The sequence below is a fragment of the Haliotis rubra genome, unplaced genomic scaffold (genome assembly GCF_003918875.1).
Source record: "Haliotis rubra isolate DU_JTF1 unplaced genomic scaffold, ASM391887v1 Scf83, whole genome shotgun sequence".
NCBI classification, from domain to species: domain Eukaryota; kingdom Metazoa; phylum Mollusca; class Gastropoda; order Lepetellida; family Haliotidae; genus Haliotis; species Haliotis rubra.
In genome coordinates this window covers 2,114,922-2,259,100 of record NW_025767557.1, presented here as the reverse complement: position 1 = coordinate 2,259,100, position 144,179 = coordinate 2,114,922, and the positions used below count along the sequence as shown (strand labels likewise).

The 144,179-nt window shown below is 40.0% G+C and overlaps 2 protein-coding genes and 1 long non-coding RNA gene across 8 annotated transcripts in view; all 3 read left to right on the top strand.

The window, feature by feature from the left end:
- LOC124262260 (epidermal growth factor receptor kinase substrate 8-like) overlaps positions 1-40,474 on the top strand; it is a 50,750-nt gene extending 10,276 nt beyond the window's left edge. Inside the window, exons 6-21 of one of the 6 annotated variants that reach the window (XM_046696749.1) lie at positions 1,642-1,733; positions 2,593-2,725; positions 4,814-4,902; positions 5,563-5,801; positions 6,302-6,407; positions 9,103-9,257; positions 10,649-10,741; positions 11,754-11,829; positions 13,163-13,270; positions 18,689-18,809; positions 29,958-30,092; positions 31,234-31,426; positions 32,978-33,113; positions 35,179-35,322; positions 36,175-36,189; positions 40,405-40,474. In XM_046696749.1, coding sequence (XP_046552705.1) covers positions 1,642-1,733; positions 2,593-2,725; positions 4,814-4,902; positions 5,563-5,801; positions 6,302-6,407; positions 9,103-9,257; positions 10,649-10,741; positions 11,754-11,829; positions 13,163-13,270; positions 18,689-18,809; positions 29,958-30,092; positions 31,234-31,426; positions 32,978-33,113; positions 35,179-35,322; positions 36,175-36,189; positions 40,405-40,428 — 1,859 coding nt within the window. In that variant the 3' untranslated portion in view covers positions 40,429-40,474. Of the gene's footprint in view, positions 1-1,641; positions 1,734-2,592; positions 2,726-4,813; positions 4,903-5,562; positions 5,802-6,301; positions 6,486-9,099; positions 9,258-10,648; positions 10,742-11,753; positions 11,830-13,162; positions 13,271-18,688; positions 18,810-29,957; positions 30,093-31,233; positions 31,427-32,977; positions 33,114-35,178; positions 35,323-36,174; positions 36,190-37,274; positions 37,290-40,404 lie in introns of all 6 variants that reach the window. The other 5 variants (XM_046696746.1, XM_046696748.1, XM_046696745.1 and 2 more) reach the window with 5 other exon arrangements.
- Positions 40,475-96,352: 55,878 nt separating this feature from the next.
- On the top strand, positions 96,353-141,772 carry LOC124262311 (plastin-2-like). The gene is given in 15 exon segments (XM_046696797.1): positions 96,353-96,486; positions 96,914-97,065; positions 128,518-128,673; positions 129,298-129,467; positions 130,729-130,782; positions 130,784-130,819; positions 132,806-133,013; positions 134,236-134,421; positions 135,386-135,460; positions 137,003-137,216; positions 137,772-137,948; positions 138,346-138,447; positions 139,013-139,122; positions 139,845-139,982; positions 140,778-141,772. Coding segments are annotated over 14 exon segments (1,902 nt in total). The 5' UTR covers positions 96,353-96,486; positions 96,914-97,002; the 3' UTR covers positions 140,991-141,772.
- A 41-nt stretch (positions 141,773-141,813) lies between these two features.
- LOC124262314 lies at positions 141,814-143,461 on the top strand. Its single transcript, XR_006894548.1, has 2 exons — positions 141,814-141,937; positions 141,981-143,461. It is a non-coding gene; the product is annotated as an uncharacterized LOC124262314 (long non-coding RNA).
- Positions 143,462-144,179: the final 718 nt, after the last annotated feature.

The window sequence follows — 144,179 nt, the reverse complement described above, 5'->3', positions numbered from 1 at the left end:
AACAACTTCTTTATTGCTGTGAGAGCAACGTTTCAGTGTTAGGTTTAACACTTCTATCACTTGTTTGATTACGGTGTTAGAACCTACACCGAAACGTCGCTCTCACAGCAATACAGAAGTTGTTCATCCGTATATTGTTATCCTTCTTTACTTCAGTTATGGTCCATAAATATTGATTCCCTAATTCCTAATTTTGTTTTGTAAATACTACCAAGCTTCCGTTGTTAACTAGTGATCATGAAAGAGTACTTACAACTGATTGTTTTGGACAATTATATATTGTTATTGTTTTGACAGGTTACTTCCTTGAAGCAAGCCTCAGCATGATTTTCATTTATACAGAAATACTATTACTTAATATTAAACAAATATTTGTTTTCTTAAAACCTAAGTCTAACATATGTTACACTGTGAGGTGTTGCACAATTTGAAATCATGACATGGAGAGAAATGGGTGTGGTTATTTTCAACATGTCAACTAGACAATCTACCCGGCCCCACCCAAACTGCACAAATAGATCCTGACCCACTGGTGATCATGCACCCCAGCCAGTTGTATGACCTCCTTACAGAATATACTCCATCTGTTTAGTGACGAGATTGTCCTTTACCTTGGTCAGGCTTTGGGTAAGGCCTGAGGAGAAAGGGGATTAGTGTAAATGGGAGATTTGTTATTTTGATAAACTGTTTATCTGTGTCTAGTTGTACTATGTTTACTGTGGTGTGTATATATAAGTTCAGGATTGTTTGGTTTGAGACTTACTGGGATAGAACAATGATGCAATATATGACTGTTACATAGTTGTTGGAAACAATGTTTTGTATTGTTCAGGATTGTTTGGTCTGAGACTTACTGTGTTAGAACAATGATGCAATGCATGACTGTTACATTGTTGTAGGAAATTATGTTTTGTATTGTACAGGGAAAACAAAAGAAATCAGTCACCTGACAAGCTCAGTTACCATGGACAGTATTTGATTGTGCCTTGAAGTAGATAAATATATTTTCTTACATAATTGAGAATTTTCATTGGCCAACATAAAAGTCTATTGAAATGCATATGACTCCATACTAAGTGCCCAAATAGATTTACCCTGCAGACAATTCAGAACGCCTCCGTGGTGTAGTGGTTAGAGTGTCAGTTTCGGAGAGGGGAAGATTGCATCATACCAAAAGACCTTAAAAAAGGGTACTTGTTGGTCCCTGCCTGGCGCTCGGCATTAATGGGTACAACAAGGACTGGTCGTCTCGGAGTCAGTATAATGTGTCTGAGTGGGGTATTCATGTATCACTGGGGCGTGGTATCTCAGTGAGCAGGCACTATAAAACCAGCTAAGTCTGGGCTAGTACAAGCAACCACACATACACACATGCGTGCACGTCGTCATATGAGCGAAATATTCTTAAGTCCGATGTTAAACCCCATTTCACCTCACCTCACCTGCGATCAAATCAAAAGATGATTTGATAAAACATTCAATTCTTTTCTATATGGCAACATTTTCACTGTCTAATTTAAAGGAAGCAGAATAAGTTGAAAAATGACACTTAAAGATGATATTAGGTTCTTTAGATTGGAAGAATACTTGTGGAGTGTATAAGATTTCATGTGTTTAGTTATAATTGATTTCTTCTTTCAGAGCAGTATCCTGGTCCTGGTCACCGACGCGCTGGCAACCACATTCCATTCGTTCAGGATGGTGGACAGAACGAAGTCCTAGAGAAAGATGTGGTAAGGAGGGTAGAATCTTCAACTACTACGATCCTAGGATGAAGTAGGGGCGGTGGGGTAAGCCTAGTGGTTAAAGCGTTTGCCCGTCACACCGAAGACCCGGGTTCGATTCCCAACATGGGTACAATGTGTGAAGCCTATGTCTGGTGTCCCCTGCCGTGATATTGCTGGAATATTGCTAAAGCGGCGTAAAACAAAACTCACTCACTATTATGAAATCTAGTGTGCTAAGTTCTTTTAACTGGTATAATTGCTCGATTGTTCAACTGTATGTGGCTATAACACTGTCAAAGGGAGATTACAAACTGATGTTTTTCAATTGTTTAATATCTATGCTTAGTATTGTCAAGGAACGGATTTGTTACTGTGGTTTTTTATGCTTATAAGCAATATTATAGCGTTATGATGATGTGGATGCCTTACATTTTACCTATGTGTGGTGTATCCGATGGTGTAGGTCGATGCTCATGCTGTTGATCACTGGATTGTCTGGTCAAGAGCCAGATATATACAGACAGCAACCATTTAGCTAAAATGTTGCTGGGTGAAGTATTAAACATTAAACAAAACCTATGTGTGGAATCAAACCCAGGCCTTTGGCTTGATGATCAAACACTTTAACAACCAGACTACCTCACTGCTCCTTAGAGTAGAAGAGTCAGTGTCAAAGTTGACTTAGTGAGTGTTTGCTCAACGAACTGAAGACGTAGGTGTGAAGCTCATTTGGACACGCGCACCCTACTGGTGGCAGCCAGTTCAAACTTTGACGAATGATGTTAGTTTGATTTGGCCAAAAGTTTAATTTTTTCATTTGTGTATCTAATACCTCAAGTGTATTGACTGTGTTTCCCTATTTCAGCAATTGCTGAATCACTGTTTTGATGACATCGAGCGGTTCGTGGCTCGACTACAGCAAGCGGCCGAAGCATACAAGGAGTTAGAACGTAGGAAACGAGAGCGAGGCAACCGGGCACGCAAAAGACAGAGCGGAGGTGAGCTACCACTAACTAGAAATGTCATGACTGGTGAACATGGTTGGTGGACTCATTTGTCAGAGGTGTATTTCAAAACAAGTGTTATTTGTCAAAATAGGTTTAAAAGTTGTATGGGTTTGGATGAATGGATGGATACATACCCCTGTGTTGCACTCACGTGAAACCGTCCAGTGAGGTGTTCTGTTTCGTATCTTCAACAGTAATTATTGCAATCATCAAGCGTCGATGTGGTAATCATTGTTGCCGTCATCATCAGAGCAGTGCTGTAGTGTAGTGGTTAAGGCATTTGCTCATCATTCTGAAGGCCAGGGTGCCGTTGTACAAAACAACCTAAGCACTAACACTACCTTAAGTATATGATAAGGTATGGGGGGCCGTGGGATAGCCTAGTGGATAAAGCATTGGCTCGTCACGCCGAAGACCCGGGTTCGATTCCCCACATGGGCACATTGTGTTAAGCCCATTTCTGGTGTCCCCCGCCATGATATTGCTGGAATATTGCTAAAAGCGGCGTAAAACTAAACTCAGTCAGTGATAAGGTATGGAAGTTACGTCACCTTATCGCTAAGATCGCTTTGTACAACAGCACCCAGGTTTGATCCCAGATGATGTCATCATCATCATCATCATCATCATCATCATTATCCACAAAACACGCTCATTAATAAGGCTGTGTCAATGGGTATATGTGAGTTCATCTTATGAAGTCAGGCCCTAAACATACGCATGTTTTAGTAATACCTATATGAGGTGTAAGACAGTACTTTGTATTCATTGATCCGTGAAGATCCGGGGTAGAATAGGTCTTCAGCAACCCATGCTTGCCACAAAAGGCGACTGTGCTTGTCGTAAAAGGCAACTAACGGGATCGGGTGGTCAGGCTCGCTGGCTTGGTTGACACATGTCATCGGTTCCCAATTGCGCAGATCGATGCTCATGCTGTTGATCACTGGATTGTCTGGTGCAGACTCGATTATTTACAGACCGCCGCCATATAGCTGGAATATTGCTGAGTGCGGCGTAAAACTAAACTCACTCACTCATCCACAAAGCACGCTAATTACTAAGGCTGTGTCAATGGGTATATGTGAGTTCATCTTATGAAGACAGGCCCTAAACATACACATGTTTTAGTAATACCTAAATGAGGTGTAAGACAGTACTTTGTATTCATTGTTTCAGTGACACTCTCCCTTACTTACATTGTTATATATTAATGCTTCGCTGGATACATAGACAGAAACCAGGGTTTGTATGGTGACCTCGACCTCCCTTCCACTGCTGTTACATGTGGAATGTTAATAGTTAGACATTGCATGGAAAACTAAGTTCCATCAGTATTTTGAATGTATTTCTTCTGTTTAACTTGTCCCATTTGATTTTATGTGTATTTATTTCAGACAAAATTAATTGTAATGATTTGCTTGAATGTAAGCATGCTTCCTTGACAATGTAATGAATTGTGTCTCATATCTTGCCATATTCTCACTTAAAACTGCCAATTAATTTTTTTTTTGTGCTCAGTGTTGCAATCACGTATTTATTACAGTTTGAGATAAAGATTTTTTGTCAACACTAAATATTCATTTCATTTTCCTTCCCCGATGTCCACCACCAACTGAGATATAAGAGTTTTGTGTGCACACGTATTTCACCAAGCTCCACATGTGTTGTCCTTTCCTTAATGAGCCCCGTGACGATCCGGGTTAGAATTGATCTTCAGTAACCCATGCTTGTCGTAAGTGGCGACTAGTGGGATCGGGTGGTCAGGCTCGCTGACTTGGTTGGCACATGTCATCGGTTCCCAACTGCATAAATCGATGCTCATGCTGTTGATCACTGGATTGTCTGATATAGCTTGAATATTGCTGAGTGCTGCGTTCAACAACCAACAACTAAATTTCAGGGTTTTCATGTAATAGTATTCAGATGCAGAGAGCATCACCTTTGACAAAATATATTGATAGCCTCATCTTCTGTGCATGGACTTTCACTAAAAACACTTTAACTACGTTCCCAAGTTTGTTGATCAAGACATTATATGTAGAGAGTATTGTGTTCTAACATTGTTCTACTTTGTTCCAGATGGTATGTTGAGTCACAGAGCCAGACCGCCCCCTGCCAGTGATTTTATTGATATTTTCCAAAAGTTCAAGTTTTCATTCAACCTCCTGGTAAGTTAATTCACTCTGTCCCTGTGTTGCTGAAAGCATTTCATTGATTGTCAAACCTGGATAAAAGTTCACTTGAAATATGAATAAGAATCTTTCCCTCTGTCACCTAACATTACTGTTAATTTGTTAGGAATCATGTCATTTTAGTTTGAAGATCCAAAAGCAGGTCCAGGATTTTGAAAAATGGATCTTGTGGTGCTAGTAATACCTAAGTCTGATAAAGGTGTTGCTTGTCACATACACTCTGGATCCATCAGCAAGATCTGTCTGAGCTATGTTCTTGATGACACCTTGGTAATGGTAATATGGTGCCATTGTTAAAAAGTCTGGAGTCCCAAGAGCCAAGGCCAGTTCATGAACCAATGATGGCACTACAACAGCTAAAACTTCAGGACCCAGTTGCACAAAACTTTCTTAGCAGGTCATTGCAACTCGCATACTTAAACATAGGCTTACAATAGTCGAACAGCGAAGATACCATTCTTCAATGAGGCCCTATATAGTAAGATGGTAGCAAGGCTGTGATCTGGCAGACCAGAAACACTGTTTCTCTATTGACAGCAAGTATACGTTGTCCAGGCGATATAGTGTGAACGATAACAATGTTATGCCACTAAATATGCTGTTTCTGTCTTTCTACTATGAGTTATATCTCCACAGGCCAAGTTAAAGGCACACATCCATGACCCGAATGCCCCGGAATTGGTTCACTTCCTGTTTACACCTTTAAGTCTGATCTACGAAGCCAGTCGTGACCCTTTCCACGGCAACCGGGACCTGGCCGACCAGGCCATATCTCCAGTCCTCAACAATGAAGCAAAACAACTGTTGCTCAACTGCCTGACGTCCAAGGAGATTGAGCTGTGGCAGGCGCTGGGACCGAAATGGACAGCTAGCAGGTCAGATATTACTACCATAACCCACCGTGGTTTAGATTTGAACCCTAGAAACAGGGCCAGGCGTATCAGCAAGTTGATCAGGTGGTCAGACCTGATAGTGTCATCGTACCAACATGTCTATTAATAACACACAATGTGTGAAGCCCATTTCTGGTGTTCCCCACCGTGATATTGCTGGAATACTGCTAAAAGCGGCGAAAAAAACCCATCACTTACTCACTCACTCACTCACTCTATCAATAACAGGGGCGATGGGGTAGCCTAGTGGTTAAAGCGTTCGCTCATCACGCTGAAGGCCTGGGTCGATTTCCCCCCACCTTGATATTGCTGGAATATTGCTAAAACCCAACTCGCTCACTCTATCAGTAACAGACCACCAGTATTTGTCACAATTATTCATTCTCACTATTAAATGTTATTTATGTTATTTTTTAATTTATTTTTTATATCTATTTTATAATGTATATTATAGTTACATATATTTGTTATATCTCTTTCAGAGATGAGTGGAGAGGCTACACGCCCCCTTTTAACCCAGTGTTCTATGATGGCTGGCGACCATCGTCGAGCGTGATCGAGGATTCTCCTCCCCTTCCTCCCCCTCAGGTACCATTAGAGGCGGCGGTTCTTGCCCACCACAACCAAATCATGAACCACACGCATGAGTCGGATACTAGGCCAATGGTAATATTATTTAACCCTTCCTCTCAGGAGCATTTCACGAAATGGTTGTTCAGGTTAAGAAATTCATAGATTTTTAAAAATTATCACGTCACACTTTTGATATTTCATAATGTTGTTTTCATGTTTGTGTTCAATTTTTTTTCAAAACATATTGTTTTCTTTGAAATATAAGCGATTTATTGTATATAAACATTGATTGATTCATTAAAATATATACTTGTTTGTCTTAAAGTTCTTTTGAAATTAAATGTGTATAAATGACATAGTTCGTGAAATGATCCAATGGGTTTATGAAATGATTGCAAATTTCATTATATTTTCTTCAAAACATTTTGATTTCATTTTTTGAAAATCTTTTAATCAGATTTGATTAGAAATTATTTGTGAAAATGATGGATTTCATAACATCTGCGGTCCAGATTTAAGAATAATTTCAGAAACCCAGAGTCTAACCCCACTCTTTCACTGTTCTGCAGCAGCAGCAGCCTTGTGATTATGTGTTTACCTTGTTGGTAACTGTATGTTTAAAATGTATGCCATGGCCTGCATGCTCTTATGATTTGCTGGAGAGTGTCCCAAGAAATCCCAGATTTTATCACTTTACAGTTTACTGAGATATATACTGAGAGAAACAAACAAGGGATCACGTGAAACCACAAGTGTTCCTTTATTCTTTTCTATTATTCTTCACAAGCTCTGTATCGCACTGTGGGTGAGAATACATAGAGGAACACTGCGATGAAGTGGTGTTCCCTTATTTGTTTCTCTCAGTATATACTGATTTCAATTCAGTAGTAAAACCATTGTATTGACTCCCATAGTAATCCTGTCATTGAAATTATGCTTGAACTTTGGTTTCATTTCAAGGTTGCATGTCTATAGCCCAAGTAGATCTTGTAAATATGTTGGTGTCATGTTAAAGTTACAAATCTTATTTGACATAGCACTTCTGACATGTTATTTATCGACTTGTTCTTTTTTCCAAATAAATACATGTTGCCAAACAAACATCATAAATAATTCAGCTGATCCCGTTCTTTTTGAAGAACTTCTATTTAAACCCTTCCGGTACTGTGTTCTGTTATTAATGACTCTTTTGCAAATTTTCATAAGAATTGCAGGAATGGTTTAACCCAGCACGCTGAATGTATGATTATAATTATGTAACTTAATATTATATCTTTAGTGCAAAGTATATTCAGTTGTGTATATAGAAGGCAGTAGAAGAGTGTGTATTCTTCCAATTGTTTTTACACACGTGTGTGAAGTCATGCTTCTATCATTCATGACCCTGGCCATCTCATTAAAATTGCATTTTTGTTCTTGATGGAATTAAATGTGACTCTGACGTCATCCCTATTCCAGTCATGTCAGAACAAACTCATCCGACCAGGCAGAGCTTACCAGATCAGAAAAACAACAGTCGGAATGTGATTTCTAATCGCACAACCTCAAAATGGCTCACATATTGGCTGTTCAGCTGATTCCATTGAAATCATTTATCTCGTGGGACACTTTAAAAAATAGCAGATTGTCCATAGTCCATGGCAGGTTCCGCCATACAGTCTTTGACATCTATTAGACTGTTTTCAAATTCTGAATCAAGATTTTTCAAAGTGTAATCTGGAATCTGAAGCTGCTAGCATGAAACTTGAACTGTAAAGATTGGCTTATGTCAACTTCTAGATAGTTATTTCATTGGTTATTCCAAGTTTGCAGAAGGTTGTTCTGGAACAAGATGCCCTCAGACTTTATTGATCAGTATGAGAACAAAGATTTGAATTTAATGAGATTGTGATCCTCGAAAACATTGTATTGGTGCCATGGTCAAGTCTAGATGTTATACAGCATATATCTCAACACACTGTATCATACAAGCGGTAAATATACATTATATACCATATGCCTCTGTATTAACAATATTACATACTGTATCCACTGTGTAGGCATTGTTAATACAATGTATGTAATCCTGTAACATTGTGTAAACCTGTGCTGTGGTAGTAACACACACTCTGGTAACATGTGCCACTCGTATTCTCTCACATTACCATAGACCAGGGCCTGTTTCACAAAGCGATGTAAGCGCTACAACTGTCATAACTCTATGTTAAAGTATAGGAGATACGATAGTCGTAGTGCTCTGATCACTTTGTAACGTGGCCCTGCAGTATCAACTCACAGTCATGCTGCCCGCACTAAGGACATTAACACACACTGTATCTAACTTAAGAATCAATGTATTGGCTTGCAAGGTTGAGATTGGTAGGAATTGGAAATTCCAAGAATATTGGAATACCCAAAGCCAATTGTAAGCATCTTGATCAGGGATTTGCACTTCTCTACGATATACTTGATTGGTTTTTCATGAATTGAGAATTTAGAAAAATTACCTTTAAGGAATTTATGTAATAGTTATGTACAAAGATTAGTGATCAAGTAAGAAATCTCCTTAAAATGTTAATTCTTTTACATCTGTGAAGTACAATCTGACAGGTGTTCAAAAACTTAGGAGAGAGTCACAATGTGAGCTAAGGACTAGGGAATACTTGTAGCTATTACAGATTCTGATTGATGTCAAATGGAAATTTTCATGTTGAATTTATTCTTCTAGCAGCCTTCCTACCCCCCAGAGGATGATTACCAGCGTAGATTTGAACCACCACGCCCGTCGCCACGCCCACCGAGCCCGCGGCCGCCGAGTCCCCCAAGGCATGCTATTCAGAGTACTTCAGCTGTATACCCAGAATACGTAGAACAGCCCCAAGAGAGGTTGGATATAAATCCAGAGGATCTACTTGAGTGTGCCTGGTTTGGCTTGCCCTGCTTGTAGTCTACTTGCCCAGAGCTACCTGTGTTGGGTATCATAGAAACCTGCTTTATCCATCATTAATGCTTTTTTGATAATTAAGGCCATAGTAATTTAGTTGTAGGAATGGTGCTTCTGAAGAAAGTTTTTTAGTTTTTAAAATTTAAAGAGCTTTCATAGAATGTCAAACTTCTTCCTTTGTATTTAATAATAATATTATTTTAATAATAATATTTCATAAGTATTCATTGGATCTCAGTGACTTTTGGCAATTGTTTAAGCAAGGGGAAAGCAGAAAGGTACTATTCAAAGTGCATGGTTTGACATTTAAATTTATTTTGGTAATTTGGGTTTGCATGTGCTTACTTTAATTGCAAAGCTGTTTTCAACCACAATCCAATGGGATTTTACAAACTGGATTTTTCTTCCAGTACTAATTCTCCCCCTCATGAGGGATCCTCCCTACACGCACGACCCCCACCAACACTGGGAAATGTCCACTCAATATTTAGAAAAGATCCCTTTTCTCCATGTTGAATCCTCTCCTTGTGCTGTCTACATCTGGTCCCGCAAGAGTTGTCTTTCCTGACTTGTTGCAGTTGCTTGCTTCAGCTTGTAGCAGTGAAATTGTTTTTGATCCAGTGATTCACGTATAGACTCATGAACTCTGTTGTCCTAGATTTTCATATTTTAAAAACCCAGTAGAGTAGCCCAATGGTTTAAGTGTTCACTTCTCATACCAAAGTTTGGATTTCTCGTACTCTTATAATGTATGAACCATGCATTATAGAAGTTTTTATTTCTCTTTTCATTGTGGCAATGAAACGAGCAACAACAGTAACTCGGAAAGGATGTAGTTATTTTCAGATTTGATCTTAAAATGTACTAACTCTTACGTTTGCTGTGATATGGTACTCATCTTTGATGTTTATTTTTTGTTAACACTAACCTGTGGTTTAAAAGTTTGCAGTGGATTTCCAGCATAACCTACAGAACGTTAGATTATTTGTTTTATTATTGAATATAATTATTATTTTTATAAAATGATGTAATATATAAAAAACGTCACTGCTCCGTGAGATACAGTGACTATGTTGAAGCTGTCTTCCAAGCAGCTGTCGAACATATGTGATGTTCGACTCTTATAATGTTTTGATTATTTTAATGTTGAGTAAAGTCAAATCCATTATCGCTGTTTAATTGTAGTGAATAGTGAAACCTTTAATAGTTATTCTATCATATTCTATATACTTGATGTAAATAATCTTTGGTTTCATATTACATGTAAAATGATTAGATCTGTTTTTAGAATATATTTACTTTTTATGGTAACGCTGATTGTGGTTGTTCCTAGAAATCGTCCCGAAATGAGACGTCAGTCTCCTACGTCAACACGAGATGAAGAGAACGCAGCCTACTTGGACGAACTGAGGAGGGGTGGTCATCAGTAAGTGTCCTCAGTCCTGCTGGAGAAACCCCCTTTCATAAGGGCCATATATCTCTTTTTACTATATTTTTATCCAAGCTGCCGTATACCCGTGAAGATGCGGGTTAGAATTGGTCTTCAGTAACCATATTTGTTGTATGAGGCAACTAACAGGATCAGGTGGTCAGGCTCACTTACTTGGTTTACACATGTTATCGTATCCCAATTGCGTAGATTGGTGCTCATGATGTTGATCACTGAATTGTCTGGTCCAGACTCCATTATTTACAGACCGCCGCCATATAGCGGGAATGTTGCTGGGTGAGGCGTAAAACAACAGCCAAACCAAGCTGCAGGATGTTTTCTGTGTCATATTGTTGGGATATCGTTTATTACTTTAGATTTGAATTCTTTTTATTAGTATTTTCATGCTCTAGGATCATTGTAAATGATGTTGTGTAGAGAGTTAGTGAGTTGGGTTTAATGTTGTTTTGAGTGAGTGAGTTTAGTTTTATGCTGCAATCAGCAATATTCCATCGATATGGCAGTGGTCTGTAAATAATCGAGTCTGGACCAGACAATCCAGTTATCACCAGCATGAACATCGATCAATGCAACTGGTATACGATGACATGTGTCAACCAAGTCAACAAGCCTGATCACCCGATCCTGTTATTCGCCTCTTACGACAAGCATGGGATGCTTAAGACCTATTCTAAACTGGACCTTCACGGGTAAATGCTGCTTTGAACGATATTCCAGTCATATCATCATATGTCAGCTTATTGTTGGAGGAAAGCCCACCTTGTTTGTGGCGATGCTACTACTTGACTTGAAATAAAAAGGGTTACTACAGCAAAACCAAACTAACATCAACACAGTTGACCATGAGAAGTTTCAGTTTAAAAGTAGAGAACACCGTCTCTTTGGGCCTAATAAGGTACTTTTATGTACAATAGAATATGCAGCTGAACAGCATGTTCTTTTAAATCAGTTTATTGATGACAATTAATTGAAATGTTTTCGATTGTAGAGTGTACGAAGCACTTCATGAAAGAAAGGGCAAAAATCAAAAAGAAATCTCAGTGAACAAAGGAGACATCTTGCAGGTGAGTGCCCAGTTGCTGTCACAGGATGAACTGAATATATGCCAGCTCTCCATTGAATGCCAACCAACCCAGCTTCCCTTGTCACTACATGTTAGCCCCAGCACCCCTGTTATCCCCCAGGTCAACACATCTCCTTGTGACCATGTCATTCCGCAGCACCCCCATAGTATATCCCTCACCACCAAATGTTACTCCCCACCACCCCTTGTTATTCCCCACCACCCTTGTTATTCCCCACCACCCCTTGTTATTCCCCACCACCCCTTGTTATTCCCCACCACCCCCTTGTTATTCCCCCACCACCCCTGTTATTCCCCACCACCCCCTGTTATTCCCCCCACCACCCCCTTGTTATTCCCCACCACCCCCTGTTACACCCCCCCACCCCCCCTTGTTATTCCCCACCACCCCTTGTTATTCCCCACCTCTTGTTATTCCCCACCACCCTGTTATTCCCCACCACCCCTTGTTATCCCCCACCACCCCTTGTTATTCCCCACCTCCCCTTGTTATTCCCCACCACCCCTTGTTATTCCCCCACCACCCCTGTTATTCCCCACCACCCTTGTTATTCCCACCACCCTTTGTTATCCCCACCACCCCCCACCACCCCTTTGTTATTCCCCACCACCCCTTGTTATTCCCCACCACCCCTTTGTTATTCCCCACCACCCCTTGTTATCCCCCCACCACCCCTTTGTTATTCCCCACCACCCCTTGTTACCACCCCTTGTTTCCCCACCACCCCTTGTTATCCCCACCACCCTTGTTATTCCCCACCACATCCCCTTGTTATTCCCCACCACCCCTGTTGTCCCCACCACCCTTGTTATTCCCCACCACCCTTGTTATCCCCCACCACCCTTGTTATCCCCACCACCCCTTGTTATTCCCCACCACCCCTTGTTATTCCCCACCACCCCTTGTTATTCCCCCCACCACCCCTTGTTACCACCCCCCACCACCCCTTGTTATCCCCCCACCACCCCTTTGTTATCCCCACCCCCTTTGTTATCCCCCACCACCCCATGTTATCCCCAAGCACCCCATTGTATCTCTCAGGTCAACATCTGTCCAAGCAACCTTACTTTCCTGTTTAACGAGACTCTCAGAATATTCAAAAAAAATTTACATGTCTAAATAATCCAGCCCAGACCTCACTATCCAGTGTCCTGTCGCTGTTTCATCCATATATATGGATTCCCTAATTGCTAAGACCTGATCAGTGAGATTCCAGATTACATATGGTAATTTGCGCCACTGGCTTGTTTGCTGCAATTTGATGTAAATCCCTGTGTACAAAAGTCCCAAACATGTTTTCTGTGTGCTTCAGGTGGTGGACAGCAGCAGGAAGTGGTGGAAAGTGCGCAACTACAAGGGGGAAATGGGTTATGCCCCTTACACTATACTGTCAGAGATCAAGGACTTGGGATATGGAACGGTTAGTCGGTCATGAAACTAGCTACGTTATGTTTCCATTTCATTAAACACTGGCATCTGTGAAAAAGATTGGAAAAACCAAATACACAAATCGAATTAAATACAATTGGAATAGAATTTGGACTGTTTACGACCTGTATATTTTTCAATGCTTCAGTTCTAAATGCCTCTCATTTTGTAGGTGATTATTTTCAGTCATAAGTATTTAGTTTCCAAGCTTAATGCCCTAAAATTTACTCTATGTACCGCTTTAATGTACCAATTTATTAACAGAATTTTTGACGTGTGATGTGTAGACTCTGGGTGTTCTTGTGTTCTACATCTTCTATGAAGTATTTTTTTGTTGGGCTTTGTTCTGGAAACCTTCATGACGGCATTGGTGACTCAGATTTATCCTCTGAAGATAGCAACAGCATGAACATCAAAGACATTTAGATAATATCTTTACTGTGGAATTTCGTGTACATGCAATGCAGAAGAAGTATTCCTGTGCTCTTATTTAAGACATCCAATCCCCAGAGCCTTCTTAGCTCTTTACAGTTATTGTACATCATGGCTGTAGTTTGGAAGATACAAAAAAAACTTAATTAAAAAAAAGAAATTGATTTTCTCTTTTATGTAGAATAAATAAAATCTTTATTATGGAAATCAAATCAAATGACAAGGTTTCAATAAAATCAGTCGAACAATTGCTGGATCTTCTGTCTGGTATTTGGCAAATAAATATCAGTAAGGAAATATGTAAAAATAGATACTTTTTCTTTTATTGTCACAAATCTTTGAAATTTCTGTAGATAGCTGCAAAAATTCAAGAATAGAATAGCATACTGCTAAAACAAGTTAAGGAATGCCTGATTGTTTTTGTATGACCAGAGTTAAGCTGTTACACCATAATAGATAAATTTTAGTTGGAGGACAAAAGTCAATTTTATGTCTGACAGATTAACCACTATCATGTGAAAATATTTGGTGTTCAGGCCCCTGTTCCTCAAAGCGATCGTAGCGCTACGACTGTCGTAAGTCTATGTTAAAGTATGGGAGTTACGATCATCTTAGGGTTACGATCGCTTTGAGGAACGGAGCCCTGGACTTCTCCCGATTTGGATATATTGTATCAAGATAATACTTCGCTCATATTTAAAACAACATGAAGCTGAAAGTTTGCTTGAACGTATTTGAATTTAGAGTTATTTTGTGAGCATCAATAACAATAAATGTTTTACTTTCTTTCAGTGCAATACTGATTTAGTAAAAGTTGACGTACATACTTAAATAGGACAAAGGTACAGGGTATTTGTGTTGAGGCATGTCCGCTTCAATGCATGATTATTGCATCGTATATGTATGGACGTAAATATTGTGAATGAAAGAAAATGTACACTAATGTTTGCAGAATCTCGATACTGCATGCCTACATTGTTGTTCTTGACTATCTGCAGAGAATGAATCTTGTTTCTTCTTTCTTTCAGTAAATAGTGCATAACGTGACTGTCGTGACTATTTTGTGACTATCATTGTACTCTTTGTGTGTTGACTTATGACCTTAATATATGCAAGACGTGCAATATGCCCGAATATATATAGGATCATTCCTTGTGAGTTTTGACTGCATTTGGATTGGAATCACATCATAGTGACTATGACTTTCAGATAAACGTTTCAGCATCTTTCTACAATTTCACAAAAACCTTCAGGAATTGAACATATATAGTCTGTTTGGCTCAAAAGCGACCGATGAATTGCAATCTAACTCGAAAACTAATAAACATATAATACTCAATGAAACGCTGATCATAATCAAAACATCAGACCTACTCTGTGATTTGTTTGCAGAATTTATGTCCTAAAAATAAAAAAGTTGTTTAACAAACTATCATTAAAATATCGACACAATTCACTATTTGTTACGAAGGACGAGTGCAGAGAAAGGGACAGCCAGGTGTGCGAGAAAGGATGGAGACGGCACAGCACAAGTTAATGAATCAATAATGTTGTCGGCACTTGTGCACGTGATTCTCTAACACCTGGCTGTCCCTTTCTCTGCACTCCTCCCTCGTAACAAATGGTGAACTGTTTCAAATTTTAATGATAGTTTGTTAAACAACTTTTTTTAATTTTAGAACATAAATTCTGCAAACAAATCACAGAGTAGGTCTGATGTTTTGATTATGATCAGCGTTTCATTGAGTATTATATGTTTATTAGTTTTCAAGTTAGATTGCAATTCATCAGTCCGCTTTTGAGCCAAACGGACTATAATTACAGATCAGAATATTGGTCAAAAAACGAGAAATGCTGTATAGAAGGAGCTCATATTTTTCATTTCATTTTTTGACAAAAGTGATAGATAAGACCTTCAACCAATCACGTCTGTCATCTTGGTCATGTGACTGTGTCTTTTATTCAGGTTCCCCGCAATTAGTTGCGCAGCATTGATTCCGTAGGTAGCCAGTTGGAGTATGTTATAAGCTTGCCATATTAACACCCTGAATGTGCCTACTCCACATCATCCATCTCTCGTCTTTGTCTTACATCATACTTGCTGTACAACTTCTTTCAGAGGAGGAAATTTTAAAGAATTTAAAAACATTTTGAAAAGGCATTAATGTTGCTGTGGTTCTGATGACCAGATATATGTTGGTTCTGGAGGGAAAATATTTCAGTGTTGGTGGACCTCTGTGCATGCCTGTTTTGTGCGTGCGTGCGTGCGTGTGTGTCAATCTGTATGTGTGTGTCCATGTCTGGGTATATTATAGTTATCTGTGCATCTGTGTTTGCGTGCGTGCATATGCGTGTCATGGGTGTCTATGCATAATGTGTCTGTGTTAGGTGTGTCTGTGTGTGAGTGTGTCAGTTTAGGTTTTTTAAAATCTCTCTAGCAATTTACTTCATTTTTAAAAGAATCCATGCAAAGAAATATGTCCAGAACCACAACGTCATTAATTGAATGCCATTTCACAATTTTTACACCAGATTTTCGGTCAAATTTTCTTTTGTTTTCGACTGTTTGTGCCTCAACAAGAAAGAAGTTGTCGGATGTTTCGATCAGATAATAACAGCATGAGGAGTGTTGTTGGAATAAAGTGTTTTCTGGCCTACTACCATGTCTTGTGTCGAACATCGTGTCACAGTAGTCATGGCAACTATTTGTTGTTATTCAAATGTATCACTCCTTGGTTTGGGATACTGTTAATATCAGCCTATGTACTCATTGTACTGTACTCAAGAATGTACTAATTAATAAATAATAAGTACATCTTTCGAAAATAGAATTTTCTGAAACATTTTTACCATGGCACTTGGTCTGTTTATGTATTTAACTTCTGTTTGAGCATTTACCAGCGTCATTGTTCCGAGTAAGGGGGTCGAGGAGTCATAGGCTTATTATTGACCGACCAACTTCTAGAGTGCCAGCCAACAATTAGAGAGCTGAGCGGGCATGTGATAAAATAGTTGGTTATCCAGAGATTATTTCCAGATAATGATACATCTGGTGTAGCCTATGTCTGGTTTCCATAATGTGTTATTCCTGGAAAGTTACTACAGCAGAATGAATCTTTGTGAGACATCAGAATTACATTGATCCTTCACAGCGTGTCTTCCATGAATTATGGTAGATGGATGATATGGGATTTTTAGCATATCTGAAGAACACAAAACCTGATGGGAAGGATATTCTTGTTACGAGCTATTTATTTTTACATTTTTACAATGGAACCACCTTTTAATAATTCTGGTGTGGCATTTAACTCAGGCTTCTTTTTTTTTTTAAATTGTTTTTTATTTATTTTTTTAATATTTTTGGGGGGGTGGGGGGAGTTATTATTTTTTTAAAGAGCAGTTGTTGCCCTTGGTTATATGTATTTTCATGTTCAAGGAATATAGAATGGTCAGTTACTAGTGTCCTACAGTTTTGTGTTGGTGGAGTATATTGTATACGGAACACTCATCACCAGGCTATTAACTTCAAATATACAACGTCTCTATTCATTCGTGTATCTTCTGTACTATTTCTGTATACACACTTTCATCTCAAGCTCTCTGACTTTGATTCATATCAAGATATTTGATGATATTTAATTCATATCGAGTGCCAAATTTCATTTAAATCCTGGTTAGAATTATATTATTGTGCATGTTCATGATAAAGGGTTAACCCTTTCAAACTCACGAGTGGACTGTTCAGTAATTATTGTGTGTGACTATGATCTTGGACAAGTTGTCCTTCAAAATTTTGTTTTGATTTGTGAAATACTTTTCATCTGAATAGTAAGACATGACTTCTTTTTTAACCAAATTTGTCTAACCTGGTGATGGGTGTAACATCAATATCTTGCATGGTGTGTTGACGGTTATTATTTGGTTTAACCCCTTGTGGAAGCGAAGAATTAACAAATATGGTCTTGTTAGATAGCATGTATGGAGTCCGACCCAAACAGGACTTGTACAATATGTTTGTATTGAACAGGTGAATAGGGATCACTAGTCATAATGATTGTAGTCGTACTTGGTCAGTGATGACCAAGGGAGACAACTCTTTTAGTGACTTACCAGATCATGGTGCTTGGACAGAACACATCTTACTCGTATCAAACATTGGTCTGAGGTGTGGTGGGGTAGCCTAGTGGTTTAAGCGTCCACTCGTCACGCTGAAGACCCAGGTTCGATTCCCCACATGGGTACAATGTGTGAAGGCCATTTCTGGTGCCCCTGCCGTGATATTGCTGGAATATTGCTTAAAGCGTCATAAATCTAAACTCACTCACTTGTCTGAATGAGGGGCAGTGATGGCCCAGTTTTGTAGAGTTGAAACAGTTGGGTGTGATTGTGGGTTTGAATCCTGATTTGCACCGATTGTTCCTGGATTTGTCAGTTATAGGCTAACTGGTTTCCAACATGGGCATGTTGTATAACTCACTAACTGTTCAAAGATGTGTTAACCGCTCACTCAATATATTGGTATTGCTGACTCTTGCATACATGCCCCATTCTTACATTCACTCAAGGTAGCCTAGTGGTTCAAGTGTCGCTCATCACTCCGAAGGCCTGGGTTCGATTCCCCACATGGGTACAATGTGTGAAGCCCATTTCTGGTGCCCCCTTGCCGTGATATTGCTGGAATATTGCTAAAAGCGGTGTAAAACCCAATTCACTCACTTACTTACTCACATGCACTCACAAACCTACCCAATCACTCTTGCAGAATGGATGTTTTCATATTTCTGTTTAATTTGTTTCCTAGTTCAAAAATTTAAATAGTGCACCTGAAAGTATATTTCACTTGATTGTTTTTAGTTTTATAGGGTTAATGCATTACATATATGTCTATATGAATTATTTAGAAGTTATATGCACGTTGAATAAATCTGAGAAAAGCGTATTGTTCTTAGTGGAATAAAAATATGTCTACCTTTTTCAGGAATTGGGACGCGATCGAAATAGTGGCAACTACAACAGCTTCCTTCCTAAAGACCAGCCGCCAGCGCCCCCTGTGCCACCTCCAGCCCCTGATATAAGCAGGAACAGACCACCCCACAGAGGTGAATTTAAATACTTCTAGGGTCGTCACAGTGTGTGGTCTTTATGTGTTCTGATACCAGATCATAAATACAAACAAAATAGGCAAAGTTATTAGGAAAATAAACCTGTATTCTCAGTTTTGTTGCAAAATGCCAAGTTATCTATCGTCCAGTCGGCGAAATTGTACATAGACTTCTGTGCAGCTTCATTTGGCAGAAAAAAACCCCAACAATTTCATTGAAGATAGGCTTGTTACAATAATACCCATCATTCTGTGTTCCTGGGTTTTAGTCGATGTGCAATGTAGGGAGTAGGGGCGGAAGAAGAGTTTGTTTTTACAAATAAACAGAAGCACCATGACTGTGGTAACTTCATGAATTAATCACGTGTGAGAAGCGGAGTAGCCCAGTTGTTACAGCAACTACGAATACAGGGTTTGATTCCAAAGATGGGTACAATGTGTGAAGCTAATTTCAAGTGTCCCTGCTAAAAGGGTTATCGAACCATTCCTCCTCTGAGAGTTCCGACTGTTGTCGTGCTGTAATTGCTTTGTGAAAGGGAGCTAAGTGTAATGCCAAGTTAGGGTATGTGTATCAAGCTGTTTGATTTGTCATAATATGAAGTCAGTTGTGTTTTGTTTCTTTTTTCCCAATCTATGCAACTATAAGGGAGGGGGGAATGAAAGTTTAATATATATTTCATTGGCAGTGTCATTATGTTCATATCATTCTTCATTAAATATATGTATTCATAATACAAAGTTATAGTTTCAGTTAGCAAAAAAAGTGTGTTATACAAACATTGAAACTGGTTATTAAGAGTTGCTTCCCTTTTAGAATACCATTACAAAAACTTGATTTTATATTACACAACGAGTTCTATTTCCTTAATGCTTGAACAGGTAGTCATTGAAAGGGAGGTAACTCTAACATGCCAGGGGAGATAACTACTTTCCCTTTTGCACATGAAGTATTATAGTTTGAGACTTGTAGGTAAAAGCAACACCAGTATGAATTATATATATATATGTATGTATATTATATTTGTATATTCTGGAAACATTTTTTTGATGATTTTAGAATTGGATAATTGTACTGTTTATATTTGCTTCGCATGCAGCTGAAAATTGCCTCTTGTTATAATTGAGCATTTTGCTCACAACAAAACAAGAACTGATCTGTACATATTTGTTTCTAATGCAACTTTATGATGTGGCCTTAGGTGTACTGAAAGAAGATTGAATTTATTATTAACCTTTGTATAAATTTTATTTTATCAGTTAGGTATGTTTTAATTTAAAACTTAATTCATTCAAAATAGATCATGGATTAGATCAGACATTAGAATTGAATTAAGTTTGGAACCCATCTGGTGAAACGTTTGACACGAATTGGTGTTGGAATAAATTAATTCAAGCATTATTCTCAAGTATTAGAATCAAACTATAATGATAGTATGCTGATTGGAAAGAAGTTCACTTACTCCAGTGACATTTCAATAAGTTTACCTTTGTTTCTCATGGTGGTATGTAAGTGTTTAAGGAAGTTTAGCCAAGTGTTTTGCAGCGGTGTTTTGTATAGTTAAATGGCAGTGGTGAACATTGGTTTCTATATATAGATATATATATAATGTCAAAGAATGTTTGACTATGAGTTGCTTTTAAAATCACCTACCTCCAAGAAGTGAAAAATAAATGTACATACTTCGATTTGGTTGATTTGTAAAAAATTGTAAATTTTGGTTTGTGGTTTTGGAAGAAGCAGTAGTGAAGTAGCACCAGCTGTGCTTTATATTCTGAAAAGGATAATGTTTGTGTTCGTCAGGACTCTTGCATAATACCAATGAAATCAACATTTGATTACTCTTTTTGTGTTTAAAAAAAATGGCAAAAAAGGTGCGAACTGTTAATATGCTGAAAATGTTGGATTGAGTTAAGGATTTCAGTTATCAAATAGCAGCATAATACCCATGAACCTGTAACAGTAATAACCCGTAATCCCCAGTAAGGGCGATATAGGTGTTATTAGCCTCATGTAATGGTCAGCATTATTACCGGACTGATTGATAATGGTAATATTTGTTATGATTATTGGAAATTTATCATTCATTGTATTTCTGAAACCATTGTACATGTACTTAGAGTGATGTAAACATTTGTATCCGAATGTGAAACTATGACTGGACAAGACTGAGTTGCTATGGCAAGTTTACACCGTGTATGGCTATAACTGTAATCGTAGACATATTTTGGCTCAGCTTCTAGTTGTCCCTTTCAGGTATTTTCTGTTGAGTATTGAGATATTCTCAGGCTTGTATCACTTTTGTATTATTTTACTCATTAAAAATTATTCTTGTGCAAACAGGTCAATCAAATTTCTCATTCTAATGTTATTGTAGCATAGAAAGGGAGATAACTGCTTTGGTTCAAACTATAACCCTGAATGTTACAATATGATTGGAGAAATCAGGTGTTTGAACATGGCTGAAAGATAGCGGTAGTATTGACAGGGTACTGCTGGTGTGAGGGGATTGTGACCTGTTTCACAGCCACTCGTCCAACAACTGCTGATATTGGTCTAATGTCTTATCACTTAACGACTACAAGACAGATGTCTGATCACAACTTGACTTAGGTCACTTTTTAATTTTAATTTGATTAGCAAATCAACTTTGCAATACAATTGTGTATATAGATCTTATTGACAAATATTACCAGCCAGTTAATTATTGACACCTATGCTGATGTTAGTATTGAGTACATTAGAGTATTCTTGTAAACTATGCTGATGTTAAAATCTTAATTCAGTGGGGAATACTTCAAACCCTAAGGAGAGACTGATTCTGTGTACTTAATACAAGCTAACATTTTGATTTCATAAAGATTTTACTTAATGCCAGCAAGTTATTCAGATTAACTTGGCACTATTAAGTATATCTGTTCTACAAGTTGATGTTAGCATCGTAGTCTTAGTAAAGTGTAGTCTCTGAATTAAGTGTTTGAAATGTTCCCCACTTCAGCTCATATGTAAATTGTTTTAACAGTTTTGTAATTTTGTTACTGGAATACCCCATAGTGGGGTGATGGGGGAGGGCCCTCATTGGTCAGGTTTGCGTTTTGTCATGCATGTTACCATGGTTTCAAAAACATGTCGCCATGACAACTTGTTACCATGGTGAATGTTGCTATGGTAATGAACATGTCATGATGCTGTATTTGATTCGATTTTTCTGGTTTTCTGTGTTCTATTAATTATTTCCTAGTGTGCTGTCATCATAATAACATACTGACAAACTACTCTGGTTGATAGTTTAGAACCTAACTTTATAACCAAACTCCTCATCAATGCATCTCCTTGGTAACATCCTTTACTAAACCCATATTTGACAATGGAAAGCATGCCATTTACAGCATTTAAAAGGGTCATTCTTTGGCTTCTCAACTCACTGTCCTTAACACTGTTAACTCTTCCTAACTCCATGTGGAGCGGTGGGGTAGCCTAGTGGTTAAAGCGTTTGCTCGTCACGCCGAAGACCCAGGTTTGATTCCCCACATGGGTACAATGTGTGAAGCCCATTTCTGGCGTCGCCCGCTTTGATATTGCTGGAATATTGCTAAAAGCGGCGTAAAACCCAACTCACTCACTCCTAACTGCATGTAATAACCACACCAAAGATATGATATCACAAAGCCTGCTTACTTTTCAGTTCACTCACATCCTGAATATCTGTCCTGCTCTGTAAAAATGGACAATTTTGTAATTTGGAAACAATGTTGAAAAATGGAGCATGTACTCAAATATTGTTTTGAAATAAGAAACAGTATTACACCTTTCTTTTTAGAAATGATTCTTAACAGTATTAAAATTTTAAGTTATGTTATGCTCCATTTCCAACTTTGGATATTCTTGCATGTATCTTCTTGATCTGTGGCACTCTGTCAATCAAGCTTTGCTCACTAGCACGTCACATGCACATAAACACTAATCAGAATGGATTATTTTCAAGATATCACATGAGAAAATTACTTCAGTTTCGTTGTATGTCTGTTTTGCTGTGAAATAATTTGCTCGTGAGTGTGTCAGTATCACAGTCAACTGCATGTTTTGCCTGATGTTTCATGCATGTTGGGTTCAACAAGGCTTACGCAATCCTGACCAGAGTTATCCCCCTTTCTTCACTCTCCTATGCTGTAAATGACAGAGCATATCAAGTTGTGTTACAAACTGAGAAAAATGTCAGACATATTTTGAAATATATTTATATACAAAAGATAACTACTGCATGTATTATTGCTAACATTTAAATAAAAAGCAATATTTGTACTCAGAGGACATTGGTTTGTAGTTTGTTCACGAAATTGGACGGTTTTATGTTGTTCCAAAAACATACTTTAATGGTGGCATGCATGACAGAGGTAGTATTGTTAAAATTGCTTTGTTGGTGATTTCGCAATGTGATGAAATGCTAAAAGAAGAGTTGAATGGTGTGTAGTGACACATCGACAAAGTCATCACAAAGGGAGAAGACTCTGGAGGACACAAAGCTGTCGTCACGGGAAACAAGAAAGGAGTCAATGCAAAAGCTGACTAAGGAACTTCTTGGATCATTGCATCGATGCTTTGTCCCCTGTTGGGGCCCTGTTCTCAAAGACACCACAATTTGATTTTCAGAGTTGTGTCCCTTTGGTGTGGCAGGAGTCTGTCATGGGTTTGAATCCCAGATTCGCCCTGATAATGGTTCTAGGTTTGTCACCATCATACCTATAGGGTTTCAACGAATGCCAGCAGAATTTGGTCATTACTTCCCCATCAGCCTCTGCAATGTCACTGAAATACATGTGAAGCAACAGAGTTGTTACTGGAGAGCCAAACATTTATTTTTTTTCAGCCCTACATTAGCATAGGGTGTGATAACATGATTTCCGTGTACAGACAGGTGTCGCTCAGTGTTGTCTGTGAGGGCAGATGAACTCCATTGACCATTACACACAACATCCTACTCAAAACATTGGAAACATCAGAATGCAACATTTTAGTAAATTCCAAATAGGGACACAAATTATGGGATCCCGTCCAAATCTGATGGTAAATGTTAAACTAGATTCACACTTCTGTGGAAGTGGAGGACCAGGATCATATTCCACACAAGGATCTGTGCTACAACATCATACTGTCACAGTATGGGAGTTATACTATCACCTTAGTGTTATTATTGCTTGGAATACATGGACCAGGCAGGATAAGGATGGCCACCCCATCACCCATGGTAGAAAGTGAAAAGCATTAAATTTCAGCTCAGTTACACGGTTCATTGAATGGTTTTATAGGAATTACACAGCTTTAACAATAGTGAGTGAGTGAGTATGGTTTTACCCCGCTTTTAGCAATATTCCAGCAATATCATGGCGGGGGACACCAGAATTGGCGCCACGCATTGTACCCATTTGGGGAATCAAACTGGGGTCTTTGGCGTGACGAGCGGAAGCTTTAGCCACTGGGCTACCCCACCGCCCCACATAATTAATGAAAAGAAGAAAACGTTTCAGATGAATAAGACTTCTCTCCTTCAACATGTGCCTGTTTTTAAACTTAATGGTACAACACCTGCAATACTGGTATACGGCTGAAATGCATCAACAGGCTGATTTTTAGGTATATGTTATAACGTGATTGGATACTTAGGTGTTGTATATGATCCATATCATTAGTACCCTTCACACTGAGTCAGAGGATCAACCCTGTGGCCACATAAAAAATATACAGGGGCGGTTGGGTAGCCAAGTGGTTAAAGCCTTCGCTCATCACACTGAAGACCCGGGTTCGATTCTCCACATGGGTAAAATGTGTGAAGCCCATTTCTGGTGTCCTCCACGATGATAATGCTGGAATATTGCTAAAAGCTGTGTAAAACTAAGCTCACTCACTGAACTTGACCTGGGGCTTGACATGAAGAGGATAAAACGAATCCAGTTCAAAGTTAGTATAGTGTAGGATACATATGTTAAACTGCAGAGCTGTATCTAAGTGCATGACATTTCAGAATCATCATAAATCTTGACGAGTGTACGCCCCTACACACACTCGTACATGGCTATTCGGTGAAATAATTTTAATGTGGCATTGAACACCTTTTCACGTCGACCATTCATATTGAAACCATTCATATTAATAAAATTATTGTATCATCAAAATACAATCACAACAACCATCTGAAACAAAAATGAATGACATTGATATCCTGGCATCAAAGATAAAGAAGATCACAATGCTATGTAGACCATTGTGATGACAATCATGTCACAACAAAACCATCTGAAACAAAACCTATTGCAGACTCAGTGAGAGGAGTTATTAATAATGGATCATGAATTTTCCTGGCTTCAAACTGGAGATATTGCATCTTCAATGAAATTGCATCACAATGCTATGTAGACCATTCATGATGTGAACTCAGTTACCATGATGTCACAATCAAATGGTACCTTTAAACAGTATGGAATATTGCCCTGTCCTACTGAAGCTGGTGAATTGTACTTCTGCACTCAACACACAGCTTACTTTTAAGACTGAAAACGTTGGATGATAAATAAAATATCACCCTTGTGTCTTTTAATATCATATATATTTACACCTGTCAATGGAAACTTAAAATTCCTCTGCAAACATTTGATATTTAGGCTTTTATCAACTCTTCAAATGTTTGAGATCACTTATATTTGACTGTACAGCCTGCGGTTATGTTTCCTGCATGCATGACTGTACAATCTGCATAGGGTCTAACAGCAGTGTATAAAATAAGCCCAAAACCCCAGCCAGACATCAGGGCTGGTAACTTCAAAATGTTACCAGTCCAAAATGGATTTAACCAGACCAGACACCAAGATATGACTCAGATGTATATAACATCTAAAAAAAATTACCAGACCATCAAGGCTGGCTAGCTGTAAATATAGACCGTACATCTGAAATGTAACCCGTCTCAGGCGGTCGGAGGGACCTTATTTCAGACACTGCTAACGGCCTTATGTGCCACTGAATGAGGGCATGGCAAGGTTTGACTTCAGGGCATTGTGATGTCATCATGATGCATGTGCTGAAGCAAATGACTGTAATTTGAGAAATGATGACCCTCAACTGTACACCTTTCAAGACAATTCATCCCTTTGTTAAAAGCTAGAAACAAATATTATATATTGATATCTTTAATTATATATATGGTTGTCAGTTGGCCATAATGGCTGCCTTCTGTGTATAGTACACCTATGATGTGTTTACTTTCTGGCCAACTCTTAACCCTTGGTTAATCTGCACTGTACTCCTCCTTGTGCATTTTGCACAGGGGTAAATATACTATTCCACTTTTGTTAAGGATATTTTTACTTCCATGATCTGCCAAGATGATTTTCATAATATTTCGTGTATATTTAACCATATCCGACAGATATAATTGTCCTTATCAAAAGATGAATAGTATATGTTAAACAAAAATGTTAAGAATCAGTATTATTTTGGGGGATATATTTGCAGTTAAGACTGAGCACACCAGTTCATAAAAATATCACTCGAAAAAATTCATGATCCTTAATTTTTTGTACAGTATATGTACAACCTTTCACATATGACAGTCCTCAGATATTGTCAGTATTTCTGATAGACCACTTTGACTGATTCTGGTAAGAGCAGCTTTAACCCAGCACCTTTCACTAACTGCATGACACACCCAGAGCTCATCCTCCTGTGTCCAGTGTCTAATATGTTCCTCCTATGTACGGGGTGGTGGGGTAGCCTATATATGCTCCTGGGGACCTGTTCGACCACATGGGTACAAGTGTTATTCTGAAAGGCCGGATATTGCTTAAAACCAAACTCACTCACTCACGCTCCTGATGTACCCTAGGGACTGTTCACCACTACAGCTTTATTCTGGAAAGGGGCCTAGTGCTTAAAGCCTTCGCTCGTCACGCTGAAGACCCTGGATCAATCCCCACATGGGTACAGTGTGTGAAGCCCATATCTGGTGTCCCCCTGCCATGTTATTGCTGAAATATTGCTAAAAGCAGCGTAAAACCAAACTCACTCATTTGGGAAATGTCATAAACGTCTCGGTGGTCACTATCAGTTTAATATCAATAGTTAATAAAAACCCTCTTCAGAACCCAAGCATGGAAATGGATTCAAAATATTTACCTCATACAAATGACCTCACTATCTTGAATTAAAATCTCATCTTCAACTTGGGAATTATTTTTAACCTGAATATTTATAGGCATAGCTTTATGTTTAGCCCCAGTTCAGATATTTTAAATAACAATTTACCAAGTCTTGTTATGGTAATAACTTTAGTGATGTTTCTTCACACAGCTTGCTCTGATTTTGCTGATAAACACAACAACAAAAACAAACAAAAATCATATGTTTGGTTTTGCATAAAGAGAAATGTTAAAATACCCCTGAATTTTCAAAAATAAGGGCTATCAAGAAAATCCTAATTTTGATCAAAATTTCTTTCTCTTGAATTAAATTTTCTAATCTTGAATAAATCCCTTGGAATCCCTGATTCAGTCATAGAAGACCATTTAAGTTGGAAAGCTTTGGTAGTAGTATAGTGGAATTATCACAAGAGTGCTAATCCCATATCAATATCACTCACTCACATGCATTCAGTAGTCACATGTTCATTCTAAAATCTGTTCACATGTTCCTCCTTCCTTGTAGCCTAGTGGTTAAAGCGCTATTTGTCACGCCATAGACCCGGTTCAATCCCCACATGGGTACAATGAGTGAAGCCCATATGATATTGCTGGAATATTACTAAAAGTGGCGTAAAACCAAACTCACTCAGTCAGTCAGTCAGTCAGTCCTTCATTATGAAAAACATCAGCATATGAAGAACTGTTTCTCAAATATTCTACTTGACTTAGACTTTTCACAGGGCTATGTATTTCTATCTTTTCATGAAGCACAAAGCTGGTTCTCAAATCATTTCATGTGTATCCTTAAAAAGAGTGATAATTAACCGTATCAAAAGTTGAGTTGTGTATAATTTCCACTGCCACTCAGATACACAAGGATGACCCAAGTACCGTTAATGCATGGTTAATCCTGTATCAAATAACTCGCTCACTCACTCACTCACTCACTCACTCACTGGGGCTGTGGGGCGGTGGGGTAGTCTAGTGGTTAAAGTCCCCGGTTTGAATCCCCACATGGGTACAACGTGTGAAGCCCATTTCTGGTGTCCCCTACGCGATGTTGCTGGAATAATGCTAAAAGCGGCCGAAAGCCAAACTCTGTCACTCACTCACTCACTCACTCACCGGCTGACCCTTGTACATTAGTATAGAGCAACCTTTGGAAGGGATAGTCTCTGTCTTTCCTTGTCGAATCTGTTTCTCATGGTATGTCAAGTGTAAACTTAAATGGAACGATATTTGATTATTCCTATCCAAAGAGAAATGCCTATAAGAAAATCCAAGCATGAGGTCCATGTGACCAATGTCACTGTGCCCAAGTTTTGTGCCCTATTATGATAGGGGTCATGGGTCCCAGTGAGGGTTCCAGTGAAACCCCTTATCTAACTGGCGTGCTGGTCTGCTTGGGGGAATTAACTCAGCAAAGAGTCCGAAGTCACAAGAAGCTAATCACAATTTGACCTACAAGAATGGAACAACATGGGGTGGCATTGATTCAGTTTTCAGTCAGGGGTTTGCCTGGCCCAGACGACATGTTGTGATATAGCGGAATATTGCTGACATGGGTGTATATCGCCATTTGTTCATTACATATATTGCTTGGCTCAAAAGCGGGGTGTATTGCAGTCTAACTCGAAAACTTGAAAACATAAAATACTCAATGAAACACTGATCATAATGAAAACGTCAGACCAACTCTGAGAGGTGTGCAAGAAAGGATGGAGACGGCACAGCACAGGTTAATGAATCAATAACTTTGTCGGCACTTGTGCACATGCTTCTCTAACACCTGGCTGTCCTTTTCTCTGCACTCCTCCCTCGTAACAAATAGTGAACTGTGTCAATATTTTAATGATAGTTTGTTAAACAACTTTTTTAATTTTAGGACAAAAATTCTGCAAACAAATCACAGAGTTGGTCTGATATTTTGATTATGATCAGCGTTTCATTGAGTATTATATGTTTATTAGTTTTTGAGTTAGATTGCAATTCATCGGTCCGCTTTTGAGCCAAACGCACTATACATACACTGAATGTATCGGGCTTAGAGCTTCCCCTTCCTCAACTGTTAACATTGATGACCCTGTTGAAGCACCTGTTATACAGCCGAGTGAGTGAGTGAGTGAGTGATTTGATACATGATTAACCATGCATTAATGATACTTTGGTCATCCTTGTGTATCTGAGTGGCAGTGAAAATTATACACAACTCAACTTTTGATACGGTTAATTATAACTCTTTTTAAGGATACACATGAAATGATCCTGAATTTTCAGATTACAATCCTTGGACTGGTGTGGGTTACATGGAAGTGGTACTTTTGTTTCCAAGTGTATTTTATGCATCTCAGTATGTTTTTATGTGCATCTTTATGTAATTTACTGATACAATTTCACTTGTACAACACACTCCCTTGTGGGTAATTAGATATGATGAATGTCTGCACTGTGGGCTCCCCTCTAGCATTATGTCTCTGTGGAATAACAGTGTAACTCTTTTTTTATTCCTTTTTTTTCATCACTCGAAGATAGGTTAGATTTTCATTTTTACAATGTGTGAAGCCCATTTATTGTGTCAGCAAGTGATATTGCTGGAATATTGCATAAAGTTGCGTGAAACTAAACTCAGTCAGTCAGTCAGTACATATGGGGCTGTGGGGTAGCCCAGTGGTTAAAGCATGGTTACACCAAAGATCTGGGTTCGATTCCCTACATGGGTACAATATGTAAAGCCCATTTCTGGTGTCCCCAGATATTGCTGGAATATTGCAAACAGCGGCATAAGACCCAACTAGCTCATTCACTCATAGTATACACGGAGACAGAACCACAGTTTTCAAATGGCTAAGGGTCCAACAAGCCTGGTATTCACTCACTCATTAATTCCACCATGTTGGTTCTGGTAACCAGGGGCACAAGGTGTCCTCCCTAACATTAGGTAGAACTAACATCATAACATACTAACCCTGTGTTTCAGACGATGACTATTACTATGATGACGACCTGGACAACACCACCCCACCCCCCATCATCCACGACCGCCCCGCCCGCCAGCAATCTTCACCCGTGGAGAGGTCAGCCTTCCAACCACCTATGCCAAATGGACGACCAAGTAAGATCATTATTTATGAACCCATTAATTCAGTTGGGGCGGCTGGGTAGTCGAGTGGTTAAAGCGTTGGCTCGTCACGCCGAAGACCCGGGTTCGAATCCCCACATGGGTACAATGAGTGAAGCCCATTTCTGGTGTCCCCCGCCATTATATTGCTGGAATATTGCTAAAAGCGGCGTAAAACCAAACTCAGTCAGTCAGTCATTAATTCAGTTGAAGGTGATGGGGTAGTCTAGTGGTTAAAGTGTAAATCCTTTGTTTAAAATAACTTTTGTTTAAGGCAAGGAAAAATGGATGAAAGATATGTATTTCCTGCAATATGGAATGCACCATTACCTCCAGATATCCTTGATAATAAGGGGTGGTGGGGTAGCCTAGTGGTTAAAGTATCTGCTTGTCACGCCGAAGACACAGGTTCGTTTCCCCACATGGGTACAATGTGTGAAGCCCATTTCTGGTGTCACCCGCTGTGATATTTTCTGGAATATTGCTAAAAGTGGCGTAAAAAACATACTCACTCACTACTTCAGTTGCCATGAAAGTTCTTAGCTTTTATATCAGAATTGATAAATGTCGTTAAGCAAAGAAGATGAAAATTAAATGAAGAATTACTTTGCGAAATGGATCCAGAGGCAGGTCGAGGATCTTCGATATTTTTTTAAAGTTTGCAGGGGGTGTCAAGGAATTTGTCACATTCAGGATTTATTTACAAATGGGTTAAATACTGATCTTGGGATGGAGTGGGTATATGTAAAACTCTCTTGAGCCACTACTGAGCTGGATGTCTGGTTGTTTGTTATCTATCACCACATTCAGCAATATTCTAGTGGACTAAAATATTCTAGTCTGGACCAGACTGTCCAGTGATTGAAATCATGGTCATTGATCTATGCAGTTGGGATATAATGAAGTGCATCAACAAAGTTTGAAAGCCTGACCTTGATAATTAGGGGCGGTGGGGTAGCCTAATGGTTAAAGCATTTGCTCATCATGCAGAAGACCAAGTTTTGATTTCCCACATGGGTACAATGCATGAAGCCCATTTCTGGTGTCCCCCGCTGTGATATTGCTGGAATATTGCTAAAAGCGTCGTAAACCTAAACTCACTCACTCACTGAATCTAGCTGCTCTTGTCTGTCAGGGTCCAGAGATAAGACCCACCAGGACATCCTCCAAGATGAGCTGAGGGAGAAGATGAACTCTAAGGGCATCCTGCAGCAGCAGCAGGTGCCCCCTCTCAAGCTCCGCCCACAAGGAGCCAACGTCTACATCACCCGGAACTCCTCACCCCATGAAGTCAAGGAATGGCTGGAAGCTAAGGGATTCTCAGACTTGTAAGAGGAATATTATTAGATATTATTAGCAAGTAATTACTGTTCATATTAAAATAATGTCCGCTGGGGTAGCTAAGTGGTAAAAAGATTCACTTGTCATGTCAAAGGCCGGGGTTTGATTCCCCACATTAGTTGTATGGAGTATTTCCTTAATATTGTTAGGGAGGTGGGGTAGCTTAGTGGTTACAGTGTTTGCTCATCACGGCGAAGGCCCGAGTTTGATTGCCCACATGATTTAAACGTGTGAAGCCCATTTATGGTGTCCCCCACCATGATATTGCTGGAATATTGCTAAAAGTGGAGTAAAACCATACTCACTCACTCACTTAATATTGCTAAAGCCGGGGCGGTGGGGTAGCCTAGTGGTTAAAGCGTTCACTCATCATGCCGAAGACCCGGGTTCGATTCCCCACATGGGCACAATGTGTGAAGCTCATTTCTGGTGTCCCCCACCGTGATATTGCTGGAATATTGCTAAAAGCGGCGTAAAACCATACTCACTCACTCATTCACTATTGTTAAATCTGTGTGATTTCTATAAAACCATTCAATAAACCATGTAACGGAGCTGAAATTTAATGCTTTTCACTTTATACCATGGATGATGGGTTAGCCTAGTGGTTATAGCATGTAATTTGTATTATAACAGAATACTTTAGCAGAAAACCATGGAGAAATAAATAGACAGTGACATGTATTTTAGCAGGGTCAGGTCTGCTTGTTATGTAAACAGATGTAAACCTGCAATGGGAATCAGTGGAGGAGGTCTCATTACATTTTGTGGAGCACAATAGTGCAGTGGTAAGGCATCTGCCCATAAAGCTGAAGGCCCGGGTTCGATCCCCGGTGGAGGCACCTAGGTTCGGGTCCTGATGTGGGCACATTTGCGTAGTATCCTTGGACAAGACACTTAGATCCACATTGTCTCAGTTTACCCAGCTGTAAAATGGGTACCGTGAGGATGTGCTGGCAGTGTGACTGTTTAGTTCATTGCGCCTAACAGGCAGCATGGCTGAATGATCCCCAGGGAGTTGAAAAGTATTGGAAAGTACGATAGTGTCCTATGACCGGGGATAGTAACGTACGTAGCGCCGTGAGCAGGCAATGTGCCAGGATATGTACGCCATGTTAGCAGACTATTACTATTACTGGACAGAAGGACTTGCCCGAACACCTCCCGTTCATGGACATTCTAAAACGTTCGAGCGAACAGCGCATTGAAATTGACATTTTTCACCTGCAACACATGCAGATTAGCACGTGGTTCTAGGCAACTTATTTATAGCTCTGATCAGAACACACATGTCATCTCTCTTGTGGCTGCTTCACTTCAGTTCTTGACTTGTATGAGAGCAGTCACACTTTGTTGACTGTCTCCTTTTGTGTCTTTCTGGTATAATTGAATGAATTTGAAGTAACTCTTGAATATTTGTGTCTAACTTGTAGACATTATTTGATAAACTGTTATCCTTTGACTACGTGTTTACCAGCTTCCACTATGTCCAATTGCTGTCTAAACCATTGGTCCTGTAAGTTCTGCTCTGCCTCCAGATGTATCAGGACCTTGCACGGATACAGTGCGCAGGAGTTGTTCCAGCTGAAGAAGCGAGACTTTGAGAGATTCCTCGGGCATGATGAGGCCGTGCGACTGGATGGCCAGCTCACCATACAGAAGAAAACGTCAGGGGTAGGTGCCATTGTTATACAATCATAATCACACTTTCATGAAAAAGCCCATTTATCCTATGCTTGACAAAACATACCTAGGTCCTCACATTGGCCACTCAGCTTGTATAAACAAAGGTATAGGCGTTCTCACACTGCTAATTACCTACCATTTAGCAAGTGCTAGGACCAAAGAGATTACCAGTAACAGGATGTTAGTTGTCAACTGGCCATTGACAGGTTGATGGGCTATTTTAGTCAAATATGGGGAGAGGATGTCGGATTGTACAGTGTGATAGTGTCATTGGGACCAGAAAATGGTGTGAGAATTCGGAATGTACAAATGTCGGATAATTCAATGTTTAAATGATGATAATATAGAAGAACACTGCTGGGACCAAAAAATATATGTCGGAATTCACAGATTGTCGGATAATTTAGATGTCGGATGATACAGAGTCTACTGTACTTGTTTCTAGGACACTCCCAATATTGGGATCATCCTCAGTAGTGCAGGGAATTATGTCTTCACAATGCTCATGGTTGTGCGCCTACAATTTTTAAGTCGAGTAACGTGATATCACTGCTTGTTTCATTCGCAAAAAATCAGATAATTTTGATTGGATAGCTATTTTTAGCTCTGTATCTTTCAACAACATTCGGAATTATAAGTTAGGGTGGTGAATGGGTCCATAATTGAAAGACCAGAATAATACACTGGATAATAGAAGATGGATACCTGTTGTTATAAAACAGCCAATATTCACCCTTGTTCTCTAAATAGTCAACAGGAACAATTTTATATGGATAGACATCTTTATTGCAATGGATGCAACCTTTTGGTGTAGATGCTGACACCATCATGAAGCAAGTGAAGATAACGGTGTTAGCAGCTACAGCAAAGCGTCAACCATCATGAAGCAAGTGACATGTGTTAGTTGAATCCCATCATGGGTACAAGTGGCGATGTGAAGCCCATTTCTGGTGTCCCCAACCATCATGAAGCAAGGAATATTGCTGTTAGCAGCTACACCAAAAACCAAACATCATGAAGCAGTGGCGTCTAAATAGTCAGCAGGAACAACGTCAACCATCATGGCTAGACATATTTATGCATTAGCAGCTACACCAAAGCGTCAAGTGAAGCAAGTGACGATAACGGTGTTAGCAGCTACACCAAAACATCAACCATTTTGTGTTAGATGCAAAATCAACCATCATGAAGCAAGTGAAGATAACGGTGTTAGCAGCTACACCAAAAGCGTCAACCATCCGAAGCAAGTAATAGCGGTGTTAAGTTACACCAAAGCGTCTATCCACAAAAATGTGGACGATAGCGGTGTTAGCAGCTGTTCACCATTCAACTTCTAAATGCCACTCAAGGTGTCTTTTGATATCAAATATATCACCCGCGAAGTTGGTAACAAATATAGGCTTGCTGAGGATATTTTTACTTTATCAACAGTGTTGATATTTGATATCAGAAGACACAAAGGTGAGATTCTATTTATCATCAAAAATCACTCTTCATTAGTTTTCAATGAAAAATGTACATCTCTGAACACAGTACTGCCATTAAATTTGCAGTGCAGCAATGTCATAGCATTGTGACGTCATCAAGTTGATGACGTCATAGCATTGTCAGGGCATTGTACAAAATCTACTGTCAAAACGATATCTCCTAGGAGATATCATCTGATCTCATACAAGCGATATCTACTGTGGAACACAGTTTTGGATGATAAAGAAGTTGTCTATCCATAAAAAAAAAATTCCTGTTCATCATACCAGCTTCTAAATGCCACTCAAAGAAGTTGAAACTCTAAATAGACATCACTCTACTGGTGGTCAAAATAGGTTTTCAGATGCTGTGAGGGACAATTTTTGTCACAGTCATACTTTTGTACAAACACAAAATAAATCATTTCATAAAAATAATGTTGTACAAAGATCACAGAATAAAGTTATCTGCTTCAACAATGTTTAACTGATTTTCCACCACAAGTAAGACAGTTTCTTCTGAGGAACATTTTGATTATTAACCAGTTTTGTCTGTGTGAATGTATGTAATACTGGAACTTGTGTAGTTCGAGACACGGGGTGGATCGGAGCTACGGGCCATTCTACAACGGCAGAAGGAACGAGCAGCCACCAGCGCCAACGACGAAGCTGCCATGGGCCAGCCTCCAGATTCCGACCAATCACACCCTCGGATGACGAGGACTCTGACGGTAAGGACTGAGTCATAGGATTGTGTGGATTTCTGTGTTGTGCTTTTTTCATCCATTAGCTGACTTGGTATATAATATTGAACTATTTATCAGTTGTGTATTTTCATTGATAATCAACAGAAAGTTGATAAACAACAGTGAGCTGTCTTGACCAGCATGACAAACATATGTCATGTCAGTATCTCTATAAAGGTCACCGGCTGTGGGGTAGCTTAGTGTTTAAAGTGTTTGCTCGTCATGCCAAAGACCTGGGTTTAATTCCCCACATGGGTACAAAGTGTGAAGCCCATTTCTGGTGTCCCGCAATGATATTGCTGGAATATTGCTAAAAGCGGCATAAAACTAAACTCACTCACTCACTATAAACTTCAGGTTAAAGGGTATTCTGACAGCCATTTGGCCCAAGGCAAGCTGAGTTTTGTCCAACCAGCTAGGTGCTGGTCCAGAGAGTTCACTGCAGAATGCATGTTTGATAAGTGCATGTGTATAATAAATATAATGTATTCTTATAATCTCATATGCATGTCAGATATACATGATAACATGTTTAATTTGATGCGCGAACATTTATTCAGTTATACCAGTGAAAGTATTACTGTTTCTTTTTGTCATTTTTTGAATAATGTAATTTCATGTTCAGTTTATCTATATAATGTACATATTTGTCATGTAAAATCCCATGAATGTTTTTATTGTCAGAGATTTTTTGTTGGTTGAATTTGGATTTTTTAGTTTCGATGCATCTATAAACCATGCTAAAAATATTGGAGGCCATCTTTGTCCTGATGTCATGGCTATATCCTTAGTCCATGTATGAAAGTACACATAATGTATCCCCCTCTTTTCTCTCAGTGTTTGACTCTGATGGTAACCCTACACACAATCATATGCACATACAAATCTTGCTGCTACACTGGGTATCGGGTCTGGTGTGGACAAGGCTCTTGCTGAGATATACCTGCCCCACTCTGAAATAACTAACATAACCTTCAATAACTATGAGTGAGGGAATTGGGTTTTAATAAACCTCCGGCAATACTCAAGCCATGTCATATGCTGGGACACTAGAATTGTGCTTTATACATTGTACCCATGAAGTTTTTGAAAGGCATTTAGAAGTTGGACGAACATGAATACATGACACATTTTTGTGGATAACAACTTCTTTTTATTCTTTATACAGCGTTTCAGAGCTAATTCTTGCACCTTCATCAGGTGAAGCTCAGAAACATTGTATAAAGAATAAAAAGAAGTAGAAGTTGTTATCCATAAAAACGTGTCATGTATTCATGGTAGCCATGTGGGGAATTGAACCCAGGCCTTTGATAAGCAGATGCTTGAATCACTATGCCATCCCATCCCAGATATATCTGGGAGTTAAAACAAGTAGTACAAGCCTTTTGGAGAGGAGTTCAGTATGGTGCTACATTTTGGGTACGGACATTCAAAAACAGTTTGAGGGCAAGATATTGGAGACGTGAAGAAATGAACAGAACAGGGTGGGGACGGGGCTCACCCCATCTTGGATATCAAGTCTATTTGTATGGTTGAATAAGTGCTCCCTATTATATATTTTCAAAGAACCAAGGGTGTTACCATGGCAATTACTGTATTTGGTTGTCTTATGTCAGAGATGCTGGAAATTAAGGGAATAGAATTAAAAAAGGGGCAGATTGTCTCTCAATAGCCTTGTCTTACTGCTGAAAGTGTAATGCATATGCACAGACTGGATTAGAGGTAGCATCAAGACAATGGAGTGAGTGAGTGAGTGGCACCAATATTGGGCAAGTGTGAGTGAATGAGTGAGTGGACACCAATATTGGGCAAGTGTGAGTATATATGAATTTTCCCAGTGTGAGTTGCCACCATTATTTGGCAAGAGTGAGTGAGTGAGTGAAGCCAGTACATTGCATGGTGTTAGCGTTAGCTGCATGTGTTTCCTTGCCTTACAGAAGACTCGGACAATGGTGAGTTATTGGGTAGAACTGACTTCATCTTGATCTCTTGTGTTTTTACTCTCGTAACAGGCTACCGGAGAAAGATAATATTTGTAAGATAATGTTACACCATATCAAGTTATTTATTTGTACACTATACAACACATTCATCTGGAATGTTTATTGGTTAATGAAAACTCCACATTTTCACCCACATTTCTTTATTTGTATGAGAAATGACACATCTTTTCCTGGATATGCCACACATCTTTTTCTCTATAAAGAATGATTATCAATAGATTTATGATTATCAGTCTATGTTTGTTTTAAAGGTCACAAAATCACTAATTTAGACACACATTATCAGATTTATTATATGAATGGTCGTCATATGATCGAAATATTCTCCAGCTTAAACCCAATCTCACCTCTGTACTATAGAATGTTGTTTCTATGGACTACTTCTACAGTCTATCTGTCTGAGATATGGATGTCTGATGTCTATATGGGGATGTTCTAGAGGTATCGGTCTAGAGATTTGTCTAGGTATGTCTGTTTGGGGATGTTCTAGAGGTATCGGTCTAGAGATTTGTCTAGGTATGTCTGTTTGGGGATGTTCTAGAGGTATCGGTCTAGAGATTTGTCTAGGTATGTCTGTTTGGGGATGTTCTAGAGGTATCGGTCTAGAGATTTGTCTAGGTATGTCTGTTTGGGGATGTTCTAGGGGGTAATGTTCAAGAGATTTGTCTAGGTATGTCTGTTTGGGGATGTGTCTAGAGAGTATCGGTCTGTAGAGATTTGTCTAGGTATGTCTGTTTTGGGATATCTAGAGGTATCGGGTTTAGAGATTTGTCTAGGATGTCTGTTTGTGGATGTCTCTTTAGAGATATGTCTTGATATGTCTGTTTGGGGATTGTCTCTTGAGTATGTCTAGGTATGACTGTTGAAACATGTTTGTCAAGGGGTGTTGGGGGATGTCTGTCTGTGGGGTGTGAGGTATTGGGGGAATGTTTATCAGAAGGTGTCTATGTGTGTCTGTTTGGGGATGTGTCTGTTCAGATATCTGTGTATGTCTGTTGGGGAGTATCTGTCTGTTAAGAGGTGTCTGTCAAGAGATGTCACTTGGGGATGTTTCTGGAGTTGTCTGTCGAGGTATATCTGTCAAGAGGTGTCTGTCAAGAGATATCTGTCAAAGTATGTCTGTCTGCAGGTATCGAAGGTATGATATCTGCAGATGTTATAGTTTGAGGTGTCCGTCAAGGGACATGTTTGGATGGATGCTTTTCAGAGATAGATCTTTCAAGAGATTTGTAACATGTGTCAGTTTGGAAATACTTGTCCAAATGTCTATCTATGGATGTCTGTCTAGATGTGTCTATCTAGATGTGTCTATCTATAGTTGACTGTCTATAGATGTCTGTCAAGGGATGTGATTTAAACATTAGTCTAGATGTGTGTTTCTACCAAGATACATCTATGAATGTCCATTTAGGGATGTGTGACTTCAGTCTGTCTAGATGTGTGTTTCTACCAAGGATACATCCATGAATGTCCATTTAGGGATGTGTGACTTCAGTCTGTCTAGATGTGTGTTTCTACCAAGGATACATCCATGAATGTCCATTTAGGGATGTGTGACTTCAGTCTGGCTAGATGTGTCTAGGCATATCTATCTATAGATGTCTGTTGATAGATTTGAGTTGATATATGTCTCTCAAAAGTTGCTTTTCTAAGCATATCTGACAGAGAATTCCGTCAATAGCATCAGTTCCAGGATGTATGTAGACGTCTGGCCAGTGATTCCATAACACCTGGCATGAAGGGTGTAGCCAGTTTCTCTGTGTGTCTGTGTTACTGTGCACTGATTCTGTAGATGACGCTAGCCAAAGATCACAGCATCTGGAGATGGTCCTTCACATAGTCACTGTAGTCCAGTAGACTAACACAGCCACACTGCCATAGCTAATGTATAGTCAGCTGCTGAAAAATCTCATCCATTACAATCAGATATTTTACTCCATTACAATACCTCTCTGCGTGAAGATCTCACACCTCCACAGGAAGGTCAGGAGACCTTGCTAGTCAGCTAATCAGTGACAAGGGTTCTAAATTATTGGTACAGGTGTGTGAAGCTTACTGAAAAGCAGGTCTCATTTCTGTATCTCGAGAACAGACACAACCAAGGAGTTAAGGCAGCAATAGCATCACTCTGAGCTATTACACCGTTGATTTTATACAACATATCATTTTGGAAAACCATAGTACCGGTATCCCACAGGGTGTACTATCGATAGTAATTTGTATCTATGGGGCGTGACTTTTGCTAACATCAAAATGTATTGATGATAGGTGGTAAAGAATGGGTTTGAAAGCAAACATCTTATTGGCTGAAGAATCCACCTATTCTTAATTTCAAGCGGACAGCAATGGTTGACTCAAGGTTCATCTGACGGGACCTTCTGTGAAAGTATCGTGAGATGTTTATGCAGAGAGCAATCATACCAAGAGGAAGGATCTGATTTTATTGGAGTCAGTCAAATAATCCCTTCCAGAATCTGGAAGCTCTCACTGTTTCTTTATGCAAAAAAAAATGATGTTTCTGCTAACATTGATTTCCAAAATTAGGATAATTTGGTTGGTAAATCATTTTGACGATTTGTATGTCTTGCTCAACTGAACGACAGCTATATGTCATGGCACATTGTCTGTTTTATCAGTTGTTCATGTGAAAATGTCACAAAGACATGTGGCATTGGGATTCAAATTGAGATAATCAACTCATATGCATCTCAACATGTAACTTCTATGGATAACCAAGCTGTTCTTATTTGCTTGAATATTTCAGGGTAAGAAAAAGCCCTGAAACATTACAAATAAGAATGAAGATTTTATCTTTAAAGTTTCATTTTTTTCATTTTGTATAAATTTGTTTTGTGTATCAAAGAGTCAAAGTTTGTTATATGCCCATGACATTTAAATACGGTTTATATTTTAAGTTTCTTGTGATTCCACTTGTAATATAAGTATCCTTATTGTCACCAACAAATATTCAATGTGAGATTACATCAGCTAAAAATCAGTATAACTCAAGTATCAGTACACTGTGCGTGTGTGTATTTTTAAGTGTGATTGTGTTTTGTTTCAGATTCATCCAATGATCCACACCTAGCAGAAACTGGCAAAACCCTCAGAGATCTGCTGATCAGACAACGCAAGAAAATCATGGAAAACAATGTGTTTGACAACCCTGGACAACAGCACTGAGGGGAGGCTACTCTCGCATGGATCACAAAGGGAGATAACTCCAAAGTGTCTTACGATTGAATCACATTGATCTGTCCATTGATTCAGTCTTCTCCTGTTGAGAATAAATGATAAACATTAATAACTGGGTTAGCTGTAACACACAGCTAAAGACTAAGCCATTGACAGTAAATCATTACAGGTGTTACTCAGAATATGTCCATTATGTATTTGCTTCAGATCAAATTGTTTGTATCTGTGTTTTACAGAATTGATTATCAAACATCTTGAAATATTCTCCCTTGGTCCAAATATGAAAATAATAATGTTGCGAATCATGGCACTGATGTCATCATCTTAGATGGTTATTATGATGATTTATTGCATTCAGTTATACAACACCTGTTCATAATGACATAACAACCATATGCTCATTTCCTCAAAATATTACAGACCTACATGGTTGTTTAAAGTGGGTCATTGGTGTAATTTGACCACAAAATACCTTGTATACAGAATATGCTTGTATAGCAGCAATACCTGGATGCTTTAAAGGAACTTCAGAACCATTCTGAGAAACATGTTGATCTATCTAGCATCTGAAGACAGAATACCGTGCAAGATAAGCAATATACTTGTATAGCAGGGCCTTCTTTCACAAAGAGCTAATGTGGTCATAAATGACTAAGGTGACCTTATGGAAATGGGAGTAAGGTTAACGTTAGTAGAGGCTGCTTCGTGAAAGTAGCCCCAGGATTTGAATATATGGCAAGCATGAACTTTTATAGGACATTTGACTAGTTGTTTGTAAATAGGAGGTGTGGTTAAGATATAAAATGCTTGCACATAATTCAGGAAAACATTTGTGGTTATAGGCCCAAAAAAATGTCAATTAATGTCTATTTATACTGACAATATGCCACCATATGATTTGATTATATGTTTTATTATGTGTCAATATGATTAGTATGCTTTGAGAAGGGTTTGAGCGTCTCTGCTCATCCCTCAATGCATAGGTAGCTTCAGAAACATTCCTCAAATAATTTTCTAAATATAGTTGAACCTATTCTGCTGTTGAAAATATCTTGATTTTGTAACTAAAATATGTCATGTCAAAAGAAAGTTAAATGAATACTTTTTTTTCAAATTTATTGATGAGTAATATCTTGAACTTGATTTAAATTTGAATGTTATGACATTATTGTCTCAAATACTTTGCTCAGAATTTTTTTCAGATTTTCTGTTTTGCTCAGCGATAAACTTGCCATACACACTTTGAGCAGAACATATACTCAGTTGTTCATCCTTTCTGTACAAATTGCACATGTTAGAAAATCAACATAGCTTTAATCAAACCAGTGTAATATCGCTTAGTGCTATTTAATGCGAGCACAATATATTCTAGGTTCTCTTCCAATACCCTCATTTTTATAGAAGATAGTCGTGTTTTGTTGGCTGAGGACATTGTGGTTTCTTTGTAACCATAGTAACACACCTATATAATCAGGAAACAAAATAACGGCTCTTGTGCAACAAATTGTCAGCACCAACTCATCTATATTTAGCCTCATTCGTTTGATTTCAAAATCAGTAATGTCAGTCATTAAAATAGAGCAAACATAAAAAATTTAAAATCACATTTTTAAGTGATTTCTTTCAAGAATATTCGCTGAGATGCTGAGAAGTGAAAAGTGTCAAAAGTATATTTCGCAGTCAGAAGTCAAAGGATTGTTTGTTTTTACATTAATTTGCTTATGCTTTGTTTTTTATGGACTATACAAGAAGAGAACACTACTCACAATAATTAATTTTATGTTTACGAAAATGATTATTGTGAAAATGATGGTTGATACATTATGATTTGATGTAATTAGTTTTAGTCTTCACACATGGCTAAGGTATAAATGACAATTAGAAATAGTCTTTAGGGAAGTAGTTCCTAGTTAATTGTTATTGCTTGTGTCAACCAATACCCTAGTCAGCTTGTTATAACGCTATTGGAGGATATAAACCAGCTTGTAAAAATAGGAGCTTTGTAAACACATTAAAGGTGTAATTAAACAAACAAAACAGCGACTATATGAAGATGTCACAGGCAATTAATGAACACGTCCAGTTTTGTTGAATATCAAATATGGCTGTGGTTGCCCTCCTCTTGTCGTCCAGAAACTACTGGATTTCTGTAATGATAAATACACTTCAATAACCCTCCATAATTAAGACAATCAAAGGTGTTTGTATATAGACTTTAATTTTGTGATATATATTTGTTTTTTGTTTATACACAGGTTCCGACATTTTTCTTCTTGCCCTCAAAAGAATTCAGGATTTCGTTTGGAGAAGTAATGATGTAAATAGACATGTTTGTATTCAAGTTGTGCACTTTTCCATATTATCCAGATTTCAGTTTGTGTGTACCGCTTCCAGGATCGAACATGACTTTAATGAGAGGACACCCTCAACCAAGAAACGAAATCAAACATCAAGACAAAATCATAATACCCAGTTTTCAGTAATACTGGACAAGACAAGTTGATTGATGCTTTGCCAAAATAATTGTTCAATGAAGTGTTTAGTATGTGTATATTATTCAGCTTATATTTTATCCTCTTCTTACTTTTACTAAACTGTAACCAGATTGATTGAAAGAATATAAGTCGTTTTCTCCAGGATGGTCATATTATTGAATGGTACATCCACGGGCATCCACCGGCAATAACTTGTAGGTCATGTTCACCTATTGGAATCTGAAACGTTTAATGACTTCAAAACTTGTAAAAACATTTCACTGCCTACAAAAGATGGACAAACATTTTTCTGATGTTTTAAAAATAATCTATAATTTATCAAAATTGTTGTTTCTTGAATGTTTACATTGAAGAAAATGTGACTGGCTATAAGTACATGCATGTGGGTTACGCTTCACTTTAAAAGCATTTTGTATACTTTTTATACGAGTCCACTTTCAATAGGGCTATTTCTATTTTTCCATGATGTCATTATTTTCCAAGAACATGTCCAGTTTATCTTTAAGAACATCTTACATGTCTGATCACCCCTGTATATACGAAAGGTTGAGTAGAATTATGTTGCCTTAAGTATCGCAAACAGCTTAACAATAGTTAATTTGCAGGTTTCCCTAAACTGCCATTTGTTTATTAAATACCCCCCTTAGAAAATGGAATTATCAAAGGCTTTTTAAGGAAAACTGCTCATTTTAAAAAAAATGTTTTGCTTAAGAAGATGAAAAAAATGATGAAAAATATGTATTTCCTGCGATATGGAATGCACCCTTACCTCCAGATATCCTGGATAATAAGGGGTGGTGGGGTAGCCTAGTGGTTAAAATGTCCGCTCTTCATGCCGAAGACCTGGGTTCGATTCTCCACATGGGTACAATGTGTGAAGCCCATTTCTAGTGTCCCCCCACTGTGATATTGCTGGAATATTGCTGAAAGTGGCATAAAACCTAACTCACTCCTTGATAACAACTCCAACCAATAGGACTCAATATTCTTTTGCTGCAGAAAGGGAAAGACTCATTTAATCAGTACTATAGTCTGTTTGCAGAGAAAACATACCGATGAATTTCACTTTAAACAAAAAAGTAAATCAAATAAAGTAAAATTAAGATTGCATATCCTCATAATTTTACCTTGCCAATTGAACATTTAAATCTCAGAATTTTATTCAACTTAGGATAAAAGTTGTTTAACAAACGATCATAGTTTCAGATTGCTATTATTGGTTTGTATTACAAGGGGTTAAGCACAGTAGTTGGAACAGTTAAACAAATGCACGTGCGGTACGTGACGAGCGTTAACTTAGACCATCCCTGCTTGTTCTCAGTGTTTCGTTTAATGTGCATACCCCCTTGTAATACAAACCAATGATAGCGATGTAAAACTATGATCATTTGTTAAACAACTTTTACCCTAAGTTGAATAAAATTCTGAGATTTAAATGTTCAATTGGCAAGGTAAAATTATGAAGATTCGCAGTCTTAATTTCACTTTATTCGATTTACTTTTTAGTTTAAAGTGAAATTCATCGGTACGTTTTCTCTTCAAACAGACTATACAAGTCTGTAGCATATTCTGTAACTGACCAAATTCACACCAAATATTGTTCCATGTTTTATTATCTAGTGTTATGTGTTCTCCCTGGATGTGATTCCTGTTTGATCACACTGTTGCCAAACCCAGTGTTGTAACCCATGTATTATGTGATATGTATATACCGTATAGTATATAGAAATAGTGCTACGCATAATACAGCAATTCACATAGTATTACTTGCACCAATGTACAACATGCTGCATTCTATTCCTGATGCCATATTGCCTCTAATAAATGCCTGGTGATAAATGCTCCAGTATGTAACAAGTCAGTCTTAACAAGATATTTGGTTAATAAAGTAAACTAAATAAGCTGGGTACATTATTTTCTCGTACTTGGGCTGTAAGTTCATTCAGTCTAAGTCAACTTAGGCTCAGTATTATTCGTTACACTGCTATACTGAGTCTAACAAAACCTAGTAGAAGGTCGCGTCAGCTAACCTTTTGGACTGACCAATCAGAACACAGCTTACCAAATCGCGAAAGTTAACATTCGCACACACCGTTTGAACCTTTACCTAAAAAACTCAAACGATTCCGAATGCTATTTTCCACACGATCGCTTCTGAGTGATACACGCAATGAGTAAACAGTCGCTGAAAATAGCGATTTTGTCAGTATTCAAGGATGTAATCTTGCAAAAATATAAGCAAATAGTAACCATGTCATTAGAAACCCATAAGCGTCTATACTGCAGGTCAAATATCTGTGTTTTATACGGATTTTTGTTTATTGATAGATCAGTGTCAGCGACCTTGGAAGAGAAAATCCAAAAACTGTTTTGTAACTCCCGCCGAATCATAACAAGTAGCCGTGGTCTGATTGGTTAAATCTGTTCGGCAGTCTCACGTTTGATTGGACGGTCATAGGTCGCTCAAAGGTTAGCTGACGCGACTTTCTACTAGGTTTTGTTAGACTCAGTATAGCAGTGTAACGAGTAATACTGAGCCTAAGTTTACTTAGACTGAAGTTCATTCTTGCTGGTATCGTTATATCTTTATAGTGGATGATATATGATATTATCCTGACAACTGGAAAATGGCATCCTTTTGTCATAATTAGTTGATTGTTACATTTTCTTCCAATTTTGAAAAAAATGTAAAAACCATAACTGCTCTTGTAAAAATTAACAGGGTCTTGTTTGTCAATATTCATAGCTACTCCCATTCAGAATACATAGACTTACGATTGTCGTAGCTATTCACATTCTTTAATAGAGACAATATTCACAACCACAACAGAGACGTATGATTGTCATAGCCAAACCCAATCTTTAACAGAGACATTTTTTACAGCTTCTCCAATTCAGAAGACATAGACTTACGATTGTCGTAGCTACTCACAGTCTTTAATAGAGACAATATTCACAACCACTGCAGAGACGTATGATTGTCATAGCCAAACCCAATCTTTAACAGAGACATTTTTTACAGCTTCTCCAATTCAGAAGACATAGACTTACGATTGTCGTAGCTACTCACAGTCTTTAACATAGACTTACGATGATTGTAGCCCTGCAGTTGTTTTATATACAGAGTCGACCCAGTTGATTATCAGGGCATTTATTAGAGGAATCAGTTGTACACTTATACGTTTACACTAGAATAGTCAGTGCCACGTTTTTGTGGAAGTTTTATACTTTTGTAAGCTTTAATTGACAAAATCCAGGTAGTGTTTAGTAGTCCCTGTAATCCAGGACTGGTTCTTGTGAAGCTTGGCCCAGGAAACACCCGAGATAGGGCGCAGACTGGGGACATACTGTCTTTGAGGGGGTGTTTTTTATTTTGTTTTTCTCTTTTTCCATATATCTATGTTTATCTCCAAAATAAGAATATAGTGTTCTTGTTGCCATGGAATTTTGTCATCAGCTGCACCTATACCTTATTTTACACCAATGTATATCCAGACAGGAAGGTTATATGACTTGTTATAAAAATTATATAAAATCTAATACCAGTTTCTAATAATAACCACGTGTATTTAATAACAACATGTAGACATAAGACCTTTTACTTCAAAATGGAATTTATCTTACAATATAGTGCTATAAATCATAATAAGTTTTGGTTGATGTGGGTTTTTTTTAATTTTCCTGAAATTTGTACCTTTAAATAATCCATAAGTTTTATCAGCATATTGTGTGTTCTAATAACCTTATCTTAATGACATATTCTGCATGCAGTTTCATTATAACCAGAAATAATAAAAATATGTTTATTACTATGGTAACTAAGCTTTACAATACAAGGAAAAAAATAAGATTAATAAATCATGATGATCCATGTTGAAATTCAAATTTGTGTTCACTGTACCAAAAACAGTATAATAGGTGTGGATACAAGTTTTTTGGCTTTTTTTGCCAATTTAAATGTTTCAAGTTTTAAATTTTGTTATTATACGAAACCACATCTTGTCAGAATGCACTTGATATTAGCACATCTGGTAGACATGCATAGGCCCATTTAATAGGTACTCTTAGCGAATTTTACTGATCATATGATCCACTTGGATGTGATAAATGAGAAAAAAATTACAAAATATTTTGTCTGTTTCTTTTTTGTAAATTACAAAGTTTGAGATGTAAATCTGGAATTTGTTTATTTGTTGAAACAGTATCATGCAGAGTTTAGTCATTTGTAATTAGCAGCCAGTTGTACAGTTCGTTTGTAGGAACTGCTTGTAATGAATATTGTTGACAATTTGATGCTTTAATGCCAGGACATGTTGTCAACATTGTCCGGGCCATTGACAAGAAACACATGGTTAGGGATATGTTGTAGATGTTTTGTCAACCGCACTTACATGTGTATACTGGACAATAAAAGTTAGGGATCATAAATATTCTGGGGACATTTTTACCAAATTGTGTGCTTAGCCTTCACGTCAAAATAATATCCACAAAAAATATTCATGATCCATTACTTTTTGGTTTCAGTTTTTGACAGATTTTAAAGTCTACCTTCCAGGTTTTATGCAATAATGTAAATCTGCTGAATTATGATCTGTAGGATATTGAAACTGTGACCTACTGAGTGTATCCTAATTTGATGATTGATAGTGAATAGTAGACATGTTGTGAAAAACTTTCGTATCTAAGTCCGATCTTTTAGACAGACATGCTCTACCTTTCCGTAATCAGATCTGATGTACCTGCAATTGAGGTCAGGTGATGTGAAGTCTATAATCAGCCAATTAACTTTGTGGTTTTTATATTAATCCTTTAGAAACAAATCAGATTTCAGTTCCACAAAAATAAGCTACACAGCCAGTTTCGAATGTAAACAATAAAGGCCATGGATATATGGTGGACATTTTATTCACCTTGTGCCATGGCATCTGCACTTGAAAAGAATTACTATTGAAGTAATATTTTATTTAATTTGGGGTGGTGGGTTTATGGGGTTTTTTTAATTTTATTTTTTTGTTAAAAAGGCAAACTTTGTATTCAAGGTGGCAAAGTAATCTGATTGGCTTAATTCAAGAACCCATATGCGCATTAAATGAAACAACGAGAACAAGTAGGGTTGGTCTAAGTTAACTCACATACCACACGTGTATTTGTTTAACTGTTCCAACTACTGTGCTTACCCCCTTGCAATACAAACCAATAATAGTTATTTGAATCTATGATCGTTTGTTAAACACCTTTTATCCTAAGTTTAATAAAATTCTGAGATTTAAATGTTCACTTTATTTGATTTACTTTTTTGTTTAAAGTGAAATTCATCGGTACATTTTCACTGCAAACAGACTATAGCTATACTACTTGGTGCAGAGGAGTATTTGTTTACTTCATGGGTTGATATACTTGATGTCATGTAACACTGCTTGCACGCTATGTTGCAGTAACACAATCTGCCAAGGCTAGGATTTACACAACGTAGACTCTTTACCATTTCAATTTGTAGTTTGCTTATGGATCCCTTGATAATTTGTTGTGAAATTATTCACACTTTTCATGATTCATGATTTTCATGTGTACATTATATATAAATATCTTCCATAGTTTAGCAGGCCTAGACTTTTGAAACTCTTATTAAAATGAACTCCAAATAAGGGATTGCAGTAACAAATTACATTTCACCTTAACTAGATTGGTAATAATGAAATTAGTTGATTGATAAATATTATTGTAAATTTTATTGCAATTTATTATCAAACATTGTTGGATACTAATGAATTGATCATAATCTTTGTTTGAATTAACATGTGTCTTCTTGATGAAGGATGTGTTAAATTTTGGAAATCATTTTTTTTTTTTTTAAACTTATATTTCAAAATTTTGAACTTTTTCTTTGATCAGTTATTATTAAAAATGAACTTCTCATTAATATGTTTCAATAAATACAAATGAAAAGAGTATATTTCTTGATATTCCAACTGTCATTATCTTTTTTTGTGTTTCAAGTCAGTTTAATACTGGTAGTCAAATACAACTTGAAATGCTGTGGTCTAGTGGTCTAGTGGTCTAGTCAGGTGGGTTTTGATAATTTAATCTGCTGATAACTTACTTCCATTAATTGTTATTTATTTTGATGAGTTTGATAAGTGATGGTTTTTATATCACTTCCAATTTTGTTACCATTTCAAAGTGCATAATTTGTTAAGAAAGTCAGTGCAATTACATTGGTTACAGTTACATGTGTAATATGAAGGTTAAATGTATTTTTATGAATAAATATTCCACTGTTAATTAACATGCATACCTTGTTGTTTTCTTTCTGAATGTGGGACTTCCGAGAGTGATCTTGGTATCATTACCTGATGAGAATCATATAACACCCTCATTATACTCATCTGTACCAGACTGGTGAAGGTCCGGGTTAGAATATTGATCTTCAGTAACCCATGAAGATCCGGGTTAGAATATTGATCTTCAGTAACCCATGAAGATCCGGGTTAGAATATTGATCTTCAGTAACCCATGCTTGTCCTAAGAGGCGATTAACGGGATTGGGTGGTCAGGCTCGCTGACTTGGTTGACACATGTCATCGGTTCCCAATTGCGCAGATCGATGCTCGTGCTGTTGATCACTGGATTGTCTGGTCCAGACTCGATTATTTACAGACCGCTGCCATACAGCTGAAATATTGCTGAGTGTGGCATAAAACTAAACTCACTCACTCATCTTTACCAGTTTCTTTGTTGTCTGATGTGGACAATATTCCAGCTTTATGCAAATAATGGAGTCTGGACCTAAACATCCAGTGACTGATATCATGAGCATCGATCTAAGTAACTGCTTGATTCAAGAGGCGACTAACATGAGCAGTCAGGCTGGCTGACTTGGTTAACACATGCTCCTGCTGTTGATCACTGGATTGTCTGGTCCAGACTCAATCATTTACAGACCACCGCCATATAGCTGGAATATTGCTGTGTGCAGCGTTTACCAACAAACCAACCAACCCATCAACCAAGCTAATGCAAAAGAAATATTTAAGTGAGCTAAAGTGCAGTAAAAATCCCAATGGTAGCTAAACATGCTGAACTCAGGTTGACAGCACATGTCTTTGTTTCTTACCTCTACTACAAAATGGGTGGGCATTTGAAAGAAGTGAGATTTGGAGCGGAATTTGGGTTTGGTATCATACACAGATTATAGCATGTACTATTTTTGTCATCGATGCTGAAGAAGACGACAATAATGATTTTGGAGATTTTAAGTGCGCTTCTCGTCATGACGCACACGGACCGATGTTTGGGTTACAGAGATTTTCATGTGTGACCATACGGACAGTTATGAAACCTTGACACCAGGGCAGCACAACAAACACCCAGGGTCTTTACTTTGTTAACATCCATGTCCTATATACAGATTCGTGCAAAAAGTATTCGACACTTGACGTATTCCCATAGACGTACATGTTTATTTAGTGTAGCATAAATAATTTTCATGAATTTAATTTTCGTAAGATCCAAGTCAAATTTTGCACATTTGTGAGGAATCATCTTACCTACAATCACATAATTTCTGTTTAATTTTCCGTTACTTATTTATCGAATGGCAACAATTTAATCAACATATGTACAGTGCCGTGCACTCCTTAAACATGGCGGCCTATAAGATTGTGCATTGTGAAACCATACGTAAGTTGATAAATGTGATGTCATTAGTTAAATAGTGGTCGGAAAATTGAACTGAAATTTTGTGTGCAGAGCAGAGATTATTTCAAATTTGCCTGTCAAATTGTACAAAGATCCCCCGTAAACTCACTTCATGAAAATTATTTATGCTATACTGAAATAGCATGTAAGTCTTGTCTGGACCAGACTCGGTAACTTACAGATCGCCGCCATATAGATGGAATATTGCTGAGTACGGCGTAAAACTAAACTCACTCACTCCTCCGACTGGAAGGCACATGGCATGGCCCAAAAGTCAAGATAGAGTACCAAGACCCGGCCCTCCACCGAGGCTCTCGGCAATGATGCACCAAATTGTTCCCTAAAGCATGCTCGGGGGTTTCCTTGTAAAACGGATCTTTGGGCACAGGGTTATCAACTCCCGAGGAAATATACAATCCAGGAGACATCCTATGTGCTACATGTGCTTCAATACCCATCACGAACATAAATTTAAACAGTCAAAATGAGTGTATTGACCTGCCTTATTAAAGTCACAAATACAATAACAAGTCATTCGTGAACAACTGGCGACTCGGGACATGGGACATTTGTCATTACTCGCCTCTTTCCGTAAACTGTTCCGGAATGACACGATTGGTCACGAATTGCGACGTTGCGTGAGGGTGAAATGACATCCGGGTACTCACAACACCGGACCCGACACTTCCGTATCGCGATGACCTGCGGACGTGTTCTACTTGTAAATGGATTACAAAGTTGTTCCGCTTCAGAGCCGATTACATCACTCTCCACTTGACCAGACACGATGTTTGGTCAAGTCTCTTCCGCCTCTTACGAAACATGCGTTCCTGTATAATCAGAGACCATGAAAAAATATATGATATTATTCACGTGTTAAGTTAATAAACAGCGCATGACGAATGCTTGTCACAGCTATACTACTCACACTTTGCTAAGGATCACAAAAAATCACAACTTTAACCGTAGATTCATAATTTGAAATTGTACCCATTTAAAACTGGATAAATAATAACATGGTAACCCCTCTTTAGGCAAAGAGTCACTTAAATCTAACATCATGCACTTGATACATGAATAACCATAAAAATGGTTTTCATGGCACCAATCAACCATTTTGCAAATCATGGAACGAGTCATTGACAAGTACACAACACCTGTCAATATCAGGTATGGGATCCACAAGGTGAAATGATACGCTGAAACCTAGGACCCATGCTTACAATAAGCTTAGATATTTAAATCCAATTTGACCCCACATCATAGTTTTCTGTTGTATTCATGATTTGATCCTTAGCAAAGTGTGAATAGTATATATAGGGGCGGTGGGGTAGCCTAGTGGTTAAAGCGTTCGCTCGTCACGAGGACTCGTGTTCGATTCCCCACATGAGGAAGGGAAAATACGGTATATGACGTCACCATGCTTCATTTTTTTGACGTCATCCATTGTCCACGGTTCACTAACCGATTACTTCCTGGGAACAATAGGCTGCCTCCTTTGCCTTCTCTCTTTAAAATGTCCAATCAAACCTGACGGATTATCTGCCCCTGATGAATGAGAGCTATGCTTCAACCTCCAGAGGCTCAGGATCAACACCCATTTGTAACTACTCGTGTCATTCCGGCCATCCTTCATAACCCGTCTCTCATTATAGCGCAAGATGACGACGCGCAGTGGTAGTCGGGAACCTGTTTATCGGGGCAGATGATTCGTACTTCCACGTGCTTAGTCTCATCAGAGACCATATAATATTATATGGTCTCTGTTCTCATATTCAGCTTATCGTGTCTGCGCAGTATCAGGGACAGTAGGGTAGCCTAGTGGTTAATGCGTTCGCTCGTCACACCGAAGACCCGGGTTCTATTCCCCACATGGGCACAATGTGTGAAGCCCATTTCTGGTATTCCCCGCCGTGATATTGCTGGAATATTGCTAAAAGTGGCGTAAAACTAAATTCACTCACTCACTCTGCGCAGAAAGGGAGTACCTACTGAGGCATATGGCATCCTGAGAGGTATGGTGTTTAATTTAGTTGTATGATCCCTGGGGAGTTGAGATTGATAATACGATGTGCCGTTGAGAATGACATCCAGTGATCAAGGGAAATACCAGCGCCTTGAGCATGTACTAGTTACGGGGATATGTATGTATATAAATATCATATAATAATATAATAATAATTGACTGACGTAAACTGACACAGGCCAGACATGCGGTATCTTTCTTTAAAATCGAAATACTGTTATCATGAAAAATCGTTTCAGAAAGCTAACATCTGACTGACGCTTTAAATGTTTTTAATCCTATATGTCACAGTTCACCCAGGTATCACTCACAACGGAGGCAACGGGTTTAAACGTGATTGCAACACATCATATGTTATCATTGTATAGACGAGGATGTTGGTACAGAGCGCGTGATGCAGTCTGTTTGTTTGTGACAGGTGGCTGTGCCGATATACTGCCTTTGTTCCTTGTCCTGGTAGATACGTTCTCGTTTTGCTGGATGTGACATCCTCCATCGTGTCACTTTACAGGAGATATCGTGAGGACAATATCATGAGGAAATCCTGAACATAATACCAGCAGAATTCTGATATCTACAAAGCCTTAGACCCGTGTAGATCCGGGTTTTATTGGTCTTAAGCAACCCATGCTTGTAAAAGGCGACTAACGGAATCGGGTGGACAGGCTCGCTGACTTGGTTGATACATGTCATCGTATCCTAACTGCGTAGATCCAAGCTCATGCTGTTAATCACTAGATTGTCTGGTCAAGACTCGATTATTTACAGACCAACGCCATATACTAGTAGCTGAGTGCGGCGTAAAACTAAACAAAGTCACTACGCACCTGCCCCCGATCCTAAAACCGTTCGTAGCGCTACGACATTCGTAAACCTATTATAAACTATAGAGTTACGATAGGTCGTAACGTTCATGCTGTCAATCACTAGATTGCCTGGTCCAGACTCGATTATTTACAGACCAACGCCATATACTAGTAGCTGAGTGAGGCGTAAAACTAAACAAAGTCACTACGCACCTGCCCCCGATCCACAAAGAGTTCGTAGCGCTACGACATTCCACAAAGAGTTCGTAGCGCTACGACATTCGTAAACCTATTATAAACTATAGAGTTACGATAGGTCGTAACGTTCATGCTGTCAATCACTAGATTGCCTGGTCCAGACTCGATTATTTACAGACCAACGCCATATAGCTGAGTGCGGCGTAAAATTAAACTCAGTCACTACGCACCTGGGCCCGATCCACAAAGAGTTCGTAGCGCTACGACATTCGTAAACCTATGATAAACTATAGAGTTACGACAGGTCGTAACGTTACGAACGCTTTGTGGATAGGGGTCCTGGCTTTCGTGCTGACAAATCTGGATCAGCGAATGTGAGATTCCAACACATGGTCATAGGTATCTGTCAAGCCTAAGGCTACAGATGAATGGGCTCTATGTTCAAGGACGTACTTTTTAGCCCTTTTAGATAGAGACGAAGGTCTTGTTGACTCAACGCGACCTTCCGACACTGCAGTGTGATAGTAGTTGTGATAGTGACACCATTAAATTACTTGAGCTTCGTGGGTATTATTTATATCTCCAACGTTACGCCCGTATGTGGGATCTGTTACGCCCGTGCAATATCAGTGCGTAATTCACCTTCACTGAGAGGAATTTTATGTAATTAGTAAGAAATGTTCAATAGATTGACAATTGATGATTTCGCATTTTTTAGTTATATTATGATATTAACGGAGAACAAGAGCCCATTGAAGTTCAGGTCTATAGTCCTGGCACCCGTGAAGATCCGGGTTAGAATTGATCTTCAGTAAGTCATGCTTCTCGTATGAGGCGACTAACATGATCGGGTGGTCAGACTCGCTGACATGGTTGACACTGTCATTGTATATCAACTGCGTAACTCGATGCTCATGTTGTTGATCACTGGGTTGTCTGGTCCAGGCTGGATTAGTTACAGACCGCCGCCATGTAGCTTGATTATTGCGGCGTTAAACAACAACAAAAACAAAAAACTGGGCCACGGTAGAGATAGAAGCGCCAGTAAAATGTCACATTCCGTTGTTTCACAGTCTGGACAGTATATAACACCAAGACTGACTGACTGAGTTTGGTTTTACGCCGCTTTTAGCAATATTCCAGCAACATCACGGCGGGGGACACCAGAAATGGGCTTCACACATTGTACCCATGTGGGGATTCGAACCCGGGTCTTCGGCGTGACGAGCCAACGCTTTAACCCTTAGGCTACCCCACCGCCCTATAACACCAGGAACTGGTGATAGAGTGCTTTCATTCATAATGTTTGTTGGAAAAATAAACCAAAAGAAATTCCAAAAGTCGTAATGAAAGAACCACGTGAATAACAGACTTCGGATCTAACGTAGATATTTTGACATCATGGAACACACAAAGTAGCGCCGCCACGCACGCACGCACGCAAAACACACACACACACACACACCAAATCACCCCCACCACCACCACCCCACCCCCACACACACACGTGAAACAAAAATCGCATTTTGTCTGATATGTAAGAAAGCAGAAAGGTGGCATTGACTGATAGTAGATACCCACAGCACAAATGCCATCCTAGGACTGTATCTTGGGAATAATGTTGCCAGATGATGTTTGTTCCGGAAAGATAGATCCGATTTCGGAAACCGCTCTCTTCCTCAATGATTAAGCCAGATAGTTTATATTATCACCCTCGCGTCACGTGCAGCATATTCTCGAGAAGTTTGAGATTAAGCTGTGCACAACAACGTGGCTTTTCGAAGAAATCAACATTCATCTGGTTATATCGACTTCCTTTAATCCGAACTCTGGCTATCGACCCTATTGTTATTAGATCCTTATTTGAGTAACTTCTGTTCGTTTTTCTTTTAACTACAGAACAGAAGAAATAGTACAGTTGGTCAGTTTGCGTTAATATGTTGGACATGAATTGACCAGTTTACGTTAACAGGACCGCTAGATGTCACGTGACAGGTTTGCACACCACTTGCATGTGCATAGTTTTCTTGAAAATATTGCCATTCACGTGAATGGTAGACATTTACTGCATTGTTGTTGTTGTAGATGATGATGATGATGATGATATTTTTGTTCTTCTCTGAAGCTTGACATTACCCTCGTTTCAGTGTAGCACGTACAAAATTATGTTTAGTTGTCGTAACTAATTAACTACATGAGTTTGATACCATGGCACACAGTCAGCCAAATCAAACACTGTGACACTTCATGACACACTGTAACACACCGTGACACACGGTGATACACCGTGACCCGTTACACGTTACACACTGCAACACACGCCGTCACCGCGACACACTGTAACGTGACACACCACACCATGATACACTGTAACACACGTGACACACTGTAACACACACTGTGTGACACACTGTAACTGTAACACACCGTGACACACTGTAACACACACCGCGACACACTGTAACACATGACACACACCGTGACACACTGTAACACACCAACACACCATGATACACTGTACACACACACACACCATGATACACTGTAACACACACCGTGACACACTGTAACACACACGTGACACACTGTAACACACACCATGATACACTGTAACACACCGTGACACACTGTAACACACACAGTGATTCACTGAAACACACACCGTGACAAACTGTAACACACCGTGACACACTGTAACACATCGTGACACTCATTCAGCACAATTCCTATTTTAGTCATCTCCTACAACAATCACGAGACACGGAGGACATGACTTCTCGAATTCCCAAGGGGAAGTATCAAGTGTCTACAGATAGCAAAATGAATTTAATACCCCGTACCGATTGACCATGCAAAAATACTTAACTCAAAGCTAAAAGCATACCAATCATAATCTGAAAGCGAATAAGTACACACACCAGGAAGTATATATCAGCATATGCACATAGACGCTCTACGTGGATACCACATGCACAGGCGTATAACGTCCAGCCACAGGCCCTGTATAGAATATACTCCGCCGTATGTGTGTCTGTATATTGTATGTATGGGCGTCTAAAGCACACACTGGGTCACAGATCACACCACGTGTCACAGCCGTACCTATCCATATGAAATGTTTCCATATATGGCAATATGAAAGTCGTCCCGGACGCTGCTGTATATTACGGTCATTCAGGGTGTCTATCGGGTGGCTTACTGCTGCCTGGGAATCGGGTACCCGCTTACTGGGCTGGCCTGTACTATTTGAATAGGGGCTTGCTTAATCCCCCTTAAGTACTACCGGAATACCTCCACTGTGGGGTTAGATATAGGGGATAGGTTAACAGAAGGGTTGTTGTCCGTGGTTATGGAGGGGTGAGATTAATTGATTATGGAAACGTCAATTTACCTGTAGGAGTTGGGAAGGGTGCAATTAATTGATTATGGAAACGTCGATTATCTGTAGGAGTTGGGAAGGGTGAAATTAATTGATTATGGAAACGTCGATTTACCTGCAGGAGTTGGGAAGGGTGAAATTAATTGATCATGGAAACGTCAGTTTACCTGTAGGATTGGTTAAGGCTGAAATTAATTGATTATGGAAACGTCGATTTACCTGTAGGAGTTGGAAAGGGTGAAATTAATTGATTATTGAAACGTCGATTTACCGGTAGGATTTCTTAAGGGTGAAATTAATTGATTATGGCAACCTCAATGTACTTGTAGGATTTGCACACAATATGGAATATGTGAAACCATGCACACAATATGCAATATGCGAGACCATGCACACAATATGCAATATGCGAGACCATGTACACAATATGCAATATGCGAGACCATGCACACAATATGCAATATGCGAGACCATGCACACAATATGCAATATGCGAGACCATGCATAAATCCCATATGTACATAAAATCATTCTCTATCGCAAGCAAACCAACTGCTACAAATATCGACCACACATGACGTACGAGAGCACTGTTACACCCAAACAACGAATTACGCAAGGTTTCTTTCCACAAAAACGTTAAAAACGTTATATAAACACCGGCATTTAGCTGAATTCTCACGGGCCAGTAATAGAAGATACAGTACGGTAGCGTAGGAAGAAGTTTACATTCACAAACGTGTCAGTGTCAACACCTATTGATGTATAGAGGGGAATCAGTAGACGGTGGGTAAACCCAGACCTTCGCGATGCACTGAAGAGCTCATCAATAGACTGACGGGGCACCTGCATGCCTGCCACTGCAACACTCACGCCAGGGTGCTACAGGGAAGGCCTTTGACCCATATTAGATAAGGCTTTGAATTTACTTTAAGACATACTGTAGCCTTTTTAATGAATTAAAAAAGGACTTGTTAATGTTAATTTGATTTTCTCCACTTAATTTTTAATATTTTTTCAACTTAAATGTTCAAATATGCGGAATTGCGTCTTCTCGACGGAAATCAAATGTTATTTGTTTTTTCCAGGTAACCTTGTAACAGGTTGTTTCTTTTCCTTTGCCCTGTCAACTGTTTTGCTGTAGAAAGTTATATTCGTGACCTGGGCGTGTATAATGCCTTATATCAGGTTCTTGTTGAATTTGTAAACGTCTAAAATAAATATCAGGTTTTAACACTTTGAACGTTATGAAGTAAAGTTCGGTGGAATAAATATTGGTAGTGGCTGTTTAAAACGGCAAAGAAATCAACAACAAACAAACAAATAAAAAAATGCATTCCAACTTGTGGAAAGCACAACATGTAGTACAGAATGCACATTGTGCAATATTTGAATGATAAATCAGAGTTTGTTTCAGGACTGACTGGGAGTAAGTGTTAGACCACGTATGCAGTGAAGCATTAAACCACATCATCATGCACAAACAAGACCGCCTCCGTGGTGTAGTGGTTAGAGCGTCCGCCCGGAGAGCGGAAGGTCGCGGGTTCGATCCCCGACCGCGTCATACCAAAAGACGTTAAAATATGGTACCTGTTGGTCCCTGCCTGGCGCTCGGCATTAATGGGTACAACAAGGACTGGTCGGCTCGGAGTCAGTATAATGTGTCTGATTGGGGTATTCATGCTTCACTGTGGTATGGTATCTCAGTGGGCTAGCACTATCAAACCAGCTTGAGTCTGGGCTAGTACAAGCAGCCGCACATACACATCGTCACATATGAGCGTAATATTCTCAAGCACGACGTTAAACTCACCTCACCTCACCTCACCTCACCTCATGCACAAACATGTTAGACCATGCATGCAGTTGTGTTAGAACAGGCATGTAATGGTGTGTTAGACCATACATACAGTAAAATGTAAAACCGTGCAACAGGTGATGTGTCCAAGCATAAGTACATGCACTGTGTCAGATTATGCATTGAGTGATGCGTTAGACCACGCATGCAGTTGCGTTAGATCAGGCACGAAATAATATGTTAGACCATACATTGTTATGTTAGACCCTGCACTCAGTGGTGCAGCAAAACGTCAGATCTTGCATACAATGCAAGGTCAAGATATGTTAGATCATGTATGCAGTGATAGGTTTGAAAATCTCTCTGTGATATTGGTAAAGATGGCGTTTACAAATACTAATTTACCCAGTGATTTTAACAAAATATCTTTGATTAAGACCCGTGAAGGTCCGCGTTAGAATATTGATCTTCAGTAACCCATGCTTCTCGTAAGAAGCGACTAACGGGATCTGGTGGTCAGGCTCGCTGGCTTGGTTGACACATGCCATCGGTTCCCAATTGCGCAGATCGATGCTCATGCTGTTGATCACTGGATTGTCTGGTCCAGACTCGATTATTTACAGACCGCCGCCATATAGCTGGAATGTTGCTGAGTGCGGCGTAAAACTAAACTCACCCACTCACTCTTTGATTAAGGATAGGGTTGAACATTATTGTGAAGAAACGGCGTACAATCATTCCCACTCTCTCGAAAATGAGATAGGCAAATGGGATAATATTGTCCCGTACATAACCCTCGAGTAAGGGAACGGTGTATTATCATCATTGTTAAATACACTTCCCGTACCATATATTGCAGACAGTACTTTGATGTGAAAGTCGCTGTAATGGCCCAGAGTGTTTGCTTCGGTGTCAATGTTTCATAACTCTGTCAATGTTGACTTACAGAAGCTCAGTAGGTAAATATATCGGTGAAAAGATGGGCGTTTTCACTGACAGAAATAGTACACCATATAATCTATCCATTCTTCATATTTGTATAAACTATGTAAATCGTTATAAGGCCCTGAGAACGTTTCTGTTTTCCACGGGTTTGACCAATATTTATTTTTTCATCAGATTCAGATGAAATGGATAATTCAACAATCAACTGCAATGTTTATACCCATTGAGACACACACTGTTTATACAGTGCTCACCTGGTGATGTTTGGTACAGACATGTACTGTGTAACTCCGTGAGGGTCCAAAAACTATCCCCATGTTATATATGCTGGCTGGAGGGGTCGGGTAGCCTAGTGGTTAAAGCGTTCGCTCGTCACGCCGAAAACCCAGGTTCGATTCCCCACATGGGTGTAATGTGTGAAGGCCATTTCTGGTGTTCCCCGCCGTGATATTGCTGGAATATTGTTAAGAGCGGCGTGGATCAATACTCGCTCACTAATGCTGACTGGTTGACTCACTCACTCACTCAACTCACTCACTCAACTCACTCACTCACTCACTCACTCACTCAACCACTCACTCACTCACTCAACCACTCACTCACTCACTCACTCCAACCCACTCACTCACTCACTCAACCACTCACTCAACCACTCAATCACTCAACCACGCAATCACTCAGTCACTCAACCACTCACTCACTCAATCACTCAACCACTCACTCACTCAATCACTCAACCACTCAACCACTCACTCAACCACTCAACCACAAATATGTTAGAATCGACATTCTGTGACCCGAGATTCTCAAGCCTTAGTGTGCGTATAATGATATCAAGAGGTCAATGACCTCGCAAGACCATGGTTATAAGGTAGGAGGTATCTGCGTGCTGTTAACTGTATCAATAAAATGTTGACAAACGCCCAATCCATCCATCCATCAAGTGTATGAAGTAGCTGACCATAACACGAGGTTGTTGCACATAAACACCTCAGATGAGTGAGTTTAGTGTCACGCCGCTTTTGGCAATGTTCCAGCAATATCACGGCAGGGGACACCAGACTTCACACATTGTACCCTTGTAGAGAATCAAACCCGGGTCTTTGGTGTGACGAGGAGACACTTTAACCACTTGGCTACTCCACCTCATAGTCATAGCAATGTAAATTCCATATGACCCGTTCTTCTGAAAACGGGATTGATTGGTTAGTTTGTTGTTTAACGCTGCACCCAGCAATAGTCCAGCTATATGATGGCGGTTTGTAAATAATCGAGTTTGGACAAGACAATCCGGTGATCAACATCATGAGCATCGATCTACGCTACTGGGATACAATGATATGTGTCAACCAAGTCAGCGAGCCTGACCACCCGATCCCGTTAGTCGAGGGTTACTGAAGATCAATTCGTATTGGCCACAGTCGGTTTACTCATGACTATCTGCTGAAAACGGATGGGGATGGACCCCCCATGTGTGTCTCTTGCGATGAGGTTTTCACCATCAAGCATATCCTGCTTGAATGCGTGGACTTATCGTCTGCAAGGGACTCACATTATGATGCAACAAATCTGAAAGATCTGTTCTCCCGCGTGAGCGCTCATTCCTGATAGTGAACTACCTGAGGGAAGTTGATCTGTATCATAAATTGTAACTGTGAAATGTGACTATCATAAATTGTAACTGTGAAATGTGACTTACAAATTGCTTGCCTTTAAATTTGGTGCTATGACTTTTCTCTGCTTTTAAATGACAATGTAATGAATATATGTTTTTGAAATAAAACTCATTCCGAGTATGTACTTACAATGTTTATTAATGCAAACTTGTTCTCGTCACTATATGGCTGGAATAATGCCGATGTGACGCAAAACCCAACTCAACTCAACTCTAACCCGGATCTTCACGGGTCTGAAAAAAGGAATTCTCCCCCAAATGAATGTTTGTCATATACACAAACACTTCTAGCAGACATGAAGATAGAAGCTCCTATAGACAAGAAGTTACCAATGCCTTAATCCTCACAAGCCAAAGGTTAACACTTGTATGATTGGGTAAATATGCATTTGTCACGAACATATATCATTAGCATTGGTTGTATTTTATTGTGTCTGTATTGCAAGACACCAATTACGTCAAATACCGACATCTGTCGTAAATCAGTTTCTAAATGTAGTCCACTCTCGGACATGACTTTAGTCAGGTGAGGTGAGGTGAAATTGGGTTTAACGTCGTACTTGAGAATATTTCGCTCATATGACGACGTGCATGCGTGTGTTTGTGTATGTGCAGCTGCTTGTACTAGCCCAGACTGAAGCTGGTTTTATAGTGCTAGCCCACTGAGATACCATGCCGCAGTGAAGCATGAATATCCCACTCAGACACATTATACTGACTCCGAGCCGACCAGTCCTTGTTGTACCCAGTTATGCCGAGCGCAAGGCAGGGACCAACAAGTACAGTATTTTAACGTCTTTTGGTATGACGCGGTCTGGGATCGAACCCGCGACCTTCCGCTCTCCGAGCGGACGCTCTAACCACTACACCACGGAGGCGGTCGTACTTTTGATAAAGATATATTACCTCTGATATATTTCACACTAAGGCGTTTGTCACTGACGTATATCGAGCAATATCGTGATACTGTACCCTGGAAAAAATGTATATCAGATAAAAACTTGTGGAACATCTGAGTTGGTGACCGTTTTAGTGTTGTTTGCACACTGATAACAGGGTCTGCTTGGTAGGCCTAGCAAATCTAGTCCTTCTCAGCCGAACACAGGGGCGTATGTCATGGCTGTGGTTAGAGTTCAGTTGAGTTCAGTCAAGACGTAAAACGTGTGCCCTGGCTGATCAACGATATTTTAAAGAGTGAGTGAGTGAGTTTTGTTTTACGCCGCACTCAGCAATATTCCAGCTATATGGCGGCGGTCTGTATATAATCGAGTCAATCGATTATTTACAGACAGCCGTCATATAGCTGGAATATTAATATTGCTGAGTGCGGCGTTAAACAACAATCAATCAATGTGAACAATAGCCATAGCATAACATATGTTATATTTGGGATTACACTTTCTCAGTAAAATACAGATTCGGTTGAGTCTCATCAGGCATTCGAAGCCACACTCTCTGGCACCTCATCGAAAGCAAAGTCAGCATCTGACCCACTCGAGGATCAGCCAGTGCAGCTTCCACTTCCACATCGCTGACCTTTTGTACTGGCGCCTGACTCTTACTAAAACTAGAGTGTGGGTTCAACTACTGTAAACGTACTTATTTTCGCGTGGTGCAATTTTCGCGGAATTGACAGTTTAGACTACATCGCGCGGTCAATGAATGACAGGTTTATTCGCGGTGTATAAATTTTCGCGCTAAAATGTTTTGCGCGAAAAGCGCGAAAATAAAACCTGCGCGAAATGTAATACGTTTACAGTACTTTCTAAATGGCATATAACATTATTAAGTAATTAGTCCATTTATAATCCACGCCGACAGCATGCTCATAGCGCAGACAAGATATAATTTAGGAGTCACTTGTAAAACATAGAGAAAAGGTATGTCTTTAGGTTTGCTTTAAAACATGTAGGTCCAGCAATTAACATATGCCATAACATGTTATGTTAATGGCAATAACACAGATAAGTGTTCCCTTCTAATTGCACAGGGGCGGTGGGGTAGCCTAGTGGTTAAAGCGTTGGCTTGTCACGCCGAAGACCCGGGTTCGAATCCCCACATGGGTACAATCTGTGAAGCCCATTTCTAGTGTCCCCCGCCGTGATGTTGCTGGAATATTGCTAAAAGCGGTGTAAAACCCAACTCAGTCATGCAGTCAGACTAATTGCACAGGGCACAGAGCACAGGGCACAGAACACATTGCACAGAGCACAGGGAACAGAGCACAGGGTCCCTTCTGCTGTCTGTTGTCCCTCGTGTTTGTTATTAACAGACAAGACATTACATTACGCATAACCTGAATGACTTGGTCAACAAAACGGAAACATTCTCGACGCCAGATCTGTCGAATTCCCTGTCAGTCACCCAGGCTTTATCCATCAGTAGTAGTAGTAGTAGTAGTAGTAGTAGTAGTAGTAGTTCTTAATATACTTAGCACTAAGATAATCGTAACTCCCATGCTTTGACACAGACTTAGTGTACCCGTAGCGTTAAGGTCGCCATGTGCAACATTTGTACTATGTTAGACGCCAAGTTCCAGTTGGACCTTATCCTGTTCAAAGTGAAGAATTGAGGCATGCACGGCATCGGGAATGGCAGAGGAGTCAGATGCCAATAATAGTGAATGAGTTTAGGATTATGCCGCTTTTAGCAATATTCTAGAAATATCAATATACAGTAGAAATGGAGTCATTCGAACCCGGGTCTTCGGCGTGAAGAGCGAACGCTTTAACCACTAGGCTACCCACCGCCCCTGCTAATGATATGATGCTTGGTTGCCAGTATGAGGAGACTGGCAGATGCTATAAGTCCGAGGGATGCTACACCTGATACTGTGGTGGTCCATACAATCAGAACAACCATTGTTTATAAACTGTAGGCCAGTCAGATTTGTGGGTTGTCATGGTGACCATATTTTCCCGCACTGTTGATGTTCACGTTTTTGTGTAATCTTCTCAGATTGCAGTAATGTGTTACCATGTTTCAATTTAAGTTTTGTTTTGTTGAAATCAGAGTAAAATGTGCAGTTACCATTTTGGTTGTAATTTTGGTTTTCAAAGTATATGCACTAACATGTGTTTTCGTACGCATCTTAAAAAAGTGGGTTATTGCATGATTAATGCTCATGGATATATTTCATTATTGCCTTGAGCATGAAGCCATAATTCAATATCGTAATTTGTCATTTGTGGGTATAACTGCCACGGGGCCTGTAAGCAAAGAAAATAATTGTGTCACCATGAATGTTCAATTTCTATTAAATATTTTATGAACATAAACTTTCTGGAAACCAAAATCTCACAACTTATATAGGGCCTGTTCGATTATTGCGAAACTGGTTTTGGTTTCTGAAACTGGTTTCTCCTGTTATAAACGAGTGTCTAGTTTCGGATACATGGTTTCAAAGTGAAACTAGTTTCTAGTTTTATAAACGAGTGGATGGTTTCACCATTCGGTTTCAAAATCGATACAAACTAAATGTCTCAGCTATGATATACTAAGCAGCAAAAGAAACGTCAGTTTGGAATTTTCCTTCGCAGAAACGGATAACTGTAAACTCATTTAATATTTTGATTGTATATTTTTGACAATATCTCCAACTTTACCTGAGCAAAGACATTCCTTCCCAAACTCAGAATGGAACCCAGGAAATGGTCTCAAAAACGCAACCCTGATCTCGGAGATGGTACGGTGTTCTCCATGTTTTTCATGCAACTCATGCTGCACGTGCTGTTCACAAGGACCAGCCCTATAAAATGCACCCCCAAACCTGGTTGAAACATTCACATTACAACGTCAGCAGGATGCCCCTTCTCACCGTAGCTCAGAGGAACAAGGCGCTAAGAAGACTTGAAGATGGCCACACTGCACAAGCCGTTGCCAATCACTACCAGGTCAACGTTCAGACCATCTGACAGGCTGCAGCAACGTTTCCGGGCCACCAACACCACAAATGATCGCCCCCGTACTGGCAGACCAAGGGTGACCAAACGATGACAAGACCGCCATGTTGTGCGACAGTATGTACAGAAACCCTTCATGCAGGCATCCGAAACAGCACGCCAGACAGTGGGAACACACGGAAGACCAGTCAGTACTGAAACAGTACGCCGACGTCTTAACAGCGGGAACCTCCATTGCCGTAGACCTTACCGGGGACCTATCCTTACCCCTCGTCATCGGCGTGAACGTCTACAGTTTGCCCTACAACACCAAAACTGGCGATGGAGAACTGTTCTGTGGGTGAGAGTCGGTACTGCGTATCAACTGCAGATGGCAGAACAAGAATATGGTGACGACGTGGCCAGCGTTACTCAGACCAATGTGTTATGGAAAGAGACTCATGGTGAGGTGCAAGCATCATGGTATGGGGTGGAATAGGCCTGAACCAGTGAGTGGGTCCTGTGGTGTTCCGGAACCTTGGTCCAGGGAGATGAGGCGGCATCACAGCGGTGCGCTATGTACATCAGACCCAACGTCATACCCCATTTCGCACGTCACCGGAACAAGATTTTCCAGCATGATAACGCCCGGGCCCATACTGCCAGCCCTTAGTCCTGATTTAAACCCAGTTGAACATCTTTGGGATGAAATTCATAGGAGACTGAATCATGTCATACCAAGGCCGAACACAGCCGATTTATTGCGCCAGGCCTTTCTCAGAGTGTGGTTCAAGGTGCCAATGGCCTTCATCAATCGATTGGTGCACTCCATGCATAGACGCTGTGCTGCAGTTATTGCCGCTCGTGGTGGTCACACTATATACTGAAGTCAAGAGTCTGAATGAACTGCAAACGTTCACGTAATGTCTTGAAATTGTGCTGAGTTATTCATTGATGTGTCAAGATATTGTACACAAAAAATGTTTTTGATCCGCTTATTATGTCAATTTCTGTAATGATTTGACTACAGTGCCTCTCTAATTTGGAATTCGTACTGACGTTTGATTTTGCTGCTGAGTATATATGAGGAACGAATTGAATGACAGCATTGTCAAAGGTAATATTTTTTGGTCATTTTATCAGGGAATTAACAAATAATAAAGAGATGAGATGCTTTTGGAGGTAAATATTAGCGCATATGTAATTATACTGTTACAAGTAATTATATGTATACGAGTTACATAAAATAGTCATGTTCAATAGACTGGGGTTTTAAATAATATTTCTCCTAGTTCTCAGTTGATTTATATCATTATTTTTGTTACAGAAACTGTTGCTCTATTTTGCCACCAAGATCTTTTCCGCCATGTTTGTTGTGAGAGAACGCGAAACCGAAACTGCAAAACCTGCCTCGGAGATGGTTTCGAAGTTTCAGAACCCAGTTTTAGGTTTCGACATAAACGAGTGCACAGTTTTCCAGAAACCAAAACCGGTTTAGCATAATCGAATAGGCCGTTTATGATGCTGAAATGATATATAAAGGAAACGTATAGACAATATTTTATCTTCCCTTTCCTGGCAATATTCCAACAACGCCAGCCTTAGGTGTTTATATTTCATAACTTTTGAGCCACAATCGAGTATGCTCTTTTCACCAAAATTTAAGGAGCGTCATACGGCTCTTGCCGAGAAGTTCTTACAACATTCAAGGCCGTAGTTTTCAAAAAGTTTTATGGTAGACATGTAGGGGAAACTTCAAAATTTGATGCATCAGTGACACAAATGAATCTCGATGTAATTCCTTACTTTGACTTGTACCAGACGTTCCCGATTTTTTTTTTCAGGTGAACAGTTGACAATAGTTTGCTTATGTTTATGACGGGTGCCACCGGTGGGGCAGGATTCACTCATCTTTTCGCGAACACCTGGTATCATCCCTATTTGATAGTGATTCATAAACACATGCTCTGTCATCATATCTCATAGAGTCATTCACTGGATCGTCTTGTCAGTAGGGGTGGGTATTACAGAGAATTTTCATATTGCGATATATTGCGATGCGAAAGCATGTATTGCGATATGTATTGCAATATATTGCATGAAGTATTTTTAAACAAAAAACTGCTTGTAATCGAGTTACTTCTTGATGTATAGAGCAAAAACACAACAAAATCACTGGGCTTGATTAAGCTTTAATTACAACTTTTAATCATGATAAAATAAAAATGTGAAAAATATTTGGCACAAATGAAACAAGGACATAACCGAACATTTCCGAGTGTTACGAAGTTTTTCGAATGCAAGTCAAAATACCGGTTTTCGATCAGCGTATCGCAATACGTATCGTTTTCATGTGTGAACCGGTAAATACCGGTAAACCGGTTATATTGCGCAGCCCTACTGGTCAGACTCGATTGTTTCCAGACTGCGTCGTACAGCTGTAATACGAAAGTGACCCTTGAGGATCCGGGTTAGAATTGGTCTTCAGCCCATGTTTGTCGTAAGAGGCGACTAACGGGTTCGGATGGTTAGGCTCGGTGATTTGTTTGACACATGTCGTATCCCAATTGCACAGATTGATGCTCATGTTGTTGATCACTCGTTTGTCTGGTCCAGACTCAATTATCTACAAACCGGCGCCATATAGCTTGAATATTGCTGACCGCGGCGTTAGACACAACCAACCAACCTTACGAAAGTGGAAATGGTTTTGTCGTCTCCTATTGCACACACGTGATTTAAGCTGGTTTCGCCGAAACACATATAATCAATTCTCCACGACTTTTGTAACACGCCTGTAAAGTATTGGTGATGCTCAACACGAAAAATTAACCAGTGACAAGCGGGTACGGTTCGCCCAATCGTCCTTGGGGCTGATAGGGGCGGTGTGGTAGCCTAGTGGTTAAAGCGTTGGCTCGTCACGCCGAAGACCCGGGTTCGATTCCCCACATGGGTACAATGTGTGAAGCCCATTTCTGGTGTCCCCCGCCGTGATGTTGGTGTCCCCCGCTGGAATATTGCTAAAAGCGGTGTCCCCGCCGTGATGTTGCTGGAATATTGATAAAGCGGCGTAAAACCAAACTCAGTCAGTCAGTCCTTGGGGCTGGGATTCGCTGTTCAGAGTTGCCTCCCTTAGGCACGCCAGCCACCTTCGATTGTGGCTTCTGTTTCTGGTTTAGACGGCACCATGGGTTTTGACCCAAGTGGTCAACGTCTGGAGCCTGTATCCGCCAGTCTCTCCTTCTACATTAACCTCTTCATTTATTACTTTTGTTTTGTACTCACAGGAAGCATTTAAGACATAAGTCCGGGTGTTTTTACTAATCTGTGAAAACGAAACAGGCACTGTCTGGATGGTGTCACAATAGAAACATCCCACACTGAACTGTAGGTATAATGCATGGTGGCTGAGAAGGGACATCCCTTAATCGCCCTCAATGACGACCGCGATAAAGTAATGAATCGAGACGAGAAAGCGATATCCGATTATCGCTTTCTAGTTGTGTGCTACCGTATTTCCGTCTCGAGTTATCGCTTACACGATCTATCGTTTCCTTGTCTTGTGTTATCGCTTCTCAACTCGAGTTATCGCCTACACATTCTACTTCTTACTCGCCTCGTGTTATCGCTCTCTCGTTCTATCGCTTCCTTGTCTTGTGTTATCGCTTCTCGTCTCGATTTAACACTTACGGGTTCTCTCTCTTTCTCGTCTCGTGTTATCGCTCTCTCGTTCTATCGCTTCCTTTTCTTGTGTTATCGCTTTCTCGTCTTGTGATATCGCTTTCTAGCTTCGTGCTATACTTTCTCGCTTACACGTTCTATCTCTTTCTCGTCTCGTATTATCGGTCTCTCGTTCTGCGCTTCCTTGTCTTGTGTTATCTCTTCTCGTCTCGATTTATCGCGTACAAGTTCTATCTCTTTCTCGTCTCGTATTATCGCTCTCTCGTTCTGTCGCTTCCTTGTCTTTTGTTATCTCTTCTCGTCTCGATTTATCGCTTACACGTTCTATCTCTTTCTCGTCTCGTGTTATCGCTCTCTCGTTCTATCGCTTCCTTTTCTTGTGTAATCGCTTTCTCGTCTCGTGATATCGCTTTCTCGCGGCCGAAGTTTAAGGCGAGAAAGCGATGGCCCTAATCAGCCACCATAGCATACTAATATCGCTTTCTAGCTTCGTGCTATACGTAGAGGGTAATGTCCGAGTAACTCTCCATTCCTTAAAAATAATGGAGCCGAGGCCCCGGAGGGGCCGAGGCACATTATTTTTAAGGAATGGAGAGTTACGAGGATATTACCCTACTTAAATTACATTCGAAGTATTGGGAATATTTCTGTTATCAAAATTAAATGTCAAAATGACAAAATGAAGGTTTTATTTTGAAACTGGTACACATCGCTCCATTCCTGAAAAGTAATGGAGCGAACAGACAATGGAATGACGTCACAAATGTAATTTAATTTCTCGCTTACACGTTCTATCTCTTTCTCGTCTCGCATTATCGCTCTCTCGTTCTGTCGCTTCCTTATCTTGTGTTATCGCTTCTCGTCTCGATTTATCGCTTACAGGTTCTATCTCTTTTTCGTTCCATCGCTTCCTTGTCTTGTGTCATTGCTTTCTCGTCTCGTGTTATCGCTTCTCGTCTTGTTATCGCTTTCTCTTGTTATCCCTGTCTCGTCTCGTGCTATCCCTTTCTCGTCACTTGTTATCGCTTTCTCGTGTTATCCCTTTCGTTCTCGTGTTATCGCTTTCTCGTGCTATTGTATTCCCGTCTAGTGTTATCGCTTTTTCGCCTCGTGTTATCTCACGGCCGTAATTGAAGGCTAGAAAAAGCGCTGTTCCATCTCGGCCACTACACTAATATCGACTCGCCACTTCATAAAGATCAGCCGATGTAATCAATCATAAGTGACACGTGCACATCATGAGTGCTGCAATATGGTGCAGGTAATATCGAATCTGTGCCTTCGTTATACACCAGTCACGTGACAACCCCAGGGCGGGCTGACCTGCTCCATATAGATACTATCTTCTACATAGGACGTGCGGGGACAGAGTGGAAGGGATGCTTTGATGGGCTGTTTCCTTCCGCCTTGTCTCTCTGGGACGGGGCACACGTATGCTGAAGGGGTATCTCTCCTTCCTAGGGAGATAACATCAAATTGCTCGTATCCGTCTCAATGCATGGGAGCCAGCTGATACAAACATACAAAACAAATGTCGAATCTACTCCCCATGCTTATGTATTTTCTAATAATAATTGTGAATTTATAATGCGCCTTTTCCATGTACAAGGCACATGTTCAAAGCGCTACACAATCTGATTATTATTACCCCGGATAACCCACGCTGCCTGTGAGGTGGTAGAAGGTTATATCACATGACTTGACCACCGGGTACCCATTTTCTGCTGGGTGAACAAAAGCAAGTTTGAACAAGCTCACTTAACTATGGTGAGACCACATGTATTACATGTGCTTCGTTGTGGGTCAGGGCTGAAGTCCTAGAAACTCAGGAGTCAAGCTGCCAAAACGCGATCACCCATCCAAGGACTCTCCGGGCACAACGTTGCTAACTTCAGCTGATTTGTGACCTACGCTCTACGCACAGGACCACACACTACGATAGTTCATTGATGATTGTGATTGGTGTTATAGATGGTAATTATCAACGTTCAGCACCTGTTGTATTTGGGATTACACTTTCTCAGTAAAGTACAGATTCTAGTACTTTTAGGGCTTGACTCCGCTCCGGATTCCATCGTATACAATTGCGTAGGTCGATGGTCATGATGCTGATCACTGGATTGTCTGGTCCAGACTCGATTATTTACATACCGCCACCATATAGCTGGAATATTGCTGGGTGCGGCGTTACACAACGTCCGAGACAAGCCAAACCCATCCGGGATTCGACTCCACACTTTGAGAGTAAAGCACCTATAAGGCAGCTTATTGCCACCATACAAATCAGTAGCCTACCCAGTCTTCGCCTTCCCAAAATTATTTGTTCCTACCTAGTTTCCATTAGCGCGGTTAATGGACGCAGAGACCATAGACGTTAGTTATGAGTGGTTTGTATGTCCAGCCCAGACCTATTTACAGGGGCGGTGGGGTAGCCTAGTGGTTAAAGCGTTCGCTCGTCACGCCGAAGACCCGGGTTCGAATCCCCACATGGGTACAATGTGTGAAGCCCATTTCTGGTGCTCCCTGCCGTGATACTGCTGGAATATTGCTAAAGGCGGCTTAAAACAAAACTCACTCACTCACTTTTATTTACAGACCGCCGTGGTACGACCTGGCGTACTTCGTCGCAAAACAATGTTATCACCTAAACCCAGATTCGCATAGCGGTTGAAAATATGTCATCTTTGTATGCATGCCGTGTGTTATCTCCCGCCTATATCAACAGAGATGAATAAATATTGTAATTACCATTGTAATTCAAGTGCTATATTACACTGACAACGAACACCTGTGCAACATTGCATCAATACATGCAACCATTACCAGTATCAAACAGAAGCGCAACTCTCCACCTGACGTCATACAACAATGCGAGAATCCGGTATGTTTTGCCTTAAACCACGAGAACTAGCGACTCCGCCAAGTAAGAAGGAAGCTAGTTAAGTCGCTATGACTGGTGCGATCTTTACATAAATGGCAATTTAGGCCTTGTTTTAAGGTCCCTATGCAATACTGTCCGAGTTTTGTTGAACTGGTTTTTCTACCATCTTGTTTCCAGCCTGCATTGCACGTTGTTTCTCCACGTGAAAGAACCACGAGAACAGATTTGGTGCAAAATATCTTCAGAGGGAAGTAAGGTACGAATCAACATCTTGACAAGGGAGAAAATAGATACCATCTCGGATTAGTTAAATAATATGAATACATTGTGTAGCCTAGTGGTTAAAGCGTTTTTTGTCACGCCGAAGGCCCAGGTTCGATTTCCCACTGGGGCGCAATGTGTGAAGCCCATTTCTGGTGTCCCCCGCCGTGATATTGCTGGAATATTGCCCGGTACTGTAATGGTAGGGACATGACAATAAAGGATTGGCAATGTAATAAACAAGATAATCGTGGATGACAATATACGACACTCGTAAAGTTTTGTTTTGTTATCTATTTATATATTTTAACTGTTTGTTTTGTTTCTAAAGTTTGTTTTGCTTTTCTTCAACAACTGATAATGGACACTTATTTCTGCCCGACCCTGTCCTGGTATGCTAATGCGGTCAGGATATTGATAAAAGAGGATTGTTTTGTTTGTCTTAAGGTTTTGTTCAATTTGTTTTGGTCTTTTTTCTTCATTAACTGATAATGGGCACTTATTTCTGCCCGGTACTGTCCTGGTATGCTAATGCGGTCAGGGCACTGATAATAGAGGACTGTTTTGTTTGTCTTAAGGTTTGGTTTTGTTTTGGTCTTTTTTCTTCATTAACTGATAATGGGCACATATTTCTGCCCGGTACTGTCCTGGTATGCTAATGCGGCATTAGTGTGTGAGTGGGATATTTAGCCGATTGTTAAACATTCTTAAACCTCAAGGAAGGAAACTAACGTCATGGTGAAACAGCTGTTTTTTAGGCAAAAGGGTGGAAGTTAAATAGGATTTAATTGAGTCTGCATGTCAGGAAGCCCAGGAAGTGTGTGAGCGTTATTTACCCGTTTTAAACACTCTCCGGGCGCAGGTAAAGTCGAAGGAGGAACGTGTACTGAAACGTCGGTGTCCTGGACATTGTCGAGGGGTAAACTTCAATATATCCCTGTGAAATAAGTAACAAATTTCATCGTTGCCGCTGTCCGTTCTCTGTAGTGCCCGTTTCGAGTCAAAGATGTAATTAGAGCCTTCCTTGAAACAATGGACCTATTTATTTACGTCAGTGGTGAAACGAAGACATTGTCAACAGCAGTTAGGATAAAAATTAAATATTTGACTAGCAAATAGCATTACATCAACGGGGTTCGAATTACCAGTATCAAACTGGCCAGGACACAGTGCGTCTTAGAGTAGTCTCCCTTTCTTGGCTAAAATTAAATGTGCAAAATCTAAATGCGGTGAGGGGCGAGGGATTGGTTGCGAGTGGAGGGTGTTACCCATTTCACTGTCCTTAAAGGATATTATTTCAACTACCTATAGGTAATGCAGGAGCCTTTAGAGTGACAAATGTATATTTACACAGAAACTTTCTATGTTAGCCTACTGAGAGATTTTCAATGTCACCTTCAACGCATGACGGTGATTGCCACATTCATTTGCACACTTCATTGTTAGACACCTTCATCAGTGTTGTTATTGTCATGTTTGGCGTGGTTGTATTATTTTTTTTGTTATTGATGTTTTTGTTATGCTGTTTTGTGTGTAGATGCGCGTGTGGGTGGGGAGAGAGAGAGTAGGTGTGGGGGATGGGTGGAGGTTATCAACGCGTTCAGCTTTATCCAAGATGGTGCGAGCCGACGGATGTACTGTGTCGGACTTTAACGAGATCAGCACGTACGGACACATTTACTGAATCTGAGTTGACCATGTTTGTTTTATCCTCTCAATACAGAGTGTCAGGCAGGTAATAGACTGCCGTCATTGAATTCCAAGAATAATGTTACCTTATTTTACAATAGATATCTACAGAAAATAAAACAGATTCCAAAAAGGAGCCCGGAACAAGTCTAAACTTCCTAGGGCTGAGTCAAACTAGACTTGCCTAATCATTCTAGATTTGAGTTGAACTCCTTTTTGATATTTTCCCCAAGGTCCGACAGGCTAGACAGGTAACAGTATCATCTTGCTACGTCTTTTGGTGTTGAAAGACCCGGGATCGAACCACAGTCCTTCTGCTCTCCAGGTAAACGCTCTTTCCACTAGACCACAAAAGCTGTCTTCAAAACATGGAATGGCTGAAACTGTTATATTATATGGATCTGCTTATGTTGATGTAGGTTTGGGAATCGGCGAATCAGTCTTCTTACACCATAACGCAGAATTTAGATTACTTTGATACATTTCACATTGTAATTCGAGTTCAACGAGGTCATGTTCTTCGACTACATCAACGTCGGATTTTGACGATAAGTGATGCAGACATCTTTTTGTAGCTGTTATCTACAGCTGAGGCGGATATCAATATCCTTGTTCAAATACCTCATCCACCTGAACGGGCCTATTGCGCTGTGTACGAAATAAAATATCAACCACCCAATCGTTTGATCGGCACCCTTGCGAAGATAAAGCTCGCAGTTGGCGCACTTCCATCATCGGGTGTTTCCGTGGCCAATCGGAGCCGCCCCTGGCAGTCACCATAGCTCAGTAGTCAGAAATTGAGGAAAGTTTCAAAGCATTTATCTCAAACATGCTCGCCATTATGAGCTGAGCTGATACTGTCGGTAATATGTTTCCTCCTAGCTCATGCAACTTTCCTTTTAAAGTGTTTATCTATCCTGCTATCGGGTCTACTTAAATAAAAATGTTTGTCGACAAACACGGCATATCGGCGAGCACGTTTGGATGTTTTGTTGTGCAAAAGGCCATTTATTACACGCAAAAACAGCAGTAATGACCGTGTTGCTTTTAACAAGCACACCCGATAAACCTTATGATATATTCCAGCGCGACAAAAATGGAGTTGTTTTTTAATTTGACCTTCGAACAATTTGAGAATTGTGCTTATATAGAATCTACACGCAATGCAGGCGTTCATTAGAAAAATTACATGTTAACGAGTTAAGATTATGATGTGATTTTTGTAAAAAGAAATGCAGTTGTTCCACACTCCACAAAATAAATCAATGTTAGGTTACGTGCGGAATGCAGGTGGTGTTTGTGTGTTGGAGTCTGTTGCCGTTGCAGTAGCCGTCTTCTGTTGCGGAATCGGTGTAGCGCTCGTGTTTTAGCTTGTCGCCCAGCCCAGCCCCCAGCTTCAATTTCCCGTGTACAAGACTTTGTGTAGACTAAGGCTTAGTCTCTGAATATATATAATTTTGATAGTAACAAACAAGCCCATTTATATTGAAAAGGAGCCCTAGGGAGAGCAGAGATTCTGAACCTGGGGAAATCTAGACTTGCTTCATTTAGGGCTTTAGCACTGCAGAGAGAGCTTGGCAGTAGGGAAAATAATGTGGTTCAGGGACTGTGAGACAGACTAGACTTTGTGTTATGAACGTTCATATGAATTGTGGCACAAGTTGCCTCCCTTAGCAAAGTCAGGCTCCGCTGGGCGTGGATCTGAATCCCGGATTAGCCCTGATTATATACCTTTACCTGTTATCACCACATATATCCTCGTGTACATACATATCATCACGTTTTATTTTCAACCTAGTTCATCACGTTTTATTTTCAACCTAGTTCATCACGTCTTATTTTCAACCTCGTTCATCACGTTTTATTTTCAACCTAGTCCATCACGTCTTATTTTCAACCTAATCCATCACGTCTTATTTTCAACCTCGCTCATCACGTCTTATTTTCAACCTCGCTCATCACGTCTTATTTTCAACCTCGCTCATCACGTTTTAGTTTCAACCTCGCTCATCACGTCTTATTTTCAACCTAAATCACCAGGTGTTATTTTCAACTTTGATCATCACGTCTTATTTTCAACCTCAATCATCAGGTGTTATTATCAACCTTGTTCATCACGTCGTATTTTCAACCTCGCTCATCACGTCTTATTTTCAACCTAGTTCATCACGTCTTATTTTCAACCTCAATCATCACGTCTTATTTTCAACCTCAATCATCAGGTGTTATTATCAACCTCGATCATCACGTCTTATTTTCAACCTCGTTCATCACGTCGTATTTTCTACCATCCTTAAGGGGACGCAATTATTCAGAAATACTTAGTATACTAAACCATGTCGGGGCAGATACATTCAGACGGGGTCTACATTCTTTCACAACTACCCAATCGATTCCCATGTCATACTCCACGTTAAACCCACATGAAACACTTTCAAGACAGGACATACAACAAATGCTTAAAGTATGCATTCTAAATCCTCAAGTTCACATAGAGAAATGTATCTTTCTATACAAGGGGCGTGGTGATAGGACGCCCATCTCCCATGACCTCAGGCGCTTCCTCCCACGATAAACATACCCCACGGTTGTCTAGCAGGTTGGTGTATGTCCAAGCCGCTTGTCTCCACGTGTGTATAGGTGTGGAGGCCGGGTGGAAGTTGTCGGACTTATACAGAGGTATTTATCAGGAAATCAATGTGACAATCGCTGTCACTGGATGAATACCTGGTGACCCACTCCTGACACTTAGAGATACACCTGACCTGACTGTAGGTAACGGATGCTATGTGGCAACCAGTGTCGTGAGTTGAATGGGACAACCACTTTACCTTGATGAACGTTGCAATCTGTCATGTGGTGGAATATTGCGGAGTGCGGCGTAAGACTAAAGTCACTCACACACTCTTTCAGTAACTATACGTAATGAATGTGGCAGCCATTGTCATGCGGTGAATGTGGCAATCACTATACCGAACTTGTGGCAGCCATGACATGCGGTGAATGTGGCAATCACTATGCTAAACTTGTGGCAGCCATGATATGCAGTGAATGTGGAATCACTATACCGAACTTGTGGTAGCCATGACATGCAGTGAATGTGGCAATCACTATACTAAACTTGTGGCAGCCATGACATGCGGTGAATGTGGCAATCACTATACCGAACTTGTGGCAGCCATGACATGCGGTGAATGTGGCAATCACTATACCGAACTTGTGGCAGCCATGACATGCGGTGAATGTGGAATCACTATACCGAACTTGTGGCAGCCATGACATGCGGTGAATGTGGCAATCACTATACCGAACTTGTGGCAGCCATGACATGCGGTGAATGTGGCAATCACTATACCGAACTTGTGGCAGCCATGACATGCGGTGAATGTGGCAATCACTATACCGAACTTGTGGCAGCCATGACATGCGGTGAATGTGGCAATCACTATACCGAACTTGTGGCAGCCATGACATGCGGTGAATGTGGCAATCACTATACCGAACTTGTGGCAGCCATGACATGCGGTGAATGTGGCAATCACTATACCGAACTTGTGGCAGCCATGACATGCGGTGAATGTGGCAATCACTATACTAAACTTGTGGCAGCCATGACATGCGGTGAATGTGGCAATCACTATACTAAACTTGTGGCAGCCATGACATGCGGTGAATGTGGCAATCACTATACCGAACTTGTGGCAGCCATGACATGCGGTGAATGTGGCAATCACTATACCGAACTTGTGGCAGCCATGACATGCGGTGAATGTGGCAATCACTATGGCAACTTGTGGCACCATGACATGCGGTGAATGTGGCAATCACTATACGAACTTGTGGCAGCCATGACATGCGGTGAATGTGGCAATCACTATACTAAACTTGTGGCAGCCATGACATGCGGTGAATGTGGCAATCACTATATACCATGAACAGTTGGTGGCATACCATGACATGCGGTGAATGTGGCAATCACTATACTAAACTTGTGGCAGCCATGACATGCGGTGAATGTGGCAATCACTATACTAAACTTGTGGCAGCCATGACATGCGGTGAATGTGGCAATCACTATACTAAACTTGTGGCAACCATGACATGCGGTGAATGTGGCAATCACTATACTAAACTTGTGGCAGCCATGACATGACGCAGTGAATGTGGCAATCACTATACCGAACTTGTGGCAGCCATGACATGCGGTGAATGTGGCAATCACTATACTAAACTTGTGGCAGCCATGACATGCGGTGAATGTGGCAATCACTATACTAAACTTGTGGCAGCCATGACATGCGGTGAATGTGGCAATCACTATACCGAACTTGTGGCAACCATGACATGCGGTGAATGTGGCAATCACTATACCGAACTTGTGGCAGCCATGACATGCGGTGAATGTGGCAATCACTATACTAAACTTGTGGCAGCCATGACATGCGGTGAATGTGGCAATCACTATACTAAACTTGTGGCAACCATGACATGCGGTGAATGTGGCAATCACTATACCGAACTTGTGGCAGCCATGACATGCGGTGAATGTGGCAATCACTATACTAAACTTGTGGCAGCCATGACATGCGGTGAATGTGGCAATCACTATACCGAACTTGTGGCAGCCATGACATGCGGTGAATGTGGCAATCACTATACTAAACTTGTGGCAGCCATGACATGCGGTGAATGTGGCAATCACTATACTAAACTTGTGGCAACCATGACATGCGGTGAATGTGGCAATCACTATACTAAACTTGTGGCAGCCATGACATGCGGTGAATGTGGCAATCACTATACTAAACTTGTGGCAGCCATGACATGCGGTGAATGTGGCAATCACTATACCGAACTTGTGGCAGCCATGACATGCGGTGAATGTGGCAATCACTATACTAAACTTGTGGCAGCCATGACATGCGGTGAATGTGGCAATCACTATACCTAAACTTGTGGCGAAGCCATGACATGCGGTGAATGTGGCAAATCACTATACCGAACTTGTGGCAGCCATGACATGCGGTGAATGTGGCAATCACTATACCGAACTTGTGGCAGCCATGACATGCGGTGAATGTGGCAATCACTATATACCGAACTTGTGGCAGCCATGACATGCGGTGAATGTGGCAATCACTATACCGAACTTGTGGCAGCCATGACATGCGGTGAATGTGGCAATCACTATACCGAACTTGTGGCAGCCATGACATGCGGTGAATGTGGCAATCACTATACCGAACTTTGGCATGCCATGACATGCGGTGAATGTGGCAATCACTATACCGAACTTGTGGCAGCCATGACATGCGGTGAATGTGGCAATCACTATACCGAACTTGTGGCAGCCATGACATGCGGTGAATGTGGCAATCACTATACTAAACTTGTGGCAGCCATGACATGCGGTGAATGTGGCAATCACTATACTAAACTTGTGGCAGCCATGACATGCGGTGAATGTGGCAATCACTATACCGAACTTGTGGCAGCCATGACATGCGGTGAATGTGGAATCACTATACCGAACTTGTGGCAGCCATGACATGCGGTGAATGTGGCAATCACTATACTAAACTTGTGGCAGCCATGACATGCGGTGAATGTTTGGTTGGTTGGTTGGGTAGCCTAGGGGTTAAGGCGTTCGCTCGTCACGCCCAAAACCCGGGTTCTATTCCCCAATGTGTTAAGTCCATTTCTGGTGTCCCCCGCCGTGATATTGCTGGAATATGGTTAAAAGCGGCGTAAAACTAAACTCACTCACTCACTCACTCACGTTATGCGGTATTCTGCACAACAATGCTGTTACTGTAATTACGAGCAAATCCTTTCGAAATTATTTTTAGAAAGGACATAAATGAAAACAATTATGACGATTCCAACTATTCCGTGTGGGTAAAGTTGGACTGGAGTTGACGGGGTTTCGAGCGAACACCACTGTCGCTCCTTGTTTATCCTTTCCACATTTAGGTGTGCGCGGTATGGTAGGCACGCCACCATATTTGTTTATGCTTTTAAGGAGTTACACTGAAATATTATGGGCCATGTTTATCTCACCTCGTGCTAGAAGTACGTGTCAAGGGGGAAGGCATGTTCTGTCCACGCAAGCCCTCAACAGGTATAACAGCAACGGGAGTTAATGAGGCTGTTTCATGACCTGTGAAAAATAACCCACACGATGTGAGTTTTGTTTTGAACGTAGTTTGAGTTTTGTGGCCATGTTTAGTTCAAGGTAGGGTTACCTGGAATAGATGGTTGGAATAGAACCTGATTGTACTAAACATGTCTACAAAACTCAACTGCGTTCAAAACAAAACCCGGTTAGCACGCATTACAAGAGAGGGCACTACCCACAGAGCTATCCTGCTTAACCCTAACGGTTACCCACATACAATGCAGGCAGCATGCCTACAGCAGTGACAGAGTTACGATATGTACAACGTATAGGGCTACTGTGTGTCGACATATAATCCCAAATCCTTAATACAGCACATGTTAGAGTTGAGAATCCTGTTCGTCCACTCGTGTAGAGTGTCTTCGTGAACTTCATTATTACGACTAAAATCAATGGTAGTTGTTAGCCGTCTTACGCCTCACAGTCAGCTTGGGTTGTATGATCCCCAGGGAGTTGAGAATGAATATCGAGTGCACACTGGGTATATAGTGTTAGAGCTCTGAGCATGCAGCTTATGTATGGTAGCTAATGCAATACAAGTACTTCTACCTTTTACTATAATAAGGGGGCGGTGGGGTAGCTTAGTGGTTAAAGCGTTCGCTCGTCACGCTGAGTCCCGGGTTCGATTCCCCACATGGGTACAATGTTTGAAGCCCATTTCTGGTGTCCCGCGCCGTGACATTGCTGGAATATTGCTAAAAAGCGGCGTAAAACCATACTCACTCACTCACTATACGGAATATGATCTCAAAATATGTAGCAAGTTGTATGGAAATAATATTGCAACCATTTCATCATTTAAGTGGGGGACCTCCGGGGTGGTGGGGTAGCCTAATGGTTAAAGCGTCCGCTCGTCACGCTGAAGACCCGGGTTCGATTCCCCACATGGGTACAATGTTTGAAGCCCATTTCTGGTGTCCCCCGCCGTGATATTGCTGGAATATTGCTACAAGCGGCGTAAAACTTGACTCACTCACTCACTGACTCACTCACTAACTCTTTTAAGTGGGAACCTGATTTAAAACTCGTGTTTGTTAAGTTGTATTGGCGACAGATGGTTTGGCGTCCTTCGTGTTTAACACACGATTTATTTCCTCAAAGAGTAAACCCAGTCTCTCCAACGGTTTCCAGGTAACGGCCGTATTGAGTAGCGTCAGGCAGGACAGTTTCTTTTGCACCATGACCCACACGATTGTAACTTTCCGGTCAAAGAGTGGTGAATTCATTACCAATCCTTATTTGGTCATTGTGAACTGGCATGTATTTAGTAAATGAGTTTGTTTGTTGCTTAACACCGCACTCAGTATTATTCTCTTTATATGGCCACATGCTAAGGGCCGAAACGTACAAAAGTATTACACGTAACAGTGACTCCTTAAAGTCCTAGCCTAATGGTTAAAGCGTTTGCTCGTCACGCCGAAGGCCCGGGTTCAATTTCCCACATGGATGTGCGTGGAGAATATTTCTCTACCTAACTGTAAGATACCAGATGTCACACTTTGCATGGTATGCACGTGCAGCATTCACACGATTCTATGTGAATACTTTCTGCTTCACACAGATCGTGTATCGAGGTAACTCACTTGGCAGACCCATAATTTCCTCTTCCGGTAAAACACTTGACATAACGCTGTCATGCATAAAAAGAAAGTATTAGTATGTGATATACCGAATATGAAACAAAAAGCTGACTTTCAATATCCGCCTAGAATTTCCGCCACGTAGCACACCGAGGTTTTTCTTTAAATCAGTTACCGGGTTAGAATTGAGTGAGTGAGTGAGTTTAGTTTTACGCCGCACTCGGCAGACACTTACGACAGTCGTAGCGCTACGATCGCTTTGTGAAACGGAGCCTTGGACATTCGTTACAAGTGAGTGAGCTTAGTTTTTACGCCGCTTTTAGCAATATTTCCAGCAATATCACCACGGGGGATTCCAGAAATGGGCTTCACACGTTGGGGAATCGAGCCCATATGGGGAATCGAACCCAGGTCTTCGGTGTAACGAGCGAACGCCTTCACCACTAGGCGACCCCACCGCCCCTCGTTACAAGTAATGTAGTTAGCGAAGCTACAGCAAAAACAATATAATGACGTCATAGCAAAATTATTTTTTAAGTTGGTGTCTCAGGCAAGCTTTCACGTCTGTTGTACAAAGTATATTGTCATGGTATCAGTGCTTTTCAACAGTTGAATGTATTTGGTAGAGTCCTGTGTTCATTGTTGTCAAAAAATTGGAAAATAACAAATCATATCGACTTCGTGTTGGAATCAAGGAAGTAACCTTAAACCTAAGTACAAAGTGATATTTTGTATTTTATTGATACTTTTGTATTCATATGGACCATGTACGACCATTTATATCAGCATTTTATTAAATCCAAGATGGAAAAAAGAAATTTGCAGACATAAATATGACAAGTGTGATAAAAAATTAACACGGCTGTAAGCTGTCGCCGAAACGCTGCCAAAATAATATCCCAAACACAAATATGATACCTATATAGCATCATCGAATAACCATTTCTTGCTTGTATCAGATTGAGGCGAAAACAAAAATGGTGGTGAACTTCCTCTTGCTCAGGTGAAGATCCTGGTTAGAATTGATCTTCAGTAACCATGCTTGTCGTAAGAGACGACTAAGAGGATCGGACGGTCAGGCTCGCTGACTTGGTTGACACATGTCATCGTATCCTAATTGCGTAGATCGATGCTCTTGTTGTTGATCACTGGATTGTCTGGTCCAGACTCGATTATTAACAGACCGCCGTAATACAGATGGAATATTGCTGAGTGCGGCGTAAAACAAACAAAACTTTCTCTTACCTGATAGGTTACATAACCTGTGCGCATGTCCGGAAGGTGGAAGTTGCTCGAGGTCTTCAGATAAAGAAGAGTTAGTTGAAGCGGAGATTTACAATAAAACTTACTGAAACCGGACGGGACCGTTTCGTGTGAATTTGGATTGACAAATTTCCGTATTGTAATTGAATAATAGTTATTTTATTACTAATAGAACATTTGAGATGGGTAAATCACGCAAATCCCTTACATATTTAAACAAATACACACACACACACACACACACACACACACACACATGCTCTGTATTCGTCCAGTAGGTAGGGTGTCGGACAAACAGGTGACCGTTTATACATATTTTTAAAGTGTTTATTGATTTCATTGAGTGCTTCCCCCAAACATATGTGTAAAAAAGTTAGGGTTGAGTTGTGTTGTGTTGTTGAGTTGAGTTGAGTTGGGCTTTACGTCACATCGGCATTATTCCAGTGACGAGAGTAAGTCTGAATTAATACACATTTTCAGTACAAGTTGAGTTGAGTTGAGCTATCCGCTATTTTGTTCAGTATACTTGCTGCATATAGATTTGCTTATCTAACGTTAATACAAGTAGTAACAGTATATATTACTCGGATGTTCAAACAGTCGTGATATACATTGGGTGATGGTGTTTTCCTCTGCTGCACAGAGGGCTCCTGTTTAGTGAGTGTATGGCTTTCTGAGTGGACAATACAGACGGAGTCCATGTCAACACTGCCTGCTGGGTGGGTGTAAGCGGTGGTGTTGACGGCGACGTCGGGATGTAGCCCATTGACATCCATGGATTCTATGTACACATCGTCGTAAAACACCATGAGGCCTAGTTTTCATTAAAAAACTGTGTTCGATCCATACCAGTACATGCCAGTGTTTCTGGTCCACATACCAGTACATGCAGTGTTTTAGAAGGAACATGGCTCCACACTGAGGTACATGCAGTGTTTTTCATCCAAAGCGGATGTGTTTTAGAAGGAGGCTTGGCTCCACACTGCAGTACATACCGTGTTTTGGAAATAGATGGCTCCACACTCCAGTACATGCAGTGTTTTAGAGGGAGGCTTGGCTCCACACTCCAGGTACATGCAGTGTTTTAGAGGGAGGCTTGGCTCCACACTCAAGTACATGCAGTGTTTTAGAGGGAGACTTGGCTCCACACTCAGGTACATGCAGTGTTTTAGAGGGAGGCTTGGCTCCACGCTCAGGTACATGCACTGTTTTAGAGGGAGGCTTGGCTCCACGCTCAGGTACATGCCGTGTTTTAGAAGGAGGCTTGGCTCCACACTCCAGTACATGCAGTGTTTTAGAGGGAGGCTTGGCTCCACACTCAGGTACATGCCGTGTGTTAGAAGGAGGCTTGGCTCCACGCTCCAGCGGATGCCATGTTTTAGATGGAGACTTGGATCCACACTCCAGTACATGCCTTTTTTAGAAGGAGGCATGGTTCCAATCTCCAACGGATGCCATTCTTTAGAGGGAGGCTTGGCTCCACACTCAGGTACATGCCGTGTTTTAGAAGGAAACATGGCTCCACACTCCAGCGGATGCCATTCTTTAGAGGGAGACTTGGCTCCACATTCCAGTACATGCCTTTTTTAGAAGGAGACATGGTTCCACACTCCAACGGATGCCATTCTTTAGAGGGAGACTTGGCTCCACATTCCAGTACATGCCTTGTTTTAGAGGGAGACTTGGCTCCACACTGACATACCGAGTATAGTAGTATAGTACATGCCGTTTTTAGAGGGAGGCTTGGCTCCACACTCAGGTACATGCAGTGTTTAAGAGACAGATTGGACGCCGTTTCACGCGAATTCAAGACGTAGACTTGTCTCGGCATTAGGGTAAATGATTTAGTGAGGAAGTTGTGGCTTTAACCCTTTACCTAGACGTTTACTGGACGACAATATCATTAATTATTGTGGCTTTAACCCTTTACCTAGACGTTTACTGGACGACAATATCGTTAATTATTGTGGCTTTAACCCTTTACCTAGACGTTTACTGGACGACAATATCATTAATTATTGTGGCTTTAACCCTTTAACCTAGACGTTTACTGGACGACAATATCATTAATTATTGTGGCTTTAACCCTTTACCTAGACGTTTACTGGACGACAATATCATTAATTATTCATTCTCTATTTCAATTACCAGTTTCTCTTCTATTCATATATTCACTGGTTTCAATATGCACATATATTTTCCTGTTACTATAAATAAATTCATACATATTCATTAATTCCTCAGATTTCTTTCTTCTCGTCTTTTGAAGCACGTTGAATTGCATCACTCTGACATGTTTTCATAACTGAAATTCCCGAGTGTCTTGGAATCAAAACCGCTGGCTTTGACAGAGACACGAACAAATCGGACTACAAGTTCAAACCACAATCCGCCCCCTACGTTGCCCGATTCCTCATACCTCACTCCAGTCACGTTCAGTTGTCGCGGCTTTCCCGGGTTTGCAGTTGTACGTGACGGAACTGAGATGCACTCCGAGGAATCCTATATTCTAAATATAGTTCTGGGGGTATTAGTGGTTCAAGCAGCTTCGCCCGAATAATACATAACACGCTGAAGTAGAGGGCTGACATCTCCCCCATACTGTGTCATACTGATGTTGTCTTCATGTGTAGAAAAAGAAATATACAGATCTAGGGCTTTAAATGAGACATATGAGTCATGTTTATGACGTCATTCTTAGTGACGTCACTTGAGATAATATATTCAAGTCTGTTTTTATGGATAGAGGTAATGAATAATTTGAAAAGGTTGGATACCGGTAAATATGGGTGTTGTTATCCATTTGCGACATCCTTGTCAGGTAAAATGGGATTTAATGTTGCGCACAAGATTATTGCACCTGTGCATCAAATGGCGGTGGGGTAGCCTAGTGGTTAAAGCGTTCGCTTATAGACAGAAAATTGAAAGATCATTTTAGCACTAAATAATAAAAGAATTTGTCCCTTTGACGTCATAATTAAAAACATAGCACGGATATCGAGTCTGGACCAGACAAACAGGTGACTGAAAACATGAGCAACCATCCACGCCATGAGGTCACGATGACCCTGACCACCCGATCCCCCAACAAGCACGAGTAGATACTCAATACTTGGTTTCATCCAGTCTCCCGTACATGGTTTAAAGGACATGCAACAGTGCAAAGGAATATTACGAATTAACTAGTCGTGATGCATCTCTGCAATCGATCATTCAAAAAAGACTAACCCATAAAAACTGCCACCGATAAGCGTGATTCATTATGAAGGTGTCAGTGAGATTAATAACCCAGAAAAAGCTGTTACAAAAATACAGAATATATCCATCATCTTTGGCCACGTGTAACGCTGAGAAAAATGAAATATAACGTTGAGATGTCTTACGAGTTTACTCATTAGTGAAGATAATGACAGTGTAACCAATGCTCACAATGCATTAGTTCCATCGGTCGGGTAGCCCAGTGGTTAATGCGTTCGCTCGTCACAGCAAAGACCGGGTTCGAATCCCTACATGTACAATATGTTCATTTCTTGCGTCCCCCGCTGTAATATTGCTGGATTATTGCTAAAAGCGGCGTAAAACCACACTCACTCTCTATTTCCTGCTTTTCTTCGTTACATTACGCTTCGGTCAGCAACATTCCCATGCTAACACTGCCAGTTACTTTTGTTATTAGTAACGCAGCATGCATGCATGCATTCTCCCTTTCCTGGATTTTGAGTTGATATATCATTCTTGAAGTAATGTTGACACCATTCTTGAAGTAATGTTGACACCATTCTTGAAGTAATGTTGACACCATTCTTGATGTAAAGCATACACCATTCTTGACGTAAAACATTTACCATTCTTGAAGTAAAGCATACACCATTCTTGAAGTAAAGCATACACAATTCTTGAAGTAAAGCATACACCATTCTTGATGTAAAGCATTCACCATTCTTGATGTAAAGCATTCACCATTCTTGATGTAAAGCATACACCATTCTTGATGTAAAGCATTCACCATTCTTGAAGTAAAGCATACACCTTTCTTGAAGTAATGTTGACACCATTCTTGAAGTAATGTTGACGCCATTCTTGAAGTAAAGCATACACCATTCTTGAAGTAAAGCATACACAATTCTTGAAGTAAAGCATACACCATTCTTGATGTAAAGCATTCACCATTCTTGAAGTAAAGCATACACCATTCTTGAAGTAAAGCATACACCATTCTTGAACTAATGTTTACACCATTCTTGAAATAAAGCATACACCATTCTTGAAGTAATGTTTACACCATTCTTGAAGTAAAGCATACACCATTCTTGAAGTAATGTTTACACCATTCTTGAAGTAAAGCATACACCTTTCTTGAAGTAATGTTTACACCATTCTTGATGTAAAGCATACACCATTCTTGATGTAAAGTATACACCATTCTTGATGAAAAGCATACATCATTCTTGATGTAAAGCATACACCATTCTTGAAGTAAAGCATAAACCATTCTTGAAGTAATGTTTACACCATTCTTGATGTAAAGCATACACCATTCTTGATGTAAAGCATACACCATTCTTGATGTAAAACATACACCATTCTTGATGTAAAGCATACACCATTCTTACACCATTCTTGATGTAAAACATACACCATTCTTGATGTAAAGCATACACCATTCTTGATGTAAAGCATACACCATTCTTGAGTAAAGCATACACCATTCTTGATGTAAAGCATACACCATTCTTGATGTAAAGCATACACCATTCTTGATGTAAAGCATACACCATTCTTGATGTAAAGCATACACCATTCTTGATGTAAAGCATACACCATTCTTGAAGTAAAGCATACACCATTGTTGACGTAAACTATACACCATTTTTTAAAGTAAAGTTGACACCATTTTTAAAGTAAAGTTGACACCTCTTCTGACGACCCCATTGTCAACACCATTGTTGACGAAACCTGGACACCATTATTGACCAAAGGTAGAATCAATTGTTGACGGAGGTAGACACCATTGTTGACGTAAATGAGATTCCACGGTTGTTGTACAGTAATCGCCCATGATGTCGTAAAGTAGATGCCATTGTTGTCTTTGTAAAACGCCATCGTTGACGGAAGAAGACACCACCGTTGTTGGTACAGACACCGTCTTTGACGGAAAAAGACACCACCGTTGTTGGTACAGACACCATTGTTTACGGAAGAAGATACCACCACTGTTGGTACAGACACCATTTTTGACGTAAAGTAGTCGCCAGTGGTGTCATGATGCCCCTGCAAATCTTCTTCATCTTGTAGCTCCTACACTACATCCCTGCTTCGTCCTGTTCGACACCTTCTCTCATGCTCTGGTTTTCTCTATCCTGCCCCCAATCTAGCCTCCCTTACACTATATCCCTCTCTTTTCTGCCTACAACAGCTCTATGTCTCCGTGAAGCGGTGGGGTAGCCTAGTGGTTAAAACGGTCGCTCGTCATTCCGAAAACCCAGGTTCGATTCCCCACATGGGTACAATGTGTGAAGCCCATTTCTGGTGTCCCCGCCGTGATATTGCTGGAATATTGCTATAAGCAGCGTAAAACTACACTCACTAACTCTATATCTCTGTCTTTTCATACAATGATAAGGACATTGCATAATAATAACAATACAGTAGATTCGTTATGCGCCAAAACTCCAGGCACTTTGTGTCTGCTCATGGCGCTACACAAAATTAACATACAATGCAGTAGAGGTGCTATATTTTCACTGGTATATCAATCTTTGTAGAACTTTTGGAAGAGATGAGTCTTTATGCAGCTTTTAAAGATTGTCAATGATTGGGATTTCTTCATTCCCAAGGGAAGATCGTTCCACAGAGTTGGGGCCATGTAAGCAAATGATCTCTGTCCATACCTTTTGAGGCGGGATTTGGGTCCTTTAAGAAGTAACTGATCAGCAGATCTTAGTGTCCGAGAAGGTTCATATTTCTCAATCAATTCTGTCAGATAGACAGGAGCTGTTTGATTGACACATTTATATGTCAGTGTGAGAACCTTGTATTGGACTCGAGCTTGGACTGGGAGCCAGTGTAGGGAAGTTAGCACTGGTGTTATATGTGCACACTTCCTCGTTCGGGTCACGATCCGTGCTGCAGTGATTTGGACCCGGTGGAGTTTCGCAAACTGTTCCTGGGTTATATTTCCCAACAATCTATTTGCATAATCAAGTCTTGTCAATACAAGTGTTCGTGCTAGCATATGCGCCATATCAGTAGTGAGAAGATCTCTAATGGAACCAATATTCCTTAGATGAAAATAGCAAGAGTGACAGATTTTAGATATGTGATCATCCATTGATAGAATGTTGTCTAAAACCACACCAAGATTCTTGACACATTCGAAACTGTAATCTCAGAGTCTCCTACTCGAACAGTCTTCACACCAGCAGCAAACCGTTTAGGCAGAGTTCCTGCAAGAAGAGCCTCCGTTTTGCTGTCATTTAGTTTCAGCTTGTGCATAGTCATCCAGGACTTGATGCTATCAGTGCACACTTCCAGTTCAGTCACTGAGTGGCATGCATTTTGGGGGTAGAAAACTTTAAGTAACTGTGTATCATTTGCATACATATGATGATTTACACTTGAGGTTGAAACAGATTTGCTCAGATCAGAAGTATACAGTGTGAATAGGATGGGCTCAAGGACAGATCCTTGGGGAACACCATACTTTAAGATGGCAGTTTCAGAATTTGAGTCACCGATACAAACTGACTGGACTCGACCAGAAAGGTATGACATAAACCATTTCAGTACAGTTCCATCAATACCTATCGACTCCCTCAGTGTTGCTGAGAGTTGTTCATGATCGATGGTATCAAATGCCGCCGAGAGATCTAACAATACCAACAAGCCAACACACCCACCATCCACAGATGTCAACAAATCATTCATAATGCGAAGCAGCGCTGTTTCAGTACTGTGTTCTGGCCTATATGATTCTTATCCAGTAAGCCAAATCTGTCAAGATGTAAGGAGAGTCTACACTTCACAGCCTTTTCAAGCACTTTTGAAAGGAATGATAGGTTAGACACAGGACGGTAGTTACTGAGGATCGACACGTCTAAGTCCTGTTTCTTTAGAAGAGGTTTGACCACTGCCTCTTTGAGATTAACAGGAACTATTCCTGTTGATAGACTCTTATTGACAATCCTTGTGATCACTGGAATAAGGACATCAATGTATTCAAGTAGAATCTTTGTCGGCATAGGGTCAAGATCACATGTTGTGGATTTGCTTTCTTTTATCAAAGTAAGAATTTCGCCCTCAGAGAACTCGGTGAAGCAATTCATAGGAACTCCACAAAACGCAGCAGAATCAAAAGCTGTGTCTTCTCCAGAGCATGTGTTGTCCAAGTCACCACGTATTTTCTCTATTTTAGAGACAAAATAGGAGTTGAAATCATTTGCAAGATTTCTATCACAGGTGCGAGGAGGCAAAACAGTTTTCTTTTCTTTTCCCATAAGTGATGAAACAAATTGGTGTAAGGTCTTGGGATTGTTAGTACAATTCACAATTTTGGATTGGCAATATTTTGATTTTGATTTCCGAATTACCATGGTCACTTCATTTCTAGCTCTTTTGTATATCTGTCTATGGACTTCCAATCTTGTTTTTCTCCACTGTCGCTCAGCTATTCGGCGTTGCTGTTTAGCTTTGAGAACATTTTCACAATACCAGGGAGACGACTTTGGCTGGTTCCGTTTCTTCACAACAACAGGAGCGTGTTTGTTGAAAAGATTAGAAAGGGTTTCGTTAAACGAATGAGTAAGATCCTCTAGGTCATCGGGAGGCGTTTGGACAAGTGAAGAGTTCATCAAGACTTCTCTAAATAGTTCTGAATTTATATTTTTCAGATTCCGACATGTCATCTCAACTCGTTGAGGCGGTGGGCTAGTCAGAGACATTCTGAAGACAATAAAGAAATGGTCAGACATTTTTCTGTCTTCTACCATCACTTCAGTTACGACATCACAAGGACTTATTGTCAATAGTATGTCCATTTCTATGAGTTTATTCATTCACATGAACTAGATTATGGCTATCAAGCAGCTTGAGATACCTCTTCACCTCAGGATTGCCACTGTTATCATGATGAACATTAAAATCACCTAGAATGAGAAGATTCTTCTACTATTAGCCATCTGTGAGGCCATGATGTCGACTGGAGGGGATGATGGTTCTTTTGCCACTGCAAAAATGCAGGTCAATACGGGAGAAGAGCTTCGCAGATGATCCAGTATCAGGAAGACCTTCAACTGCCATCACTAATTAAAATGTAGATATGATTATGATACGATTATGTGCAGTCATCTCTCAAAGAAAACTTGTGAACATTCTGAGGGGGAATTGGGCTTTACAAACGTTTCAGAACGCTGGGTTAATTACCTGTCTCCCTGACCCTGGAGAATAAATTAAATAGAAATCCTACTCAAGACTAGAATAATTTGGCAAGTGTTGGCTCCGTCTGGATTTGCTTTGAAGATAATGTCTGAATATTTTTATTAATATAATATATATCGTTAAGCTTTGTATCTTCTCTCTTTACTGGTGAGTGGCGTTGTACCATGCATCCAGTCCTTGTTATTCATGTTTTGGGTTTTTTGTAAAGCGCTATTAAATATGTCTGTCTGTGACATTGTCGCGCTGTCAGTCAGGCTTTACTAACGAGGAAAGATCCAAACTTATGACAACGCCGTGGTGGTGGACTGTGTGGTTGCCTCATGTCGCGCTGGCGTGGAGTCGTGATGCATCAAGCAGTGTTTATCACGGTCTATGACCCATTAGTCATATTTGCCAGTAGACTACACTGTGTTGCCAGGAATGAACAGGTCTTTGTTTATAATTTAATCTATCGAGTTATTATCAGTTTTAGTCAATGTTTACAGTTAGAGTTGTAAAGTCTGTGTGGTTGTGTTGTTTTCGTTGCTGCTGCCGACTGCTGATATAAATCTGAAGGTTAAGGTTTCATATATTCCATGCACCATACGTGTATATTTCATATATTCCATGCACCATACGTGTATATTTCATATATCCCATGCACCATACGTGTATATTACATATATTCCATGCACCATACGTGTATATTATATATATTCCATGCACCATACGTATTTTCATATATTCCATACACCATACGTGTATATTACATATATTCCATGCACCATACGTGTATATTACATATACTCCAGACACCATACGTGTACATAACATATATTCCACACACTATACGTGTATATTACATATATTCCATGCACCATACGTGTATATTACATATACTCCTGACACCATACATGTATATTACATATACTCCACACACCATACGTGTATATTACATATACTCCACACACCATACGTGTATATTACATATACTCCACACACCATACGTGTATATTACATATACTCCACACACCATACGTGTATATTACATATGCTCCACACACCTTACGTGTATATTACATATACCTCACACACCCGTGTATATTACATGTACTCCACATTACCATATATATTACATATACTCCACACACGTGTATATTACCATACGTGTATATTACATATACTCCACACACCATACGTGTATATTACATATACTCCACACACCATACGTGTATATTACATATACTCCACACACCATACGTTTACCATACGTGTATATTACATATACTCCACACACCATACGTGTATATTACACACACCACATACATACTCCACACACCATACGTGTATATTACATATACTCCACACACCATACGTGTATATTACATATACTCCACACACCATACGTGTATATTACATATACTCCACACACCATACGTGTATATTACATATACTCCACACTACCATACGTGTATATTACATATACTCCACACACCATACGTGTATATTACATGTACTCCACACACCATACGTGTATATTACATATACTCCATGCACCATACGTGTATATTACATATACTCCACACACCATACGTGTATATTACATATACCCCATGCTCCATACGTGTATATTACATATACTCCATGCTCCTTACGTGTATATTACATATACTCCATGCTCCTTACGAGTATATTACATATACTCCACACACCATACGTGTACATGACATATATTCCACACACTGTACATGTATATGACATATACTCCACAAACTATACAAGTATATTACAAGAGAGTTGTGCAGGGTGGTGCAGCCCTGTATGTGAGGAAAATCCGGAAGTACTTTTCATCAAAACCAATGTCCATGTGACTATGGGGAGTCGGTGCACACCTTTGTATATTAGATTTCGTGTATAGACATGGTCTATCTCTAACTGTTCATGTAGACGGATGTATGTGCTGTTATTCAGGGTTTGGGTTTTTTGTTGTATACTTGTATTCATGACTATACAGTTCTATTCACGAGTGCGATGTTTTGTTGGGGTGAGACTGAGTAAGGGTGTGTGTCAGTATGTGTGCGTGTTTCTATTGCTAGGTGTGTCACATGCATCGTTGTGCCTATCTCTTGCGCCAACGTCCTCGACACACCCTGCATTTAACCCCGGGTGCCTGAAAACAAGTACTGAAGCGCCTAGGTCACTGGGCTGTCTGTGGTCTGCCGATCATTCGGCTGATTCAAATATTTGTCCTTGATCTGTCTGTTGTCTGTCGATCCTTGGGGTAGTACAAATAGCTTCCTTCGCCTGGCCTGTCTGGGGTGTGTAGATCCATAGGTTAGCCAAACTGTCAAGATATTGGACCTGCACCTGGAGTCCAAACATCCTTGAAGTGTCTCTGGTTTCTACATCCTGGAACCCATGAAGATCCGGGTTAGAATTGATCTTCAGTAACCCATGCTTGTAAGAGGCAACTAACGGGTCTTCGAATCCAAGTTGCGAAGATCGATGCTCATGCTGCTGATCACTGGGTTGTCTGGTCGAGACTCAATTATTTACAGACCTCTGCCATATAGCTGGAATATTGCTGAGTGCAGCGGATGTTTAAATCCTGGAACTGACTGGAGTCCCATGATCCTGAAACTGTGGCGGGTTTCAAGAACCTGAAACTGTCATGGGTTTAAGGATCCTTCACCTGCCATGGGTCTCAAGATCCTTTAACACGGGTTTCGAGATCCTTTATCTGTCGTGGGTTTAAAAATCCTTCACCTGTCGTGGGTCTCAAGATCCTTCAACTCTCGTAGGTTTAAGGATCCTTCACCTGCCATGGGTCTCAAGATCCTTTAACACGGGTTTCGATATCCTTTATCTGTCGTGGGTTCAAAAATCATTCACCTGTCGTGGGTCTCAAGATCCTTCAACTGTCGTGGGTTTCGAGATCCTTTAACACGGGTTTCGAGATCCTTTATCTGTCGTGGGTTTAAAAATCCTTCACCTGTCGTGGGTCTCAAGATCCTTCAACTATCGTGGGTTTAAAGACCCTTTAACCGTCGTGGGTTTAAAGATCATTTAACTGTCGTGAGTCTCAAGATCCTTCAACCATCGTGGGTTTAAAGATCCTTTAACCGTCGCGGGTTTAAAGATCCTTCTACTGTCGCGGGTTTAAAGATCCTTTCAAGATCAACGTCATTGATCTTCCTAGAAAACAATATTTCCCTTCAAGAAGAACCACTTCTTAATTCCGTGTTCGTCCAAAACGTGCTGGTCAGCGATCCGCACATCCATAGACTGAGTATTCATACCGAACTCGATCACTCCCTCTGGGCCTCTCGGCCGTGTGTACACAAGAGATGGTCAGCGCAGACCTTTCATTCGGCAACCATCGCCACATTCCGTAACACGATACATACATTCAGGCAGGAGTCTTTAGAACTATCACGGTAGTGAGTCATGGTTTCGCTGTAATCAGTTGAATGTGTTCCTTGGCTTTTTCCGGCGTGACTGCACCGTGCCCTTTCACGAGGCAAGTCGAAACCATCTGGACTTCATCACCAGATGCCACTAATGTTCCCTTATGAAATTTAAATCTAAATTTAAATGCTTCTTTTTTTAGGACACTGTCAGCTGAAATTCAAAACAAAGAGCGTTTTTATCTGCAGATAAGACTAGCATCTAGTCTCTAAAATGAACCTATTTTACAGAAAATAACTGTTCATATAATGAAATGAAGCCCACAGACTTTCTTCATTTTCTGTGGAAATCTAGACTTGTCAAATAATCTAGACTTGAATGGGCTTTCTTAGATATATTTGTCTGTTGATATCAGTCACAGAAATGAACTCTCTCCTTCTCTCTCTCTCTCTCTCTCCTCTCTCCCTCCTTATCTCTCTTTCTCTCTCTCTCTTTCTCTCCCTCTCCTCTCTCTTTCTCTCTCTTTCCCTCCTCTCTCTCTCTTCTTTCCCTCTCTCTCTCCCTTTCCTCTCTCTCTCTTTCTCTCTCGTGGAAAGAACGTCTATTTGCTTCATTTTCATTATCATATCACTTACACACACGCGCGCGTACACGCATACACACACATGTAGATAATGGAGGGTGGAGAAGTTAAATCCCGATACATTAAACACATTTACTTGTTGTTCCTATTAAGAAATAATCAATTCCAAAAGGCTATACCTCTATATAACTTCACAACGTTTTGTTTTCACCAAACATCATCACTGCACCTTGAGGATATGTTTTAATTCGAACAAAGCTCATTTATACATATTAGAAAATAATGGAATATAATTAGGTATTAAAGCTATGCCTATGCGTTATATGAACAGCCTCATTACATCCCCTGTAGTAGCAATAAATGACATTCCGTCTCACACACAGAGGCATAACCGGTTTCCATTGAGAACTCGCCTAGTGATCTTCCCAACCCGGTAAGCGCTTTAGGGGATAATCGCCTTCCGTGTGTTACGTAATGTTATCACCCCCGCTCATAAATGCATTACATCACACCTATTTCAAGTCGCCTGGGAATATACTGTTAGAATAGTTGTTAATTACAGGTGTGTGAAGGTGATCGTGCATAATTACATTCGGTCCAGGTGAGTTGTGCTGTGTTTGAGGTAATGGGACCGCTGTTTTGGATTTATGCGAGAACTGAATGCATGAATTATTTATTTATTTTTGGGATATTCTCAAAATTAATAGTCTCCCTTTTTTGCTGATTATCTAGTTGGTTTTATTATATAAATAGGTTAAATATATAGATCTATGTTTTCTCATTATTTGTGCATCAATTTTTAATTCAATAAATATACATGGGTGCGGAAGAAAAGCATTACTGCTCTGGTAAAAAGCCGAAAAGCCAGTCAACTGAAATTCAGTCCAAGCGAGTCATATTTTTAGCATTCTTTGGTTTCAGGAAATACTTGAACGCTAACACGTGACTAGCTGTGAGTTGGGTCATAGTTAAGTCAAAACAGTTCAGTAGGCCAGCGAGGCAGACCGGAGTGCTCTCGCAGCTGAGACACACGTGTGATATTCACGAAGTTGTCGTTACGGGAATATTTATTGTGAATATATTTCAAAAGTGGATGTACTTTTCTATTAAGGTTTGTGAAAACAGCATTGAAAGTCTATATATATATCACATCATCAGCATTTGTTTTCCGTTAGATCTTTTCTTGAAATCTATTTCCTTGTTTTCATTATAATTTCCCGGGGCTGTATATTCAATTTGAATATGTTTGATGATTTTATAACCTTAAGTAGTGATACTTGTTTGGCTTTAAATCCTAAAGAGAAAAATAATGGTATCCCATTATTATTGTAGCGAGCTTGGGTAGAGATAATGTTCAGACATGACTGTGGCTTATGGGTTAATTTACTTTCCAAGCCGATAGGATACTCGGTTTCGAGAATATTCCTCTTGATTTCGCGTATAACACAAACGCGTTTATGCTTGGAATTCGTGATTCACAACCAGGTTGTGAATGTATAGTAAATATTACCTTATTTGGAACCTCAACTATTTTTCAGATACTGACCAATAGAGAGCCTCTTTTCCGGTTTTAGTCAAAACCACGTGACGACTGGAGTCCCACCCTGTGCTTTGGTAAAGCGACAAGATGGCGGATAGCAGGGGATTGACAGCCGAACAGCGAAACGAGTTGTGTGAACTGTTCAGTGGGGTAAGGAGACAAAATACATTTACACGTAGAGCATGTCAAGTGCTTTCGAAATGACCATTTACTATCGACCTGTTATCACCTGTAATTAACATTTCACAGGTGCAAGTGGAGGGGTAGCTATGCACTCACTCCCGATTTTGCGTCCCCTCGATACGCAAGGGTTACAAGTGCCCAAACTCCTTATTTTTGCATATAAGTACCGTTATCACTTGAATATGACTACATTATGACAGATGGGTACCATTGTAGTCCTCAGGCATATAATTAAACAATTATGATGATCAGAAATAAAATGTCACCGAAGTCACTTACCTGTGAAGTTCGGACCGGTTTTGCGACCGGTTTCGCGCACTGGGCCCAGTGTCACCCAATGCCGTAGTGGTGGACGACATATTACAGCCGCCACGCTTTCATTTAGAGGGTGCCATGGCTAATACGGTGTATATATAACTCTAATGTATGTGTGGACAGTTGGAGGAAGATATGACAAAATACTAAATATGATGCATTTGTTACCGCAGTTTTTTTCATCGATTTCACCTTGGAGATAATTAATAATGAATGGTTCGAATGTTGTGTGTTCAATATAGAGTCTAGCCTGATTCTCATTTGGAAACGTGTTGAAATGACTAAAAGTTTAAGGATCCATTTCATCAATATAGCTAATAATGTTATCTTACTTCCTGCTAAGTGTTGAACTGAAATCCAGATTGAAATAAACTGACTAATTTACATGTATGTCAGTCACTTCTGTTATTTGTCCTATATTCAATAAACTTTGTAATTCACAGTATCATTTCACACGGATCAAAGATGTACATAAATCTTTGCATAGATTTAGATTTCTCAATATGTTAAATAAGGGTCTTTATTATCGTTCTTTCAAACATGCATTTAGGTTTTGTCAAATACATTTTCACTTTCATGAAATGGTATATCCCTTTGCTAAACCTAAGGTGTATCTACAAGAAAGAACAGACATTGTTTGAATAATGGCTTTAGTGGTTTGTATACAGAAATCTGACTTGTTTTATCTACACAGCTTAGTCAAATGAGGTTAACATTTAGCGGTCTGTGGTGAGATGGATGGGGTCAATGGAGCTTGGTTTCCAAGTGAGCTGCTAGCAGTAACTTGGGTTTCAGTTGGGCTTTAGCAAAATATAATATAGATGTTCTAGACTTAATCAAATCACCGTCGGGTTATGGCTGCTTCAGGAAGCACATTAATTTACTCTTATTTTTATTAAATGGATAAGCACGTCATTGATTCACCTCATAAGGACCTGAATAAATTGCTTTTTTCTAAATTTCTTATAACAATATTGATATTCTTTGGTATTAAATAACATGACAGAGTTTTACATAGCTTTTCAAAACTGGGAGTCCTGGGGACTCAGGGCATATTTTTTTGAGAGTCCATTTCGAAATTTGGGAGTCCATCAATGATCATGGATGCTTCCCAATTGATAATGATTATGCTATAATATGTATTAGTTTCAATGTCATTAGAATAATGATTGTAAACAGAATGTTTATATTTTAATATGGGATATCATTACAAAGTCATAAAGTTCTTTCCCAGAAGAAAATTATATTGCGTCCACATGGACACACATGATTTTAGTTTGGGGGTACATCATCAAATTTCTGCGTCCAATATGCAGGAATCATGCATCCCGTAAAACCCTGACATGACCCATAGCCTATTTGCTGATGCTAACTTGTTTTCATCACTGAGTTAAAGAAAGCTGGTACTTATGAGTCACTGTCAAGACTAGTAAAGCTGTTGGTAGACACTTTATGCTCACTGGAAACTGAGAGTGAAAGTTGTATGAGCATGGCGACAGGAACAGTGTTAATCATATTTGTATTATGTATGTTTTCACTACACAATCACTTTTTGAAAGAAGTATTCACGTCAGGGGTATAACATGTTCGTTATGGCTGGCTGACTGTACCTGCCGACCTGATTTCAGGAAATTTGATGACTCAAAACTTCCATCCTGCTACTTGTCACAGGAATTCTGGTGTGTCCATCGCGTAGGGTAATACTGGTGTAAGGCTTAATTTATGAGTTTATCAAGATGGGTTCTTCAGGTGTAGACTTAATGTAGGATGTCTGGTCGCTTTCATGCTGTCAGGAGCTCTTTGTTCTAATATGGTTCAGTATTTCACCCACAAAGAGGCTTTTGTCATAAATTCCAACACAAGAGTAAAGCCAAGGGGATTGTCTTCAGCTGTGGCTGGTTGTTTTACATCAATAGTTGTAGGACAAAGAAGCGTACCCATTCACTTATTCAAGTTATTATTTCATGAACTATTTAAAGGTGAAATTATCTGATACATAATACAAATATGATCAAAGGTGAAATGTTTGGATATCACATTCTCAGGGAATAGAGGGGAACTTATGGTATGAAAGTGTATTAAATTAATGACTTCTCAAGTGCTGTCTAAATACCTTGGAGGTAACATGTTTATCAAAAGAAATACTTCAAGAATGAGTGTGATTTAAAGTTGCCTTTTCCCCCATAGTAGCAATATCAGAGGAGGTTACTCAAAGAAAAACCCTCACACATTGTACCCAATTATGAAATCAACCCAGGCCTTTGCTGTGACAAGCAAACGCTTAAACCACTAAGCTACCCTCACATTCCTAACTGGGGGAGCAGATCTCTGAAATAATTTCTATGCTGTATCATCAATTTTCTTTGCCTAAATCAATTGTCACACTCAAGGTCAGTAGGAATGCTTCAAAGAGATGTTTAAATGCTTCAGGGATATGTTTTGTATTGTAAGAATGTGCAAAATTGTTTTCAAGTTTTTGCGAGTCAAGGCCTTTGGTAGGTCATATCTTCAAAACAGTGTTGAATGAAATTAATGTTGTGTGAAGAGCATACAACATTTGATGAATTGCATACACAGTGTAGTGCTGCTCCCATTAGTTGTATATACCTGCAGGCTGTTTTTCCCTCTATGAGTGGCTCGTATGACATTAAAGGCTAGGCAGGATCAAGTCAGGTCTTCATGTTTGTCGTTCCAATGAAGTAACCTCATCACAAGTTAGCAAAGCTGAGAGGGAAATTAGAATAAAATATTTGCGCATGTGAATGCATAAGTGCTGCATATGAAAATTGGATTAGATTTGCCATGTGTTGAGGAAGTGAGACCAAGTGGCCATGGAAAGAGAATGCAACATGGTTATTTTTGTCTAGGTCTGTGTGACACTAAAGCTTGTATATACATTATGGTCACAGGGGCTGGTAATGTTAAACCGAGCATCAAGGTATATATTTTCAGTAATGGGGTGTTAGCACTACATAACAGGATATAGTTCTAAGATCCCATCAGGGACAGTATATAGCTGGATGGTAGGTTTTAACATTACAAGCTCCTGGGATCATGGTGAAATGAATATTTGCTCAAAATTTAGAAGGCTAGTCTTTTTGTATGGTATTTGAATCTAAGGACCCCTAAATCTTAAGGTTCTCAGACCCATTAATTGTATTCCTTGATTAAATCACTGTGTACTTGTCTGAAGCTAATGGTGGGAAATTGACTGGTGCTGACTTACATCAGGTAGTTCTTGCTATGTTGTTGTCAAAGGTCCACCAGTTGCGTGAGACATGCATTCACCACACCATATAAGAGGATTGTTATGAATCTTTAACTAAGCCAAGGTAATTATTTGTAGCATTGATTGTGTGGGTACATTCCTGGAAGATTGTCCTAGATGTCCGTGTTGCTTCTCATCACCATTAGAGTTTTACAAGGTAGATAATAGTATTGGTTCATTAGATTCAAAGGCAGATAACACAGGGCAATCTTAGTGATCCGAATGGTGTTTCAAGTAACAGGACATTGTGGTTAATGTGACTTGTTAGTATAATTGGCATTGAAATTAATATGATAGTGACACTTGTCAAAGTCATTGTGAAATATACAGTCAGACACTTTTGTAGAATATCGGACTGTTGTCCTTGATTTGTCAGAGGGTCAGACACTTTCGTGAACACTGTCTTGGTCTGTTTTTCGTTTGCTGTACTGACCTTGTCAGTCTGAAGGGATCAGTTTTATCTGTTCCATTCATGAAGCCGTGAGAAATGTTAAGGCGTGGATATTCTTTGCCCCACTATTGATTGTTAAGAGTACCATTAATGACTTGTCTCCAGTGTCATCGTGTGAGATACAATCATTCTGAATTGCGTGTTTCTTATAGCAGTGCACCTTCCTCCATGTTGTCAGACCCGTGAAGATTCGGGTTAGTATTCGTCTTCAGTAGCCCATGCTTGTCGTAAGAGGCGACTAACGGGATTGGGTGGTCCAGCTTACTGATTCGGTTGACCCGTGTCATCACATCCCAATTGTGTATATAGATGCTCATGATGTTGATCACTGGATAATCTGGTCCAGATTCGATTATTTACTGACCGCCGCCATATAGCTGAAATATTGCTGAGTGTGGCGTAGAACTAAACTCACTCACTCTTATAGCAGTCCACTTTCCTTCATGTTGTCAGTGTTGGGTAATCAGTCAGAGTCTGTATATATCCTCTCCTTGGGTGACTGCAGGGTTCAGTGGAAACTAATTAACAAAAAGGATTGTGCACAAGATACAATGAAACTTAAGTCTGATGCTAATGATAGTCTTCAACAAGCTGTTTGAGTTTTGAGCCTTCCAATGGGAGCAAGGGTCAAGGCCAAGTGTATATCATTGTTATGATTCACGTTGACTATCAGTATACCATACTCAGTGTATTAAGTGCCCTACTCTAAAAAGCCTCCCTTTGACCAGTTTCTTGACTAATCTGCAAGTAATCGTCTTAAGCACGCATTACTAGGATAGTCCTTGTTTTCTTTCTTTAATATTTTCAAAAATATTTCAGTGGAGAATGGGTGTATTATTATTTTGCAACTTTTATCAGAAAAATTAAGTAGTGTCTTAATCTCTGACAATAAATTGAACTTGTGAAGGGTTCTGCACCCCACTTTTGTCAGTTTTCTGAACGCTGGAGGTATTTATTATCCAGAATATGGTACTAGAGATAAGGAAGAAGGTTGTGTTATCTATCTTGTCAGATTGCCTTCCTTCCTATCAGTGTAACACCTAGGAAGGCGATGGACACATGTAAACTGACTTGCTACTATCAAGGGTCTAACTGAGGACTTTGTATCCGCTGTCAATGTGCTTGTGTTATTGTCAGTCTACATGCTCACTGATGGTGTAATAACAGTTGACACTGCTGATAATTATTCCTTGTAATACGGATGATTATCGTGACCGTGATCTGTAGGTCAGGGTTGAGTCTGATGTTATATGGCCAGCTGTGACATGTTCGGTCGGGAAGTTCATTACCAGTGATGTTACTCTAATAGGATTAAATAACAGCTTATGCAACATGTTATATTTGGAATAATACTTTTTCACTGAAGTAAAGATTTAGTACTATTTGGGGTTGAGTCCCATCCGGGATTAAAAATCACATTCTCAGAATGAGGCACTCAATCACCAGCACACAAATTAGCAATCTAACCCACTCAGCCATCACGCTTCCACAAGTCTGACATGCATTGTGGTTATCCATATATATTAACATTGTTGTTAGTGGGCAGTGGTGTCCTTTACATTTACTCGTATAGATTTTCCATCCTGGTACCACTATTACATTTAGGGTTTAAGACAAGTACATAGTAATATAAATGTTGAATTTCAGTAAAATGTGCACATCAATATCCTCTGATAGAAGGAAGAAGTGAATATATTCCTCTGTCATTTTTCATTGTTGAAGGTTTTCTGCAAAAATGTCTTGCATGTACTTCAGAAATATATAAGCAAAATTGTGATAATTTGAATGATTCATGTTGGCATCCCCAAACAGGTGTCTGGTAATGTTGATGTGATTGGGATACACTGCTGCATGTACAGTTGGTTCCCTAGTCTGTCTCACAGTCCCTGAACCACATTATTTTCCCTACTGCCCAACCCTCCTAGTCTGTTTCACAGTCCCTGAACCACATTATTTTCCCTACTGCCCAGCCCTCCCTGCAATGCTAAAACTCTAAATGAAGCAAGTCTAGATTTCCTCAGGTGCTAAATCTCCCATGTACTGGGGCTTCTTTTCAATTTAAATGGGTTTAATTGTTAGTATCAAAATTATATATATTCAGAGACTAAGCGTTAGTCTATTAGTTCCCCTCCCACTGACTTGAGGCTAATCTGGGTCATACATTGTCAGAAAGTTAAGCATTCGTCTCCGATCCTGGTAACATGATCCAGCATGATCACTATGCACATGTTGTCATCTGAGCAGACTGAAGTGGCGTGTGCATCCACTGATGCATATTACATTGTACATGATAAATTGCCACATTGCAGTTTGTGACACATTGGAGAGACATCTGATACTCCGGAGGAAAAACATGTTGTTTTAAGTAAAGCATGTTTTGTGATAATTTGCGTGATAAGGAACAAGGTTTTGCCATCTGAAGTCGGAAGATTAGTTGTTGCTGTTTTCCCATCAGTTTTTGTTGTTTACGCAGTGTTCTTTGGTGCTGAAAGGAGGGAATGTTTCTGTTGCATGCTACCTTCACTATTACTGTGAATGTGTAATGCCATCATGACAATGTTCATGTGATGCCACCATTTAATGAATGTCCGATGCTGTATTTATTGTGAGAGTTGAGTTGAGTTGAGTTGGGCTTTACGTCACATCAGCATTATTCCAGCCATATAGTGACAAGAACAAGTCTGCATTAATATACATTGTAAGTACAAAGTGGTTTCGTTTCAAAGACACATATTCATTACATTGTCATTTTGGAACAGAGAATGTCATAGCACTAAATTGAAAAGGAGGTAAATTCGTTAGTGACATTACACAGTTACAATTTACTTCTTTTTTTTTTTTCTTTTTTTTTAATTGTGAGATATGATGCCATCATGTCAACCTCGTTAGGATGAGAAAGCCACAATAACTCGGTGGGCCTAGTGGCAGCAAGAGTTGTATACTCCCCTGGGAGTTGAGATTGATAGTACGATGTGCCGTTGAGATTGACATCCAATGATCGAAGGATAAAAATACCAGCGTCTTGAGCATGCACTAGTTGCGAGGATATGTGCGCTATATAAATATCCTATAATAAAATAATAATTTTGATAATTGTGTGATTTTATCACAGTGAAAATATGGTGAATGCCTGTCATGATTTTGAATGTCTTGAGTTGTTATGTTGAATATTTGATTCTGTTGTGTTGAATGTCTGATGCTGTTGGTGAATGTAATCAATGTATTATGTTGTCATTGTGAATGTCAAGAGATGTTATTATGTTGAATGTTTGATTCTGTTGTGTTGAATGTCTGGTGTCATTCTGAATGTCTAGGAATGTTATGTTGAATGTGTGATGCTGTCATAATGATGAATGTGTCTTGCCTTCATTCCTTCATTATGGTGAATGTGTCATTGCTGTCTGTCAAGTCTATGCATGGAAATGTATCCCACTACCTCATCTATGGTCATGTTATATGATAAATATGATTCAATTGGAAAAATCTTTTTTTGCTGCTTCTCTTTCTGGTAAACAAGGTTCGCAGTATTTATGGTTAAAAGTGTTTCGCTGTTACCAGATTGAAATAGATTTGTCTTACTGCTGCAGCTGTCGTTGTTTATCATACTGTTGTAAACGTCAAGTGAAGTGTGAGCCGCTGGTTGTCACCCACATATGTAACACCTAGTGCAAAATCCTCGGAAAGGAATTTTTCAAAACTTTGAAAAGCATGTCAAAGTGCAATTTTTCTATCTGAAGCCTGTCAAAGGTTCATTCTTATCTAATGTCTCTTTCAGTTCACATTTGCGAAAGGCCAATCTGGGGTTTTCATGATTGATACACCTTTATGTATAGTCCTATATAAGCTGTGCATGAATACCTTGTCTCAGTAGTACACTATATTTCGCCTGTACTTTTATTTCACAGTTCGTAACAGCATGTCTGAACGGTGAATAATTCCCGATATTTTATCACTGTCATAAAGAATATTGATGTTGGAAGACGAGATTAGCTATGCTATGATCATTGATATTATGCATGGATTCTGAAATGAGACTCCTGTGGCACAGTTATCAACTGGAGGAATAATTGGATTCCCTTTTTTCTTGACTTTCAGTTTCATCACTCATTTGCTTATTTGTTCCTGCTTCCATCAGGGCGGTGGGGTAGCCTAGTGGTTAAAGTGTTGGCTCGTCACGCCGAAGACCCGGGTTCGAATCCCCACATGGGTACAATGTGTGAAGCCCATTTCTGGTGTCCCCCGCCGTGATGTTGCTGGAATATTGCTAAAAGCGGCGTAAAACCAAAACTCAGTCAGTCAGTCAGTCAGTCCTGCTTTCATCCTAAAATGAAAAGTTTGACATGTGCAATCCTTTAAATCTGACATGTTTTAACTACAGCTTTTGCTTAACAGGAAATTCCAATTATTCTGACAATGTTAAGCAATAGTTAACATAATGTTGGAATAGGTTGTCGTATTTCAACAGGGTCTCTATTTGCGCATTCCTCAAGTTCAAAGGTTAAACTCAGTCTCTTTCACTTCTGCTTGCTTTTCATTACAAATATCAAAGGTCATAGCTAATTTAAAAATCGCGAAAGGTATCTGTTCTTTCAACTGAAACATTGCTGGTCTGAAGAGGTTACATAGCTGTTAGTATGAATATATTATTTTTTGTTAATTGGTTTAGATAATGATTAATGTCCTTGAGGTGGAAATATTTTTGATGTTAAGGGTTTTTTTTAGATAATAAGGAAACTTAAATATAACCAATATTTTTTAAATTTTAAGGAAATGAGAATACCACATACGAGGAAATCACACTTCCGTTTCTTGATGAAATCATTCACAGCATGATATAGTCTATTATTGACTACATTTCAACACTCATTAGGAAAAATTGAAAACATACATCAAAGGGGTATTTTGTAACAGTTACTATGAAATGATTCTGATGTAATGTAGTACTTGAAGAAAACTGAACATCTTCATGAATGAATGCTGAACTGTTGTCCTGTATTGCTTTGTCCTTTGACCCAGACAGGCCCAGTACTGCCCATCGCTTAAATATTTTAACACAATCTGAAAACAGCTTGTGTACACATTACAGGTGAACTGGCTTGGAATTCTGCCTATTTCTTTTTGTTAACCACCCTGTAGAAGCCAGTGTGTGTACTGGATTACCAACACAAAGTCTGTGACCTTGCTGTTAAATGAACTAGCTGTAGAACCAGCTAACGAACGTACTGCATCCTAATAGTGGAGAATTTCAACTGCAGAGTTTTACACAAACCTCAATTAATGTGGTGAATTTCTATGTGAATAAAGCAACAAAAATTGTCCACAAAGGACAGTTAATGTGGTGAATTTCTATGTGAATAAAAACAAGAAAATTGTCCACAAAGGACAACAGGGGTGGAAATAACCCATTGCCCGACGTCCGAGTCCAGTGTTTTTTTCTGTCGGGCAAGCAAATTTGTATGTCACACTGTACCGGTGTCCAGTTGACTTTCCAATGTAAATTATGTTGTATATTTAAAAAATCAACAAGCAAACGGCCAGTAGAGTGGAAAACTTATCAGGGCAAGTGATTTTACATGTGCCACTGTACCGGAGTACACTATCAATTTTAAAGTTATTTCCACCCCTGGACAATTAATGTTGTGAAATTATATGTGAGTAAAAACAAGACAAATTGTCCAGATTTGTCCGGAATCTCTGCTGAAAGGGAGGTTGATTGTATGATTCTGACTGTCATGATCATGTGTTTATGAATCACTATCAAACAGTGTTGATGGCAGGTGTTTGTGAAAAGGTGAAAGGTATTTAGGCTTCGAGGAGCTGTAAGTTGCATTTATATAGATCAGTGCTTGATGTGCGCATAATACGTTGCAATAATTCTACCATCATATCATGCTGACAGGTTGCATGATTCAGAATTAAGATAAGAGTAGTAAAATTCAGGAAGACAGGTGACAACGTTATGTTCACTAACAGTTCCACCATTTAGTGGAGGCAGCTCTATAACATGTCAGTTTTGCAGACTAGTGAAACAAAATGAAATTCTAAACCTGCGTTCACCAGCCGTTCCAAATTACTTGATGAGTAATTGGTCTGGTGCAAACTGAACACCTGTCACTCATGACTGTAGTAGAAATAGGTTATGCAGAACAGCAGATGGGATGCTTGCAGTTTGCATGTGATCAGCAGCCAATGAAATGTGCTTTATCTCTCCTGAACCCTGACCTTCGATAAAGTGAAATAATTAATGCTGTAGTTTGTCCTGTGTGCTATCGGTACCGGCCAGGTGTCGCCTTACCCCTGCATCTGTACGGATCAGCCTGGATCATCCAGTATACCATATCTCTGTTCTTGTGTTGACTTAAAAATATGGGATTGGTAGCCACAAAGATTTAGTGTCCAAAAGTGAGGTCACCATCTCTCATGTCAAAAACTTTGCGAAGATTTTTTTCACTTACGAGCTTGAACAAATGGTGATCAAATGCTTCTCCTGAACATAGTTTTGATGGAAGTCTATTTTCAAGTCGTGGCCTGACAAAGTAGCTGTTTAAACATATCACAAGAATTATGCAAATGATTTTGATAGCATAACTAAGATAGGGGAGGGAAGCCCTTATGCTAGTTGGTCTCACAGTCCCCGAACCATATTATCTTCCGAATATTTGCAATTTCGTCCATTACGTAGCATAATGTTCTGTGAAGCCTTGGTGTTTGCCCACGTTACTTGAAAAACATTACTCTGGCTATTTATGAACAAATGAGTAATTTTCCCCTGTAATCAATTATTGATTATCAGATCCACTTTGAAATAAGACTGAAGGTTAAAAATCAAGCCATCAGTAATCCATCTACATAATTTAGGCAAAACAGATGACTAGAAAGTCTATCACCTACACTTGTGACTTTATGTATACACAATAAAAGTCTTTTTCAACCTGTTGGATAACGCGTCCCTTTAGTAACATTACCAATCCATGAAGATCCAGGCTAGAATTTATCTTCAGCAACCCATGCTTGTCGTAGGAGGCGACTGACAAGATCAGGAGGTCAGGTGGTTGACACATGTCATCATATCCCAATTGAGTAGATCGATGTTCATGCTGTTGATCATTGGATTGTCTGCTCCAGACTCGATTATTTAAAAACCTTCGTCATATAGCTGGAATATTGCTGGGTGTAGCGTAAAACTCAACTCACTCAGTCACTAGTAACTTAACCTCTGTGACTGCATGGAATAGCTATGTTGATGGTATGATTTCATGTCGCACTCCATTACGAGACATGTCTTAACTTTGAACGTACAAAATCCTTTCTCAATCAAAGTCAACCTGAAGAGATTGTATTTCATGATATCGATCCTCGTGCTACATTCATAAGCAATGGTCGTAAATTTCAATACTACAAACCGAGGTGAATACTTGCAAAGAGTATTGATCCATAATGGGACATAAGGAATTGATTTCTCTTCCTGAATTGTTATGATAAAATGTGTTGGCTGAGGCAGATATGCACAAGGCCAGCCGGATCATGCTCAAACAATGGGGATGATGTCATAATGTACAGTGGTGTCAGTATTCCGGGTATATGACGGGAGAGTTAGATGTTCCCGTGACATACATTACCCCAAAAAAGCTGGAAAACAGTTAATTTCAAAGAGCTAAAGAAGTTAATGTGTTTTGTCATGACATAATGACTAAACTCAAATTAAAAATTCCGGTACTTTTTTAAAACTGCTTTGGATAGTATACATTATGCTGAGCACTTGGCAAGCTTAAGACCCGTGAAAGCTCGGGTTAGAATAGTGGCCTTCAGTAACCCATGCTTGTCGTAAGAGGCAACTAATGGGATCGGGTGGTCAGGCCCATTGACTTGGTTGACACATGTCATCAGTTCCCAATTGCGCAGATCGATGCTCATCCTGTTGATCACTGTATTGTCTGGTTCGGACTCGATTATTTACAGACCGCCGCCATATAGCTGGAATATTGCTGAGCACGGTGTAAAACTCAACTCACTCACTCACTTGGCAAGCTTAAGATGCCCAGGAATGCTGTAGCTTTTGTGGGAAGCTTAGGTTTGCAGGACGTCAACCACGTCTTATTACAGACTGCAGAAAATGTGTAAAGTTGTCTTTAAGGATTATTTTCAGTAGATTTTAATGTTAAATATGGACAAATAACCAACAAGAGTGAACATACTTTTTCCTTAAATTTGGCATCAGACCAGTGAGAATTTCAAGTTTTCAAGGATCCTGTGCATACAAGGTAAAATGATTTAAGAACTGTGACGAAGCCTAGTGGTTCAGGTGTTTGCTCATCATGCCAGAGAGGGGCGGTGGGGTAGCCTAATGGTTAAAGCGTTGGCTCTTCACGCCAAAGACCTGGGTTCGAATCCTCACATGGGTACAATGTGTGAAGCCTATTTCTGATGTCCCCTGCCGTGATGTTGCTGGAATATTGGTCAAAGCGGCATAAAACCAAACTCAGTCAGTCATCATGCCAGAGGCTCAGATAGAATGTGCAAACCCATTTCTGGTGTTCCCCGCCGTGATGTTGCTGGAATATTGCTAAAAAGCAGCGTAAAACCAAACTCAGTCAGTCAGTCAGATAGAATGTGCAAACCCATTTCTGGTGTTCCCAGCCATGATATTGCTGGAATATTGCTAAAAGTGGTGTAAGACCTCATTCACTCTCTCTCATATCAAAATTATGCTTGTATACAATGATTGTATTGATCAAAAATGACATATTTATATGCCTCATGCTGATTGTTCCCAAGGTCAACAGTGGAAAACATGAATTACAAAGCCTGTTTGGATTACATTAGTTTATTGTGAGTGAGTGAGTATGATTTTACACCGCTTTTAGCAATATTCCAGCAATATCACAACTGGGGACACCAGAAATTGGCTTCACACATTGTTCCCATGTGAAAAATCGAACTCAGGCCTTAGGCGTGACAAGCGAACGCTTTAACCACTAGGCCCCTTTTAGTTTATACTTTCACTGCCTACAGGAATAAGTTAGTAGTGATGTTGTTAGTGGTATTGAACACCTTTTGATGCATTCAGGAGACTAACGTTTGCTGATACTATAGTGATAGTATACTGTGTGAAGGTTTCCGAAAAATGTATTTCCATGAGATATTGGATCATAAACAAAATCCTGTTGGTCTCTCACCAATTTTTTTTGGTTCAGATGTAGTTCTTTTATCCAGATGAACATCACAAACCTACTGATATGTAAGTTCATTGTTAAGGTATAGGACTATCAGATAACATTGAAGGATGTTTATCTTTCAAATTTGGAAATATTCCCCCATGACTCATAGCTACATTTGCTGAACCAGCTTTTAGATAAACAGCTTGATGTTCTTCCTCATCTGTTATTTATATTGTTATACTGTGATATTTAATTATGGTAGATACAGATAATGAACAAGGAAGTGAAGTATTTGATTGGTCTCTCTTGTCATTTTTCATCACCTTCCTTTTTCAAACATAAAATATTTGTTTAACAGCATTGTAAGTTCCTTGCATGTTAGACATAGGTAACTTAAGAGTTTTGCTACAACAATATCATTCATACGCATCTTATCTGAGATCAGATGAAAGGTTTTAACACTCTGTTGCGTATTTGGTGTTATGTCACTGATAATATCAGAATTACATTTGCAGTACGTTTTCCAGGAAATATTTTTGAAATTTTATTATGTTTCCTTTTCATAACAGTTTCAAAAGATTTGAAACAAGCATTTCAATGCATTGGCAAAAAAAACAGCTGATAAACAACTTTCCTCTTCTGGGGCACAGTAATGTCAGGGTGTATATTCAAGTTTATATTTAGATGTAGTTTGACTACCTACCACAAGGTCATGTTCATATGTACTAAAGGATAAGCTTGTGTCCTGAATCCTTACGTAAAGTTATTGTTTGTGTTAGTTGAAATAGTGACAGAAGATTATGCAAAACATTACAGCTGATTGGGTATCGTCATTGATCTGGGATGACATCACTCGTTTAGACTCCGTCACTCGGACAGAATCATTGATCTTACTGCATGTTCGGTCTGATAGAGTTATTCTGAACAACATGTCTACCTGTCAGTCAAGTTCTAAAATAGGACACATTGATAAGGCTTTCGCTTCGGAGAATATATTTTTCGTTACATTCTGCTGTGTTTACACTGCAGGGTAGGGTGAGAACTGGTGGTGGTTTGTCCTCATGTAATCAATAGCTGATTCTCTTGTCCCAGCTTTTTTATCATGTTCATACAGGGTCGAGAGCACAACCTTGTCAAACCACCTACTCTAAAAAGAAGCTGATGGGGGTTTTATTGCCTGGAGAATGTTTCCCATAAAGGAAAATTTGCATGGGCTGTATTCATATGAAAGAACAAGCGTCACGCTTCATTCCAGTTATGTGGTGACATTCCTTCAAGAAAGGGATAAGCCAGGGTGAATTTTGTGTGTGCGGCCATATGATCAGATTAACATTTTACGATGAGGATTTGTTCTAGCTTTCAGTTCATATGACAAACCATTGACTGTTCATGTACTTCTTTCAGCTAGGCTTCAACAGATATAGTGACCCATCCCATGTGAAGTAAATGTAGGACAGGGGGACATTTTATCAACAGGACTGGACAGGTAGTCTTGGGGAAACTAATGCTGACCTTAGCATTTTTGTAGTTAATAGAGGTTGTTTGCTTATTGTCGTAACAGCATTCATCTCCACTGTCATTGAGAGGGGGCCGTTATGTAGGTTGATGTGGCATCAAATGTGTCACAGCATGTCTCCAGACTTCAAGTTACGTATTCTTTATGTCAATCCTCAAACAGTTTACACTGGCTAATGTTATTCAGGAGATATTGACTTTGTGACAAGGAGTTTGAGAGGAGTGTTACTTTCTTCTGTACCAAAAAAGCTTTAGTTCTTACTATTTCAAAAGCTCATTGATACTATCCTAACTGTATTGCAGAGGTTTAAAAATGTACTGGTTTTTAGTTAAGGTCTGGTATAAAAGGATAATAGGGTCTGTTCAGATGTTTCCATATTGTTGCAGATTTGCAGATTTTGTGATCAGTGTGCATGAATACCTGAAAATTGATTTGGTGTATGTAGTATACTTCCACACTATTGTATGCTGGCGAGAGTCAGTGAGGTGGAAGGACTATTGTCCTATTAAGACAGCTGTCGCTACAAAAGAAGACAAATGAGATTTGATTGATTGGTAGGGGTAGCTTTAAATCGGTACAGGTCACCGATTGGATGTAGTTGTACATAGTAATCTTGCTATAGCCTTGAAAGTCACGCTGACATGTGTCGAGATTATGTTAGTTAAGATCATGTTTGTTTGTGTAGCTTTAATGATGTCAGTCAAATCTGAGTTTTGACATTGGTATTCTTTCAAGCTGTATCCAGACTCGATTATTTACAGACCGCTGCCATTTAGCTGGAATATTTCTGAGTGCGGTGTAGAACTAAACTCACTCACTCGAGGAGCCCAGGGGGTTGGAAGATTCAGGACCTGAATTCCTGAACATGGGGAAATCTAGACTTCATTTAGGGCTTTAGCATCGCAGAAAGGGCTGGGTAGTAGGGACAGTAATATGGTTCAGGGACCGTGAGACAGACTAGGAGGGCTGGGTAGTAGTGAAAATAATATGGTTCAGGGACCGGGAAACAGACTAGGTTGTTTTCTGCTACAGTGTTCCAGCCTCTGTATGCTTTCCTCCAAGTAGACAGGCCTCACCAATAGAAGTGAAGGTTTTATCTCTCCACTTGACATATTGATACCAGCTGTATTCCTGTTCTGTCCTTTCATTGTCATTGAGCTCACAGAGGACACTCAAACTTACCTGGGGGCCAAAAATACATAGGATGCGATAATGACTTTAACACCTGATGCAGTTACATGACATTTGGTTGGATGTTTCAGTCAACTTAGGCATTTCAAGTGGCATCCTTTACATTAAATGTTATGTTCTTTGTGGAAATGTCCTGAGAAAGAATGTATGGTTTTGTATCATCAGGATAAGAAAACATTTGAGTTTTGTGTTTTCATGATTTAGTTGAAATAAGTTATGTTGGCTGTCCTTTGTATAATTGTTTAATGGTGTGTAAATGAAGCATACAACTTTATGGAAGACAACTTCTTGTTTATTGCATAGAGTGACGTTTCGATGTTGTCATCCATAGAGTTGTGTGCTTCATTGTGCCTGTATAGTTATGTTTGAGGACATGCGAGGGTTGATCAGATACATCCAGGCTTTTCACTAGTCTATAAAAATGATACTCTACACAGTTACCAGGTGATGAATTTCATAGTCTACAACGAAAGGTCAGTTGTCCAGGGCTCCAGATAAGTTTGAACATCAGGAGTACGTACTCCTATTTTTTTTCAATATAGTAGTACTGGAAAACCTTAAGAATAAATTTAGAGTACTGAATGGAATTTAATGGTGTATCAGTAATCTTGTGTTTCGTTTCATATATGCACCACAACATTGCTAGTCTTGTGTAAACAGGTCAATAGACGATAAAACAATACTTTTTCAGATAGGTATGTCTGTAAATGATTCTAAGACCGTACACCATTGCTGTGGTGCGTATCTGCTACGTTTTATAATTATTTCCTACCGTATCATGCATATTTTTTATCTGTACATACGCCGATACGGCCCTTATCTGGAGCCCTGGTTGTCCTTTTGCAGATTTTTGTTAATTTTGAAGCACAATATGAATTGTTACAGGTATGAATCAGGGGGTCCCTACACATGAACACTACAGCAATAAACTAATCACCCTCAGGACACGCCCACTTCCTACACGTTTCATATTTACGACCCTGTCATATTTCTTTATATCAGTATCTGTTATCTGAGTAAGTCTAAATGATGGTAACATAAAGTTGTGTGAAAATGTGCTGAATATGATTCTGGTGCTCAAGTTATTTGTTTTGCCTCAAGACATCATCATTACCCAACTCCATGGATTGGATTGACATGACACAGTGTCCCACCTTGTAAATCATAGACAAGCCTCAAGTTATTTGAATAATCTCTTTAAAATCAGTGTTAGATTTGTAGCCTCAGTCCATTGTCAATCACACCAGGCTTAAGAGATGTGTAAGGTAGCAGGTGATAGCTAGGTTGTAAATATTCCTAAGTATTGAACCCTGATATCACCTGGAAGTGTACAGCCTTCTCTGTGGCTTATGGCAACAGGTGACACTGATACGCCTCTAGCTACAGACATGTCACTGCTCACTCCTTCAGGCTGAATCTGACCGCCTCCGTGGTGTAGTGGTTAGAGCGGAAGGTCCCCGACCGCGTCATACCAAAAGACGTTAAAATATGGTACTTGTTGGTCCCTGTCTGGCGCTCGGCATTAATGGGTACAACAAGGACTGGTCGGCTTGGAGTCAGTATAATGTGTCTGAGTGGGGTATTCATGCTTCAATGCGGCATGGTATCTCAGTGGGCTAGCACTATAAAACCAGCTTAAGTCTGGGCTAGTACAAGCAGCCGCACATACACATACACACGCATGCACATGGTCATATGAGCAAAATATTCTCAAGCACGACGTTAAACCCAATTTCACCTCACCTCACCTCAGGCTGAATCTGCACCTACATTGCAAGGGGAGATAAGCTATTTGCCTCACAGCTAGTTGTGTCACAGTAATTGATTAGGCCCGAGAAAGATCTGGATGATAATGAGGAAGCTCTGTTTATGTCAGTATTTTTTTTAAATATATATTTTACATGTTAACTATGATATATGTCCTGTTGTAAATCATGTTGTTTTAGATTTTATTATTTTTAGTCTTGACAAACAGATTTCCGTGGTGTAATTGTTTTATGTTTGCAAGTAAGTAATGATTAATGCAGTTTGTTCTAATGCGTCTATAAGCCCAAACACAGTTTTGGGGATTATTTTCTGTAAATGTTTGTCGAAGTACAAACACTAGAAGATGAAGCCGAAATTAATGAAACAGAATAATTTTTTTATTCTCAGGCTTTGGAAAAGTGGCTAAAACTACATACTGTTAATAAATATGAAATGCATCCAGATATGGTTTGTTTGGTTAGGTATTTCATATGTTACACCAGCTGTTGTTTAAGAATTGGGTCATGCTGTATGTTTAAATTCAAATTAACTATCAGTCTGAGTGTACAGGAACTATTTATGTTAAGTCCATACAGCTATTGTATTTAATCTGGTGAAGCTTGAGTGTTGTCTCTATGCAAATAAGCAAATGATGTAGTTTAGATGTTCATTTTCCTCAAATATGTAAATGTAATACCTTATTTGGTAGTCATACTAGTCATGGACACTATATTTGGAAACCTTCAGGTCTCTCTGATCAAAGTTGTGAGTCAGTTTTACTGTAGCATGATATAATGACCCAGTTTGAGCCGTGATTTAATGTGATTACTGCCAGCACTGTTGTTGTTGCAAGTTTCACAAGGAAGTTGATTGTTAGAACTTTGGCTCTTTGGTCCATGCAGTCATTTTTAATTTGCTTATTTGGAATGAGAAAAGCATTCATTTTATAACTGTTACAATAGGCATTCTTTTCAGAGAACCCATGTCAATTTATTTTAAGTTTAAAGTTTTAACTCCCTTTGAAATAAATATATTACTGTACATACTGCCAATTTTGTTCTTATGAAAAGAGACAGAGCCAAGTCAGATTGTTTGGTTGTTTTGGCAACTAAGCAATGACGCTGTTTGGATATAAACCAAATGTGCCTTGCAATTTTTGTACCCCTTAAAAAGTCACTTTACACTTCTTTTTTTAATCAGTAAACCCCTTGCTCTGTTTCACAAAGTGATCGTAGAACAACAACTGTCATAATGCTATACAACTACATACGACTTTAACTTGTTGGCGGTAGGGTAGCCTAGTGGTTAAAGTATTCACTCATCACACCAAAGACACGAGTTTGATTCCCCACATGCGTACAGTGTGTGCAGCCCATTTCTGGTGTCCCTCAACGTGATGTTGCTGGAATATTGCTAAAAGCAGCGTAAAACCAAACTCACTCACTCTTAACAGTTGTGCTACTACAACCATATTTGTTGCTGTCAAAAATAGCCAAGTAGACTATTATAAGTATGTATCATAGTGACCAGGGCCCCTTTCAATACAACCTTTTAGCATGTATTTATATTCTTGGTAGCAGTTGTGAGAGGATGCAATTTCAAATTTAGTTTCTCTTTGTTGTATGTGCATGCACCAGTTCGTCTCTCTTTATATGAAATATGTCACATCGATCATCAAAATGTACTGAAAAGCTTTTATCCTGCCAAACCAGTTTCTGCACGTTTGCTGTTTATGGAGTAAGGTTTAAGGAGACTGTATATAAACTGACCATTTACAACACTTGCACCAGTTCCTCTTACTTTATATGAAATATGTCACATTGATCATCAAAATGAAGTGAAAAGCTTATATCCTGCCAAGCCAGTTTCTGCACGTTTGCTGTTTATGGAGTAAGGTTTAAGGAGACTGTATATAAACAGACCATTTACAACACTTGCACCAGTTCCTCTCACTTTATATGAAATATGTCACATTGATCATCAAAATGTAGTGAAAAGCTTATATCCTGCCAAACCAGTTTCTGCACGTTTGCTGTTTATGGAGTAAGGTTTAAGGAGACTGTATATAAACTGACCATTTACAACACTTGCACCAGTTCCTCTCACTTTATATGAAATATGTCACATTGATCATCAAAATGTAGTGAAAAGCTTATATCCTGCCAAACCAGTTTCTGCACGTTTGCTGTTTATGGAGTAAGGTTTAAGGAGACTGTATATAAACTGACCATTTACAACACTTGCCAGGGCAGTGAACTGGCTGGTTGTTAAGAAATAGGGTCATCACAGCCCAGGATTGGCTGTAAATTCCCCCAGAGGGTCTCTGATGGTTCCCATTACCACAATTTCATGGTCAATTATTCTTCAGTGTGTTCACTCTCCTTAGGACAGGGGTCAAGTAAACAAATGACCAGTGATGACCTGAGCTAACCTAGGAGACTTAATGTAGACCGTTCATCCAGTTGACAACTGAAGCATGTTGTTGAAGGATGAGTATTTGTTGTCTGCATACCTCGTTTAGACCTAGTAAACTTGATCTGTCAAGTCGGGTTTCTGTGAGGAACTCTGTTTCCTTGAGTGGCATTTTAACTGTCATGAAAATGTTGATGACAAAGTTTCCTCGTTAATGAAATGGATTCTGGGATGTCAGTTTGTTAATACTGGATCAGTGATTGATAGTAGTGTTGGAATGTTCTCAACAAGTCTAGTTAGCTGATCATTGCATCTCTGGAAATGACCTTGATAGTCTTTACATAAGTTTTTGTAGCTTATTTATACTACTCAAAATCTAGACTAACCCACCGCCCCCTACTCAAAATAAGTTACAGAACACCTGATCGTTTCATATTTCTGTACTTTACAGTGTGAGTGAGTGAGTTTAGTTTTAAGCCGCACTCAGCAATATTCCAGCTATATGGCGTCGGTCTGTAAATAATCGAGTCTGGACCAGACAATCCAGTGATCAACAGCATGAGCATCGATCTGCGCAATTGGGAACCGATGACATGTGACAACCAAGTCAGCGAGCCTGACCACCCGATCCTGTTAGTCGCCTCTTACGACAAGCATAGTTGCCTTGTACGGCAAGCATGGGTTGCTGAAGACCTATTCTACCCCGGATCTTCACGGGCCAGTTTACAGAGAGAACCGGGTGCGCTATGACTTAGGAGTAGTATGTGTCTACTGTAACACTACCAGGCATATCTGGGCCTGTACGTGTGACTATACTCAGTGTATTTGATAAGCCAAAAACCCAGCCAGACATCAGGGCTGGTAACTGCAAAATGTTGCCAGCCCAAAATGGTTTTAACCAGACCAGACACCAAGATATGGTCAATTTACTCAGATGTATGGAACATCTAAAAAATATACCAGACTAGGGCTGACTAGCTGTAAATTTAGACCGTCCATCAGAAATGTAGCCCGTCTCAGGTGGTCAGACAGGCCTTATTTCGTTTACTGCTATGCTTTAGCTGACAAGACATTTTGTGTTGTGTAGTTCAGCAAAACTGAGAAGCAGTTTATATGCAATATAAATTATGTAAGTTTCAGTTGGTTACTTATGTCATAAATATTAGCAGGTGTTTGTTACGTGGGTGCTGGCATCATATATCAAAACATCAAATTTTGTAATGATTATTTGGGTTGTCGACATTAGAGGTCATGGGTATTTACAGCTATGTATAAATTATTGTGTCATCAGATAAATGGACTCATGATGGATTGTGGTGTACAATCAGTAATATACTAGTAATATGTCAACTTCACAAGAATGTGATAGGAAAGAGATGCAGCGATTTTTATGGCAATACTGTACTTGGTTTTTTCATGTTTGTAGTCACATGTACCTGTTAATAGGACATTCTTCTATGTTGTTAAGCCTAGTGGTTAAAGCATACACTCGTCACACCGAAGGCCCGTGTTCGATTCCCTACATGGGTACAATATGTGAAGCCCATTTCTGGTGTCCCCGCCTCATATTGTTGGAATATTGCTAAAAGTGGCGTAAAACCCAACTCACTCACTCACCAACCCCCCACATACCCACTCACTCACCCTCATACCCACTCACTCACTCACTCACCCACATACCCACTCTCTCACCCACCCACATACCCACTCACTCACATACTCACTCACTATTGTTACCATGTTTTTGACAAAATGTGAAGACATGTTTCAGTCTGCAGCTTCTGAAGCCAAAATTAAGTAAAACTGTTTCCTTTTTCAGAGCAGAGATTCAAGACGTGAATAATTTGTTATCATTTGGCAATGAAGTAAATCTGGTTCCAGGAGAAGTAAACGTCTTCTTGTGTTGTAGTTTAGATGGGATGGAAGGAAATGTCTGTCCCTGTGAAGCTGCTGCCATGGCTACATACGTTGTTGCCATGTGCCTGCCTCCGGTCCAGCAATAAATTGCCTTGGGTAAATAGGTCTGACACATAAGGATAAGAAGACAATGATGCATTCCTTCACCCCACTTTGCTCAAATAAACCTTTTTTCTTGGCGACTTGTGTAAACCTCGGTGGATGAGATGATGTGATTTGGACAGTCTTTGTTGTTTCCTAGATTAGGTCGTATTAGAAGCAGGCTGGCGATGTTTGTTTTCTCTCATTCATACAGTTGTTCAACTTTTCAAATGGTTAGAATTCTATAAGGAAAAACAACCGGACATGGAAGGTTAGATTTTATGGTATCAAAAAGCTCTGTTTGTTTATTAAGATTAATGCAAATCTTGGACTTGGCCGAAGGATTATTGTGTGCTCATAGCAAGTGCTTTTGAAATCTTTCAAAACAAAAAACAAAGTGGTTTCCATGTGATGTTCCGTAGAAAAATTCATATACAGGGACATTGGCCCTTGAAGGTCACAAGGCATGTTTGCATGTACATGTTGGGTATCCACGTAAAGATACAGTGAAATACTTCATAATACAGGCCCATACCATAGGATTGGTTCGGAGTCTTGTATACATAGAAACTGAGGTATTCAGTAATAGAGAATGGTTGTAGTCCTACTGGGATAAGAGTTTTTTTAACATCTGTTTTCTGCCCTGTTTTCACACATGGCAACTCATTGTTGTTTGTTAATGCCACACCTACCATTAGTTCATTTATGCGAGGCAGTTTGTAAGTTATGGATTCCAGACAATCCAGTGATTGATGTCATGAGCATCAATTTATATAGACTGGATACAATGACATGCATCAAACAGGTCCAAAAGTCTGACCACCCAGTCCTGTTAGTCTCTTACAACAAGCATGGGTTTCATAGACCATTCTAACCTTTGAGTGTAATATTGGTTATTTCTTACACTAAAACAAATATATATCCCAATTGCTTAGATTGATGTTCATGCTGTTGATCACTGGATTGTATGGTCCAGACTCAATTATTCACAGATTGCTGTCATATCGGGAATATTGCTGAGTGCAGCGTTAAACAACAATCCAACAAACCATCTTCATGGACAGGGGCGGTGGGGTAGCCTAGTGGGTAAAGCGTTGGCTCGTCATGTCGCCGAAGACCCGGGTTCGATTCCCCACTTGGGTACAATGTGTGAAGCCCATTTCTGGTGTCCACCCGCCGTAATGTTGCTGGAATATTGCTAAAAGCGGCGTAAAACCAAACTCACTCACTCACTCTTCATGGACAGTTTAACATTTTTAGAGCAGAAATCTTGAATTGCCCCTCCCTATGGAACCACACCCCTTCTACCACCAATCCATCCTGTTCTTTTGAGCAGAGCTATGTTCATGTGGCCTGATTGAAACACCTTTCTTGGTTGAAACCATTCATATATTGTTCATAACTGATGGTGAATGGTGGCCGGAGTCTGCATGCTGGCATTGACTCCTCCACTGACAGGAAACCTCTCAACATCTGGGTCAAGTAGTGCAACAAGAACCTGTCATGGAGAAGTTGATGGACCAGTCACATGGCCACACTCCTGATTTCAATCTCCGCAGTGCTTTGTAGACTGGTATTGGTTTCAACCTGGTTACCGCATATAATTAGTCACCCTGCAGTGATGACATCATGGATAAGGAAGTGCAGAGCTGTTTCACCAGCACTAGAGTAGCGTCTGGGTGACCTGAATATACTGGAGAGCCGAATTGAGTTGGAAGTTTGTCACACATCTGACCAGGGATGAAGTCGAAACCGCAGGAATATCATGATTCATATCTCTGAATGGCATGTAGATGTAATACACACAAAGGGGGAAATTTATGTATGTCAACTTCCGTGATACATCATGTTTCTCATATAACAGAAGTTGACATCCATAAACTCTTCTATTCCTCCCCCTTCCTTCTCCACCCCCACCCCCACCCCCCAAAAAAAAGATAGAAAAGAAAACAACAATAAAACAATAAAAACTTGAACAGGAGGGTCATCACTATGTCTGGGTGTATAAAAACTTTAAAATTATACTGGTAGATATAACACTGAAAGCTCAGATAGACTTTGTAAATTGTGCTCAATGAACAAGGTACAAGATGAATATCGATTTTCTTTTAGAATGTCCTCATTAACTCACATCCTGATTACATTCAAAGTTCTAAGCTTTCAAAAATTGTGGTGAGATAAACAGCTGATTCATTTACTTGGTAGTTAGTATTATACAAGATAGCTAGATACATTGAAACAAGGTTTGAAGTCTCACAACTTAAACATTATTAGTATTGATAGCAACTCACAAGCCTGACGTCAGAGCTATATATATGTATAATTTTCAGCTTTCTATATGACCACACATGATCGTGGTCAGTGGCTATATATTTAAGCTCCGTGGTGTAGTGGTTAGAGCGTCCGCCCAGAGAGCGGAAGGTCGCGGGTTCGATCCCCGACCACGTCATACCAAAAGACGTTAAAATATGGTACTTGTTGGTCCCTGCCTGGCTCGGCATTAATGGGTACAACAAGGACTGGTGGGCTCGGAGTCAGTATAATGTGTCTGAGTGGGGTATTCATGTTTCATTCATGTATTCAGTCTGGGCTATAGAACCAGCTTCAGTCTGGGCTAGTACATGCAGCCGCACATACACATACACACGCATACATGTCATCATATGAGCGAAATATTCTCAAGCACGGCGTTAAACCCAATTTCACCTGACCTCACATATATTTAAGTTCATGTGAAGAAACATATAGCACTGCACTGCATTCACTGTGACTGTAATTGCCAATGCACTGCCACTGCCTGCCATGCATTGTAATGTAACTGGGGATAGCACAGCAGCTAGTCTGTTAGTCCAGGACAAGGGATAATTTACATGGACCAGATTCTTTCTCCCCAAATCAACTTGTATTTTACACAACTGCTAATCCGAAATGAGTTAGATCTTCCTAACCCAAGCATTTGCTACAGTCTCTGCACATGACTAATGTTTCTCAAGAAGGCACTTGATAGCTTCAGACATATTTTCTCAGATTAGATAAAATTATAACTACACATTTTTTTATCATTTTTCCTGTGTGTGTAAATTGTGAAGCAGGTGTTGGGAGGTGTGTCAGAGAGAGTGACTCACAGAACCTGAGAGATGAGGTTATCTGTTACCCAGTGGGAAGGGATGCCAGGATTTACCCAAGGATGCTATTTCTGTCTTTCTATGATTGCAATCATAAATTGGAGAACTATATATGCCCTGAATATGAAAATAACTGCTTTGGTAACCTAAAAATATCTTGTAAATTCAAGTTCAGCGACAGTCGTGAAAGTGGATATTTAAAGAAAGAGAAAAATCGTGCCAGTGTTAATTCTCATTTCCTTGATCAATAATTTATTTTACTGTGCAAAAGGGTTGTTCAAACAAGGTAATGATTTAATGGGTTTTTTGTCTGGCATAAGATCCAAACAGCTCCTAGACTGCCTTGTCAATAGTTTTATCACAATCTTGATCAGCAGTAAATCTTCTAAAGCGACAAAATAGGTCACATTCAAAGAATATTTGACAGGTATGACATATTTACTATCATGTGACAAGTGTTAGCAGATAAGCCTCCAGTCTCCAGCACGGACATACACATGTGTGACTTGACTGTGTCGCACTCAGGTAGTGTGTTTAAAATTTCCTCTGTTTGTACAGCCCTATAGCTGATAAGCCAAACTTGCCTCCATGTTCCCTGTGTAGGGAGGAGAGTAATTGGTGTGAGCACTTTGTGCCTTGTCCTGGAGCTAAATCTGTGAAGGTTTGGGGGTGGATAATGGGTTGTATTATCATCCAGAACCTGTGGCTTGAGTGATTATAGAAAATTCTAGTGCTGGAGTTGAGCAGACATGCATTTAACTTTTGGAAGATCTCATGCCAATCGGCTGTCGATGTAAAGGATAACATTGTTAATGAACAAAAGGATCGCCAGAATTTCTACCTAGAAGTTGAAACAATCTTTGGAATGTTTGTAGTGACAGATCTTAATGTTTTTCATACAATTATGACTGAATATAGCTAGAGCACTCCATTCGAGATAAGTCAATACGACAGAGCATCTTGAAAGCATTGTAATGAAAAGAAAGACCCAAAATAATTCTGGCTATTTTGTTTAGAGGTTTTAAAGTTTTTCAGGCGATCAAATTAAGGTTTGCCTTTTAAGTTTTTCATATCAAAGGTTTTCCTTGGATATTTGATTTTGAAACTGTTATGTCTTTCTTTAGCTGTTTGTGGTGAGTAAAGTGATGTTTCCAATATGAAGGCTGTGTATACAGTGTGTACCTGTCCATACAGCCAGGTGTGTTTGTCAGCCCACAAATTCCTTCCACTTACTGTGATGAGAAAGTGACAGGTGATTGACACCCAGGCTGCTGCCAATTTGATCTTGTCAACTAATATTAACCATTAGTTCAAGTCAAAGGAGCTGGTGACATTTTCCTGAAACTACATTGACTTTCTTTATTTGGAGATGTTTCTTCAAACGTTGCTGTCTTTAATTAAATGGGCTCATGTCAATTTTTCTTTGAATTCTAACAATGTTTTGTGTCTAACTTATGTTTAAAAATTGCATGTTGGACATTTTTCACATGGCACATTTGAACTGTGTCTCTATTGCAACAAATGGTATTTAGATTTGAAATTTTCTTGCCTGAATCTGCAAGTTGTGGACATTTTGAAGTCTTACTGCCGAACATTGGTGTAAATAGGATGAAGGTTATTGGAATATTGCTAAAAGCGGCATAAACCCAGCTTCATAGAAGGGACTAAGGATCGGGTGGTCAGACTCGTTGACTTGGTTGACACATGTCATCATATCCTAATTGCGTAGATTGATGCTCATGCAGTTGATCACTGGATTGTCTGGTCCAGACTTGATTATTTACAGACTGCCGCACTATACTCATAATCATTAAGCCATTATGTGACATGGACTGGGATCGTCACGATATGGCTGAGATATTGCCAATGTGACGTTAAATATTAACTCACTCACTCACTCATGGACTGGGAACTCCTCCTATAGGGCTTACTTTAGACTAAGGCTTAGTCTCTGAATATATATAATTTTGATAGTAACAAACAAGCCCATTTAAATTGAAAAGGAGCCCTAGGGAGACCAGAGATTCAGAACCTGAGGAAATCTAGACTTGCTTCATTTAGGGCTTTAGCACTGCAGAGAGGCTTGGCAGTAGGGAAAATAATTTGGTTCAGGAACTGTGAGACAGACTAGGCTTACTTGTTACCCACCAGTGGTTGCGATGGTGGCGACCTGATGGATGGATGCGGTTTCCTAAAACCTCAGTACAGCACAATCCAGACAGGAAGCATGTCTCAGCTCGCCACCTGCAGCAAGGAAAAACATAAACATGGAAAGTGTGAAATATGGGCAGCACATGACATAATAGTATTCAGTCGGTATCCTATCAAAATAGGCCATTAAAGTACTTCTAATAACAATTACACCGACAAGCCTGGTTGGACAATGGAGTGGTTGCATGTTTTGTTTGTGTTTAATATCACATTTAGTAGTTTCAAGCTGCTTGACTGCAGGTCTGTAAGTTATTAAGTCTGGACCAGAGAATCCGGTTATTAACTGATGCTTCAGTTGACTCGCCTAAACTTGCATATTATACTGGACAAAATAAGTTAGGGCTATTGGTATTTTTATGATTTATATTTTATCAGTGTGTCAATGAATAAATAGATCATTATTCATAATTTCAAAATTTACATATGTCCCTAACTATTTTTGTCCAGTATATTATCATTTTGAGTAGAGTACAACCTATGTTACAATAGATGTGTGGAATATTACCAGTTTGATGTACAAGCCGAAACTAGATTACTAGATCGGAAGGTTATATAAGTGGCTAATGTTGCATATGGACACAAGTTGTGTTCATGTGATGATTAATCACCCACTTGGACTGATTCTGTTTATACGCTACACAAGGATGTGAGTGTAGAACCACTTCTGTGGAGCAGGTCCTTCAAAGAGCAGAATGAGCCAAGACGTGGCTGATCTTTTGCTCTCTGACTCATGTTTTTACATAGCATGTGATGGCAATGCCAACTTCCGTCTCGTCTGCTTTCACTTTTAGTTTAACCCAATTGTGATACGAAAATAAATTATTTCGTGTTGTGGCAATAAATCTTTGCCCGCAGTTCTAATGCTTTTGTTTTCATATGGAAGAAGGAAAATAATTCTTGGCAACGAAATCCTTCATACGTGTGATTCAGTTTTTAGCAGGTTTCTTGAATTGGAATCTGTGATAAACTAGTATATGAAGATTATATAAGTATTTACCATGGACACACAAATCAAATTCATGATGTTACTGATGTCAAGGGAAAATCATGAAAATGTTTTGACCTTGAAATAATATATCTTACGCCTCTGGAGTTGCTGGTCCCCAGTTCACAATGGGGATTGGGTGGTTGGTGACATTGTGGATGGAATGTCATTGTGATGTGGCTGATAATGTGATTTGCTACTCTTTTCTCAGTCTCTTATATGCTTTGATCAAGCATGATATTGTACAGATCTGCATGAAATATCTTCAGTATTGCTGACTGACATGTAACACTCTCACTCACTTCCTCACTCACTCACTCACCAAATCACTCACCCACCAAATCACTCACCCACCCACCCGACCAATCACTTGATAACCTGACACACACATCCCTTCTAAAGAAACAGATACTATTGTAACTAGTTGACATGTTGAGGCTTGAATTTCTTCACTATCATGTAACAGTTTTGATACCAGCTAGACTGACAAGAGATATCAGTGCAAGGGTGTTTGCTCAGTCTTCTGCCTGCCCAGCTGATTTCTCAAACTGCATGGCACTCCAGTCAATCAATTAGTTCCATTGAAGACTTCCATGCTTGCTCCGAGCTCAGACGTTCTTCTGAAGCTACTCAAATAGCTCACTTTAACATTGATCTGAGAACCGTCCTACATAACACTTGGAGACTGGACCCGTGAAGGTCCAGGTTAGAATTGATCTCAAGTAACCCATGCTTGTCATAAGATGCGACTAACAGGATCGGGTGGTCAGGCTCGCTGACTGGGTTGACACGTCATCGTATCCCAATTGCATAGATCGATGCTCATGATGTTGATCCCTGGATCGTCTGGTCCAGACTCGATTATTTACAGACCACCGCCATATAGATTGAATATTGCTGAGTGCGGTGTAAAACTAAAAACTCACTCACTTGGAGATGGTTCAGTACTGCACTGTGACTGAAAAATAGCGTTATATTTTAATCAAAAGACGAACTAGATTATCATCATTTTAAAAGATTTTTTAAATCAGATTTTGTTTTTGTAATTTCTAAGGCTGTTACGATTCAATTGCATATTTGGTTAATCGAACCGGAGCCCTTCATGAATTCAATTCATTATTCATGGTCAATAGAACCGAATATTAACAAATATTTACGATTTTCTTAAGGGAGAGTGTTTTACTTGAACCTTATGCCATTTTTCAAAGTTAGATATGCAAGAATGGAATATGTACTAGCCTTGCAGTAGAGCAAGTCATGTTAGTTTGCCAAGGCCGCACATGGTACTGTCAACTAAAACTATTACATACCCTATTTGATTGTCATGAAGTCACTGGACATGGGCAAAATGTGAAGCTAAATATTGCTAAAAGCGGCATAAAACTATACTCACTCACTATCACTCATACTCACCACTCACACACTCACTCGCCTCTGTATCCAAGAGCAGTTGACCTGTGTGATACCCGATCAATATTCACCAGCCAGAAAAGCTTATCACATATTGCAAGTTTTCCTCAGCAACCATCCAAAATACCACACAAATTGATCAAATAAAATGGTGGTGTTGAGATTAGGGCAACATGCTGCCATGTTCCTGTGTATGAATCATGTTGACTGGAGGCTGAGTCAGGAATGAGAGACCGCCTGGCACTTGTGACTGGAAATCATCTCAAGATTTTAATCAGTTAAAAGTTATCTTTGGATTTGTTTGAGAACGGTAACCAGTCCGTGCTCTCATAAAGTTCTTTCCAATTTTGAAAGTCGTTAAGAAAATTGCTGTTTTCATTTCTTTCACACAGTCAGATCTTTGTCATTTCAATGATAATTTCTTTTTTTCAAAGTAATTGACCTAATTGTGGAAAATGTTTTATTTGAAATGTGCAGGGATAGACACTGCTTGTCCAGTTTAAGACTTTTCAGAGCCTAGCTTATTTCTTATTAAAAAAGGGGCAGTGGGGTAGCCTAGTGGGTAAAGCGTTGGCTCGTCACACCGAAGACCCGAGTTTGATTCCCCTCATGGGTACAATGTGTGAAGCCTATTTCTGGTGTCCCCCGTCGTGATGTTGCTGGAATATTGCTAAAAGCGGCGTAAAACCAAACTCACTCACTCACTTATTAAAAAATTCAATTTTTCTTTAAGTTCCAGCCAGAAATGAACTGTAGACTAGTTCGATTTGACCAGTAAGTGTAATGAGTGTAGGGGCGGTGGGGTAGTCTAATGGTTAAGCGTCCGATCGTCAGGATGAAGACCTGGGTTTGATCCATTAAATCTCCAGTCACTGGCCCGACAGGCTAGCTAAATTTGGAAACTTATTTTGCATACTTTTGTCTCAAAGTACCTGATATAGACTACCAGTTGTTCGACTTCATTTGTGCCTGACTCTGAGAGGGTGGGTTCAAATCCCTTATGACCGCCTCCGTGGTGTAGTGGTTAGAGCGTCCACCTGGAGAGTGGAAGGTCACGGGTTCGATCCCCGACTGCATCATACCAAAAGACGTTAAAATATGGTACTTGTTGGTCCCTGCCTGGTGTTCTGCATTAATGGGTACAACAAGGACTGGTCGGCTCGGAGTCATATGAGCGAAATATTCTCAAGCACGACGTTAAACCCAATTTCACCTCACCTCACCTCAAATCCTTTATTGGATTCGACCTTACAAGAGTACTAGAATCTGTACTTTAATGAGAAAGTGTAATCCTAAATATAACATATGTTACATTTGACCCCTTTCTGGGAGGCATTGTGCTTGTATACACAGGATTTGATGTTTGATGTTCCTTTGTTCGTATCTCTATAAGTAACTCCCACTCTGTGGCACAATGGTATTTGTAGCAGTCCTGTATCTGAAGCTGTGTCTGATGATAGTGCCCCTATAAGTAACTCCCACTCTGTGGCACAATGTTTTTGGTATCAGTCCTGTATCTGAAGCTGTGTCTGATGATAGTGCCCCTATAAGTAACTCCCACTCTGTGGCACAATGTTTTTGGTAGCAGTCCTGTATCTGAAGCTGTGTCTGATGATAATGCCTTGTTTTGCAGGTAGATGAAGATGGCAACGGCAGTATTTCTCTTGATGAGATCAAAGATGCTCTTGCAGCAGTCAACATCAAACTGGCCGGCTATGAAATCCGGGAGATTGTCGAGCGATACGACACTGACGGCAACATGAAGCTTGATATGAAAGAGTTTGAAAAGGTAATGGAGATCAGCCCACATTCAATCTCAATTTGACCTTGAAAAGGAATTAAATTTGATGAAACGCCCTAAATTTGCCAAATGTTGTTAATTCTGCAGTTAATATATATTTATTGTATTTTCCATTCCATTGTCTTATGTATGATGACATCATATGGCAAAAGGGGCGAGGGGTAGCCTAGTGGTTAAAGTGTTCACTCGTCACGCCAAAGAATCGGGTTCGATTAGCCACATGGGTACATTGTGTGAAGCCCATTTCTGGTGTCCCCCGCCATAATCATACTGGAATATTATGAAACTATACTCACTCACTCACTCACATCTTGTAACTTTTCTCGACAAGATAATGGAAAAGCATTGAATGTGTAACTTTTGAACTACCTTTTGTTACAATTAGTATATGGTTGTTTAACCAGACTTTATATGAATGAATGTCTTGACTTCCTGTAAGCTGTTGGTTTTATACATTAATTGCATGTTTGGTTTCATAAATGAAGCAGTTCTGAAAAAAATCCGATATCTATATCCCACTTGAGTGTAGTTTTTTAAGAAATTATGTGGTAGTAATCTAAACAAAGGTGACTGGATAGTATTTGACTGTTGTGTTATTTGATCGTTCTCCAGCTATATGTTGAAGAACTAAAAAAGCGGAACTTCGGCCTGAAGTTCAAGACATCTGTAGCCCCCAAGCGTGGTGTTCGTAGCCATGAAGGAGTGTCACAGGCGTCTACAGTTGGAACTACACACACTGTCAAGGACTCTGAACTTGTTGCCTTCTCTGATTGGATCAACACGTGAGTACATTTGCAGAATTCCCCATGTCATTCACCTACAATACCCAACTCATTTCATCCCACAAGGTGCGGTGGGGTAGCCCAATGGTTGAAGGGTCCGCTCGTCACGCTGAAGACCCGGTTCAATCCCCCTCATGGGTACAATGGAATATTGCTAAAAGCGGCGTAAAACCATACTCACTCACTCATCCCACAAAGTCAAATAATGTCCCATTCACCCAACCCAAGCGAACTTCATCCCACGCAGCTGACAGCATTCGATTCACCACACCCTACCCTACCACTCAACATGGGTACAATGTGTGAAGCCCATTTCTGGTGTTCTCCGCCATGATATTGCTGGAATATTGCTAAAAACTAAACTCACTCGTTCACTCACTTATCCTCAACATCCCATTCACCTCACCTCCACCCTCACCTCTCAACATCCCATTCATGCTACACACACACACCACCACCACCACCCACCACCCACCCCCAACATCCCATTTACCCCCATTCATATCACCCCACCCAGCCTTACAACGTCCTATTCACCTCACCCCACCCAACATCCTATTCACCTCAACCCACCCTTCAATATCCTATTCACCTCAACCCACCCTACAATGTCCTATTCACCTCTACCCACCCTACAGCCTTATTATTCACCTCAACCCACCCCACCACGTCCTATTTACCTCAACCCACCCTTCAACATGCTATTCACCTCAACCCACCCTTCAACATGCTATTCACCTCAACCCACCCTTCAATGTCCTATTCACCTCTACCGACCCTACAATGTCCTATTCACCTCAAGGGGCGGTGGAGTAGCCTAGTGGTTAAAGCGTTCGCTTGTCACGCCGAAGACCCGGGTTCGATTCCCCACATGGGTACAATGTGTTAAGCCCATTTCTGGTGTCCCCCGCCGTAATATTGCTGGAATATTGCTAAAAGCGGCATAAAACTAAACTCACTCACTCACTCACTATTCACCTCAACCCACCCTACAACGTCCTATTCACCTCAACCCACCTTACAAAGTCCTATTCAACTCAACCCACCCTACAACGTCCTATTCACCCCAGCCAACATCCACCAACCCAGCCTTACAATATCCCATTCACCCCAGCCATCACCCCACCCAATCTTACAACATCCCATTCACCCCACCCCCACAATATCCAATTCACCTCACCCCACCCCACAACATCCCATACTTTCTGCTGAAGTGTCAGCCCTGTTCACCACAATCATTTTAATGACATTACTGTTTCAGGTCACTCCGAGACGATCCAGACTGCAAAGCATACTTGCCCCTGTCTGGTGACACCCTCTGTGGACAGTGTCGAGGATGGAATTCTTCTGTGGTAAGCCCTCACCAAGATTACTGAACGAAGCTTTGTGTTTTTAAACAACAATTTCAAAATTTAACAATGTCAGTGTCAAATTCATTTTTCTATTTTTCTTTCCATGTTGTAATCACTGTTGTTGGAGTTGCTCCCCTTGTTTGGAATCCTTTCCTGTGCCTTAACAATAAATTGAATGGGTCTTTAATGTTGGTGTAAAAATGATTAAGAGTGCTAAAGAGTGAGTGAGTGTATTCAATTTTAGGAATTAAATGGGTCCTGGAGACCTTCAAATCACCTCCCATGGAATTTTAATCTTCAGACACCCTGAGTGACTTTGACTTTAAACATTGAGGTCATCACAATGTCACCTTCATTTTCATGCTAATTTTGAACATGGCTTAGAGGTAATTCATACATATAAACTTCCATCAGGATTCTGATAGGGTTGATAAAACAACTTTTACTGAACAATGAAAATTCCTGTTTACATGATTTTATTATGAGTTTTATTTTAAACAGTTTTGATTGTAAATTTAGGAACTGCTTTGCATTTATGCAGGGCAAATAGATTTGATGAAAAGTTGTAAATGAGCAGAACACAAGGAAACAATATTGATTTTTCCACCTTCATGGTTAACTGCAAGTTTATGGAGTCTATAAATAACCGACCCATGAAGGTCCGGGTTAGAATGAACCTTCAGTAACCCATGCTTGTCGTAAAAGGCGACTAACAGGATTGGGTGGTCAGGCTCGCTGGCTTGGTTGATACATGTCATCGGTTCCCAATTGTGCAGATCGATGCTCATGCTGTTTATCACTGGATTGTCTGGTCCAGACTCGATTGTTTACAGACTGCTGCCATATAGCTGGAATATTGCTGAGTGCAGTGTAAAACTAAACTCACTCACTCACTGACTGTAAATAACCCTCCAGGATATTCAGAGATAACTTTCAAGGCTCCCTTGTTAGTGGGCAGTATTTTAAGTCAAACACATCTGTGACATCCTGAATTTTTCTCTTAAAAATTTATTGATTTTGTGCGCAGAAATATTTGTTTCTTCTCTTCTAATGGAAGGATGAGACTGTATTGTTCATGGTTGTTGTATTAATATGTTGGGTGCAAGTGTGACATTTAGCCTTAATTGCCTAATGAACAGGGTTACTTCTGTATAATTTGTAAAGTAAGTGATTTGTACAATATGATATATTGTTATCCCCCGCAACGCGTTTTGCGGGGGGGTATTAAAAGGGAATTCGTCTGTGCGTGCGTGCGTCCTTGCGTGCGTCCGTGCACATTTGTTTTTCCGGAGCAGAACTCTAAAACCGTTAAATATTTCTTCACCAAACTTGGCACATAGATAGATCTGGAAGGGTACTGGTGCCTTTTGGTAGTTTTGGAATTCTGAATAAAATATTTTTGGTTTTTCCGTGGCAACAAGTTTGACTTAGCCTGAAATTGGTGGTAGTGCTCTTTTCCGGAGCAGAACTCTAAAACCATTCAATGTTTCTTCACCAAACTTGGCACATAGATAGATCTGGTGGTCTACAGGTGCCTCTTGGTAGTTTTGGATTTCTGAATAAAATATTTTTGGTTTTTCCATGGCAACAAGTTTGACTTAGACTGAAATTGGTGGTAGTACTCTTTTCTGGAGCAGAACTTTGAAACTGTTCACTGTTTCATCACCAAATTTCATACAAAGGTAGGTCTAGTGGTCTACTGGTGCCTTTTTTGCTAGTTTTGGATTTCTGAATAAAAAATTTTAAAAATTGTGTTTCCATGGCAACAATTTTGGCTTCAACTGAACTTGGTGGTAGTGCTCCTTTCTGGAGCAAAACTTTGAAACCTTTCAGTACTCTCCTTCCACTTAGCTATATACACGCCAACACATTTGACATAGTCATAACTCCTAGACATATTCATGATGAGTATTTTGCCATTGCAGGGGAATATTGATGACTTTGTCTTCTTGTTAAACTCCTAATGTCATGAATGTTACTTTGCAGCAAGTTGCTGAACCAGACAGAACAGGATTTGATAGATGAACGGACAATCAACAAGACGAACCTCACTGTGTTCAGGAAACATGAGAACCTTACTCTAGCCTTAAACTCTGCCCAGTCCATCGGCTGCAGCATTGTCAACATTGGAGGAGAGGACATCGAGAAGGGGACCATTCACCTGGTCCTTGGCCTTATCTGGCAGATTATCAGGGTGAGGTGGACTGACTGCTTGTCTTGGTTGGTAGCTCTGATTGAAATAATTTTCCAATCAACCAGACAGTCGGGCAGGTGGCCAATAAATGTTGCGTGTCCGTCTTGAAAGTTGCCTGCCCGCATTCTTAACTGATAAATTACGTTTTTCTACAAAAACGAACAAGTATCATTAGAAACCAATCTTTATCCAATGAAATCGCTTCTTACAAATGTGAAAATGCTCCCGGCAAGGTTAAGGTGATGTTACTGATGTTAAAAGCTTTCGAACGATGCGCGCCTCAAATGTATATCTTCTCGCTTGTTATTCACATGAAGCTTCCAAAAGGGAGATATTTAAAAATATCAGCCAGACAATTGGGCTGGTGGAGATGTTTTTCAGGCAGCCCGACACGAAAGTTGCCAGTCTCGGGCAGGCTGTTATTTTGATCACTGGTTGGTAGGGGCAGTGGGGTAGCCTTGTGGTTAAAGTATTTGTTCTTCATGCCTGGGTTTTATTACCCACATGAGTACAATGTATGAAGGCCATTTCTGTGCCCCCAGCCGTGATATTGCTGGAATATTGCTAAAAGCGGCGTAAGACAACACTCACTCACTCTTGACTGGTAGTGGTGGAATGATACAGTAGTGTATCACGATACAAGGTCCCCAATAACATACGTACCCTTGTATCATTTAAATATTCATTCTTGGTAGATAAAAGGATTATTTGTCTGTTTTGTTATATTCAAGTTATGGTTGATGTAACTTTGAGTCTGAATGGCTCTATACTGAGTGAGTGAGTGAGTGAGTTAATATTTAACTTCACATCGGCAATATCTCAGCCACATCGTGACGAAAACAATTTATACAGTAAAAAGTGAAGACACTATACCAAGCCTCGACTGTAGATAGTATGTGAATGAGATGAATTACATTAAAAAATTAGAAACACATGAGACCCGTGTGGGTCCGGGTTAGAATGAGCCTTCAGTAACCCATGCTTGTCATAAGAGGCGACTAACGGGATCGGGTGGTCAGGTTCACTTACTTGGTTGACACATGTCATTGGTTCCCAATTGTGCAGATCAATGCTCATGCTGTTGATCACTAGATTGTCTGGTCCAGACTCGATTATTTACAGACCGCAGCCATATAGCTGGTATATTGCTGAGTGCGGCGTAAAACTAAACTCACTCACTCACTAGAAACACATGAGTAACATATGATTAATTTTGTTGTAGATTGGTCTGTTGTCGGATATTGATCTGACGCATCATCCTGGGCTGGTTGCTTTGTTAAATGAAGGCGAGGATATTGGGGACCTCAAGAGTTTGTCCCCCGAGGCCCTGCTTCTCCGCTGGGTCAACTACCACTTGAGGCAATCAGGAAGCAGCAGACAAATCAATAACTTCAATGAAGACATCAAGGTATGTATGGGACACACTCAGTATCTAAGCTTTTCATACAGGTGAATCCCATCTTCCAATTGTGTCTAAGCCTGTTTTGAAACATACTAAACCATATGGTGAATATCTTTTTCAAAGATCATAGGAAGCTAATTATGTGCAGTCATCGAGCATTGTGTAAAGTTTCCCTGCTCCCCAACCTCACAACATGACAACCCCAAAACACCACACAAACACACCTATCCTTTCCTAAGGTGAGGTGAGGTGAAATTGGGTTTAACGTTGTGCTTGAGAATATTTCGCTCATATGACAACGTGCATGCGTGTGTATGTGTATGTGCGGCTGCTTGTACTAGCCCAGACTTAAGCTGGTTCTATAGTGCTAGCCCACTAAGATACCATGCCGCAGTGAAGCATGAATACCCCACTCAGACACATTATACTGACTCAGAGCCGACCAGTCCTTGTTGTACCCATTAATGCCGAGCGCCAGGCAGGGACCAATAAGGACCATATTTTAACATCTTTTGGTATGACGCGGTCGGGGATTGAACCCCCGACCTTCCGCTCTCCAGGCGGACGCTCTAACCACTACACCACGGAGGCGGTCATAAGGGATTTGAACCCACCCTCTCAGAGTCAGGCACAAATGAAGTCGAACAACTGGTAGTCTAGATCAGGTACTTTGAGACAAAAGTATGCAAAATAAGTTTCCAAATTTAGCTAGCCTGTCGAGCCAGGGGGTGGGGGTAGTCTAGTGGTTAAATCGTCGCTAATCATGCCAAAGCCACGGGTTCACAGGTACAATGTGTGAAGCCTATTTCTGGTGTTCCTCCGCCTTGATATTGCTGAAATATTGCTAAAAGTGGCGTAAAACTAAACTCACTCACTATCCTTTCCTAAATGCTGTATTATCCCTAGTAACAGACAATTCTACACTGACTGTATACTGTTCTATACTAAGATGCTTTATTTCATACTTCAGGACTCTGAAGCTTACAGCTACCTTCTAACACAGATTGCCCCAGAGAATTCAGGTGTCACGTTAGCACCCATGCAGGTGAGTCAACACCAGGTGTCAAATCGGTGTGTCGTCTAGGATTATGTTCACTGGTAAGCTAGACCTAAATCATACTATATTTCAAGTACCCGTGAAGATTGATCTTCAGTAACCCATGCTTGTAAGAGGCGACTAACAGAATCGGCCGGTCAAGCTCATTGACACAACATTGTATCCCAGTTGTGTAGATCGATGCTCATGCTGTTGATCACTGGATTGTCTTGTCCATACTCGATTATTTACAGTCGTCTGCCATGTAGCTGGAATATTGCTGAGTGCGGCATAAAACTAAACTCACTCTCTGCTATATTGCAAGTGAAATATTATGTTCCCCTTGGGCTGGCTAGAAAGATAAGATACTTGAAAATATTGTCAATAGGAGGAAGTATTTACAAATTCATCGATGACATTATACATAAACTGTTGTGAAGTAATTCTTATAATTAAATCACACAGTACCAAAGTATGATTGAAAAATCCTGAAATATGAACATTTTACCCTTAAAACGCCCTAAATTTGTTCAAACCTTCAAAGGCCATAATTGCTAGTGATTTGCCCTGGAAAGGCCATACATTTAGCAAAACACATTAAGTTGTGATATTACAAGAAACCCATACAACAAACAAAGCCAGACAAAATGTGTTAACTAATCTCTGTCATAAAACAACTTTCACGGAGCAGGTATGTAGATAATGAGTTACTTCCCTTTGATGGTCAGTGCCATTTTTTACCCACCTTGTGTGTTTATTAGACGAACACTTTGCCTCTGAATAAATATGATTTTATATGATTTTGATAGAAACAAACTATCTCTTTTAATTGAAAAGGAGCCGGAGTAAGAAAGGAGATTCAGAACCTGAGGAATCTAGACTTGCTTCATTTATGGCTTTAGCATTGCAGGGAGGGCTGGGCTGTAGGGAAAATGATGCGGTTCAGTGACTGTTAGACAGACTAATGTTTTATGTGCATTTCTATAGGGCCTTAAGATTATTGGTGAGGCCCTAAACAGGTTTGATGGCTGATATTCTGTACGAATACTGTGCAAAATGTGTCACCACTCAACACTGAAGAGAAATATGTTGATTTCTTTCAGACTCTGTAGGCTTTCATCAATAATCAATTTATAGTTAGGTAACAGTTATTGATCTAAAGGATCCACATGACAACAGTCTGTAAATATTCAAGTCTGTACCAGACAATTCAGTGATTGCCATCATGAGCATCGATTTACACAATTGCGATACTTTGACATGTGTCAACCAAGTCAGCGAGCCTGACCACCAAATCCTGTCAGTTGCCTCTTACGACAAGCATGGGTTACTGAAGACCAATTCTAACCCAGATCTTCATGGATAACATTTCGTGTAGTTGAAATGGTCATCTAAATTTGTCATGGATGGAAAGAACAGAAAAAACGGATAATTGTTTAAGAAATGACCTTTCATAATTGTTTTGTAAAATTTCTTTCTACCATGCCATGTTTTCTTTTCAATTTCCCTTTGAAGCATTATAGTAGAAATGTGTCTATCTTCATTTTACAGGCAGATGATCTAACTGAGCGGGCTGAAGGTGTTTTGAGGGAATCGGACAAAATTGGCTGTCGTAGTTTTGTTACAGCAAGGGACATTGTCACTGGAAATCCCAAGCTAAATTTAGCCTATGTTGCCAACTTGTTCAACCAATATCCTTCACTGGATTCGACAGGGAGAGATATTGATTTGGGAGATGTACACGAAGAAACTAGAGAGGAAAAGAGTGAGTTCATGCTTCAGAATGTTGTCACTCCAGGGATTTGTTGAGACCTTATATAAGGCTGGGAGGGAAGGATTATGGCCTTTTGCTGTACACTTTCACTTAAAAACTATGGTAGATTGGGTAGCCTTGTGGTTAAAGCATTCACTCATCACGCCGAAGACCCGGTTCGATTCCACATCCACACATGGGTACAATGTGTGAAGCCCATTTCTGGTATCCCCCACCGTGATATTGCTGGAATATTGCTAAAAGCGTCATAAAACTAAACTCACTCACTCATTTAAAACTATGGTTATAAAAAGTAAGATTAGTTTGTTATGTTGTATTTTCAATTAGTAAATTTCATGTATTCCTGCCAGCAGTAGTCGTTCCGGACACTCTATGAAAGGCCCTTCAGATCACTGATGTGTATGTGGTCTAGTATTTATTGTGATGTCTGTCGTATATTTACTACCCGAAAAAGTTGAATTTTTTCTCAATGTGTCAATCTAGATTTGAGGCTTTGTGCCTGGTGCTATGTGACGGTTGTTATGTATTAACTGTTTTATATTTCAGCATATCGTAACTGGATGAACAGCCTTGGCGTCACACCCTTTGTCAACTACCTGTACAATGACCTGGGAAATGGTCTCGTTATTTTCAAACTGTATGAAAAAATCAGACCAAACTTGGTAAACTGGAATAAAGTAATAAACCAATTCAACAAAATGAAGATCAACTTCGAGAAACTAGGTAAGAAGTTATATCTCAATGGACAACAATATTATCACATCTTGTAGGGTTAGTGGGGTAGTCTAGTGGTACAAATGTTGCTCGTGAAAAATGTGGCATTTAACAAACTACTCAACAAATCCTTTACCTCTAATAGAAAGTAAAATATCCTGTATTTTGGTAGTATGAGTATCTTGACAACTAGTTTTGTTTACTTGTCTGTGAAGAGGACCTCTGTTGGAAATTCTGAAGATTAGGTTTGTGATGACATTCTTATACAGGATTTATGGCAATGATGTATTAGAAGTATTCTTATCATTATCAACAATGATGACTATTGCTTCCGTGGGGTTTCACTTCAAGTTTGTCATGTCATGTACGTCAACATTTAACAGGATGTGGCACTATTCTTTTTCAGAAAACTGTAATTATGCAGTAAGCCTTGCTAAGGAGATCCATCTGTCCGTTGTCAACATAGGAGGAGAGGATATTCGTGAAGGAAATCCGACAATCACATTGGGTAGATATGCTGTTATATTACAGGGGAGGTAGGGTAGCCTTATGGTTAATGCATCTGCTTGTCACGCTGAAGACCCGGGTTCTATTCCCCACATGGGTACAATGTGTGAAGCCTATTTCTGGTGTCCTAAAGATTTTCAGTCTCAGACTTAAGTCTTGTGTATCAATGATGATTTTGGTCATTGCTTAAAATATAAATACTGAAACATCCACTGTGTAGACACATTGCAGACATCTCATGGCCTTAAAGTTATGGACCACTGAATACAGTTGTTAACATTTGTTGGGTGATGATCCGGGTTCGAATTGGTCTTCTGCAGCCCATGCTTGCCGTGAGAGGCAACTAACAGGATTGGGTGGCCCCACTCGCTGACTGTATAGATCAAAGTCCTAACTGTATAGATCAAAGTTCATTATCTGAATCCCTGGATTGTCTGCTTCAGACTCGATTATGCACAGACGCTATATAGCCTGAAATATTGCTGAATGCAGTATTAAACAACAAACAATCAGAACAAATGTTGTGTATGATTTCTCACCTTCATCTATGTTGCGTGTTTGTGCAGCACTGGTGTGGCAGTTGATGCGAGCGTACACCCTGAAGATGCTCACTGGACTGGCTGACGACGACAAGCCGATGCCCGATCAAGACATTGTGACATGGGCAAACCAGAGGGTAAGGGGGTGGTGGGGTAGGCTAGTGGTTAAAGTGTTCACTCGTCATGCCGAAGACACAGGTTTGATTCCCCCACATGGGTACAATGTGTGAAGCCCTTTTCTGGTGTCCCCCGCCGTGGTATTGTTGGAATATTGCTAAAAGCGGCGTAAAACCATATTCACTTACTCACAGGGTGAGGAGTGTTTAATACTGTGACTGCGTATGGTACTTTTTGTTATCTGTCCTGTGCACAGCAATGGGGATGGGGCAAGGTCTATTCAGCTCAGTCAGTGCACTGCGTTTGAGTATGTCAGTCATGTTAAACTGCCAAGGCATCTCTAGATCTGTTACGCCATGGTATGTACGCTGCTATATAACAAGGAATGTGATGTTAGACCCAATGTCACCTTTACCTTGTAGTCACCTGAATGACCAGCAGTTTGTGTTATGTCTTGATGTTTGAGACTACTTAGACAGTGGGGTAACTTCATGGTTTAAGTGTCCACTTCTCATGCAAAAGACCCAGGTTCAACTCCTCACATGGGGCAGTGGGGTAACCTCATGATTATAGTGTTCACTTGTTACACTGAAGATCCAGGTTTGATTCCCACATGGGTACAATGTGTGAAGCCCATTTCTGGTGTTCCCAGCTGGGATACTTTGTAAATATTGCTAAAAGCGGCGTAAAACCATTCTCACTCATTGGAGACTGTACATGACCAATTATGATGATGTTTCAGTTGGAAGGCACTCACAAGATCAAGAGCTTCAGTGACCCAGCCATCCAGGACGGGGTCGTGATACTGACTATAATTGACAAGATCAGGCCGGGAGTCGTCAACTGGGACCTGGTGAGCCAGGCGGAGACTGAGGAAATGGTAGGTGGCCAATCGTTGAAACTGTTGCAGACATTCAGTCCAACTCTTATGTGATGTCATGATCTTTTGCCATATAGGGGTTGACCCGTGAAGATCCGGGTTAGAATTTATCTTCAGTAACCCATGCTTGTAAGAGGTGACTAAGGCTCGCTGACTTGGTTGACACATGTCATCGGTTCCCAGTTGTGGAGATCGATGCTCATGCTGTTGATCACTGGGTTGTCTGGTCCAGACTCGATTATTTACAGACCACCTCCATATAGCTGGAATATTGCTGGGTGGCGTAAAACCTAACTCACTCACTCACTATTATAGGGATTGATGGGGTAGCCTTGTGGCTAAAGTGTTTGCTTGTCATGCCAAAGACCCGCGTTCAATTCCCCACACATGTACTATGTGAGAGGACGTGATATTGCCAGAATATTGCTATAAGCGCCATAAAACTAAACTTACTCTTTTATTATATCCCAACGGCATGTGACCATTGTTTACAAAATCAATCACAGGATTGTCTGGTCCAGACATGATTATTTACCGGCCATTTCTTGGTGTGGCCAAGACATACATGCCAAACAGTGAAAAAGTCTCAAATTAATAATCTCCCATGCAAGGATAGGAGTCTCTAAATTTTGTTTTTGGGATTTGTATTTCTCAAATGTTCAGATACTTTAATATGCAATACATATTTGTCCTTTTGAAGAGTATGCAACATGAATCTTCCATTTCATATACATGCTGTATTGATGCCAAAAGATGTCGGATTAATCTCACATCCAAACATCATCCACTTTTCAGAGATGCCTGAACAACGCTAAATATGCTATCTCACTAGCAAGGAAGATCGGTGCACGGGTGTACGCCCTGCCAGAGGATATTGTAGAGGGGAAGAAAAACATGGTGATGACAGTGTTTGCTTGCCTTATGACCATCGACAACCCCTACAAGCGAGAGAGGGAGCAGGCCAAGTTGAATGATGCTGCCAAGCCAATGATGCAGGGCTTACAGTGATCTACACCATGTGTCAAGGGGGGAGGGGCACTGCATGGGAGAGATCTCCACACCAGAATAGATGGTGTCAGATGTTTCATTTACACCAAGATATCTTGCACAAAATCTATGATTTTCACCTTTGCAAATTTTCAAAGACCCGTGAGTTTGATGTTGATAGGGAACACTTTTCGGGTTAAGCTTTTGGATTTTATGAAAACATGTTTCCAATGGTGGATTGCGTAAGGCTGGTTGGGTCCTCTCTGTCATGCAGTGCAGGGGTCATTGTTGCCAGGATGAACTTGCTAGTAGACCAATATATAACTATAATTCCAAGTATTGTGTACAGGTATCATAGCCCATCTTTGTTTCTCTGTGTATTGCATATCACTATTGCATAATTCGCATCCTTTTGTTGGCAAAAACAAGAGCAAAATAATTTATTGATGTGCTTTTTCAATAGAATGAAACAAATGTCTTGTGTAGATTCATGCGTCAACACCTAAACTTGACCTGCTTTTGGCTTTTGAGAAATCGACCTCAAAGCTGTGTCCACTTGAGGCTAAACCCATGCAAGTGCCTGTGATATAGCAACATCAAGACTTGCGACAGAAGTTGTTATAGAATTTTGTCTCAAGGCTGTTTCAACATATTTGCCTAAAATTACCTGCATACAAGTATGAACCCATAGTGATTCATATTTTAATACATGTTAGAGGCTGAGCTTTTACTTTTAACTGTTTTGTTTCTTGGATTTTTATCCCAAAATCAAATAACAATAGTTGGTGGAGCTTCTTTTCCTGGTCCAAAGTCATCCTGTACTATTCGTGCTGCCTTAGATGTGCAGAAAACCAAGATTGAAAAAGCGGATATATCAAAGTTATATATAAGTTACAGCCCTCTCTAAAGTATTATGATATTTCTGGTTGTCAAATGCATCATTTTTACCCCACTTCAGGCTTCATCTAGTTACCCTATTCTAAATAAAGGGCAGCTAACTCTAAAACAAAGGTACCAGCTGGACAGGACGCTGGGTTCTTCTTGTCTCTGTGCAGGCTGTAGGTAGGGGCATGATGATGACCTTGTCAATAAACCATTTATTATGTTGTGTCATTTTAGGCCGAACAAAACACCAGAACTGTAATATGAATTTAATGGGCCAAATGTTGGAAAATGATGATTTTTATGGTTGTATATTTTAATATTAAGTTTTCATTTCTCATCAGTTTAAAGCCAGAGGCTACTTTTTAAAGTGGAGATGTATTATTTTTATGAAGTGACATTTATTATGATAGTATGTGTATGTTTGGTTGCCATTTTAGAGGTCACAGGTCGATGTATATGTTTATGCAGGAATTTTATCTGAGCTTAAATCATGTTTGTTGAAAAAGGTTGAATAGTTTCAGCAATGAACTGAAAAAGGAAAAGTAGTGTCGGATCAAAGTTTGTACAACAGCTTATGTATTGTTTTAGGGTAAATAGTCATGTGTACATTATTTTCAATTGTTGATGATTCCCTGCCATTGTTAATGCTTAATGGATGCACCAGTAACCAAGCTTGTATTGTCAAGATTCTTTTCAGAAATGCCAATGATCAGCAATACTAACATTCTGCAAATCCATTTCGTGCTTTAATTGTTTCAACATGGATATTGTTAGAGTTCTCTGTTGCTAACGATCATGTGTTGATAACGATGCCTTGTTGTAGTGATCTGCCTGGTAGTGAAGCATCAAGCAATACATATTTGTATGTAGGAATGCAGTGTTAAGCAGGACTAATCATCAGTGAAGACGTAGCCTTTTCTATGCAGAGTGATATGGTAGGGTTGTTGCCATGGATACAGGGGCCGTTTATTACTTGTACAGGATGATGAACAATATTTTCCTTTTGTGGATTTTGTTTTGCACTAACTCATGCAACCATGATCTGATATTTTGCTAAAGGACAAATATTGTTCACTATATATCATGTCAGAGCTTTGATCAGAGCAGATTTATGTATTCATTTTAATTTGTTACATAACCAGGCTCTTGTTTTAGTAACTACTGCAAGAGAAAGATTAGGATGCATTAGTTGTGTTTCCATGGTTACATATATTATGTTTAATGACAGAGGTATGAAGTCATCCTCGGGATTTGTAGAATTCCGAAATTGGGACCAGTGGATGTCAGGTGTGATCCAGATTTTAAAGAGACCATTTTACAACAGAACTTTTATTTATTGCCATTTTATAATGAAATTGATTTCTTTGTAATGCTTCTGCAAAATAATTGTGATAATTGACATCAGTTGAGTGTTCTAAGAACTACTTAAGAATAAAGTCAAAGTTATTTTGTTGAACTGACAACACGTTTCTGGCCATTCTATTTGCCTCCCAGCTGTTTACTATGTGTTGGTCCTCATGCATGGGCTAACCTCCAAATCGCGTCACTTGATCCAGACTGTTCGGTGACTGTACATCATGGTTTCTTAATAAAATTAATAAAGATTAGCTGTGGTTGGTGATCCTTTCCTGATGGCGACAACCCTGTCATCCTTGGACCGCCTCCCTGGTGTAGTGGTTAGAGCGTCCGCCCAGAGAGCGGAAGGTAGCGGGTTCGATCCCAGCCGCTTCATACCAAAAGACGTTAAAATATGGTACTTGTTGGTACCTGCCTGGCGATCGGTATTAATGGGTACAACAGGACTGGTAGGCTTGGAGTCAGTATAATGTGTCTGAGTGGGGTATTCATGTTTCACTGCGGCATGTCATCTCAGTTGGCTAGCACTATAAAACCAGCTTAAGTCTGGGCTAGTACAAGCAGCCGCACATACACATACACACACATGTGCGTCGTCATATGAGCGAAATATTCTCAAGCATGACGTTAAACCCAATTTCACCTCACCTCACCTGTCATCCTTGTACCCAAGCAAAGTGGATGACAATGTTCTGATTATGGGTGATCTCAAAACAACATACAGGAATTACAAGTGGAATGATGATAATTAGACAGATAGTGAAATATGTTGTCAAGACTAGCGTTGTGCATGAACAGGCTGTGAGGTGGCCCAGTAATCAGACGGAAGGCCAGAGTTCAAGTCCTCACTTGGATACAATTTTAGCCTGGTTTTTAGTCTCCTATTGTGAATTATCTGGATTATTTCTGAAAGTGGTGTAAAACTTCAGCACCACGGGCAGTGGGGTAGCCAAATGGTTAAAGCATCTG